We start from the raw sequence: 125,421 nt of genomic DNA on the forward strand, positions 1-125,421 counted from the left end.
ACACTGGCCAGGGCAAAACTGTTATTTAAAAAATAAGTAAACTTCGCCCTAACCAATTTGGCTCAGTGGATAGAGCATCGGCCTGCAGACTGAAAGGTCCCAGGTTTGATTCTGGTCAAGGGCATGTACCTTGGTTGTGGGCACATCCCCAGTAGGAGGTGTGCAGGAGGCAGCTGATCGATATTTCTCTCTCATCGATGTTTCTGACTCTATCCCTCTCCCTTCCTCTCTGTAAAAAATCAATAAAAATATATTTTAAAATAATTAAACTTAGAATCCTATTAGTACCTACCTCCTAGGGTTGTAAGAAATAGAAATAAAATATGTAAAGTATCTAGCTCATAGTAGGCACCAAGAAATGAGTTATTAGTGTTATTTTTTTAATATATTTTATTGATTTTTCACAGAGAGGGATAGAGAGTTAGAAACATCGATGAGAGAGAATCATTGATCAGCTGCCTCTGCACACCCCCCACTGGGGATGTGCCGACAACTAAGGCACATGCCCTTCACCGGAATCGAACCCGGGATCTTCCAGTCCTCAGGCCGATGCTCTATCCACTGAGCCAAACCAGTTTCAGCATCAGTGTTATTTTTTTTTTAAATAAATTTTATTGATTTTTTTACAGAGAGGAAGAGAGAGGGATAGAGAGTTAGAAACATTGATGAAAAGGAATCATCGATCAGCTGCCTCTTGCACACCCCTACTGGGGATTTGCCCGCAACCAAGGTACATGCCCTTGACTGGAATCGAACCCGGGACCCTTCAGTCCACAGGCTGACGCTCTATTCATTGAGCCAAATCGGTTTTGGCTATCAGTGTTATTATTGAGAGGAGGCTGGGAGAGACCTGCCCAGCCTACGGATGGAGGCCTTGACCTTTGGATTTTTACAGGTGACCGGTCCAACACCCCACACATGCACATATATATCCTCCTCTGAGGTAGCTCTTCAATGGCTTCCTTCAGTAGCTATTTTAAAGAACCTCGAGTGAAAGGAACTGAACCAGATCTAGAACTCTGACCTCCTCCCTCACCTCCCTGCCCCTCACCAGCCGCCTCTTGTCAAGTGACAGGCTGTCACTAGCATCTGCAGGGTAAGGTTTCAGGTCAGCTGGAGTGTATAAAGATAGGTGCCAAGCCGGAGTGCAGAGACAGCAGTGAATGGCCAGGGAGCAGTCAGAGTCCTGCTGCCGCCTCCTGGGATGGAGCCCTAAGGAGCTCCTGAGCTTCCCCTACCCCTGCTGGACTCAGGTAAGATCCCATTCTCTACCCACCCCCTCATGTTCTCCGCTCACCACAGCCAGGAACTGGCAGGGACCCGTACCGTGGCAGCACAGAGCTTATGGAGATTTAGTCCAGCCCCACCTTGTCAAGGGGAGGGAACTGCAGCGCTGGTGAGACACTGTGGCAGGGCTGGGACTCAACCCCTCCACCATGTCACTCACCCCGGACTGGCCCCTTGCTCCACTGACTGCCTCTGCTGTGACTTTGCACATCCCCGTACGTAAGTGGCTTTCTCCTTAATCTGGCCCAGAATCCTTCCAGGGTTCCTTCAGAGCATAAAATCCTCTCCCCATAAGGGCTCCGGAGACCCCTTTCCTGAAAACGGAAGGTGGAGGCATGTATGGCATGAGGCCTGGCCCATGTTGCATGCTGGGAGTTTTACAGCCCATGGGAATCTCCTCCCAGGGGGTTCCCTTAGCGGGAATGCCGAGGAGGCTTTGCCAGGATGGGGAATTGGCAGGGTGTCTCAGATCGGGGTTGCTTCAGAGACATCAGGGAACTTGTTCTAATGTAGATTCCCAGACCCCACTCCAGGCCTGAATCAGGATCTCTGGGGCTTAGGGCTGAGAATCCACTCCGTAATCCTGAGCTCTCCCTGAAGCCTGAGCCCGAGCAATGGAACAGGCACAGGTGTTTTCCAATGGTCTTAGGTGACCCCTGTGAAAGGGTCGTTCAACCCACAAAGGGGTCTCGACCCACAGGTTGAGAACCGCTGCCTTAGAGTTTTATAAAGGGTTTGAATTTTTCAATGCCCAGGAAGCCCTCCGCTTGGTGTCTTGTGCAGGAACCACTCGGCAAGCATTAATGGCACCATTACCCCAGGCCAGTGGTCGGCAAACTCATTAGTCAACAGAGGCAAATATCAGCAATACAAGGATTGAAATTTCTTTTGAGAGCCAAATTTTTTAAACTTAAACATCTTCTAACGCCACTCCCTCAAAATAGACTCGCCCAGGCCCTGGTATTTTGTGGAAGAGCCACACTCAAGTGGCCAAAGAGCCGCATATGGCTCTCAAGCTGCAGTTTGCCAACCACGGCCCCAGGCCATGTGGACTAGACCACCCCATTTCTCCAGTGCCCCAGCAGAGCCAGTGGGAGGAGGGTTCTGCTCTCAGCTGCTTCTTCCCGCCAGTGGCCAAGGCCTGCTGGCTGCTAGGGTTCCTCACTTATCAGGAGGCTGGAGTGAAGGGGGAGGGAGGTGGGGTGTCCACCGTTGTAGCCTCCCTGCCCCCACCCCAGTTTGATCATTGGAAGTGCTAAAGCCCTCCCCAAAAGGTGTGGCTTTTGGCCGGAGTCCATGCCTATCCACTCTGCCTCCCGTGGTGGCTCAGGACTGCCTCTGGAATACGCCCCAGCTTCATCCCGGGCCACTGCTCTTTTTGGGGGTTTTTTTTGGTTAATCCTCACTTGAAGATATTTTTTTCCACTGCTTTTTCAGAGAGAGTGGATGGAAGAAAAGGAAGGGGTGGGGAGAGGGAGAGAGAAACATCAATGTGAGAGACACATCAACTGGTTGCCTCCCTCTCTGCCGGAACAGAGGCAGGGAGCGAACTCGAAAATGAGGTACGTGCCCTTGACCGAGAATTGATCCTGCACTTCGGTGCAGGCTGATGCTCTATCCACTGAGCAAACTGGCTAGGGCTGAAGCCACTGTTCTTTTTTTTTTTTTTTAATACATTTTTATTTCAGAGAGGAAGGGAGAGGGAGAGAGAGACAGAAACATCAGTAATGAGAGAGAATCATTGATTGACTGCCTCCTGCATGCCCCCCACAGGCCCTTGACTGGAATTGAACCTGGGACCCTTCTATCCACTGAGCCAAACCAGCCAGGGCTGGAGCCACTGTTCTTGATCACGTTCAGGCTCCAGTACCTCTCCCTGTACCATTCCAACCACCTGCTCACTGGTCTCGAGCCTTCCATCTCTCCCTTCCAGTCCAGAGGTCTGTACCAGCCTGCTCTGCAGGTGGGTGTGCTAATGTCACTCCTCAACTGCAAATCCCCGACCACTACTCACTCTCACTAGATTCAGTATAGCCCTGACATTGGAGGCCCCCACTTACGGCTGCTGTGGGCACCTCCAATTTTCTTTCCCATTTCTCCCCTTTAGCAAGGGGGGTTCCTTGGTCAACTGGACCTCCTTGGGCCTTTCGAGCCCTGGGCCATCCCTGTGCCAGGCTGGACAGAGGAGGAGGATAGTCAGCCCTGTCCCTGCCTTTGGGGTCCTCCTTCAGGGGAGGAACCACTGCAGTTAATGAGCTAATCCTACAAGAAAGCGCGGTATGGGACCAGGAGTAGCTGGGGACAAAGGAAGTTCAGAGTGTTCCCTGCCAGGCCGGCACATCACACACGTGCCTTGGAGTCACATAGCCCTGTGCACCTGTGACCTCAGATGGTCATTCCAGCTGTCTGGGCCTCAGTTTGTAACTCTGAAAGTGGAGTAAAAACACCTAACTTGTAGGGATCTTCTGTTAGAGCTTGGGTAACCCCCAAGAGATGGTGAATAGGGGACCCTCCAACAACCAGTGAGAGACACCAGGGAGCTCAGCCCCCAAGGGCCTCCCAGCTCTGAGACTCATGCCCTCACATTCCAGGCTAAGGTTCCAAGAAGCCCAGCACAGGCCCAAGGAGGGGAGGGCAGGGGGTCGCTAGTGCTTAAAGGAAGAGAGGCTGACAGAATGCGTGCATTGGGGGCGGTCTCTGCAGTTGCCATCCAGCCCCAGGCCGAGGAGCCAGAGCCTCCCTGCTTGGGACTCAGCCAGCCCTGGCAGCTGCTGGTCTTCTGTAGGGCAAAGGGGAGTGTGAAGTGGAGGGGGGGTGTTCCCCACCATGACGTCCAGACTGTTCCTTCAGCTAGGCTCAGCTGTGCAGACACAGCACCTCTACACCATCCTCCCAAGAAATCAGATCCTCCTTGGACCCTGTGAGGCAGGCAATGCAGAAAGGCAGGGAGACGGGCTGTGGGAGGAGCACCTGTGGGAAGAGCACTGAGGAGGAAGCCAAACTGCAGAGGCCCCAGCCGCTTAGGGGCCGGTTTATTTCACCTCCAAACTGGGCAGATGCTTGCCAGCCCTTGAATGCCCTCACTATACAGGCAAGATGATGGATATCCATCCCACCACAGCCCCCAGGCCGCGGAGTGGAATGGGGAAGGGAGCCTAATGCCATCACAAGAACCTGGCTGGAGTTCTGTGAATCTGAGCCAGTCTCTTTTCTTCTTAAGCCTCTATTTTCTCATCTGTAAAATGGACTCACATGGTGCCCTCACTCTTTTCCAGGCTATGGCGAGCCTAGTAGAGCAGAGGGAACCAGGCTCTGACACCAGCGGCTGGTAACGCTGAGCCAGCGTGTGTCTCTGAGCCTCGGTTTGCTCATCCAAAGTCGGGAAAGGAAGGGGAAGCTCCCTTTCAGAAAAGCTGTGAGAATTCCATGAGACGGTGTGTAAAGCTCACTGCGAGGTCCTCACGGCCCAGCAGCCTCTCCCTTCTCCCACCCTAAGCCGGGCCGCAGGCTCTCACAGCTCGTGCCTTTCCTGCACTCGCACACTCTTCTCCAGCTGAACACTCTGCCCACTTTTCAAGGCCTAATTCATACAACCCTCCCTCTACCCCCCATGAAGTTGTTCTAATTCTACCTCACAAAGAAGAGAGAGGGTCTCCCTCCTTTGAGCCCCTTTTGGGTGGCTCCTTCCTCTGACATTGGTCCAGCCCATCTCACACTACAGTCACTCGTAGGCATGTCTCATGCCCCTGCGAGACTCCTTGAGAGTGCCTGTGGGCGGGTCACACTCACCGTTACTCTGTACTGGGGAGCGCCACCTACAGAGCCTGGCACCAGGTGGATCTTACGGAGGGGCCCCCAGGCCACAGCAAGGACTTTGGATTTTGTTCTCAATAATGGAGGGGGCATATTGGACAGGGAGTGACATGATCTGACTTTCGTATGCTTGGATGCCAGGTTAGATCCCCGCCTAGAAAATCTCTTCACCCATCTGCTTTCCTGGCCAAACATTCCATAATCAACACACATGTCCCACTACAGCTCATTAACATACATACAACCATTACATGGAAATTGTACATCAATTTTTTTACTTTTTTAATAAAAGCAAAGTTTTAGCCGAAACTGGTTTGGCTCAGTGGATAGAGCATCAGCCTGTGGACTGAAAGGTCCCAGGTTCAGTTCTGGTCAAGGGCATATACCTGGGTTGCAGGCTCATCCCCAGTGAGGGGTGTGCAGGAGGCAACTGATTTTTCTCTCTCATCAATGTTTCTCTCCCTCTCTGTAAAAAATCAATAAAATATATATATTTTTTAAACCAAAGTTTTATATGCAACTTCATCCTTTTAAGGTCAAAAGAAATAAGTCAGCCTGGCCAGCATGGCTCAGCATCAACCTATGAACCAGGAGGTCATGGTTCGATTCCCAATGTAGGGTGTGTAGAAGGCAGCCTATCAATGATTCTCTCTCATCAGTGATTTTTATATATCTCTCTCCCTCTCCCTTTCTCTCTAAAATCAATTTTTTAAAAAAAAATTTTAGGAGATAAGGCAAAGTCATGTGGCCAATTTTTCTAAGCCAGATCCACACGGCTGGACATGGAAATGCCCAGGCTTTTCACTCAGAAAGCCCCTCTTGTTGCTGAGCCAGGCAGCAGTGGTTCCATTTGCCTCCGCCGGCCTCTCTTCGCAGCCTCCTGCATAAAGCCCAGGGCTGCAGAGCAGCCGCTCTCCTCGGACCTGAACTGGGCCCTCACGGGACCGGAAGAAAGCTCTGGGACCATGGTTGGACTGAAGCCTTCAGAGATGCCTCCGACAACAGCCGTGAAGTTCCTGGGGGCGGGCATGGCGGCCTGCTTTGCTGACCTCCTCACCTTCCCACTGGACACAGCCAAGGTCCGCCTGCAGGTAGGTGCCCCTTGGCCGAGGGTCATTGTTCGCATCAAAGGAAGGGCTAAGGTCTCTACCACACGCCTGTACCGCCTCCCAACAAGCTCTTCCCCACACAGAACCCTGAGCAGCCACTCCTCCACGGCTGCCTGCCCTGCCTTGCTGCCTCCCCATCATCATTGCCCAAGACAAAAATATCTTATTCCTTGGCATGACGTGACAGGACCCTTCAAGGCCTAGCCCTATTTTGTAAACCATGAAGAATGAAGTAAAAGTAAGGAATTACTGGGTGACCTTGAGCAAGCCACTGACCACTTTAATGGAAAACCAATCTGCCCTCCCTTTGCTCTGAGCAGCAAATGCCATGCTGTGAGCTGTAAACTGTGGCACAAGCCTCAGTCACTCTCCCTGAGACGCGACAGCTTGGTCATGCTTGTCCTCCAAGTCCAGCCCCAGGCAGGTGCCTCTGAACACAGCCCATCTGCCCCACCCACCCACCCACCATGCTTCTCACAGCTCTGCGGGGTGTCCCTCAGATCCAAGGGGAGAACCAGGCATCCCAGGCGGCCCGGAGCGTCCAGTACCGCGGCGTGCTGGGCACCATCCTGACCATGGTGCGCACCGAGGGCCTCCGCAGCCCCTACAGCGGGCTGGTCGCCGGCCTGCAGCGCCAGATGAGCTTCGCCTCCATCCGCATCGGCCTCTACGACTCTGTCAAGCAGCTGTATACCCCCAAAGGATCAGAGCGTGAGCGCCCAGTACCCGGGGACACCCGTGCATGGGTCCAGAGACCAGAGGCAGGGCTGGGGTATGGGGGCTGGTAACAGACACTCTTGAGGAGACTCAGAGCCCCTTAAAGAAAGCTCCAGAACTCTGACCCAGGAGAAGAGGCAGGCCTCAGGCAGGGGAGAATGGCATGAGGCCCAGAGAGGTGTCAGGTGATGGGACACTGGCCCACTCTCTCTCCTCCTCCTCCCCAGACTCCAGCTTCATCACCCGGATTTTGGCGGGCTGCACCACAGGGGCCATGGCGGTAACCTGTGCCCAGCCCACGGACGTGGTGAAGGTCCGATTTCAGGCCAACAAGCACTTCGGGCCTGACGGCAGCAAGAAGTACAGCGGGACAATGGACGCCTACAGGACCATCGCGAGGGAGGAAGGGCTCAGGGGCCTGTGGAAAGGTAAGCCTGGACTCCAGTCTCAGGGCCTTCGGCAGAGATTTTCCCACCCTCGGGCCGGGACAGAGAACTGAGCAACGAGGGAACTCCCAGCAGAGTGTATTCCAGTGATTCTGAAAGAGCATCCTACCTAAAATACCCCCTGACTTACCACGGTGCTCCCAGTTCAGCTCACTCTGCCAACCCTCCACCAGCGCAGGAGTGACTGGAAGACAGAGGAGATGAGCCGTGCCAAGGAGCAGCCATACATGGGGCAGGGTGTGCTAGGCTCACAGAGATGCAGGCCCAGAGGCAGGAGAGGCCATGTGGGCTCTGGAGGGAAGGTGACGCTTAAGCTGGGCCTCAAAGGCTCAGGAGGCACTGAGTGTGTGGAGATTGCAGGGAGGACCTTCCAAGCAAACGCTGAAGAGAGGTGACTGCAGGGCGCGAAGAAGAAACAGACAGCTGCGAGGAGTGGGGCGCAGGAGATGCTGTGAAGAGGGAGCTTCCTTGGGAACATGGCTTTAGGGTCCCTACGTGTCTAAATGGTGGCAATGCCGACAGATGCTGGAATCTCTCCCTCATGGAGACTGGGGTCCCATGAGTCCTTCAGAAGAAACAGTGACCCAGTGGAGGTTAAGAGCAGGATGGACACCTGGGTCAGAGCCCGGGCCTTGCACTCACTTGTGTTGTGCCCTCCTGGAGCCTGGCCCTCCTCTGAGAAACCAGGGCTTGTCTGGATGCTCTCCTGGATGCTGCCAACACTGCGCTCTGTCACCATTGCAAGAGCCCCCCTTCTTCTCCCAAAGGAAGACTTCCTTTCCTGGCTTAGACAAGTCTCAGGGAGGGATATGTGAATTTTGATAGGTTTTGCAGATTATCCTCCAAAATGTTGCCCAAACAAACACAAGTGGGCCTCTCTGTTTTCTGCCCCTAAGGAGGACATGGATAATCCGAGTTGTTAACACTGCGTTATGTGTAATCTGCTCAGCAGAGGTGGATTGGCTCTCTGAAACCACTGGAAGGGGGCACCATGCCCCCCAAACTGGGGTCTATGGCCTTGCAGCCAGGGGTCCACTTCTCCTGCTCCCCATTTATCAGCCCACACTCCCTTTCCAACAGGAACTTTCCCCAACATCACAAGGAATGCCATTGTCAACTGTGCCGAGATGGTGACCTATGACATCATCAAGGAGAAGCTGCTGGACTATCACCTGCTCACCGGTGAGGCCCTGGGCTCCAGGCAGACAGCCCTCCCACAGCAGGGAGGGAACCGGGAACTCCACCTAGTGGGCACTACCCAGAGGCCACTGGGCTTTAGAAGGATCAGAGAGGAGCAGTGCCCAGTACATCATTGAGACGGTAGGAAGAAGCCCTGAACGGGGAAGCCAGGGACCTGGCTTCCAGCCCAGCACCACTTCTCACCGTGTGTCTTTAAGTGGGGAATCATCTGCTCCGACTCCAGTTTCCTCAAACAAGGTGGTTGGGCTGGATGACCTTCCAGCTGTGGGGTGGCTCAGTTCTGTCTTGCCAGTCCTTACCAGGGGCTCCACCCAGGCAGTGAGCGATGGGAAGTACCACCCTTCTGCGCAAGGAGTTCACCATTTAACTGGGGACATACGATGAGCACACACTTAACAGAAAGCAAGCGCTCATCCCATCTCACAGCCCGTCTTTGCTCTTCCTTCCCTGCCACAGACAACTTCCCCTGCCACTTTGTCTCTGCCTTTGGAGCCGGTTTCTGTGCCACAGTGGTGGCCTCCCCAGTGGACGTGGTGAAGACCCGGTATATGAACTCGCTCCCAGGCCAATACCGCAGCCCCCTGGACTGTATGCTGAAGATGGTGGCCCGGGAGGGTGCCGCAGCCTTCTACAAGGGGTGAGCCTACCCCCCCACCCCCCCCCTCCCGTCTCCATCTCCCTTCCAGAAAAGTTGGCTCTCTCCCTCCATCCCTTCTCCCTCCCCTCTCCTCCTCCCCTTTCCTTCTTTTCTTCCTTCCTTTCTTCCTTTCACGAATAATGTGCCTACCATGGGTCCCTCTGGCATGCAGTGGTGAACAGTACAGATGTAAATGCCACAAAGAAAAGTATCAAAAACTATGGAAGTGGGGGGTGGGGGGGGGGCGCGGGGAGGAGAGTGGGTACAGGGAATGAGCCAAATCCAATTTGGAGAGTCAGGGGAGGCTTATCTGAGAAACAGGAGTCTAGGCATAGGTCAAGTGCTGTCCCCAAATTCACTGGGCCAGGAAGGAGGGAAAGGTGGTTAGTAATCCTGAGAATTTTCCCAACCCACTGCCACAGCTCGAACCCAACCCATCAGACTTCACCCAACATGTTCATTGTGGTGCTAAGCTATTTTATTCTCCCTCTCACCTCCCACCTCTGATGAGAACTTTCTGGATCCCAGTGTTAGAGTGAACTCAGTAAGCAAACAGGTTCTAACTCCTGGGAATGACATCACCAGTCTGTGTTCCCACGGACAGTCTGTTCTTTCCCTGTAAGTGCCTCTATCATTGTAATCTTAAGCTGTAGCCACTTGTCTCCGTTTATTATTTTACTTGGGAAACATTTGCTTTGCATCTCATGGGTGCGGAGCTGGTGCTATGCTTCCCCAAAGAGCAGCAGACAAGTAGGTGCCATCTATTGAGCATTTTCTGATACTGCCCCTGAGCTGTGTGCTGTGCAAAACTCATTGAATCCTCACAACAACTCTATGAGGTAGATACCGTTACTGTGTTTTCCTCCTTCTACAGATAAGGAAACTGATGCTCAGAAAGATTAGCTGAGATCATGAATCTAAAAACTGGCAGAGCTCATTGCCTCAGGAGTATGCTCCCTACGAGGAGCCTAGGCTGAGGGTTCAGGAGAGGCCTTGGCATGAGGTTATGACCACCAAGCCAGTTCCTACAGAGCCATTAGCTACCAGCCAGACAAGGACATTCTAAACAGAAGGAGAAACATGGGCAAGGGCGTGGAAATAAGGGTCTGGCTGGCGCAGAGAGGACCAGGAGGGGATCAGCAGAGAGAGGCTGAGGAGGAGGGCAGGGCCAGGTCACAGGCTCCTCCCTGAGTCTGAAGCAAAGCTGAGGTGGGGACAGGACAGGCAGGCTCTCCGGAGATGAGCTAAACTTGGTGCTACACCATCTTTGCCCTGCGGTATCCCAGCTTCTCGGTGCCCTAGCACCTCATCAGGGGTGAGCATTCAGGATGTGAGCCCAGAATCACCCAGCAGCAGAGGGACTCACGTGGCTATGAAAGAGCTACTTAACCTCCCTGGGTGGCAGTTTCTGAAAAAGGCAACTGGCCACAATTGGCTATCTTATAGAACAGGGAGAATAACTGCCTGGTAGAGTAACCTGGCTAAAAAATGCTAGTTTCCTTTCCTCTCCTTCTGCCTGAATTCCCTCAGCAGAGAAGAAAAAGACTGAACAGGTCTTAGAAAATGTTCGTGATTAACACAAGTCTCGGTCGTTGGCACTGACACTGTGATGGGGAGAGCACAGACTTCTTTCCACTCTGCCTTATGTTTTGGTTGTTTTTCTCATCAGATTTACACCCTCCTTTTTGCGCCTGGGAATCTGGAACGTGGTGATGTTTGTTACCTATGAGCAGCTGAAACGGGCCTTGATGAATGTCCAGATGCTACGGGAATCTCCGTTTTGAACAGGTCAGGCCACTTGGATGCAACTGGAACAAAATCAGTCACAAACGGAATAAAACAGTGGGTCCACGCGCACAGGGCACAGATCCACACATGTTTACAGAACTGTTTACTTTGTTGATGACTCAAGAAACAGAAGGAGAAGAGGAGGAAGGAGTCTGGTCTTCAGTGTGTTGTCTTCTTCTTCTTCTTTTTCCTCCCTCTTCTTTCTTTTTTTCAGTGTGTTGTCTTAATGTTTTTGTTTTACACTGATAAGATAGCAAATAAATTATATTAATTTTTGAAACCCATTAGGTTGGATGCCTAACATTTAGGCAAGAAAAAATAAACCAAACAGATCCATTTGGATAAATTGGAAGATTGTAAACTGGAAAATCTGATTAGACAATGAAAGAAAAGACTGCAAGGATTGGTGGGGAGTGGCACATGATAACTTGGCAGTTGGCTAAGGAACCTGGAGGACATTGCCAAAGCAACATAAAGCTTGTGCTTGCAGCCTTTGGTTAACCATGGACCACCGGCCGTCTGTGTAATGTCTCTGCCATGTAGAATCCATTGAGATTCTAGGAAACATGAGGGGAAAAAGAGAAAACCTGGAATGTGTATCAAAGGAGCACTGCTGGCCAGTGTGAGGCTGAGACTCATAATTAGTCCCTAACAACACTGGAGATTCCAGAGAACAGCCTCAGTCTTCTTCCCTGTAAAATGGGAGTAAAAATCCCCTCCCTGTTACTTCACCAAGTTATCATGAGGACCAAGTGGGAAACTGGACAGAAAAGCACTTTATAAAAGCAAAAGTTCTGTGCAAATGTAAATATAAGGACAAGGCCTTGGTAAAGATTTTGCCAGGACAGTGAGGAAGTGTCAGGGAAGTCCTTAAAAGACGGTGGATTAGAGGTACGGCCAAATGAGCCAGGGCCAGGAGTTACAGAGGATGGATGACATATAGCCACGGGACTCCCCCACTCCCATGCAGCCCCCATTTCCTGGCTGTCCTGTGAAGCATCTTGAAGAGTGTGGGACTTGGGGGGAAAGAGATAGATGGTGGAGTTGAGAGCCTAAAGTAGCAGGACTCAGAGTTTTTAGAAAATTATTATGGGTGTCAGAAAGAAAACAGCCACTTTTCTGCCTTCTCTTTCTTGGACAGAATTTAACTTTCTCACTTCAGGCTTTCTGTTTGTAAGGGCTGGGCAAGATCCGGCCCCACTCGCCCACACTGCCTTCTATGCTCTCCTGCAGGCTGGTTGCTCTGCCTTTTAGAGCTTCGGCTCCTCCATCTGTCAAAGGCAGGATTGAACCAGATAACCTCCTTCTGGATTTCAGACTAGACATCTTCCAGGTTGACACTGGGGACCCTGAATGTCTTTCTGCTTCTTAGCAGACTGTGTGGCTCTAATGGCAGAACTGGGTTCAACCCTCGCCCCCACCTTACTAGCAGCCTAACCCCCAGGGACCCTGGCACCTCCATGTCCTACTAGAGAAATGGGAACAGTCCCACCTCACAGGAATGTTCAGCAAAGCCATCCCTCCTTCCCCACACTGACTCCGCTACACCTGGGAGAAAGTGAAGATCCACTTACACTCAGCACTTTCCTAAATTTAAATTGCAATTGAGATCATCTACACAATATAAACTTTGAAATTCAAAGAAAAGCAAAAATATATCAATTATCAACTTACTGTCTGGTTTGGCTTTCAGTTAAAATTCCTGGTTAAAATGTTCTTTTACTGCCCTGACTGGTTTGGCTCAGTGGATAGAGCGTCCTCCTGTGGACTTAAGGGTCCTACGTTCGATTCCGGTTCAGGGCATGTGCCTTGGTTGCGGGTGCATACCCAGTGAGTAGGGAGTATGCAGGAAGCAGCTGATCTATGTTTCTCATCAATGTTTCTAACTCTACCCTCTCCCTTCCTCTCTGTAAAGAAATCAATAAAATATATATTAAATAAATAAATAAATAAGTAAAATGTTCTCTTACTGCCCTGGGTGGGTTGCTCTGTTGGTAGAGCACCGCAATATGCCATGGTTTCAGGTTTGATCCCCAGTCAGGGCACATACAAGAATCAACCAATGAATGCATAAATAAGTGGAAGAACAAATCTGGTGGGTTTTTTCTCTCTTTTCTCTCTCCTATACTCTCACCATAAAATCAACCAGTCAATAAAATAAAATGTCATCTTACTTTTGACTTGACTGGCATGTGCAATTACGTGTGTATGCGTGTGTGTTTGTGTGTGTGTGTGTGTGTGTGTGTGTGTGTGTGTGTGTAAATGTTTTTGTAGAGATGATAAGAGGAGCTGGCTGGGCAAATTGAGGAAGAGGGTTCCAAGAAAAGAGAACAGGCAATACACGGCCCTAGAAGACTGACCTTGGCATGTTCAAAGAACAGAAAGAAGGCCCGTTTGGCTGGTGTAAAGTGAATGAGAAGGTGAATGTGAGAGCATTCGTTTATTCATCAAATAATGAAAGGCTGAGAAGTCAGAGGACAGCCAATTATTGGGAAATTTTGTCCCGGCCTGCGGGACAACAACGGGGGCCCGCAGGAACCACCTAAGAGAATGAACAAACAAGGAACGCGAAAGAATGGGAGCAAGACAAGGTTCTGATCAAGCTCCGATTTTTATTCTCTGAAATGGCTGTATTTATACAGCAGAAACAAAGGGGGACAGGGTTGCCTATGCAGGGGGGTCTTTGGTAACTGGCAACACAGGATTGGCTAACTGCCAGGGGCGGTGTGACATTCCAAGGTGCAACATTCCAAGGCTGGGCTATCTAGGGGGGAGGATCAGGAAGGGGAAGTGGCAGGAAGATGCTTAGCAGGAAGATGTTAAGCTGCAGGTTATCTTATCTTCTGGCCAAGCCCTCAGGGCACCACATAACTTCTGCTAGAAGGAACTTAATTCTATTTCCTTAAGACTGAGTTGCTTGCCTCAACTCTGCTGGCTCCCAACAAAATTTGACAGAGAAAGGGAAGAGGGGGGAAATTGTCTGTTTTAAAAGGAGTAGGCAAAAAAAGAAAAAAAAGGGGGGGGGGGGACGGGGAGTAGGCAAGTCCTGCAGGTTCAATTCACACACACACAAACACACACACATATTAGAAGTAAGGAAAGATTGAAGATGAGAGGGAAAGACTGCAGAATCAAGGTCCTAGAGAAAACGGAAGAGCACAGAATAATGGATTTAGGTGGGATGAAACACCCTAGAAAGGATATGAGAAACCTAAACATAAAGGAGTCATACGGGAAATTTTTTGAAATGGAGAGAAGCAAAATGAAAGCATCCTCTAATCCTTTCAACAAAATTGAGGAATGGTCAAATACAAGAGTAGGTTAGTCACCTAGAGAATTATTTATAAGAGAGATAATTTTAAAAGCTCTATTTTTCTTTAAAAAATATAATCTATTGAAGAAACTTAAATCCTCTGATGCACCCCTGACACTGTTCTCTGTTCTCTCCCATAAAGCAGCCCAGGCATTCTAAAGCCTACAGGGTGAGGCCTCCATCAGGCTCCCACAGCTGTCCCAGGGCCCTCCCACCACAGACAGGGAGTGCCACATCCGGCACAGCCACCCAGAGGGCAAGCTGCCAGCCACCCTGCCACAGGGTCTTAGAAATTCACAGAGAAGATATGCAAAGCAGGTTGTTCTCTACATTTCCAAAATCAGTTATGATACAGAAATATAACTTAAACGTATTAAGAAAGGTTGATGCAAATACTTTGAGGAACTATTATAGTCAATATTATTTCTTGCTGTACCTTTAAAGGGCCTAAGGACAACACCATTTTTTATATTACAGAGGACACTGTTAACAGTGAGAAGATTGATGCTTCACTGCCCAGTTTTTCCTAAGGCTGAGTTCTAAGTTTCTTTGGCATAAAAAGGTAGGAGTACATTGATATTACAAATCAGTCTAGATCACCAATTTTATTTTTGAAATTTGAAAAATGGTCACATTGTTTACTAATAATGCCAGTGGAAACTGCCACAGTTTCCACTGGCATTATTAGATGGGTGGTGCAGGCTGGTGGGTGGTGCAGGCTGGTCAGATAATGACATAAAAATATACAGAAACATACTGTAGATAAGATCACCAATTTAGACTCTTAACTCTCTAGATCACTAGAGATTATAATGTGATACATCGTTTATATAACCATTTTTTATTTTTTTATTTTTTAAAAAAATATATTTTTATTGATTTTGTACAGAGAGGAAGGGAGAGAGATAGAGAGTTAGAAACATCGATGAGAGAGAGTCATCAATCAGCTGCCTCTTGCACACCCCCTACTGGGGATGTGCCCGCAACCAAGGTACATGCCCTTGACCGGAATCGAACCCGGGACCCTTCAGTCCCCAAGCCGACATTCTATCCATTGAGCCAAACCGGTATCGGCCATTTTTTTATTTTAACTTATCACTAATGACAATTTTAATCTCTTTAAGATTTTGTAATTAGTTGAATGCAAGATGACTAGATGATGAAACTTTCAAACTCTATATTCTTTTCAATAGTTGAGCATACTAATATTGCAGAGCTTGCAAATGTCCTTGAAATAGACCTTCCCTTGTTAAGAAATGCATTCCTATGTATTGCTAATTGGGCTTTGCCAACAAGAACACAGGGCCCTGCCCTGGCTGAGTGGTTCAGTTAGTGGTCCCATACACCAAAAGGTTGTGAGTTCAATTGCCAATTGGGGCATACGTATGGGAGGCAACCAATCCATATCTCTCTCTCTCTCTCTCTCTCTCTCTCTCTCTCTCTCTCTCTCTCTCTCTCTCTCTCTCTCTCTCTCTCTCTCTCTCTCTCTTCTGTCTCTCTCTCCCTCTCATCAATAAAAATATATCCCCAAATGAGAAAGAAGAAGAAAAAGAAAGAGGAAGAGGAGGAGGAGGAGGAAAGACAGGGCTCTGCCTGGGTAGCTCCGTTGGTTAGAGGGTGGTCTTGATATATACCAAAGTTGTGGGTTTGCTCTCCTGGTGAGGGCACATACAGGAAACAACCAATGAGTGCATAAATAAGTGGAACAACAAATCAGTGTTTCTCTTTCTCTCTCTGTCCCTCTCCCCTTCCCCTGCCTCTAAAAATAATAAATAAAAATATTTTAAAAGGAGAGACAGTAATAATGTGGATCAACTTTATTCACAATGTACTTTGGATCCACAAAAGATACTCTTATCACAGGATGAAAAGGAAAGCAGGAGTCCTGAACAAGAAGCTTTGTCAGCTCTGATACTGATAAAAATAGTCAAGATCCAGCTGACACAGCAAGTATAAGCAGTTTAGGTCTGTCTACAGGATACACAAAGCTTATTGATTTCCTATTTGATTCAACTCTTAACTTTTTAATGATGGAAAATCTTTCACCAAAAGTTGGCAAATTCTCACATAAGTCTCTGGGACAGCTTCTTTACAAAACTGGAAAAGGTTCAAAACACTGGTGAAGAAGTGCAGAGATATCTTGACCACACACTTACTGTGAAAACAATACTGTCTCTCTGGATTAATAATGATAGAGTCACACAACTGCATAGCAAGAGCAATCCAATTATGATTTCACTCTGAATTTCTTACACTGTGGAAGCCTTCTTGATCTGGACCCTGCGACTTACAGCAGAGTTCTAAACAAAAATTATATATTGCTTGTTTCCATGGCTCCTCTCCCTAATGAATTCAGCCCATGAGCAATAGCACTCCCCAGAATATTAGACCAGTTATCCAGAAGTCACTGCCCAGAAATCAGCTCCTCATTTACTGTACTGTCCAAAACGACAAAACTTCAAAAACCATCAGATATATTTCAGGGTTATTATTAAGCATTAATGTTTTTGGAGTCATAATCCTGAAGTAATTCCTACTTTAGATAAGCTCGGGTGTTGAATGATGGGATGAGAAAAACCTTTTCCATTTGATAAACAGAGACACAAGGAGAGTTTGCTTGTGTCAATATGGGTGTTCATAAGCATGACAAATATCAAAGAACATCCATCTGGAGTGGCTCAGAGGTTGAGCATGGATCTATGAACCACACGGCCACGGTTCAATTACCAGTCAGGGCACCTGCCTGAGTTGCAGGCTCAACCCCCAGTAAGGGGCCTGCAGGAGGCAGCCAACTGATAATTCTTATCATTGATGTTTCTATCTTTCTCTCTCTCTCCCTGCCTTCCTCTCTGAAATCAATAACAACATATTTTTAAAAACAAAGATACAAATATCAAGGAACAAAGTGGGCTTTTAGGGGCTTCTATCAATATGTCCCCATGTCTACACTTCTGGTCAACATGCAAAATGAAAACTTGGTGGCACTTCTAGGTCAGAGCAAACGAAAGTACAGAATCGTCAGAAATAGTCATTGAGGAAGCAACCGAGGAGTCAAAAACAAGACAGAACTCTGTTGTTGCCACAACAGAAGCTAACTGGTTTCCTCTGAGCTGTTTTTCATTTAACTCAGAGTTGTTTAATTGTTCAGCTCTGAATTAAATGAGAAAATTTGTAAGAAAACTGCTACACACAACCTTTGAAGAAAAGCCTTCAAAAACTGACATTTCAGTAGAAAACTCTACATGTCCTTGACTTTGTTCCCTCATTTAGGTAGTTGCTCCTACACTGGATATTCACATGGAGGTCAGCTTTTTCAAGTTTGCTTTACTATCTTATGCTGGTCTAGCTTTTGCACTTGAGTGCAAGGTCATCAGGGGATAGGAGACCCCACAGAGCCAGAAAAAATTTTTTTAACTTGACTTCTCAGTTTCCACTTTGCCTCTGTTTCTACCAAGGCCATGTGCTCAGGTGTTTTTTCTTTCCCATGTGAATGAAAAGAGGGCTATGTAATAAGCCTGACAACGGAGTGGGGGAGGGGGTGTAATATGGCAGGTCTGGCAAGCTCAGTGACCAAAAGTAACCACACAGATGGTCTCTGATCACAAATTCCCAACAGGCAGGTCACAGCAGGTAATGTCCCAGGCCTGCAGCAAGGATTAATATTTACCTTAAAAGTGAGCCATGACCATGCTTTTTATTCAGTCAGGGTAATTTTCTTTTCCAGATCCCCTCAAAGGCACAACCATAGGCACCAGAATATAAAACCACCAGAGCAGGAGACCACAGAACCCCTTATGGTTATCTTGTTCCCGCATACTCTCTCTGTGGGCTGTAAATGTTAATTATTAACTATCCAATACCCACCAATGTAAAATAAGTATGTTTCTCAGTTTCGCTTTTTAGCCAATCCTAGAGATTTTTCTGCTTTACTTTCTCCCACCTCCTTAACCTATCACTAGATTTCATGTATCTTCCTTTTCTCCTGATCCTAACTGCATAAAAGAAACTACAAAACTGCCCTTCTCCAGAGCACTTTTTTAATCCGTTGAGATCTTGCTTCCAGGCACCACCTATAAAACTTAGTTCAAATAAACATCTATAAAACTTTATAGATTTCAACATTCTTTTCTGGACACTTGCTGTAATTATCCATCCCCATTCAGCTAGGCAGGGGAGGGCAGTTGGGGGAGACCAGCCCTGCAGGAGAGGATAGTTAGGGGCAATTGGGCCTGTAGGGGAGGACAGTTGGGGGTGACCAGGGCCTGCAGAGTAGGCAATTAGGGGCAATTGGGCCTGCAGGGGAGGGCAGTTAGGTGTGACCAGGCCAGCAGGGGAGGGCAGTTAGGAGCAGTCGGGCGGCAGGGGAGCAGTTGGGAGCCAGCAGTCCTGGATGTCCTAGATTGGAGAGGGTGCAGGCTGAGGGACACCCTTACAAACCCCATGAACAAATTTCATGTACGGGGCCTCTAGTTACCAGTCTTTTAGGCTTATATTGGCCTTTGGAGGGCTGTGATACTGAAAATAAAGCTCCTTCCTGATCTGAGGAGCTTTGGGTATAGTCAGGGAGACAGCTTCCCCTTACCGAAGCAGTCCTGGAAGCATATAAGACCACAACAGTGGAAGGAAGGGACGGAGCATACACAAAAGTAGGAACACAGACCCCAAGGGCCAACAAAAACCTAAGGTGCGGGCCACAGGTCTACGTGCGTCACCCCACCCCAGCCGGAAGCCTCCCGGGGCCGCCAGGGCGGGAGGAGGCCGGAAGTCCAGCTGTTCCCAACGGCCACGGCGCAGCCGGCCACCTGCTGCTGCGGCCCGGATTGGCTCCTCCCGCCGACGCGACGTCTTTAACCAATCACTAGCGAGGCCGGCCGGGAGGCCCCGCCCTGCGAGAGCCCGCGCTTGCGTTCGCGCGAAGGCAGGCGGCGGTTTGCCGAGCCCCGGGGCGCAGTTGGAAAGGGCCTTGGCACTGGGCAACCTCCGCTTTCCCCTGGCGTCAGTCTTGCCATTTACACGACGTTGGCGGACTCGGGGGAGGGAGTGGCCACGGGGTGGGGAGAAAGGACCAGAGGGGTGGACGCGGGAGCCCGCCCGCTCGCACGAAATGGGAGTAGTGGAGGGCGCGCGCAGCGAGCGGCCCCGGCAGGAAGGCGGCGGCGAGGGCAGGTGGGATCTTGGCCCCGCCCTCCAGCAGGCCCCGCCCCTCCAGCAGGCCCCGCCCCCAGAGCTTAAGCCGCCGGGGCAGCTTCCGCACGCCCCACTGCAAGCCTGGCCGACCGCACCGTCTTCAACCGTCTGCCTCCCTCTCCGCGCCCTCCGACCGCCCGCCGACCGTCAGAGCCACCCGCCCACTCGTCGTCTCGTGTTCTCCCCGCGGCCCGGTGAGCCCGGCCCGCCCCAGCCCTGCTCCTGCTACACGTGCTCCGCACCTGCTACCGCGATTCCCTCTCCAGTTTCCCTTCTCTGCTCCCAACCTATTCTGTATTTCTCCTTTCTGTCCTTTCTTTATCTCTCTTCTTTCACCCTTTTCCTATCTCGCTTTTGTTCTTTACAAACTCTGGCGTTCAGTGAGCTGTAATTTACACCTAAACCTCCCCCCTCTCCCCCTTTCTTCCCTTGGCTAGAATGCCAGCCCTGCCTTGGGTGGGGACCTTCTGGCCCCTCAGCGATGCCCAAGAATGGCCCCTCCCTTTCCCGGGGACTCCAGGCCTTTTTGGAGCTGTTTCTGCTTGGAGGGGCCCTGAGCTGCTGGCACCGGCCGCTGCAGGGCCTGATCCCAGCTCCTCTCACCTCCTCGCAGCCCTGCTCTGGGCCCTGGTGGACTTATCGAGTCTCTCTGGACGCATCATGATACCCCCTAACCCCCTCCCGGCAACACTCTACTCCCCAATCTGCTGACTGGGTTGGGGGGTGCTTTCCAGAGTGCTGCATGCCACCAAAACAGAAGTCTGGAAGAGAGCGGATGTGTGGTACTAAGCAGACAGGGAGGGAGAATTCCTGGGTTCATTTCCTCCCTCCATTTTGTGCACTGAATTGGTCCCTGGGGAGATGGACCCTGTCCCCTCCCCCCGGCACGGGTTGAGTGGGCTTTGTGCCTTTGCACAGGTGCCCTTTCCTTAACAGGGTGTGGTCCTCTAAGGTGAATTTCCTTCTAAAATTTCCCCCTTCTTTGCCATTATTCACAGGACACATAGTATGACCTTTGGGTGTTTCGTCTCCCGGCCATTTTCTATGGAAAACCAACAGGATCGGAGCATGAAAGCTTCCGGCAGCTTTGAAGAATGGGACGCCTTTAGAGAAGCTTGATCTTGGAGGCCTCAGCGTGAGACCTTCCAAAGCCGGGTGAGAGTCCAGTCTAAGGGAGGGTCTCCTGTGGCCTCCTCGCCCTAGGGTCTGGGATGGAGGTGGAGAGTCAGCAAGACATAAAAATAACTGCCCCCACCACCCCAGGGAAGTCACTCTTCAGAGTTCACAAAACACTGACATGTATGTATCCCTGGTCTCATTCTGGCTCTTGGGCTGACCCTGACAAGCCAAGGATAATGGTCCCAGTTTTACAAAAGAGGAAATTGAGCCCGGGATGGGAGTGATTGGCCCTGGGTGACCCTGGGAATCAACAGAACAGGAACCTATTGTTCTAACTACATATAGTTTTACTTCAGTTTTGACTGCCCCTGAGACTGAAAGTTGTAGTAAGATATATGGCTTTTGGACACTGAAACTGGTTATTTGCTGGGGACCGCAAAATATGATTAATTCTTCCTAGGCCTGAGTTTTACTAACTCTTTTTAATGGGGTCTTTAGCAGAGGTGACCTTTAACCCCATACCGATGCCACTGAAAGAACTGACTTGTGGCAAATCCAAGGCAGCATTTAAAATGGCAGCTGAGTCTTTTTTTTTTCTTTTTTTTTTTTTTTACAGAGAGAAATGGAGAGGGATAGAGAGTTAGAAACATCGATGAGAGAGAAACATGGATCAGCTGCCTACTGCAACACCCCCTACTGGGGATGTGCCCACAACCAAGGCTCATGCCTTTGACCAGAATCCAACTTGGCACCTTTCAGTCTGCAGGCCGACACTCCATCCACTGAGCCAAACCAGTTAGGGCAGCAGCTGAGTCTTTGTGTACTTGTCTTTGAGGTGAGCCAGGGTTGGGTCTCAACACCCTCAGCCCAGCTCAAAGTCAGTAAAGGCATGCCACGTGCCTTTACTTTCTCAGAACTGTTATATTGGTATGAGAGAAATTGGCTGTTGAGAGGCCCTGCTGGTGCCTGGGGCTGAGAAAACCACAGGAAAGAAATGAGCTAGGCACAGTACAAAGCAAATGGCTTAAGCTTTGGAATCTGTAACTGTTACTGAGTCCCCTCATCTGTAATATGTAGGTAAGGGTGGCCACCTCGCAGGGCTGCTCTGAGGCGCTAGGGTGGAGCACCTCCGTGGGGGTGAGGGTAGCAGAGCAGGGAAGCTAGGGAGTCTGGAGCACAATCCACCCATTGTGCCATTTGAGTGCCATCTTAACAGCCTCAAGTGGGCCAGGCTCCAGGGAAGGGAAACCAGCCCCGCCCTATAGGAGCTCCTGATGCAGTTGAGTGGTGAGGCTCCGGATTTCCCTGTTTGCCCCTGCCACCTGGGCGATGAAGCCCAGGAGGAAACAGCTTGTGAGCTGTTTGTTTCCATGGGTCACTGTTCACAGCTGACTCTCAACAGATCCTCCCTTTGCTTCTCAGCTCCTTCCTCCTGGCCCAGCAACAGGGGCAGCCAATCAGACTGGGATCAGAGCAGCTGCTCCAATGAAATAGGAAGTGAGCTGGGGAGAGAGAAGCAGGTTGTCCTCCCCCACTGGGTGCTGGGCTCACTTCCTCCTTCTGCAGCGGGGGAGGGAAGGGTGTTGTTCCAGCTCTAGGAACAAAATGTAGCTTTTGGTTTCCTGTGTCACTATCTCTGACTTGCATCTCCCCACCCCCATCTCTTGTGGTGACGGGGGACTCCTATGGTGGAGGAGAAGATACTGGCCAAAGAGGGAGTGGGTTTTCCCTGAATCATACAGTAGGGCTGGGGGAGAAAGTTGAGGGCCTAGGCACTACCCTCAGCCCCGAGAATTGCCTAGGATCCTTCAAGGACCAGCTGTGTTACCCACTCTTCCTTTCCTCTCTCCTGATAGAGTGAGTTGTTACCTCCTCTGCAGTTTGACAGTATGTCCTGCAAGTCCCAGTGCAGCTTGAATCACCTGCCTACTCTGTGCCAGACAGTAAGCCCTCTTAGGGATAGACACTGTCTCCTGCGTCTCAGTGAACCCGGGCCTACCTCTTGTTGAAAGGATGATTCAGGAGAGCCCAAGCTGTGCACGGGCTGGGGGAAAGAAAGAGACTGATGGGTGGGAAGGAACTGAATACCCGTTCCTGTTCTTACAGATTTAGACAATTCCAGAACCTTAGGAGTCTTGCTTGCTTAAGAAACCCAGGTGGAAGCCTTCAGGTTTATGCCTGTCAGGTCTTGGTCTGGCTGAAACCTTTTCCTCACTTCTGCCCTCCAGACAGATCCGCAGAAGCAGGAATGTGGGCTTCATGAGGGAAATCTCGGCCCAGCAGACGGAGGTCTGGGCCAGGGCCTATTTGAGGCAACACTGGGATATCTGTGATCCGGACTCTCCCTGTAGTGGAAGCTCTTCACAAAATTTGGACGCCTTGGGCAGAAATTGCTTCTTCAGCCCCTATTTGAGTACCTCCAGAGCTCACTATTTTCCCTCCTAGGGTTACTCTGGTCCTTGCTGAGGGAGGTGTTGCTGTCAGAGGAGGCAGGCGTGGGGGTGGTGAGCAGGAAAACTGATGGGGCTTCTCTCTCCTTGGCTTAGATTCCGGCAGAGTTCCTCTATCTCGTCTTGACGCTGGTTGAAGGTGTCCCCTTCTCCAACTTTTCTTCATTTCCTGGAAGACGGCAGAAAATCGGCATCATGGTTGGGTTCAAGGCCACAGATGTGCCCCCTACTGCCACTGTGAAGTTCCTGGGGGCTGGCACAGCTGCCTGCATTGCAGATCTCATCACCTTTCCCCTGGATACTGCCAAAGTCCGGCTGCAGGTGAGGGGATGAAGCCTAGGAATCCTGGTGGCGTCTAGTCTGTTCCCTCCCCAAGACGCAGGCTCCTCAAGGGCCAGTGGGTTGTTTGGGACTGTAAACGTTGGAGCATGGGTATGCCAACCTGTCTGTTCCTATACCTGTCTTGGCCTTGCAGATCCAAGGAGAAAAGCAGGGGGCAGTGCGAGCTGCCGCCAGTGTCCAGTACCGCGGCGTGCTGGGCACCATCCTGACCATGGCGCGCACCGAGGGTCCCCGCAGCCTCTACAATGGGCTGGTCGCCGGCCTGCAGCGCCAGATGAGCTTTGCCTCTGTCCGCATCGGCCTCTACGACTCTGTCAAGCAGTTCTACACCAAGGGCTCTGAGCGTGAGTGTGGAGCTGGGCTGTAGGCTCCTTAGCCTTTTCTTCTCAGTGGTGATTGATCCTAGTTCATTTCGCTGCCTAGCTCCTTTAGGACCCTTATTCTCATAATGATTTCTGAGCTTTCAGGCTGTGCCAGCTCTGAGCAGGGCGTCCTCTCATGATAATCTCACAACCGCTTTGAGAGTAGGTGGTATCCCGTGTTACAGAGGAAGAGACTGAGGTTTGCTGGGGGGTAGCAAGCGCCCACAGAGGGAAGCAAAAAAACACACCCAGGACCTTAGCTTCCAAAGGCCAGCACTCTGGTTTCTCAGCATGTCATGTCCACCCTATGCTTTACACATGTAGAAACTGAGGACCCAGATTAAAAATTGACTTTTCCTAAGATCACGGGGAGGGAGAAGTAGATCAAGTCTTAGGTGTCCCAGTCCTTGGGAAAGCCACTTCTCTCTGAGCCTAGGTTTTCTCATTTGTCAAATGGAAATGACTGGTTTCTGAGAGCTATTGAGCAGGTTAAGTGAAGTGAATAAAAATATTTTATGAAAGAAAGCACTAAAGTGTCGTTTTGTCCCACTCCCTGCTGTGTCCCAGTGCCTAGCAAGTGGTAGACAAAGTAATATTTGGTTTGATGTGGGGACTTCTTAGAGGAAGAGCTGGTCTGGTCCTATTCCCAAAGGCAAGAGGGGCTGTGTTTGGTGAGGAGAGGCAGAAAATGAGTGCAAGCCCAGCTGTTCACTGTCCTCCATGGTTCTTCCACAGATGCCGGTATCGGGAGCCGCCTCCTGGCAGGCAGCACCACCGGTGCCCTGGCTGTGGCTGTGGCCCAGCCCACGGATGTGGTAAAGGTCCGGTTCCAGGCTCAGGCCCGGGCTGGAGGTGGCCAGAGATATCAAAGTACTGTTGATGCCTACAAGACCATTGCCCGAGAGGAAGGTTTCCGGGGACTCTGGAAAGGTGTGTACTGGATGTTTCTTCTTTCCCTTTTTTTCTTCTTCCTTCCCTCCATTCCCTGGTCTCACAGACACTCCTTCCTTCTGTAGGAACCTCTCCCAATATTGCCCGTAATGCAATTGTGAACTGTACTGAATTGGTGACCTACGACCTAATCAAGGATGCCCTCCTGAAGGCCAACCTCATGACAGGTGAGTTAGGGTAAATGATGTTGGGTCCCCCTTCCCCCAGCTCAGGATCAGATGTGGCAATCTGGTTGCCCAAAAGCCACATCTTTTCATCCTGTTTCCTTTTGGGTTATAGAATGAGTTCCTCTCACTAGCATATTGAAGCCAAGTGGAATGAAGTTCCCACTTTGCACACTGAGGCTTTGAGGCAAAGTGACTTTAGGTTCTCAGGAGAGGTCCTAGTTGGAGTCTCTCTAAAATCACAAGACCCCAGCTACGTAAAATCCTCTCTCCTTCCTGAATGATGGGGTGCGGAGTCCTGACCCCCTTGCCTGTTCCTTCTCCTCGACAGATGACCTTCCTTGCCACTTCACTTCTGCCTTCGGGGCAGGTTTCTGCACCACCATCATTGCCTCCCCTGTCGACGTAGTCAAGACGAGATACATGAACTCTGCCCTTGGCCAGTACAGCAGCGCTGGCCGCTGTGCCCTCACCATGCTCCAGAAGGAGGGTCCCCGAGCCTTCTACAAAGGGTGAGCCTGTGATCCACCCCACCCGGTTCCAGGCCTGTTACACTTGGAACTGAGTGGCAACCAGGATCAAACTTTCTGATATGGTCCTGGGATTTCATGGGCATTCTCTCATGCTCATACTCCTTCCTCTCAGAGTTGCTGCCTGCTTTATGGGTGTTTAAATGGAGGCTCACGGGCATTCTTGCACAGCCACACAGCTGTGAGGCTTTGGTCTCTGGGCCCTCCCAACCTCCTTTGGGACAAAGCACTGGGTTGGATTGGATGCCAGGGCCCAGTGGGGTGAGCAGGAGATGGAGGTGCCCCCTATGACCTGTGTTTTCTCCCTTCTAGATTCATGCCCTCCTTCCTCCGTTTGGGTTCCTGGAACGTGGTGATGTTCGTCACCTATGAGCAGCTGAAACGGGCCCTCATGGCTGCCTGCACTTCCCGGGAGGCTCCCTTTTGAGCCTCTCCTGCTGCCAACCTGACCTCCTGGCTTGGCTTCAGCTCCAGCCAGGCCCTCCTTTTCCTCTTCCCCTCCTTCCCTCCCCTCACTCCCTACCCCTTCCTCCTCCCATTTCTACCATCTCCCTTCCCTCTCCCCACATTGTTACCTCTCCTCCCCACCTCCCCCCCACCCCCATTGCCTCTCAGTCCTGGTGGAGTTGACCCCAGTTGACACTCTGGAGGCCTGTCACCAACCAGGATCCCAAACCCCTCAGTCCCTTGAAAAGTTCAGCCCATCTCTATCTTGTTCCCAAGCGAAGCCAGCATGTCACCCATAAAGCAAGCTCAATCTTGGTGTCTCCTCCCTCTCTTACAGCTATTAGCAGACATCTTGGTTTGATGGGCCCTTTGGCACCTGGTGGCAGTGGGGAAGCCACCCTAACCTGGAAAGGGGCGGTGTAACCACTTTCCACCCCCGGTGTCCAGTCTGGGGCCCATGGACATCATTGAGTCTATTCCTCTTTCCAGAACCGGCCTGGTGCTGAGGGGGCAAGAGAAGGCGCGGTGGCTTTGCTGTCACCAGGCTCCTTGAGCGTTGACTCACCCAGTGCTTGGTGCTCAGCATCAGCCTTTCTAGCCCCTCAGCTGGCCCCAGGCTTGCTGATCTGCAAAATGAGTGTTCCTGTCTGCTCTCCATGTCCTGTGCTTCTTGGAAGATTTAGAGGAACTTGGGACTCAGATGCTATGGGCTTATTTTATTCCATTTTATAAATGAGAAACCGACCTCCCCAAAGTCCCAGACCTCACGAGGGCAAGTTGGGCTGCCTCCCGTCCTCCAGATTCCCATCCTTGGGAGACAGTATGGCTGCGCTGGGAGGGCAGACATCTGTCCTCAGCCTGATGGTCCTTTACACTTGGAATCTCACGCTCTCCCGGGCTACAGATCCCACGGAAGCAGGGGCAAGCCAAGGCTTAGGCTGCATTGGGATCGACACATTTCTGTCCCTCTTCCTACTTCCTGTCCTCAGGCAGGAAAGCTGTTGGGCAGGGACTCTGAGGTCCTAAAATCTCAAAAATCTCAGCCCTGCGTGAGCCCTTAGAATTGAGCCCACCAGGCTATCATAGATGTCTGAGGAATCTGAGGGCTGAGAAGTCATGCAGCGAAGGACACTGGACCTCGGCAGCCGATCCTGGACTCCTCCCTCCCCGGTGGACTCCCACAGAGGCCCTTGCTGGGGTCCCGAAGGACTCCTGTTGGGTAGCTGTGGAGCCAGGTTGAGAACATGACCCTCCTCGCAGCCTAAAAGCTGATGCTACTGCTTCTCCATTGGTCAGAGCTGGAGGCTAGGCTTTCAGCACCTGGGCAAGCAGTTCAGGATATTAAACAGGTTCCTGAAGAAGAAAAAAGCTGACAAATTAAGCCAAGGTCTCAGGCCCCAAGAGGGACACAGCGGGTGCTATGAGTTGATTCAGAGTGAAGCCCGGCAATTCAGCCATGCTATTCTCTACTGGGCTACAGGCAGGCAGTGTAATTGGAGGCACTGTGTCACTGTTTTGCACCAGAGGACTTGAGGGGCAATTGGTCATTTGGCATGTCAGCTGGTTTCTTTCGGCAGGCTTGTGTCCCAGACATGGACAGGAGTGCAACAGGTCTCACCGTGGTTCCGGGTCTGATCCGGGGGCAATGAGCTGGGAAAGGTGGTAGGAACCACTGGATGGGGTACCACCAGTAGGCCTCTAACTGGTCCTTAGTCCTTAATACTTTTAAAATGGGTGTGAGCCCTGCTTTGCCCAGCTCACAAGGTCTCACCCTAGGGAAGAGGTTAGCAGGCTTTCCATCAGACCTGGAGTGCTGGGACATCCCAGTGCAGGCCCACATGTCCTTCCTGGTCACTTCCCAGAAGAGGGCTGCTACCACCACTCAATCACCCAAATTATTCTTCAGAGGACATAGTTGGCTTCTCTCATCTGGTTTGCAAGGTAGGGGTTGCAGTCTGTATGAATCAGATTTCAGGGAAGGGGAAGGGGTTTACCTAAGAGCTCAACTGGTAAACAACATATCTGAGGTATATCTGACTCCAAAGCCATGATTATGCAGAAACCCTCCCTACACCCTGGGCCCACGTCCTACGCCTTGGATCTGACGGGTTAAAAATGGTTGACTAGTGTTACTGAGTCCCCATTGAAGGAAAAGCCTTAAGCTAATGTTTTGAATGGTGGGATCCAAACAATGTGGCACCTCTGAAGTCTTCACAAAAGTGGCCTCTTACTCTGTCATAAAATTGGACCTATCTTAACCCAAACCTGGACCCAGGAGAGTCTTGGCACAGAAGAGGTGCCCACCTCACTGTTACTGACTGATGAAGGCAGATGGGGAGGCAGGTGTGGTCTGCACAGGCTCAGCTGGATCTGGGGGCTGGCGCTCCTGCAGGCCACTTGGACAGCAGCGCTGGTCCTGAAATAAGTACACCAAGCACTTTCACACAATGACTTGGTCTTCACAAACAGCTTGAGGAAGGGTCAGTGGCCAGGCTGGGAACAGAACCCAGCTCTCCAAGGCGACCAGGCCTAGAGACAGCACAGGATCAACTCAGCTCAGGCCAGGGAGTTGAGGCAGGCAGGATAGGAAACGGCCATTTCCAGGGCTTGTGTTCTTTATGCTGCCTCTCTAAGGGTGAGTATGGGAAGTGGCCGTTGAGGTTGTGATGACAGCTGTCCACTAAGTCCCGAGTACTTCAGTTTTCCGAGTACAAAGTGAATCACACTAGACTTGAGCCCTTTTTAAAGATCGCGTGTCCTGAGAAATCAGCAGAGCTGGGGACCCTTCTGCTACACAACACTGCCCCAGGCTCTCAAGGTGGGAGCATAAAGGCTCTGAACCCTCAGGGACCCAGCTATACCCACAAAGTCAGGGCAGGGACCCAAGAGGGGCTATAGGAAGTTTCTCTCCAACACACTCTCCTGGGTGTAGTAGCTAGAAGATAGCAAATAAATCTTTATTTAAATAGCCATCCTCATGTCACACTGCGCAGTGGGCTGGCTTCCCTGAGCACCCTGAGGCTGTGGGAAATAGAAGTGGGGTAAGGCCCTGCCCCCACCCCCGCAAGCAAGCCTCCGCCGACACCTGCTGCAGCCCCAGCCCACCAGTTACATCAGCAATGCCTGGCGCAGCATCTGCTTCTTCTGGGGGGTGAGGCGGGTGGGGAACTGGATTTCAAAGAAGATGAAGAGGTCCCCCTTCTTGGTGGGGTCCTCGGGCAATGGCATCCCCTCACCTGGCACCTTCTTGCAGTACTTAGGACTGAGGGAAGAGGAAAGGAGAGTTGAGAGGGCGCTCCAGAGGAGCACCTGGACAGAGCCCGTGCCCTCCCCCCATGCCTCCCGCTCACATCAGCCGTGGGGCAGTCGCTACAGCTTCCACCATGGGCAGTAGCTTTCTTCAGCCAGAACTGGGTGGGAGGAGAGGAGGCTGGCTCGTTCCAGATAGTTACACCGAGTCTCTGGGAGCATTTCAGGAATCTCACTTTAGAGATGGGAACCAGGCAAGGAAGGAAGGGAGTGAGTAGACCTGGTTTGGTGGGGAGTGCTGGGCTGCTGAGCGAAGCTTCCCATGCAGAGGGCCCTCCTAAAGGGCTCATTGGGATTAACTCAGAACTCCTCTGAGAGCTTTGGGAGGATGGAAGATGAAGGCAACAAGGATTGCCCAGCACTGTGGGCCCCTAGCCTCTAAAGGGCCTTTGTGAAAGTGAAAAAAAGGCACCCTGTTGGTCTGGAGAGGCAGAGTGGACACTGGATTTTAGTCCTCTCTCGCCCTCTTGTGCTTAGTGCAACCTTAACAACTCTAGTAGGCCAACCTGTCTGATGCTACCCTCTAAGGCCCAAGCCAGCCCTGCTGCCTGCTGAGGCCCAAGCAGATGGACTCACTCGATGATGTCATTGATGGGGATGTTGAGTAGCCGGTCATCTAGGGTCTTCACCTCCACGGTGCAACAGGTCAGAGCCTAGGGGACATCAGGGCCAAAGGCAGAAGTAGGGAAGTTCCCCATGGCCATTCTATTTAGAAGGCACTTTATAATCCTCTTTAGTACCAGGCCCCAAGCTGGGCCTCAAGGCGATATAGGGAAATCAGTCTGGTAGGCAAGACTGATGATACGTTATAATAGAGGGAAGTAGAGGGGTTAGTGGGAGCCATGGAGAGCTCTCCTCCCCCTCCCACCCCCAAACCACTTGGGAGTGAACAAAGGGTCGCACTGAGCTGGTAGCAGTTGATGAGTGCTTTAAGGGGTGGGGAGGAGCTTACCAGTTAGAGAAGGTGGGTAGATAGCATTCCAGGCAGAGGGGCCAGAGAAAACAAGAGAATGAAGGTGTGACAATGTACCAAATGGTCAGGAGCTCTAAGTGGCACGGTGGCTGGAGGGCAGGGATGAGGTCAGCAGAGGCCAGATTGTAGAGGGCCTCGAATGCCATGCAAAGATGTTTAGACAGGAGTGTGGCGTGACCAGATGAGGAAAGACTGCTGTGGGCAAGAGCCTGGAGGAGATGATGAGCAGGGAGCCAGGAAGGCCCAGATGGTGGGGTTGAACAGAAGTGGACCAAGGGAGAGGGACTTGGAGGTGGAATTGGCAGGACTTAGTGACTGATGCAGGTGGGTGAGGGAAGAGAAGCAAAGTCTAGGCTGGTGCTGTTTCTGGCTGGGGTTGTAAGGGTGTGGAGGGGACACTCATGCTCAGGAGTGAACCTGGCCATAAAGATTCCGCGTGGCACTCGCCACATTCTGAAGGCCTGCTTGCCTCGGAGCCTCCCATAGGGTGGGAGGAACTCACTCTGATCCACCCACCCCCTACTTTTCCACTTTAGCCGCTCACCTTGCCCAAGGGGATGGAGTTCACAAAAATGAGGTTGTCATTCTCCCTGCGGAAGCGAGGATGTAGTTTCTCCTTCACGATGAAGATGATGTCTGCTGGGATGATGTTGGGGCCCTGGACAGAGGGGGCCAAAAATGGACAGGACTAATTGGCGTGTGATCTTGACCAAGTTATTGCCTCTACTGGTCTCCAGGTCTTCATCAAAACAATGAAATTAGACTATTGTTCTTTTAAATTTTTTTTTTTTGTTAATCCTCACCTGAGGATATTTTCCCATTGATTTTTAGAGAGTGGAAAAGAGGGGGAGAGACAGAGAGAAACATTGATGTGAGAGAGACACATTGATTTTGGTTGCCTCTCGCACATGCCCTGACAAGGGCCCAGGATCGAACCTTCAACTGAGGTACATGCCCTTGACCAGAATTGAACAAGGGACCCTTCAGTCCTGGATGATCTATCCACTGAACCAAACCAGCTAGGACTAGACCATTCTTTTTTTTTTTTTTAATATATTTTATTGATTTTTTACAGAGAGGAAGGGAGAGAGATAGAGAGCTAGAAACATCGATGAGAGAGAAACATCGACCAGTTGCCTCTTGCACACCCCCCCCTGGGGATATGCCCGCAACCAATGTACCTGCCCTTGACCAGAATCGAACCTGGGGCCTTTCAGAGCAGACCAATGCTCTACCACTGAGCCAAAACGGTTTCGGCACTAGACCATTCTTAATGGGCCCTCTCATCAAGATGTGCCTCTTCTCTGAGAAAATTTTCCTGATGAATCTTTCTTCTCTGAGAAAATTTCCCTAATGAATTCTTTTTCCTCTACTGAGCATGCCCAAATAGATGCACTCAGCTGAAGGGAGATAGGCTTCCGTAGATGGTGGATGAAACAGAGCTGGGTCTCCTACAAAGTCTCTGTCCTATCAAACTTCACCAAGTCATCAAAATTCTCCTGAGGACTCTTGCACCCTGAGACAGAGGAATCAGACCTGCCCCTCCTCCCAAGAGCTCCCTTCACTGGAGGCACATGGTGAATCCTCGGCATGTTCAACAGATGAAGGGAACCCAAGGGCAGGAGCTCAGGGAGGTGCTGACCCAAGGGGGAAGGTTGCCCGGAGGGAACATTAGAGTTGGGAGTAGAAGAGGTTTTTTGGAAGTAAATGTATTACCGGTGAGAAAGGGGGTGAGAAGTACCAGCAGAGAAGTTAATCTCTCTCAGCTCTGAAGACACCATCCACTGCCTTGGACAATAATTTTATATTTTTATTTAAATAAGTATTTAAAATCATTAATAAGTGATTTCCGAGTAGTTCCTATAGTTGGATTTTATTCAGAGAAACACTGAAGAAATTCAAGCACTAGAGTTAGGACAGGGTTCTCTTTTCAGCTCTTGTGCTCTTGCCTTGGGCAAGGGCCTCCCCTCTCTGGGCCCCAGTTTCCCACTCTGCAAAATGGAGAGAAGCCCTAAGCTGGCCATCCACAGGAGCGTTGTGAGGCTCTGTCCCATGGGAGGGGCACTAGGGATCATCTCACCCACTCTGCAGACTGCTCTCCCTGCCAGACCGGGTTCACAGGGGTAGGAAAAAGTATTGCCTCCTTGTCCCGCCTCCCTCCTTGTCTTCCCACCACCGGAGCCCAGGTAACTGGTCCTGGAACTGACCTTAATCAGCTCCCTTCCCTCTCACCTGGTCACCTTCCTTCTCAAAGGTGATCCGTGTGCCTTGCCTCCAACCAGGCTTCACCTCAATTGTGAGGATCTTGTCCTTGATGGTGGAGGAATACCTATCCTCGTTCAGCACCTGCAGAGGGATGGTGGGGGGAGAGTTGTTCAGGGTTCCCAAGGCGAAAGAAACACTGAAGGATCAATCCTCTAGCAATGGGGAGAAGCTGCCGTGAGCCATTGCCACTCCCACCCCATTCCACCAGAACAGGGACTTGGGATTTCAGGATGGCGGGCATGTTATGGGGCCAGGACCTGAGCTGCCAAGCAATCACCACGAGTGGATCAAACCATTCCAGCCCACAAATCATGTGGCCCTGGCTGCTAACAGATGCAGAATGAACATGTACTTAATTCCTCTCTTACATCCCAGAGGATGACACAGAGCTTAATATACCTGAACATCAGCTAAAGCATTCCCGTATTATGTCATCCGTCCAGTCCCCAATCAAATGCCCACATGGGTGCCAGCTGTGGAGAGCATGACCACAGTTGGCATCTACTCTGCTGGGCAAAGTTTTGAGGGGACCTTCGTCATGTGCTAGCACAGGGCTGGGCCATCGAATTGAGGTTCTTCCTCAACCAGTCCCCTCAGGGACTGTCTCCCAGCCCACCCTTAATCTCCACCTGCTCTTTCTTACTCATGGATCATACCCCAGATGAAACCCTGAGGGTATGATCTGGTAACATCCAGAGGGCAGAAGTCACAGTTTTAGCTCCTCCCTTTCAGAGCCCATGGGGATGTGGCTGAACTGAGAAGGGAAAGATCCTCTCCCAATGAGAAATGTTGCAGAGGGAATTCCTACACTAGGAAAGAACCAGACTAAAACCCCCAATTGTTCCTTTCAAACTCCAGATTCTAGTATTCTGCATCCTAGGTCTCCGAGTCTAAGATTGCATCATTCCATCAGAGACCATACTTGAGGTCTCTAGAGTCAGGGTGACTGTTAGGGTTGGAGGGGACAGTTGATGGCTCCCCGTAGGAACAAGCCAAGTACTTACCCTGCGGGAGATCTTGATTTTCTTGGTGCAGCCAAAAAATAAGTCCTCCAGGGAGAGGTAGAGGTCTCTCTGTATTGGAGGGTCTTGTTTCTTGACCCCTCGGCCCCGGAGCCCCCCAAAGTTCAAATCCACCTCTTTTCCTTCTGCATCAAAAAACTCTGCAGGAGGTGGGGAGAGGAATAAGAGGAACTGTGTCTAGAGACTTGGATTAATAGAACTTCCCCTACCCCTCCTCTTCAGTTCCCAAGGAAAAATCGGGTGCTTGTAATAGCATCTGATTTCCATCTTGAAGACTCAGACTTTGGCCAAGAAACTGTACTCAATTGCAGATCCATGATTATCATCTCTTGTCGATCCCCATTCCTTCATCCCCCACTTTTGACCCCCCCTCTTTCCAGACTTCCTTTCCCCAGACTTCTTTATAGCCTCTTAATAGTGAGGAAGCTGAGGTTTTAGAGAGATGAAGAGATTTGCCCAGGATTACACAGCTCATAAGTGGCAGCACATGGATTTGAAACAGGCATGAAAGTAATGCATAGTGAGAGGGGTGTCTGAGCTGAAGGGCCAATGGGCTGTAGTCCACTTATACAATAGTAACATGGAAATGATGTAGATTTGGGGGGAGGGGGTCAAGTAGGGAAGACATATGTAAAACTTTAGACAATAAATAAATGAAAAGAAAAGAGGTTGAACTTTTGAAATGCCAGGAAGAAGGGGCTGAGGGGGTGAAAAAACTACTCTCTTGAGTTGCAGAACTGGAGCCAGGAAGACAGGTTTGAAAGTTAACTCCTTGCAAAGTGATTCTGAGCCTCATAAATGAACTCTTTGTCAGTCTGTATGAGACCTGGGACCTGTGATCATCCACCCTTCCATCAATGAGGTCATCTGACTAACACACACACACACACACACACACCTGTGCAATAAAATCTTATGCAGCCATAGGAATGAATAAAGTAAATCTGTATATAATGTATAATAAGGCAAGTGAAGAAAACTGTGTGTACAATGTGGTCTCACTTGCTTAATAAAAGGTTTATGTAAAAATAAAACCATGCTCATAAATGCATAGAAAAATCTCTGGAATAATACATAAAATGTTAACTGTGAGTGGCTGCTTCTGGAAAGGAATGGAAGGCTGCAATTTATTCAATAAATTATTTCTTAACCATGATACATATATATGTAAAAGTTAAAAAAAAAAAAACCGCAAAGAAAAGCATCTTTACAGCTATGTCCAAGCAAGGGGATAGGTAGGATCTCTTACCACCAAAGGGGTTGTTTCCTCCGAAGAACTCATGGAAAACCTTATCAGCGTTGCCATGGAAGACATAACCAGTTGACCACGGGGTTTCAGACCCAAACTCCTGAGGAATCCCGCCCTTCAGACCCTCTTCTCCAAACTTGTCATAGATACTTCTCTTCACAGCTGTGGATATATGCCACTTTGAGAAGGAGGCAGAGTCTTGGGGGGCTAAGAAAGCTAGAAGGCTGAGGAGGAGGAGGATATGGGGAAGAGCATAGGACAAAAGCATCCGTATTTCTGGTGTCTACAGTCTGGCAGTCTTTGGAAGAAGACATAGAAGTTAGGGGTTTAATTTTGTTGTGGTGGATCTGGGCATGCCCCCCTCCAGAGAAGAGATGGGAAAGACTAAGTTTTGCTGGGGAGGGGTGGCAATTGGAGTGGAAACAGGGAGAGTAAAGGTCAGGCTAGCCTTCTGGGATTTAGTTTAATCCATCATAACTGCTATCTCATCTGTAAAGTAAAAATAATCCTAGAACCTTGACATTTTACAATCTAATAATTCTAGAGCTTCCAAATTCTAGACTTTTGAAACCCTAGGGTCTTAAGTCCTAAAAACTTTGGGCTGGAAAAAACTTAGTGATCTGCCCATTCTCCTGCACAGTGTCCCTGAGTATATTATAGTCTCCAGGACAAGTGCTTTGGTAAGTCCATGTGGGCAATGCCCCAGGCCGGGGTGGGAAATAACTTCCTCCACTCTTCTGGTTTTCATCGGAGAAAAATGTCCCAATTACTGGCCTCTCTCTTCCTTTAAATATATATATTTTTTACTGGTTTCAGAGAGGAAGGGAGAGGGAGAGAGAGATAGAAACATGATTGGCTGCCTTGTGCACACCCCCTACTGGGGATTGAGCCCGCAATTCAGACATATGTCCTGACTGGGAATTGAATCATGACCTCCTGGTTCATAGGCTGATGCTCAACCACTGAGCCATGCTAGCTCACTCGCTCTGCCGTTTTATGCTGTACTCAGGGAAATGGAGATTTAGCTACTTAGTAAATTCTGGGAGGACAATCTCGGCCTCAGCCTTGTCCTTTTTCCCTTGGCAGCAAGCATCGAGTTCTCTCCATCCCTAAGGGATAGTGGGGTGTGGGGGATGGGGGAGTCCTGCCCCACCTCTTGCTCTGATGAGACCAGGTGAACACACCAGCTTGATCTGGGGGTTCTCCATGCCACATCCCCCACCTTAGCTTGTGTCAACTGAGAAAGGCAATTCTTCATTCTCCTCTTTCTTAGCTTAACTAGATTCTGCTTACTGTATGCTGAGGCTCCTCAGAAAGCCCAACGTTCAGACACTTAAGGAATGATCTTAACGGAGAGGTGGGGCAGAGCAGAGGTCCTGGAGGCACTCCTCCAGACTCAGCCCAGTCACTCACGGTCGCTCAGCACGTCGTAGGCCTCTGCTATGTGCTTGAATATCTCCACTGAGGCTTGCTCATCGGACTTCAATGGATGGTGCTTAAGGGCAAGTTTCCGGTACCTACAGGAGGGAGGGTTAGAACAAGTCCTAGCAGACCTGGCTCAGAGCTGGCTCTGCTTTCTATTGCCCGGTGACCTCTTAGAGCTTTGGTGTGCCCAGCTGTAAATCAGGGCTGTGGTGGCCAGGGAAGCACATTGTTCAGACCCCCTTGAAGAGAACCCAGTGGAGGGAGCAGAGCTGACCGACAGCCCCAGCGGCTGCCCCCACCCTGGGTCTTTGTGCTGATCCTATACCTCCACCCAACCCAGCTGCTCCCAGCCAAGGAATCAAGATGCTGGGGATATTGGTGCTGGCTCAGCTCTGAAGGACACAGGGCTCCTCAGCACACAGCCTCTGCTGCCTGAGGTCTCCTCTTCAGCTGGGCTGAGATTTTCTGCAGACCAGCCTGCAGCCTTCCTTCCCCAAACCTTCCTTCCCTCTCCCCTTCCACAGGTGTCAAACCTACACAGTCCTGCTCCCCCGTCACCTCAAGTGTTTCCTCAACTCATATTTTTGCACATCTAATCCTGTCTTGGTGTCTGAACTGACACACAGGCCTCTTGGGAAGATTAGGTAAAATAAGATGTCAAAGGGCCTGGCACAGAGAGGCACTCCGCACATGTCAGGTGCTTTCACGGTCTCCAGTTACTGCAGCCTATAATCTGAGCCTGCTCACATTATAACTCTTACTGAGTGGGGATTGCTGTCCTGGGACCCTACCTCTTCATCCCTGAGGGTCCTGGCTCAGCCCTCGGAAGCCTTGCAGAGAATCTGCTCTGTCTACTTTGAGAGACCTAAAGATAATTGTCACGACCTCCCTGAGACTTCTAAACAGCCCTCTCAATTACAGAGATTGCAATCAGTTATGAGGAGATTTGTAAGTAAATTCTACCAGTGAGTAAAAGTAAAGAGATTTGAGTTCAGTTTTTCATATAAGCTTGAGTGGTTTTAAAATGATCTCTGCAGTAGTATCACCTACTCTCATTCACCTGCTTTCCTGAGTGGGAGACGGGGTGGAGTCACAGTACCATTGTGGCAACCTACAGTGAATGAGTGATACTGAAAAGGTTAACTGGTGATTAATTATGAATCATTGTTATATAAGTTTAAATTGGGGGGTGGTGGCAAAATCGAGGTGCTCCTATGGGAGAGTGTTATACATGTGACTTATCCCTTAAGAGCTGTTGCAGGGGAGAAGGTTTAAGCACTATTGTTTGAGACATATGCAGTTCTTTTATTTTTAAAAAAATATATATATTTCTTTGATTTCAGAGAGAAAGGGAGGAGAGAAAGAAACGTCAGTGATGACAGAGAATCATCTAACGGCCACCTCCTGCACACACCCCACTGGGGATCAAGCCCGAAACCCAGGCACACGTCCTTGGCTAGAATCAAACCCAGGACCCTTCAGTCAGCAGGCCTATGCTCTATCTACTGAGCCAAGCTGGCTAGGGCCATATACAGTTCTTTTAATCACTATATGACATGGTATCAGATGCAAATAAGTGCTAGCATATTCATGTTCATTATCTCGTATAATCCCATTTCAATACCATGACAACCCTCCTCTCCTTAGGAAGAGATGGGAGAACTGAGGCTCAGAGAGGTTAAATAATTTGCTCATGTCACACAGCTAGCAGGTAGGAGAACCTGGACTCAGACCTAAATCTTTCCAATGCTTAAGTTGGGCTCATCATTCTGGACTCCTTCCTCATGACATTTCCCTAGACAGGACCTACAGGCCAATGAGCTGCTCCGAACGGGGGGTGACATGCCACACTGTCCTGAATTGTTCTTTGTTTCATGAGTTTGTGTCTTGTTTCTCCAGCCATACTGTAGACTCTCTCCACTTACATCACTCAGATGCCTAGAGGACCTGGCCCACGTAGGCACCTCTAGTGGGCCTGGTGTTTGAGTATTGGCTCTGCTGTTTCCTAGGCATGTGACCTTGGGATAATAATGGCACCCCCCTCTCAGGGTTGTAGTGAGGATTAAGTGAAATAATGATGGAAGGTTCTCAGAACAACATCTGTACAATTCAATAAATGTAGCTAGTATCATTACCCAACCTTAATTGATTGAATCATCCTAGATTCCTCCCTTTTTTTTTAATTCCCCAATTATCCAATTGTCAAGTCCATTCTCTCCCCTCTCACAGCCCACGGCCCTACTTCAAGCTTCAGCTTTTGCCTTGATTATCATTACATCTTCTGAATGTACATCTCCTTCCAGTATAAGTTTCCTCAGCACCCTGCACTTCCCCTTTTGTAACACTCGTCACACTTGTGACTTATTCAACATCTGTATTCACCAACAAAATTAAGCTGCATCTCTGAGTCATGCTTCTATCTCCTAACCTATTAAGTAGTTGCTCAATAAATATTTGTCCAAAAGAGGTTTTTTGTTTTTTTCAGAAAAATGTGCTAACTCCTGTCCTAGACTTCCTTAGAAATAAACCATAATGCCCCTAAACTTGATGCAGTTTATTTAACACTAAGACCCCATGTGATGGCCAAAATAAAACTTGTAACACATCCTTCTGGCCAGGTCACTCTTCTGTTCTCAATCGTTTAGTTCTCCATAATATTCAGAATAACATTCAAATGTCTCCTTTGTCCCCATTCATTGTTAGGAAAACCAGGGCACCTAAGAGGGGAGACAGGACTTGGAGGGTAAAGGATGATGGACTGGGAACCCTGACACAGCAAAGCCAGGCTAGAAGTATGCAAGGAGCAAGAGAAGAAACAAGGTTTACTTTGCTTGCCCAAAGCTGTGCAGGAAATATCAATTTGAAAGAGAAGGTGGGGCCGGCCCCAGCACATAACCCAGCTCCTGTCCCAACTTACGCCTTCTTGATCTGGGCATCCTCTGCATTGCGAGTGACGTGGAGTACAGCGTAATAATCCTGGCCCATGGCTGGCTGGCTGGCAGTCCTCTATAGCCCTGACTCCAGCAGGGCTGTTAGTCTGCATTCCTTGGTTGCTCCTGGCAACTACACAGGGGCACTCTGGGAGTTATAGTCCTTCCTGCCTAAGCAAACCACCTTCTCAGCTCTGTCTTATGGAAGAGTGAATGAAAGGACTAAGAGAACTGGGGCTGATTCTGTGACCCTGATAGAGATCACTCAACTCAGAAACCTGAGAGTTAAGAGAGTAGCAATTATTGTAGTTTTAATTAAAAATTTTTCATAACAAATGCATTTTGTTGTTTTTTAAAATAAAATTTTTAAGAAAAGTTTTAGATTTTCAGGCAAGCTGTGAAGATAGTAGAGTTCTCAAATACCCCACAGTTTCCCCCATTATTAACACCTTACAAGTTCTTTGTACATTTGTCACAAATAATAAACCAATATTGACACGTCATTTATATCAGAAGTTCATTCTTTATTCAGATTTCCTAGTTTTTGTGTTTTTTTTATAAATTTTTTTTAATTTTTATTTATTTATTTTTAAAAAATATATTTTTATTGATTTTATACAGAGAGGAAAGGAGAGAGATAGTTAGAAACATCAATGAGAGAGAGTCATCGATCAGCTGCCTCTTGCACACCCCCTACTGGGGATATGCCCGCAACCAAGGTACATGCCCTTGACCGGAATCGAACCCGGGACCCTTCAGTCCCCAAGCCGACGCTCTATCCATTGAGCCAAACCGGTCCCGGCAGATTTCCTAGTTTGTTTGTTTTTTTTTTTAAATATATTTTTATTGATTTTGTACAGAGAGGAAAGGAGAGAGATAGAGAGTTAGAAACATCGATGAGAGAGAGTCATCGATCAGCTGCCTCTTGCACACCCCCTACTGGGGATGTGCCCACAACCAAGGTACATGCCCTTGACCGGAATCGAACCCGGGACCCTTCAGTTCCCAAGCCGACGCTCTATCCATTGAGCCAAACCGGTCCCGGCAGATTTCCTAGTTTTTAACTTAATATCTTTTTACTGTTCCAAGATCCCATCTTGGATCCCACATTACATTTAGTTGTCGTGTCTCCTTAGACTCCTTTTGACTACAACTGTTTCTCAAACTTTCTTTGTTTTTAATGCCTTTGACAATTTAAGAAGTACTGGTTATTTCGGAACGTCTCTTAATTGGGATTTGCTGATATTTTTTGTTTGTTTGTTTATGATTAGACTGGAGGTTGTGGGCTTTGGAAGGAAGACCACAGAGTGCCATTCTCATCGCATCAGTCCAGAAGTATATCCTGCCAATAGGACCTGTCACTGGTGATGTGACCTCGATCGCCCACAGAGGTATGTTTCCAGGGTTTTCTGCTGTAAAGGCACTTGGTCTCCCCCTGTCTGGACTGTACATTTTGGTGGGAAAGCATTTTGAGGCCCACCCCAGAGTGGGAAGTTCTGCTCCGTCTCCTTGAGGGCTGCAGTGCACCACCCACAACCAGAAAGAGAAAGGACGGGGGCAGGGGAGAGTGATAAAGCAAACAATAAAAAGTTCAATCCTGCGAGATCTGGGTGGGGATACGTTGGAGTCCTTTGTACTACTCTTGCAACTTATTTGTAAGTTTGAAATTATTTCAAAATGAAAACAATATAGAAACAATATAAAATACATCCACAGACTTGTTTAAAATAAACCTTCACTTTGCAAGGCTACTGTGAGGACTGTGCTTGGTACAGAGTCCCTGCTCCATAGCTGATGCTACTGTCAGCTCAGCTTGAGAAAGAGGCACTTCTCACAGGAAGTCACAAGGGGGCATCTGAAAACCAAGAAACAAGGTCTAGCACAGCTGCACTGGGCCTGCAGAGCTGCAGCTGGGGTTGGCCACCCTTCCTTACCCAGAATGCACTATTCAATCCAAAAGGAAAACCAAGCTTTGTCTGTTACAAACGGTATCAGTTCATTCACAGTGCCCAAGGCTTGGTGTGGATTTCACAGCAGCTCTCAAGGGTCACTGCACCCATCACAACCAGGATATCCACTCTGGTTACTTTTCATGACCTGCTATGGAAAGGGGGTTATGAATGTGATAGCAATGGAGAAGAGTGAGTCCAAGATTGGGAACTCAGACTCACTTGCCATGTGATGAACTCAAGCCATAATCCTGTTTTCTTTTCTTTCTTTTTTGAGAGAGGGGGAGGGGCTGTGGGGGTGGGGGAGGAAGAAACATCAATTTGTTGTTCCACTTATTTATGCATTTATTTGTTGATTCTAGTATGTATCTTGACCAGGGATTGAACCTGGTGTATCAGGGAAATGTCCTAACCAACTGAGCCAGACCAGCCAGGGCTCATCCTGGCTTCTTAATCTGACTTCGTAGAGTACTCCTTAGACTTCCTAGGAATTATTGTTTCTCAGCTCTAGAATATGTCTCTTTGGATCACCTGACCCTATCACAAATCACTTCTTAAGTGAAACAGCTCTAGTCCCAGAAGTCTCGTGACCACATGCTCAGGTGGAAGGAGCACAGGCCTTGGAGACAGACTGAGCAAGGTCCAAATCAAGGCTCTTGAGCCTCAATTTCCTTATCCGTAAAACAGGGATATTTTCCTTTTTAACAGTGTTGTAAAGATTAAATATATAAATACAGAACCTAGAACAGAGTAGATTGCTAGTAGATACTCAATGAATGACAATATTTTATTTTCACAATTTTGTTTAGGGATTAGCAACAGGTGGAAAAAAATGGCATTTAAAGTTAAAATAAAGTTCCTGCTCTCTATGACCCCTGGCAAATCACTTCATCTCTTTGAGTCTCACCACTGGTATGTCACAGGTAGCAATAGACTACATGAGGACACACCTTTAAGAACTCTGTAAGCCATACTGTTACCTGAGCCAGGAATTATTTTCTTCCCTTAAATAAATTCCCGATCTCAGCCTACATGGCTCAGCTCCAGGGTTTCATGCTCCAAGAAACTTTTTCTTTAATGATCTCTAAAATGTAAAGGATATGGCTTTCATGTTCTGGAAATTATTTAAAAAAATGAAGGAGGTCTAAATGTAAAAGAACTAAGATACTAAGTGAAAATAAGCCATGGAACACATAATTATTCCATTTTTATGTTTAAAGACAAAAAAAGAAGTAACCCTGTCACACCTTTGCTTAAAAATCCCTTCATGATTCCCACTGCAGCCAAGTGAAGTTCAAGCTCCCTATCTGGTGTTCAAGCTCCTTCACTATTCGGGGACTGCCAGCCTCTCCAGCCTCATCTCCCACAGACCAGCCTGGCCATCCTATGAGCCCTGGGTTCCATCTATGACGAAAGTGCCCCATACCATCTTTCTCTAGATCTCAAACTTCAGCACGCTTCAGAATCATGGAAGATTTGTTAAAACAGATTGTAGGCCCTACCCACAGAATTTCTGATTTAGGTCTGAGGTGGGCTCAAGAATTTCTATTTCTAATTCCCCGGTGATACTGAGAAGCTGTTCTAGGAACCACTTTCACAGCCACCTGTATATAGGCTGACAGACCATGTTGGTTTGCCTGGAACTGAAAGCCACAGGTGGCCGAAAACCCCACGATACAAGGAAAATTGGGATGGTAGTCATTCTACCTACACAAAAGTCTTTTCCAGGTTGTACCTATGGGATCTTGACTGCTAATGTCAACAGTCCTGTATAACCAGGACAATAGGAAATGCCTGAGAAAGGAGTTCCATCAGCCTGACTGACTTTCTGCTGGAATAAGAACATTTAACCAAGTTTTCAAATTCTGACTCCTCCAAACATTCTCTCTTTATTCCCTTCAGAGAACAGACTTTAGTCCCTGGTCCTGTAAACATTTAATACAACGATGTGTGATCAAACTAAGCATTCCATAACCCTGCCCTGGGGCTGCGGTGAGTTTATAGAAGGAGAAGTCGGGGCAAACGCAGTGAGCACACGTGAGCTTCTTACTCAATTCACACAAGTCTTGTGTGGAACCAAAGTTCCACGTGGCCAGTGGAGCTCTCGGTGACTTCCGAAGGGTGCCCACGACACCAAAGAGCAGGGACCTCGGGAAGGACCGATGATGCCTCTGCTCGCTGTTGGTCATGGCCAGTCGTTTTCATTAGCTGGGCCTCCTCCCTCACAGGGTCAGAGGTCAGAGAGCTGATAGCGCCGCACCAGGCCATCTCGGCAGCATGTGTAGATCTGCTTCTCCCACGTGGCTACCTGGAATACCAGAGTCACAGCTCACTGTAGGCCTGGAATTCTCCCATTCCAGACAGATAGAGCCTGGTCACTCACCCCCACTACAAGGAAGTCAGAAGCTTTGTTTACTTGAAAGACAAGAAAATAATTACATCTGTATGTATTTTTAAAATGGCTAGCCATTATCAAGAGCACTATGATTAGAAACACTAATTAGCTAAGTAGAGAGCAATCCATTAGTGTTGTGCCTGCTTAGAGAATCTATACCTGGGAGGAGATAGATGGTCCATAATGGCTCTTGGTATGCCTGAGCCTCATAAAATTATACACAAAAGAAGTTCTCAACATGTGCCTTTTTTCTGAGGATAATTTCATAGACTCACAAGAGTCTGAGACCCAAAGAAGGTTAAGAGCCACGAAATTAGTGAAAATAGCATTAATTCAGGAGTTAGCTGAGTCTCAGGTTTGCTTATGCATAACTGCACGACCATGGGCCACTTTCTCAACTCCTCTGGGCCCCAATTTCCTTATTTGTAAACTGAAAATGATTTATTATTTCACAATATAGAACACTATGCAGAAACTTTTAGAAATAAAGTGTATCTGTATGCATTTGTCTGGAAAGAGCTCCAAGATGATAAGTAAAAAAAAAAGCAAGTGCCTGGCTGGTTTGGCTCAGTAGATAGAGTGTTGGCCTGCGGACTGAAGGATTCTGGGTTCAATTCTGGTCAAGGACACATGCCCAGTGTTGGACATGCAGGAGGCAGCCAATCAATGATTCTCTATCATCATGTTTCTCTCCCTCTCCCTTCCTCTCTGAAATCAATAAAAATATATTTTAAAAAATAAACATAAAAAGTCATAAAGGCAATATATATAAGATGATCCAGTTATGTACAAACTAAGATAAAACTGTATTATTTACATAAATACATAAGCACAAAAAAAGTCTTGAAAGATATGTGCCAAACTGTCAATGCTAGTAACTTCTGGAAAGAAGAGCTGAACTAGCTCAACCAGTGTGGCTCAGTGGTTGAGTATTGATCTATGAACCAGATGGTCAGAGTTCAATTCCCAGTCCGTGCACATGCCCAGGTTGCCGGCTGGATCCCCAGTTTGGGGTGTGCAGTAGGCAGTTGATCAATGATTCTCTCTTATCATTGATGTTTCTGTTTCTCTCTCTCCTCTCCTCTCCTCTCTCTGAAATCAATAAAAACATATTTTTTAAAATCAAAAACTCTAGGCATGTATTAATTACACATTTTTTTTAATTATAAGAAAAATAGGAGTAATAATACCTATACTTCAAGAAATGAAAACACTTAATGAGATAATACATGTAAAACTTCCTGCACAATGACTGGTCAATATTATTTCCCTTTATTTTTCTCTTTCCATTCTAATCAAATTAAATAATTAGTCTTGAACTTTAAATAATAATAATATCTAATATTTATAGAGTATTTTTAAATATATTTTTTTATTGATTTCTGAGAAGAAGGGAGAGGGAGTGAGAGATAGAAATATCAGTGATGAGAAAGAATCATTGATTGGCTGACTCCTGCACACCAGCTACTGGGGGTCAAACCTGCAACCCAGGCATGTGCCCTGACTGGGAATCGAACTGCTATATACAGTACTCTAAATTTACAAGGAGCTTTCATATGCATTATCCCAGTATTATCCTCATTTTACAGATGAACTGACAGATGGGAGGTGAAGTGATTTTTCAAGTTTCTAGATCCAGTAAGTGATTAAGTAATTTCTGATTCAAAATTCTGATTTCTTTCTATCGCATCTCTAAGTATTTTATCACCATAAAAATCACAAAGTAACTGGATTCAGTCCCCTCCAAAGCTCTAGATCCCAGGTGAGAATCATCAAGGCTTAGTCTCCAGTCAGGCCTGCACCTTGTACACAGGGTCGCAGTCAGCCCCAGTGAGCTCAATGACATGGTCTAAGTCTTGCTGGACAATGAAACAGCTTCCATCACCTAAAAGGCAGAAAGAAAATTTAGAAAAGTGAAGAGAAATCTGCATACAAAGGAGTTTTTAAAAACCTCAATATTTTAATTTATTTCTGTATGTCACTAGCATAAAGAAGATTGCCCTAAGATATGGAAAGGCAAACAGGTTTCATTATGTAGACCAACTGTGAGGACCTATAGTGGCTGCCTAGAATGCTAGGCTACAGAGGAGCTGAAGGTCAGTGCCTTCTGCGGGAAGAAGGTTTGTCTTTGAAGAGCAATACCTGCCAAGGGCACAGAGCAAGCAACTACAGATTTATATATCTGTATGCAAACTTATCCTAAGCAATAACTTTTAACAGCACCAACTACATAGTAGGCACTAAGTTAAATGCTGGAGATGATACAATGAATAAGGCATAGTCACTACTGTCAAGGAGCTTGGACTGGAGGGGGACATATCGACAATTACAGTGTAGGGAGATAAACACTATGTGATAAGCATAATATGGCAAACAATTGTGGAGGGCCACGCCCCTAGCACAGCCACAGACCAGACGCTTAAACCTATGTTTAACTGAATTGCATGGAACCATTCTCTTGATTAGCCCTGGACCCACCTTGGCTAGCAATGAATCCGTCTCTGAATCTCAGCAGGGATAGAACCGGTGCTCCTGATCTGTGGATGACTTGTACTGGATCCCTAGGATGCACAGTAAAAGGGGCAATTTTAGTGTTTTTCTTCAAAAGCAATGCCTGATTATATAGTACTAACCACATAATAGCAAACAGGATATAAGTAGAGATTAAATATTCATATGGCTTCTTTCCTGCAAGATAATTAAATGGTAGATCAAGACAACCCATTCTAAAATACTGTGGAGTGAAAACAAAAAAAGTAAAAAAATAAAATAAAATACTGTGGAGTGAATCTAAATCTGTCTCTAAACATATCATTGAACTGAATAAGCCTGGTCACCACCAAAATCTCCCGTTTTGTGGGAGACTTTATAGTGTTAACAATATGTAAATCTTTTTACTTCTAGATAATTAAAACAGTTGTGGAATATTAAAATTGTCAGGACTCTAAAAAACAAAACAGAAAGGTGAGTGAACATCAGATATATATATATATATATATATATATATATATATATATACACACACACACACACACACACACACGTGTGGTTTTATTTTATTATTTTTAAAAATAGGTTTTTATTGATTTCAGAGGAGAAAAGGGAGTGGGAGAGATAGAAACATCAATGATGAGAATCATTAATTGGCTGCCTCCTGCATGCCCTCTACTGGGGATCAAGCTTGCAACCTGGGCATGTGCCCTGATGGGGAATAGAACCATGACCTCTTGGTTCATAGGTTGACACTCAACTACTGAGCCATACCAGCTGGACAAGAGTAATTTTATAATAGTGATCAGAGAGTCCCTATTTCCAAGGAGGTAAAAACAAGTATAAAAATAAAGTAAGTTAACTTATGGGAAGAAAAGGTATAAGCTAGTCACTCTTTAAAAAAAAAAAAAAAAAAAAAAAAAAAAAAAATATATATATATATATATATATATATATATATGTATTATTGATTTTTTACAGAGAGGAAGAGAGAGGGATAGAGAGTTAGAAACATCGATGAGAGAGAATCATCGATCAGCTGCCTCTTGAACACCCGCTACTGGGGATGTGCCCGCAACCAAGGTACATGCCCTTGACCGGAATCGAACCTGGGACCTTTCAGTCCGCAGGCCGATGCTCTATCCACTGAGCCAAACCGGTTTCGGCAGCTAGTTACTCTTTAGTTGGAATTTCTTCACTGCTTTTGGAATAAAGTTCAAAGTCCTTAGGCTGGTACATAAGTCTTTTCTAAGCAAACTCCCACTTTCCTGTCTGTTGCCCTGTCTGCAGGGGCCATATCTGTCATATCAAACTATTCAGAGGTCCCTGAAAGTGCCATACTTTCACACGCCTTCATGCTTCTCTATATGCTATTCTACCCTTTCGTCTTTACTTGATAACTCCCCACTGGACAAGATGCAATTAAAGCCTCATCTTCTTGGGAAGCGATCTCACCTTCTTCCCTCTCCTTGGTGCTTCCTCATATCCCTGTCAGACACTGATCACACTGCATCATGACAGTCTTTTACTTATTGGGTGTTACTACTAGACTCCAAATGCCTCAAAGTCAGAATCTATATCTTGTCTGGTTTTCAGTGCCCTGCACAACGCCTGCTGCCCACAGAAGCTATTCAATAAATATCAGTTGAACAAAGGAAGAAATAGAGAGAGGAAGAAGGTGTAGACATGTTAAATCCTGGGACAGAGGGTTTTCTCTGGATAGCGTTAAGATCAGAATAAGGCTTGTTTGAGATAGGTTATGATAAAAGCTAAATAAAGAACCAGAACTGGCTTATTTCAAACTGAAAAATGATCAATTTTAGGCCAACCCAGATCTAATACCATAAAGAAAATTAGTCGGTGTTGGTGGCAGAGTGGTAAGCATACTGCCTTCCATAAAGAAAATTACTGAGCTCCTTAAAAGTAAGTTTTACACAATTTTAAAGTGAAATATTAGTTCATGTTTAACCTTAATTTCCAAAGCAATCACCACAATAGGACATTCATGACAGTATGAATCAAACCACCTTTTAATGATTCCAAGAATGATAAGGATTCTAGTAATAAGAAGAACAATCAGACAATTCACACCAGAAAACCTTTATAAATGGAAAAATATACCCTTGATTCAATAATCAACTATATGCTATGCTAAACCAATGTTAAAGCCAAAAAATTTTCCACTCTGTAGAAGGTCTACATCATGCAAAGGGATGGTGACTCACCTTGGACTTCTCACATCCAGCTGATAAATGTTTCCATCCTGTGTCCCAGCCAAGAGCAAGAAGCCAGAGAGAAAAGTACAGCAGTTGAAGGCATCTGAGCCAATAAAGAGGAATACCTGGGAACAAGTAGGAGACAAAAATGCTGTTAAAGCTTAATTTTTTTCCAGGAATAAACAGGCACCAAAAAATAAAAATTTTACTATTTTTAGAGATATTTTCTTCCCCCTTTAAACATTCCTGTTATTTTTAAGAATCAAATTTCCGCTCTAGCCAGCTTGGCTCAGTGGATAGAGCATCAGTCTTCAGACTGAAAGTCCCAGGTTCGATTCTGACCAAGGGCACATGCCCGGGTCTCAGGCTCTATCCCCAGTAGGGGGCGTGCAGGAGGCAGTCGATCAATGATTCTCTCTCATCATTGGTTTCTCCCTCTCTCTCTCTCCCTTCCTTTCTGAAATCAATAAAAATATGTTAAAAAAAAAAAAAAGAATAAAATTTTCTGCTTTACTTATTTTTATTTTTGAATCCTCACCGAGGATATTTTCCCATTGATTTTTAGAGAGAGTGGAAGAGAGAGGGAAAGACAGAGAGAACTATGGATGTGAAAAAAGCATATCAATTGGTTGCCTTCTGCATGGGCTTTGGCCCAGGTCAGGGAAGAGTCTGCAACTGAGATACATGCCCTTGACTGGAATCGAACCCAGGACCCTTCGGTCCGCAGGCTGACATTCTATCCACTGAGCCAAACTGGCCAGAGCCTTTTAAGCATTCTTGATCTAAACCAGGCCCTCACCTCACCAACTGAGAAAGAAGCACTCCCAGGATTTCAGGAACCTGAGATTGGCAGAGGACTTCAGCAGTTTATATAATACCTTAGTCTGAGGCAGCAATTTTTAAACTACTACCCCTCAACACATTGACTCACAGAATCCTCAACACCAAAAATCATTCTTTTCCCTCTTTTCATTACAACTTTCCATTTGAGAAACACTTACAATGCACACATTTAATATTTGCTGCATGTTACTTATAACTACATTTTGAAGGGAGATAAATTTGTAGGGAAAAAAACTAACCTTAAATAAACTGGCAACTTAAAGAATCACAATTCTCCTTATGTACTTGAGAAAAGAAATTATCAGATTTTTATTATTCCTGTTAGCTGACATTGATCATTTCTCCCCTGAATGTTCTAAAAAGTAAATACACAAAGCAAAACAAAACAAAAATCCTTGATTTAAAAGCCAGCATGTAAATTCACAGTGCAAAGGCAGTATGATAAAAAATAGTGATGTTCCTGGAACAACTTTGAATATGGAAACATTACAAATACAATGAACTAAGGAGATAAAATGAAAATACACAGCTTATGGCCAAACCAAATCATTAAAATTATCTGGTGATGGAGTTGAAATTTGAAAAACCTAATCCCAGGAAACTCAGTTTAATTAAAAACACAATATGCTCAGCAAAACTTCAGAGGATGAAAGAGGAAAATTCAACTAATTCTTCTATAAAAGATATTATGATCATTATTTAGAGCCCTGAGTGTGTGAGTTCTTTACTCAGAATTTCTTCATGTTACCTGAGAGGTGGAAAGGAATCTATAAAACCTATAGCACACGGAGGCCCAGAGGGAAAGTGACTTGCGGTAGAGTGTGTAAGCCTCATCACATAAACCTATGAGGTAAGTCCTACCAGGCCCAGTTTAATGATGAGGAAACAGGGTCAGACAGGTTAAGAAACCTGTGTGATGTCATAGCCATTAAATGGAAGAGCTGGAATTTAAAGGTTGCTCTATTCTAAATTCCATGCTATTAATCACTAAATGAACTGCCTCTCACTCATGCAGCTATCTCAAAAGTGTACATGCAGAGATGTTTCTCAAACGGCCTTCCAAGAATCAGAGTGACCCAGCTTTCCCCAGAGTTCAAAGAACTTAGAGGAACCACTTGCCGGCTGCCTGCTCTGTAGTCCCAAGCACTGAAGCTTCTTATCTTCCCGGGCCAACAGCAGCATTTTCGATTCTGTTCCAACTTCCCGTTCACCTGCATGACACATGAGCTATGTCAATAACTGGTTGATCAGCTGGCAGTACCCAGAAAGCAAGACACTGATGGCTGTTTACTGAATTACTCTGTTAGTGATTCACTCATTAATTTTTTAAAAAGTACTTTTATTAAATTTTAAAGAGCAATGAAGGGGAGGCACAGAGAGACAGATTGGCTGCTGCCCATGTGCCCCCTATCCGATATTGAGCCCACAACCTAAGCATGTACCCTGATCGGGACTCAAACTGGCAACCTTTTGGTGCACTAGTCGATGCCCAACCAACTGAGTCACACCGGAGTCAGACAGTGTAAGGGTTTGTGATAAACCATGGTAAAGGGTTAAGATTTTAATATATGTGTAAAAGGAGGCCACTGGAGAAGAGTAGGGACAAAGAACAGTGACATGACTTGATTAATGTTTTTTATTAATTATTTATTTATTTAATATATTTTATTGATTTTAAAAATATATATATTTTATTGATTTTGTACAGAGAGGAAAGGAGATAGTTAGAAACATCGATAAGAGAGAATCATCGATCAGCTGCCTTCTGCACACCTCCTACCGGGGATGTGCCCGCAACCAAGGTACATGCCCTTGACCGGAATCGAACCCGGGACTTTTCAGTCCGCAGGCTGACGCTCTATCCGCTGAGCCAAACTGGTTTCGGCTGATTTATGTTTTTTAAATGACCACATTGGTTGCTCTGAGGAGAACGGATTATAAGAGAATAGTACAAGCAATAGATGATGATAGATTGGACCAGGATACTGGTAGGAGGGAGAATGGGAAGGAGAGGGCAAGGTAGAAAAATTCAAAGCGCTTTGAAGGTAGAGTAGACTTTGCTGATGTGGGACACGAGGAAAGGCAGGGGTGGACTGTGAATGAATCCCAGGCTTTGGGCTTGAGCAATGGCAAGATGGGGAAAACAGACTGGGGCTGGGGGAAGGAATAAAACACACTTTGTCAGACAAGGTAAGTTTGAGCTATTAGACATCTAAACAGAGTCTAAAACACAGGTGAGAGGCCTATACTTAAATGTACTTTTGGAAATCACCAGCTTAAATATAATACCTAAAGCCATGATAACCCCTGGAGAAACTGTAGTTAGAGCAGAGGGCCCTCCAATACTTAAAGGAGAACAAAGGAGATTCATAAAAGGAGACCAAGAATCAGCAGCCAGTGAGATAGGAAGAAAAGCAGTATAGTGTGGTATCACGGAAGCCAAGACAGAAAAGTTTCCTGAGAAGAAGGGCTGACATTGAATTCTAGAAAATTCAGAAAGAAAAGCACAGAGAAGTAACATTGGATTAGGCAACGTGGAGTCACTGGTGATCCTGCCCTAGCTCCCATCCTGCCATCTTTCTTATTCTTTTTAAGATAACTGTATATTTTATTGATTTTTACAGAGAGGAAGAGAGAGGGATAGAGAGCCAGAAACATCGATGAGAGAGAATCATCGACCAGCTGCCTCCTGCACACCCCCTACTGGGGATGTGCCGTAACCAAGGTACATGCCCTTGCCCGGAATCAAACCTGGGACCTTTAGTCCACAGGCCGACGCTCTACCACTGAGCTAAACCGGTTTCGGCCCTTCTTATTCTTATCTGTCCACCTGGAATCCATCCTTCAAGATTCAAGTCAATTTCTTTTGTGACAACTTTCACATCAACACTAACCCAAAACAGTGTCTTTTTCCAAGAATCACTAAGTTATTTCAGCCAAAAACTTATTGTTCTTTGTTTTATAGGCATTCATCTAATCTGATATTAAACTGTAATTATGCAAATGCACTAACTATGACACACAGTTCTTTTGTAGATTTTAAAGCAACAGAAACAGAGTAGGTTTGCAATAATATTAATCTTATGGTGAAAATAGAAATACCAGCTACAGAGCAAAAAAGGACGAGGAAGAAGAGGAGAAACTAAGGCTAATACTGAAGGGGCCTAAGGAAACAAAATAGCTCATAGATCATTATCAACTTACTGGGCACCTGCTCCGGGCAGCCGAGGTTGATGGAGTTGTCAGCAGCACCCACAGCCACTCCGTTGATGGAAGAGCCACAGTCTGCAATGACTCCCAGGCAGGCTGAGCGCCCACAATCCCAAAGTCGTGCTGTTCCATCTCGAGAACCAGATACCACATTCCTCCCCCGATCGACAATGGCTGTATCTAGGATACCTGGCAAGAGGGGAAAAAAGACCCTGAGGTAGAATAAGTGATAAAGGAACTTCAAGGGCAGAGAAGACAGATCTGCACAAATGACTCCATTCCTTCACAAACATACTGGATATATACTACATGATGGGCACGGTCAAGTGCTAGAAAAACAAATAAATAGAACAGAGTCCCTGCCTCCCATTGGTTCGAACTAGCTGTGAGAGATAGACATGGAAAAAGCGTTGGATTTAATTTTTAGTGGGGTGTCCTAGAGCAATGGTTTCCATGATTTTATTTTGGCTTTAAAACCTGTTTCTTAAACAAAAATTAAGTAGACATCTTAGAGTTCCATTTGAAAAATCCCTTTTAAAAAGATCCCGGTGAATATGACTTCTGGTGCAGCCAAGATGGAATAACCCCTCCTCCCAGGTTCCTCCTCTCACAACTAAAAAAAAAAAACCTGGACATAACAACACCCAAGCCTAGGAAGACTGAAGGTTGGAAAGAAGGCAGACCATCTAGGGACCTCAGGACTTGAGCAATGAGTTCCCTGGCCTTCCTTATTGCTTCCCACATACACTGGACAGGACTCTGCAGAAGTCTGTGACATGCAGCTGGTTAAAAAACCAGACACAAGACCATCTTTCCTTCCCTCCAGCAGCCGCAGCCATGAAGGCTGAGCTGTGCAGTTTCAGTGGGCACAAGATTTACCCCGGACACGGGAGGCGCTATGCCAGGACCAACAGGAAGGATTTCCAGTTTCTTAATGCAAAATGTGAGTTGGCCTTGCTTTCCAAGAGGAATCTTTGACAGATAAACTGGACTGTCCTCTACTAAAGAAAGCACAAAGGGGACAAGAGGAAGAAATTCAAAAGAAAAGAACCCGCCGTGCAGTCAAATTCCAGAGGGCCATCACGGTGCATCTCTTGCTGATATCATGCCAAGAGGAACCATGTCCTGAAGTTAGGAAAACTCAATGAGAACAAGCTATCAGGGCTGCCAAGGAAGCAAAAAAGGCTAGCCAAGCATCTGAAAAGACAGCACTGGCTGCTGACAAGGCTCCCACAAAGGCAGCACTAAGCAGAAGATGGTGAAGCCTGTGAAGGTTTCTGCTCCCCGTGTTGGTGGAAAATGCTACGTTGGCAGATGAGATTCTTAAATAAGGACCTGACTATAACTTAAAAAAATAAGGAAAAATACTCACATGCTGCGTTTTAAAAATAAATAAAAATTAAAAAACAGACACAGTTTTAAAAAAAAACAAATAAACTCCAAAAAAAGTCTGTTGCCCCTCGCAAAAGATGGGAAAAGGGTAGCCTTCAGAGCAGAAAATCTGTTGGCCATATCTACCCCACTCAAACAGCAGGAGGAAAACTGCGACTTCCCCCTCACCCGAGGTTTCCATGGGGCTGAATAGGGAATGACAGCACTCAAATTTCCCCAGTGACACTGACCAGGCCAAGCCTAGGTATTGTCAGCAGGGTTCAGAGGTGAACTGAGTCTCTACCCTCACCTGACACAGCACCAGGTGGAAAAGAGGTAGAATGAGATAGTGACAAATAGCACTCCACTTTCTCCAATCACCCTTCATACCTCCTTTGTGACCTTTGAAGGTTGCCACACAGCTAGCATCTTCAGCTGACCAGATCTTCAGCTGGGCATCCATTCCCCCACTCAGAACCACAAGGCCTGATGGGAAAAACCTGCAACAATTCACATCAAACACATGTCCTTCCAATACTCTCTGGAAAAACAAAAGAAAATTCCAGGCTAGTTCTTTTGTCCATCCCTTGATGTTCTCTTACTCCCATATCCTTGATCCCTTAAAAGAATTATCTACGTGCTATACTCGCATGCTGGGTTTTAAAACAAAGGAGGTCCAAATAGTTCCTCCTCTTTAGCTCATTTGTCTACCAGGTAGTGTTCTAAGAGCTAGGCTCCCTTTCCGGCTTTGGCTACAGATGTGGATTTGAACTCCATGGCTCTCACAGCCATGTGGAAAGCAATAAGGAAGTCTAGTTCTACATATAAGAAGGTGAGGAGGGCCCTAGCCAGTTTAACTCAGTGGAGAGAGCGTCAGCCTGGGGACTAAAGGGTCCCAGGTTTGATTCCGGCCAAGGGCACATGCCCAGGTTGCAGGCTCAATCCCCCCCATCAGGAGACGTGTAGGAGGCAGCCAATCAATGATTCTCTCTCATCATCTCTCTCTCTCTCCCTTCCTCTCTGAAATCAATAAAAATAAAAAAGCAGCAGCAGCAGCTGAGGAGATTGGGGGGCTATGCCATATAATTAATGTAATAGCTTAGCTACTCTCTCTTAGAAACCATCACTGAAGGCAGTTCATACCAAGGGACCACACACTTAGACATTCGCTGGCCTGGCTCCTCCACTGTCCCAGCCCCAATCTGTTCTGGCAAATCACCTAGCTTGAGGATGGTTTACAAATTTAAAAAGGGAACAGAGGTCCACTGAAGTGCAGTGGTACTATACTTATAGAAAGAGGCACTCTTCTTTCCATGACCCCGTCTGAAGGTTCTTAGACCACCCTTCATGTACAAGACCCTGAAAGTGTATCCAAAGCCTTTACCCTGAGCTCTCCGTTGGAAGCCTGCCAGATTTTCATGCTCCCATCAGCACTAGAAGACACCCCAAGGCCTCCTCCACTGGAAATGTCCAGGCATGTTATCTGTTCAAAAGACAAAACAACCGGTGTTACTAATAATAAAACGCTCCTCTTTCCCCGGAGTATGTTATAAATAACCCGCTTCACACTCCTCCAAGACTTATCCCAACACAAAGGACATGTGTTTCATGTAAAGGTTGACTATCTCCAATCTCCCAACAAGGGTAAAGCCAATGCCTTTTATTTATTGAAACAAAGGGGGCAGGCTGGGAGAGGTCAATGGGGGGAAAGAGGGACATACTTTCCACAATAAAGATTAAAAAAAAGATATTGAAGTAAAAATAAGATTGTTGATATGCTAACCCAATATGATTAATGTCCTTGTAAAAAGAGGAAATTAGGACACAAACACAGAGTGAAGACCATGTGAGGATACAAGCAGAAGATGGCTTCTACATGCCAAGGAGAGAGACCTCAGAAAAACCAACTTTGTTGAAACCTTGATCTTGAACATTAGCCTCCAGAATTGTGAGAAAATAAATTTCTGTTAAGCCAAAACAAAACAAAACAAAACAGGAAAAAACATACAAAAGGTCCTATATAATAAAGAGCTAATATGCTAATTAGACTGGATGACAGAATGACCTTCCAGAAAGACCAGTGGGCCGGAGGGGGAAGGCAGGGCTGCGGAGTTGCAAGGGCGGAGGCAGCCTGGACTGCGAAGGCAGCCTGGACTGCGAAGGCCTACTCCTGTATGAATTTCATGTATTGGGCCTCTAGAATACTTATAATCATCTGTAGTTTCCTGTTTCAGCAATGAAGTTTTCCCTGTCCCCATATCATTTTCCATAGTTTCCATCTTTTGCTATTTTATTTTAAAATTAATATACCACTCCTAATTCTCAGGAACCCACTTACACAAAAGACAGTCTTCCAAGATGCTCCAAAAGAATTCAAGGAAAAGCAAAGTAAGTTGCTTTCAATTTTCTACTTCACATTTCTTCTGAAAATCCTAATTAAAATCCTGATTCTGAATAAGAGAATCCCCAGATTTACTTAAGTGGTTTCAATATGAGCAATCACTTCATGAATAAGCCATGATCAGAATGCCAAGTCTCCTTCATATATATTCATAAATACATACCCTTTTTATTTAATAACACCCAGTTGCAAATATTTCAGAAATGTAAGATAGACATATTCCCAGCAACAATGATTCACATATGACCTAAATTATTAAGGAAAAAGTAGGGACTTTTGCAGTAATTATCCAACCTTCCATTTTACTTTGCTCTTTGACAGTTAAGCCATTATAAATAGGATTAGCAAGAACTAAAGGAATATGTCAATTCTAACATTTTCTAAGATTTTTTCTTCTTCATATTGGTTTCTCAGAATATAATAAAAGAACTGTTAACTTAATTGTGAAACATTTAATTTTAGGAATTATGACAACTTAATTTACATCACATTTTATCATTTATAAAACTCTTTCAAACACATTACATAGAGCCATGATAGAAACCTAGGTCAGAGTCTAAATCTAAAGATCTATTCCTTAGTCAAAACAAAAGAACTGACAGGTCAATGGAATAATGCTAAATACTGGATAAAGATGATAATTCAAGCCAGTGAGATAAAGGACGAATTACTTTATAATGCTGTGACATGCTAATCATTTCAAAAAGAATTAAGTTAGATCTCTACTTCAAACCAAATAACAAAAACAAAGTTTAAAATGTAAAATGTAAAAAATAAAAATTAAAAGAAAATACTATATTTACACTTTTAATTAACACTTATTTTATGTTTACTATGCTCCAGACACAATTCTAACTGCTTCAATCCTCATAAAAATCCTAAAGATATACATTATTTTTACCGCCATATTATAGTAGTCTGTAGCACATGGTATGTGGCCTAAGATTACACAGTTAGTAAGTGGCAGAATCCTGGGAGTCAAATCAATGAGTCTGTCTCTAGAGTCAATGTTCTCATCCATCATATTATGCAATTAAAGTAACTTTATATATATAATCATGTACTACTCTAGCCGGGACCGGTTTGGCTCAGTGGATAGAGTGTCAGCTTGCGGACTGAAAGGTCCCGGGTTCGATTCCGGTCAAGGGCATATACCTTGGTTGCGGGCACGTCCCCATTGGGGGGTGTGCAAGAGGCAGCTGGTCGATGTTTCTCTCTCATCGACGTTTCTAACTCTCTGTCCCTCTCAGTTCTTCTCTGTGTAAAATCAATAAAATATATTAAAAAAAAAAAAATCCAGGTGACTGACCCCAAAACAATAATTCTTAACTATTATTAAAAAAAATATATATATAATCATGTACTACTCTAAGCAAGACTCCAAAGGCAGTTACCATAAAGGAATAAATTGATAGGTTTTTATTATTCAAAACCCAGTAAGTAGCTAAAACATTTATAAGAACATTTCATTTCAAAATTCCTTTCTCTAAGATTACAAGTGAGTGGTTTGTACATATATTCTACTAGAGACCCAGTGCACAAAATTTGTGCAGAGGGAAGTGGTGGTGGTGGGGGGGCGGTTCCTCAGCCCAGCCTGCACCCTCTCTCAATCAGGGACCCCAGGGATCAGGCCTAAGCTGGCAGTCATCCTCTTCGCAATCCAGGACCACTGGCTCCTAGCCATTCGCCTGCCTGCCTGCCTGCCTGATCTCCCCTAAATGCTCACCTGCCTGCCTGATTGCCCCTAACCTCCTCTTCTCAGCCCCTGCCGCTGTGGCTTCATCCAGAAGGACATTTGGAATGAGGTCCGGAAGGTCATTCGGCTGTCCAGTCTAATTAGCATATTACACTTTTATTATTACAGATGTGGTCTCAAGTACCAGTTTTGTCTAACATTATCATACTTCATCACCTGTTATCTTATAATCAGAAAAGTGAACCACATTAATTATGAGTGTTTACAGCACTAAACAAGAAGATAAAATGGAAAATTAATTAATGATATTACATTTCGCCTCATTTTATCAAAATACTTACACTCTTCGCATGAATTCTGGAAAAAGTAGTGTATGGTGTCAAAAACTTCGAAGATGCATTTTCTTTTGGACATGAAATATGAATGCTTTTCTAAACAGAAAGGAAAGGATGAAATACATCAGTAAAGCTATTCCAATTAAATTAAAGCCTCGTAAAGAAAACGTTAGGACAACAGGAAATTCTCATCTTTTAAGTGTGACCTCTCTAATCCTCCTTCCCCAGCCCACAAAACTACTATTCCCTTATAGAGTACTAGTAGTCTTTTCACTGCAGGGGCTGCAATGTAACTGGCATCACTGAGATGCCATTATCTTTTTATGTTAAGACAAATCAATACTAAAATACAGCTGACAAACATGAGAACATCATTTTTTAGAAGAAAATTTAATATCAGCACTCTTAATTAGCAGTGGGGCAAGGAACAGGATCAAAAAATATGAGAAAATAGCACCACCCCTGAAACCTAGACTAAAGGACCAGTCTAAAAATAAACTTGCTGCCTATAAGAACTTTTAGATAAAAATGTTAGACTACTGTACAGTTACATTGAAAACTGGTAAAGTAAATATGGTACACTCTTACAACGTGCAGGGCCTGGTCACGCTTGCAGTACCCATTCCCACGTAGGACTTACACTGGCTGTAGATATTTTTAGACTGATATTCTTCACATCCATAGCTGTATTATGTGTTTTGCCTGGTCATTATCACATATCTTCCAGCTACTCTAGCAAGATAACACTAGTGACAGAGTAAGAAATTATACCTAGAACCAGATGTTAGATTCAGTTGACATGATTTGCCGAAGGCAGTCTTTGTAACCATTACCAGTATGTATGTTGGTATTTCTAGGTAGCATGTGTAGAGGTATAAAAGGCTTAGCAAACCCTTTCTCAAGGATTTGATAAGACAATTCCTTACTCTAAGTCAGTGTTTCCCAAACTTTTGACATGTGTACCCCTTCTATAATTTTCGTAACGCTGAGTACCCCTCGTACTCATGAGAGCGTAGAATTAGGCGCAGCTCAGCACGGTGCAGTGCATATCTCCACCAAACTCCGGTGCAACGCGTACCCCCACCAAGCTCTTCCCGTACCCTTGGGGGTACGCGTACCACACTTTGGGAAACACTGCTCTAAGCCATAGGATACCAACACCAACATCTACACACAGCTGAGGAGTTGCACTCATCAAATGGCCCCAAACCTATTAACCATCTTTTCCATTGAAGTATTTCAAAGTTTCTGAAAATTCTGCTGTGCAATTAAAATATCTTCAATAATCAAGATTTTCAGAACTTCTTTATAAGGCTAATCTATGTACAACAAGCACAGTCCTCACAGTTCATTAGAAAGAACAGTTTCAAAGTCATAATATTGTTATCACTGAAAATCAATATGCTCTTATTACAAGTCTTCTACGCCTTTAAAAACACAATTAGAATATCTATACAAACAGTACTTTCTTAGCCAGCATATCTATGCCTGGCTGCCTGCAGGCCTTTCATTAAATGAGTTTTTGCTTCTAACCGCGTGACAAAGCCCACACGCTGCCAGAGAGCTGACCTGGATTTGGAATTGTCTCTGTACCTAAAACTAAAGCGTCAGCTAAACTCTCCTTGCTAAATATTCATTTCAAGCAAGGATGCGGGGGCTCTGAGAGCTTTAGTGCCCAGGCCTCTGTAAGTATTGCTTTGTTCTCAGAAGAGTTCCTTTCCTTGGGCTAATTATGGAAAGAATTCAAGAATCAGTGGTTTTTCTCCTGCTTATCAATCCTGCAAATCAACCTTTGACCCATACACATACTATGAAGGAAGATAAGTGTTGAACTACCTTCCAATGTCAGGAGTAGAGAGTCATGCTGTTAATGAAAATATTTTAAAGAAAAGCTGCAGAAGGTATTAAAACATACAGAATTTAGGGATGAGGGGATAAGAAGGGGGAGTGTGAATATTCCATACTAAGGTAAAATTCAAAGTTAAACTTTTTATCTTCAGGGGTTAGATTTTTAAGCATACTAACAGATCTGTTTTAAAGAAAAATGTAGCAACATCAAATAGCAAAGTGACTCATGGCAGTTAGGAAACAAATGAATGTTTAACCATAAGCACTTACTGTCTGACCCAACAGGTACACAGCAGAAATTAACAATGATGTTGGAAGGTAAGAATTGTATCAGGGCCTGAGTATGAAGGGAAGAAAGGAAGTCAGCACCCAGGCTATGGATGGATACCAGTGAAACACCTAGGAAAAATGTAGGCTTGCAAGGCGGTATTAACTTGCAAGGCGGTAACACATATTTTGGGTTTCAATTCCGACATGCAGGCTAACTAGCTTTGATTATTAGGGATTAATGAGTCTGTTTGTTTATCTACAAAATGGACATTAAAAATGCTAATCCCAAAAGACTATTTTGATAAACAACAATAACTCATTTTTATAATATTCTACAGTTTCATTCATATACAGTCTCACTACCCTCTAATCAGCCTACAAGGAAGAATATTAACTAGGTTTTTTTTGGTTTTTTTTTAATATATTTTATTGATTTTTAACAGAGAGGAAGGGAGAGAGATAGAGAGCTAGAAACGTCGATGAGAGAGAAACATCGATGAGAGAGAAACATCGGCCAGCTGCCTCTTGCACACCCCCCACCGGGGATGTGCCCGCAGCCAAGGTACATGCCCTTGACTGGAATCGAACCCGGGACCCTACCACTGAGCCAAACCGGTTTTGGCTTAACTAGGTTTTTAAAAAATATATTTTTATTGATTTCAGAGAGGAAGAGAGAGGGAGAGAGAGAGAGAGAAACATCAATGATGAGAGAGAATCATTGATCGGCTGCTTCCTGCATGCTGCACACTGGGGATGGAGCCTGCAACCTGGGCATGTGTCCTTAACCAGAATCGAGCCCAGGACTCTCCAGTCTACAGGCTGACACTCTATCTACTGAGCCAAACCAGTCAGGGCTTATCTGTTTTATAGATGAGATGAGAAAACTGAGGCTCGGGGAACTAATTTATTTGTCCAAAATATCTTTCCTTTTTTAAAAATTTGAATTTATTGGAGTGACATTGATTAATAAAATTATATAGGTTTCAGGTGTATAATTCTATATAACACACCATTTGTATATTGCACTGTGTGTTCACCACCTTGTCAAGTCTCCTTCTGTCATCATTTATTCCCCTTTACCCTCTTCTACATCCCTCTGGTAATCACCTTACTGTTGTCTATGAGCTTGTCCAAAATCATTTTGCTAGTAAGTATCAGAGTTAACTATGAGCTGGACTCAGATTTTCTGACACTTTCTACAATTCCAAAGCTGTCTATAGAAAACAAATATAAGATATATAATAACATGTAGCCTATCACCCTGCACAGAGGGTAATAAACATTAGCTAAACATCTTATGTAAAAAAACAATGTATTTGCTATTCTTGTCAGTATACCAGAAATGTTTACAATTTAAAAAGTTTAATTACATTAAAAAAAGAAAAAAGAGTTTATCCATCTCACCAGAGCATATTGACTGCAGCCATCAGGATGAATAAAGAAAATCAGGCCGAAGCCGGTTTGGCTCAGTGGTAGAGCGTCGGTCTGCGGACTGAAAGGTCCCAGGTTCGATTCCAGTCAAGGGCATGTACATGGGTTGCGGGCACATCCCCGGTAGGGGGTGTGCAAGAGGCAGCTGGTCCATGTTCCTCTCTCATCGACATTTCTAGCTCTCTATCTCTCTCCCTTTCTCTCTGTTAAAAAATCAATAAAATATATTTTTAAAAATATCAGATAATGGGTTCTTAAAGACCAATGAGAAAAACTATTAAGTACTTGGTGAAGGCCTAGGTCTTCATCAAGGCCTAGCCAGACATATTATAGTGCTCTGCCATACAATAAGGTAGATACTAGCCATATAAGATTACTGAACACTTAAAATATGGCCAATACATATGAGTAACTGAATTTTTTTTTAAAAAAAATATTTTATTGATTTTCCACAGAGAGGAAGGGAGAGGGATAGAGAGCTAGAAACGTCGATGAGAGAGAAACATCGGCCAGCTGCCTCCTGCACACCCCCCACTGGGGATGTGCCTGCAACCAATGTACATGCCCTTGACCAGAATCGAACCTGGGACCTTTCAGTCCGCAGACCGACGCTCTATCCACTGAGCCAAACCGGTTTCGGCAGGAACTGAATTTTTAATTTTTTAAGTATGTGAACCTATATTCTCAACTGTAAATTTTTAAAACCTAAACACATCATCAAGTATTTCCAATAAAAAAAATTAGAGTCTATGCCTAGCTGGTGTGGCTCAATAGTTGACCATTGACCTATGACCTAAGAATCAGCTGTAGGAGGCAGCTGATCATTGTTTCTCTCTCATCATTGAGGTCTCTCTCTCTCTCTCTCCCTCTACCTTCATCTCTGAAATCAATAAAAATATATTTCAAAAAAGTAATTTCATTAATTACAGATAGAAATGTTTTAGATATATTGGGCTAAACAAAGCCCCCCCAAAAAAGAGAACATATTTATGTTCTCTCTCTTTTTTTTTTTCTCAACCACAACCCAAAGGGACTCTTTATGGAATATAAATTAAGAATGTTAGCCCTGGCCGGATAACTCAGTTGGTTAGAGCATCATCCCAATATGCCAAGTTTGCAGGTTTGATCTCCAGTTAGAGCACATATAAGAAGCACCCAATACATGCATAAATAAGTGGAACAACAAATCAATGTTTCTCTCTTTCCCTTCCTCTCTCTCTCTAAAATAAAAAATAAAAATTTAAAAAATTTGAGGATACGGAACTTCTGGAAAATATTTGCAATATGCATGATAGATGAAAGTTAAATAAAATATATTATTAGAATAATTTCACTTGTTTCTTTTAGGCTTAGAAAATTTTTAATTATATATGTGGCTCACATTATTTATCTGTTGGGAAGCACTGACATAAGGGAAGAGGAAATTTTATTACATCTAAATGTATATGTAATTACAAAAAAAAATCTTTGACATTCAAAAGCAGTAAAAACTGTGATTGTTGTACAAATGACATGGAGATGACACTGACATACAGATAACAGTATAAATATATAGATATATTTTTAAATATATTTTATTGATTTTTTACAGAGAGGCAGAGAGAGGAATAGAGAGTTAGAAACATCGATGAGAGAGAATCATCGATCAGCTGCCTCTTGCACACCCCCTATTGGAGGGTGTGCAACCGAGGTACATGCCCTTGACCGGAATAGAACCTAGGACCTTTCAGTCCACAGGCCGACGCTCTATCCACTGAGCCAAACCTGTTTCGGCAACAGTATAAATATTTAAAGTAGATGTATAGGAACAACCATATATATATGAACATGGTGCCATCTAGAAGACATAAAAACTTACCTTGCTTATTTCATTCACAATGAATCCTTCTGAAGCTGTAATCTCTGGGATACCATCGGGGCCAATTCCTTGACAAGTTAGGCTGCCATACAAAGTTGGTTTCCCTATATAGCACAAAAGAAGAATGTCTCAAAAAATAATAAGAATTTAACATTTTTCTTCTTGAAGACCCAATTCAGGCAACTGTACTAGTATAGATGGTAGGATATTGATTAATGAAAGAAAAACATGAGGCGAAGTGGAAAGAATACTAGCCTAAGCGAAGCTAATTTGGGAGAACTATACTCAAAGGCTAAAAACGAGAGACAAAGATTTCGAGATATAATGTACTATTTGTAGAGAAAGCTACCAATGTGATCTAAACCTAAGTTTTACTGGCCATGAAATGGCATTCTTCCAGATACTTATCCACAGTATCTCTATATATATGTGCTTATCCACAGTATCTCTCTATATAAAAGGCTAATATGCAAAGTGTCACCTCAGGAATTCGACCAGGAGTTTGATTGCTCCCTATAATGTGTGCTGAACACCAGGGCACAGCATGGAACATGGCAGGTGATCAGTGGCTGCGGTGGGGCTGAGGGAGGGAGGGAAGGAGGCAGGGAGGCAGGGAATTGAGTAGTGGTGGCATGTGGGTGGCAAGGGAAGGAGGCAGGGAGGCGGGGAACCTGATTGGCCCTGATCACCAGCCAGGCCTAGGGACCCTACCCATGCCAAAATTTCATGCACCAGGCCTCTAGTGTACATATAATACAGAGCAAAGAGCTAAGCTTCATTAATCTGAAAAAATGTACTTAAGTAAAACACTGCTTTTGCAGTAATATGGGCTAAATAAGATATTATTCTACACAAACATATGTAGATGGTAGAATGGAGTTAAAAACATTCTCTTCTAGTTCCTTTCTGCACAATATATATATATATATATATATATATATTTTTTTTTTTTTTTCTATAAGAGCCCATAATACTCTGTTTTACATTTCTGACCTCCCACTGGACTGTTAAGTGCTAGAGTTCAGAAACTAGTAGGTTGCTATAAATTTTTAAAAATATATATTTTATTGATTTTTTACAAAGAGGAAGAGAGAGGGATAGAGAGTTAGAAACATCGATGAGAGAGAAATATCAACCAGTTGCCTCTTGCACACCCCCTACTGGGGATGTGCCCACAACCAAGGTACATGACCTTGACCGGAATCAAACCTGGGACCTTTCAGTCTCCAGACCGACGCTCTATCCATTGAGCCAAACCGGTTTTGGCGGTTGCTATAAATTATTCAGCAAATAACTATTGGTACAAAACTAAAATTCTGAGAGTAAGAGGAAAGTAAAAACCATCATGGATTCACAGATGGGGGGCTTCCTAGAGAGGGCGAGTCTTTGAAAGAAAGACAGGACTAGGCAGAAGATAAGGGAAAGGAAACTCCAAGTCAGGGAGGGGACATGTCAAGAACAGAAAAGAAAAAACAAGGAAAAAGGAGTCATCAATTAACATACTAGTTTGGTTACAACCATCACGGAAAAGGTAGCTGAAGGACATTAATATAGAAACTCACAATCTAGGGTAGAGGTTTGGACTAGAGAAGATCTAGTGAAGAAGCTTTTGGTAAGGAAGTGGCATGAAATGCTAGTTCAGAAATATGCTGCAAAAATAGGATTGAGGAATTCTGTTTTCTTGTCCCATTCCATGAGTACTGTGCAAGGACTTTTAGCCAGGAGAAAGTAGGATAGCTTTCTCCTCCTCTAAAGGGAATGCGTACAGACTTAAGGATATTACCTGGGGGGTGACAGCTCAGCCAGGCCTCCCCTTCATCCTTCCTATGAAGAAAGACAAAGCCTCATTAGGCTCACTCAACATTGAAAAGGATGCCACTGATGCAAGGGGAGAAAAATAGCATAATTTTCAACTTGGCCATAGTACACAGACATGATCTAGTCTAATATCTCATCCTGGCATAAATTATTCTAAGACAAACTTTGTTTACTTGTTAAAGAAATATTTGTAGATTAAGTGTTTAATGCATATAATGGAATTTACTATTCATTAATAGCTGCACAGCTTTGAAAGATAAAGAATATATTAATTTCGATCATTGGGGGATTACTATAAGCCAGTCCCTGTGCAAGACACTTTGCATATAGCATTATTAATCTACACAATTTAATAAGATATCTTTTTTTAAATATATATTTTATTGATTTTTTACCTAGAGGAAGAGAGAGGGATAGAGAGTTAGAAACATCGATGAGAGAGAATCATCAATCAGCTACCTCTTGCACACCCCCTACTGGGGATGTGCCCGCAACCAAGGTACATGCCCTTGACCGGAATCGAACCCGGGACCCATGAGCCCACAGGCCGACGCTCTATCCACTGAGCCAGACCGGTTTCGGCTAATAAGATATCTTTTATTATTTCCACGTTAAAGATAGAAAAAAAAAACACAAAAAAACAACGGAAGCTCAGAGAAGTGACTTGCCCAAGGTCACCCCCCTATGAAGCAGGAACTGAAACCTGACTAGTATAGGCCTGTGTTCCACCACCTTACAGACTTTTTTCCATGTTCTAGAATGCACCTCCCCAACCATTTAAATCAATATGTCACCTAGGGTACAGGGAAGGGGCATAGGCTTTAACTTGCCAGCATCTCTCTATCACTTATTTGCTGCACAATCTTGGGCAAGTTCCTTCCTCTGATCCTGATCCTGCATTCTCTCACAGGCACCGAGTGACCCTCAAATAAATGTTAGTGTTCTTCCTTTAGTATTTATCACCTATTCTGTGTTGCAGGAAATAATGTGTTCTTTTAATTTAGCCCACTTAGTAAGGTGTACCAGTGTTTCTTAAACGCAGGAATGTTATTCATCTTCACTGTTTCAATTTGAAAAACCTTGTTAGTAATAATAGTTGCCCTTCATGGTACTGCAGTACTCATCCCGGCGCTAGAGAAATAAATATTTGTTAAATAAGTGAACGGTTTGCTGTGCATTCCCCATTAAACTGTCAGCTCGAGGGCAGGAACCACCCCTTCCGTGTAGAGGACCCATCTGAACTGCATCTGAACAGCACCGTGCATCTATCTGGGTCGGCGTCTGGACCTGGTGGGTACTACATGGTTTACTGAATACAACTGTCCAAAATGACAAACACACTCAACGACCCTGTGGTGGTGGCAAGGGCTGGGACTTTCGCAAATAGCTGACGATCAATAAATATCTGGGCCTCCTGCTTCCCAGTTGTCCAGTCTTTCTCTCCAACTCATTGATCCTCGTTTTGATGCTGGAATCTCACCACGCTCATGTGTCCCCTTAGCCTCAGGGTAGCTCTTCTGAGAATGAAAAAACAATGGCCATGTGGGTTTGAGACCTCTTTCTAGACCCAGTGCTCCCTCAACCGCTGATGCGGTAACTCCTATGGACATCCTGGGTCGGGCATAGGTCTCAACGAAAAGAGCACCATCACTCCCCGCCTCCTCGGTCCCGGCTCTACGATTGGATTCACCTGAGGGCTTGGGCCCAGTCGCTCTGAATCCTCAAAGGCGCCGCCATCTTGACCACGCCTCCACCAACCCGCTCTTCCGCTCTTTCCCGGAAGTGGCTCCTCCGGAAGGGCCGCGGCCAATGCGGAGGGCTGGCTCCACACAGAGAAGCCACCAATGAGAATGCGCGGTGGGACCTTCCCCGCCATCCTCTCCACGCATGCGCGCGCGCTCCTGACGGAGGCTGGTTCCCGGCGGGAGGCTCGCAAGCGTTCCAGCTGCTGACGGAACGGACGCGCCGGGGCGCGCGTTCAGTCCTCCTGTCTTATCCGCCTGTTCGGTGAGCACTGCTGCAGCGTCTTTGCTCGGTAAAGCGTGTCAGGCACTGCGAGGCCGCAGAGCCGCCGGCATTCCTCTGCTTCACCATTCTTCCCATGTCTCCTCAGTCCAGACCGGCTTCCCATTCCAGCAGCTACCGACCTTCCAGCCTGCCCTGCTCTCTGAGCCAGGCCTGCCTCGTGTTCCTCCGAGGTAGACGGAAGCAGGGAGGTGGTGGGGGAAAGAGTAGGGTAGCATTTCCTGAGAGTCCCGTGGTAGCCCAACCACTGGGCATCGTTACGTTAATGCTTACACTAATTCTGTGACTTACATGTTACCTTAAAGACGAAACTGAAAAAAGATGGCGTGGTAAAGCGTTGCCTGTATTCGAACCCGGGCTTTTTGGCTTAGGACTGAAGGCACTTTTCTTTCCCCTGTGTTTGCTCTAAGGTTTGCTCCTTGCCTTTAAAGAGCTCACAGTGGGTTAAGAAGAGGAAACACGCGCCAAAATAGGGACGACCATTATTGAACTCTTTGGGCGGGCCAGGCTCCTTTACCTGCGTTATCTCATTTAGTCTTTAACAGTCCTGTGGGAGTATATATATCATCTCCATTTTTCAAGAGAAATGATGAAGTGATTTGCTTAAAGTCACCCAATACATCAGTTTCCAACCCAAGTCTGTTTCAAAGCCCATTTTCACCTTCCTCAGGTTATACTGCCCCACAGCAAATGGGTTCTATGTAGGGCTGTGGAGTCGCTTAAATCCTCTGGTCACGTCCCCATTGCCCTCTCAGCGCCCTGCCATGGCTCACAAGGCCTGGCTCTGATCAGATACTTTCTCATCTTGCCGGTTTCATTTGCTTTGTTTTCTCCTCATAATCTATTCTCCAGTCACACAGAACCTTACCTTCTTCCCGTGAGTCAAATTCTCTTTCCAATAGCCTTCCCCATTTCCTCCCTTCATTGACAGGAGTCTTCTTCCTTTCCATCTCTGGTTAATTCCTGTTCATTCTTCAAGTGTCAGTTTACAAATCAGTTCCTTTATCCCTGTCTGGATTAGTTATCACTCCACGGTGCCCCGAATCTGAGCTATCTGTACACAGAGTACAGTAAACTGCCTGTTTACTTGTCTAGACTGAAATTCCGTGAAGGCAGGAACTGTATCTCTGGTCACTCCTCTGTCCTCAGCTATAGAATATGCCAGGTACATGATAGGTGCTCAATGATCATTTGTCAAATGAATCAGAGACACAGGGAAGGCATTAAGCAGCTCTAGTTTCTTTATAGCCTGACATGGTGAAATGTGTACAAAGGCTGAGATAATTTCTTCTCAAGTCTTTCTTTTTTTTTCTTTTCTTTTTTTAATATATTTTATTGATTTTTAACAGAGAGGAAGGGAGAGGGATAGAAAGCTAGAAACGTCAATGAGAGAGAGACATCGACCAGCTGCCTCCTGCACACCCCCTTCCGGGGATGTGCCCGCAGCCAATGCACATGCCCTTGACCGGAATCGAACATGGGACCTTTCAGTCCGCAGACCAATGCTCTTTCCACTAAACCAAACCGGTTTCGGCCTCAAGTCTTTCTTAAGTTCTTTCTGTATGCTACCTTCTTTTTAAAAAAATGTATTTTATTTTTTACAGATTGGAAGGGAGAGAGATAAAGAGTTAGAAACATCGATGAGAAAAACATCCATCAGCTGCCTCCTGCACACTTCCCACTGGGAATGTGCCCACAATCAAGGTACATGCCCTTGACCAGAATTAAACTGGGTACCCTTGAGTCCGCAGGCTGATGCTCTATCCACTGAGCCAAACTGGTCAGGGCTGTATGCTACCTTCTACTCCGTGTTCTGAAGCAGATGATCTTGGGAAGAAGTTTGGGCAAATTCACCTCACATTAAGTACTCATACTCAGCTCACAGACTCCTCTCTTGCCCTGGCCACTACATACCGTATGTTACAGCCACACAACTCTCTATTCCTCCCATTTGTCAAACCCTACCCATTCTTGGGTATTTCCCCCAAGTATTAAACTTTGTTCTTCAGCCATAGAATAACGCTGATATTAGAAAAGAAGAGATTCCTTTGGGGTGAATCAGAGATAGCTTCTCCAGAAAGGTGACATTTTACCTAATTCAAATTCCATTAGCAGAATCTATTTCAGCTTATTGTTCTAGCATTCTCACATACTTTGTCATTTAGTTCAAACCATTTGTAGGCCTGCTCTCTGCCACACCTACTGCTGAGGACACCAAGTTGAATCAGGCCCATTCTCTGTCCTCAAGTAGCTTAGTCTCCAAAGAGAAACATATGCATAAATACCGTGTTTCCCTGAAAATAAGACATCCTCCAAAAATGAGACCTACTTACAGGTTTTCTTCTGAGTGAAATATAAGGCATCCCCCTGAAAATAAGGCCCCCCTAGGCTAAATATGAGAGATTTGGTTCACTGATTCTGAAAGAAATGGAGTCACAAGAAATTCACCAGGAAATTCAGGAATTGGATTGTTATGATGATGTTCCAGAAGGTGATGACATAATTGTCATTGAATAAATGAGTAAATTCTTGATACTGTAGGATTCACAGTTTGTCTGGTTTGTGTTGACAACTACCGTACTACCATACCGCATACAGGTAATAAATTTCCTTTATTTTCATTTAACAATAAATGTGTACCGTATTCTTCTTCATGGAAAAATAAGACATCCCCTGAAAATAAGACCTAGCGCATCTTTGGGAGCAAAAATTAATATAAGACACTGTCTTATTTTCGGGGAAACAGGGTAGGCTATAACAGTGCAGTGGTCAGTGTTATCTATACTAATAAAAGGATAATATGCTAATTAGAACAGACGTCTTCCGGACAACCACCCAGACATCCTTCCCAACAAAACCCACGGGGGCGGGGGGGAGGGGTTGGGGGGGGCCGAGGCCGAGGCCGAGGCAGGGGTGACCAGGCCAACGGGAGGACAGCTAGGGGGATCAGGCAGCCAGAGTGGTTAGGGCAGGCAGGCAGGTGAAGGGTTAGGAGCCAGAGGTCCCAACTGCCAGTTTAGGCCCTGTCCCTGTGGACATCCCCTGAAGGGTCCCGGATTCGAGAGGGTGCAGATTGGGCTGAAGGACCCTACCCCCCACCCTCGTGCATGAATTTCATGCACCAGGCCTCTAGTTTAATATAGAGGAATCCCATAAATAATCATGTTCCTACTCTGACCTTGTCTCCATTGATGTCTAGAGATTCCTAAAGATGTCAACTCAAGGACATACTTGGGCCCGTCAGGTGAAGAAGGAGGGTGAAGAAGAGGACCCGCTGGACCAGATGATCTCCCGCTCTGGCTGTGCTGCCTCCCACTATGCAGTGCAGGAGTGCATGGCCCAGCACCAGGACTGGCGGCAGTGCCAGCCACAGGTGCAGGCCTTCAAGGACTGCATGAGTGAACAGCAGGCAAGGCGGCGAGAAGAGCTGCAGAGGAGGAAAGAGCAAGCCAGTGCCCACAGCTGAGCCCCCAAACCATCTATCCCCAGAGGATGGCCTGCAGAAACTAGCACCCAGACAAATCCTAAACAGTGGAAGTGTGGGCCAAAAGGTATAAAACTCCGGACAATCTTTGGGGTTGGGGCTGACAGCCAGGCAGCCATGGGCTTGGACATGACTGTCATAAAGAAAGACCTGTCATATTTTATTTGTTTAAAAATCTTTATTGTTGAAAGTATTACAGATGTTGTTCTTTTATCCCCCATTGATCCCTTCCACACTACTTTTACCCGCCCCACATCCCCCGTCTTCATCACACCATTTTCCATGTCCAAGGATTATGCATATAAGTTCTTTGGTTAATATTTTTCCTCCTCCCTCCCCCCATGGCTGTCATATTTTTATGGTGAGAACCACCCATCCTCACTATTTTTGTTCCACGAATATTAAATATTGACCAATATCTGTCATGTAAAACAAAGAGTGGGGTTAAGGCATGTTCTTCTATCCTACATCTTGGGTCAGTGTGCCAAGTACTGAGCTAATTACATGGACATTGAATTTTAGAAGTAAATTCACAATCTAAAGGTAAATTGGTTACCTAATATGTATTTATTCAGTCATTGGTTCAACAATAGCCAGTTTTCCTCAGACCTCACATGCCAGGCACTGTTGGAAACCAATGTGATAAATAATATGATCTTTGCCTTTGTGTCTAGTTTGAGAGACAAATAAAACAACACTGGAACAACTAAGTAATTCCTAACAATGATATAAATGACTTTATCTTTCACAAGTTGTTCTGGATGTTTCATCTGATCTAATAGAAGGGAAAAAGCAATGTGGAGGGAAAAAACCACTGAATGACTCTTACATGCTAAAGTCTATTGAATTAACAGATGTAGAGTCTGACCTCAACACACTCCCAACCAAACACACGCAATGTTGGCTTGACGTTCAAAAAGTGCATTTAACATAAACACAGATTTTTCTGCTTTTGAAAATTAGAGAAGTTGTCAACACGGAGCTTATATTCCTCCTTGACAACAATTTGCTGGAGCTAAATATGGTTTCTTTTAGGTGGTTGCATTCTCTGGCTCATAAATTGCCACCACTTCTCACTTTGTTTCCATGGAATTATATTGTTCATTCTGTTACTTCCCGCCTAGCCTTGTAAGGCACTGACCTGTGCAAAGGGACATATGCTGCCATCATCATCATCAGTAATATTTCTTGTGTATGTGTATCACATATATTTTATATCTATATAAATTAGAAGCACAAATCTAAAGTACAGTAGCACCTAAAACTACCTTTGAATGTTAGTATTTGGGGAGGAGAGAAAGAGAAAAGAGGGGAGAAGATAGGAATACCGGTTTAAAGAACAATAAAATCCAATTTCAGCCTTCAAGCAGAAGGGGCTGGAGAGAGAGAGAGAGAGAGAGAGAAGATGTGCTAAGTGCTGTCATCAGAAGGAGTACTGGGGACTGGGGTTTTCAGCAAGAATCTCAGAAAAGGGATTTAGTTGAGTTGAACCTTTAAAGATAAAGTAGATATTACCAATTTGTAACATAACAGGAAGGATTACCATCTGTAGCAAATAAAAAGTATCTAGAATTCAGTAAGAAAAAGCAAACAGCCTTAGCCAGCTTGGCTAAGTAGATAGACTGAAGGGTCTCAGGTTCTATTCTGGCCAATGGCACATGCCTGGATTGTGGACTCAATCCCCAATAGGGGGCATGCAGGAGACAGCAGATCAATAATTCTCTCTCATCATTGATGTTTCTCTCTCCTCCCTCTCTGAAATCAATAAATATATTTTATAAAAAAGGCTAACAGGCCAGTTGAAAAATGAACAAAGTTAAATATACCTCCACAGTCCAGCCATTGTGGCTCAGTGGTTGAGCAATGACCCGTGAACTAGGAGCTCGCCAGTTCAATTCTGGTCAAGGCACATGCTTGGAATGTGAGGGCATGTAGAAGGCAGTCAATTGATGTTTCTCTTTCAACAATTTCTATCTCTATCCCTCTTCCTCTCTAAAATCAATAAAAAGCATTTTAAAAATTAAAAATATACCCCCACAATAGGAAAATGTATTCTGCATCACTGATAGTAAGACAAATGCAGATTTTAAAAAGTTGTATTATCTGGTCCTCTTGGCAAAAATTGAAGTTTTTATAATGCTTTTAGCAGAGAGGATGGATGAAAGAACCTCCAAACCAGCTATGGGCAGGTAGCAAGTTTGGAGGATTACAGCTATAACTGAACTAATGCTGGATGAGTAACAATGTATTTAGGCAAAGGGTGCTTAACCCTTTACCTCAAGTAAATGAAGATAAGTCCTATTTAATAGACACACTAAAAGAATTAAATGAGATAATATATAAGTAATAATAAAAATTGTTAGCATTTATTGAACTATTAACTAATACTTATGGAGCATTTAACCCAGACCTTCTGGTTCCAGAATCTGTGCTCTCATTCCCAGTGATACGCTTTCAAATCCCACTATACCACTTACTAGTTGGGTGATTTGGCACAAATTACTTACCATCTCAGGCTTTGCTTTTTAAAAAAAATATATATATATCATTGATTTTTTACAGAGAGGAAGAGAGAGGGATAGAGAGTTAGAAACATTGATCAGCTGCCTCCTGCACACCTCCTACTGGGGATGTGCCCGCAACCAAGGTATATGCCCTTAACCAGAATCGAACCTGGGACCTTTCATTCCGCAGGCTGATGCTCTATCCATTGAGCCAAACCAGTCAGGGGTCAGGCTCTCTTTTTTTCTTCTATAAAAACATACTTATAATGCCTTTCACATAGGCCTCACAACTAATAATGTAGGCCTTCCTCAGGATTGTTGAAAGAATGAGTTAATATTGGTATAGCAGGTCTTTAAATAAAGTAATTTCTTTCAATGTCATTTTGTTAAAATGATAAGAAATGATAGGAATTTAACTGTCTACGTCAATTAGCCTATTACATAGTAAAATTCGTGTCATTATACATCATTTTGCTTAAAGTCAAAAAACCTGACAGTAAGAACTTACTGTAAAGAGCTTAGAAACAGTGTCTGGTACTTAGTAAGTAATGACTAAATGTTAGCTATTATTGTCATTTTTCTTGAGTGCTAGTCACTATCCTGAGTTACATTATCTCATTTTAATCCCTCATAACACTCCATTAACTCACCTTTACAGAGGAGGAAATACAGGTCAGATTGAGGATCAGACTCCAAGTGTGTCTTGTTCTAGAGCCCATGCTGTTTTCTGCTCTGCTCTTTCACAAGCTTCTGGTGCCTGGTATGATGCTGAACACAGTAAGTAACCATATTTACTATGTAAATATTGCTGTAGTTTTTTTTTTTTAGTGCTTTACAAAAGGAAATTAACCGGTGCAGGTTGCCCCCAGGGTTACAGATTAGTGTGGTGGTGGTGTTTTTTGTCTCAGCTCTACAGCCCACATCTATGGCCCTAGAGTTAAGGTGGTCTGTGCCTGTCCCTATACAATCTACACCTTTCCCTGCAGAGAGGCTTGGTGTCAGGGATGAATAGAGAGACCTCTTAGCTGGCTGTCCCCCATTGGGTAGGCCTAGGACAGACTCATGATTTGGCTCTTGCCTGCAAGGTCCTTGGCTGTGAACTTGGCCTGTGTTCAGTGGAAAGATGCATTGTACTGTGTTTTACTAGATGAGTAATAAGATACTCTTCCCACTTTCACTCCCTCAGGTACAATTGCCAGACTTTTCTTTCTTCAGAGCCTGGGTATTTTGTCTAAATAGCGAGCTGATTCCCTAAACCTGAAATGTCTCAGAATGAAAGTTATTCCAGGGGAGTTATAAGAACTGAATGAATCATTTTAGATTTCCGGGGATATCAGACATTTGGAGATAAAAATGGCACAAGATCAAAATACTACATGTGAAACAAGCATGAGACACATTGGCCACCCCCGTCTGCAGTGTTTTGCAGCAGGTCTAGTTTTAGACACCCCCAATGCATGCTTGGAGAGCTTTTCTTCACTTTACATTCTAGAAACCGTGGGAACCAGGGATCTCAGCATTGCTGTGGTGTCTGAATGGCCAAAATATCCAGATTTCATTTCTTTCTCTGCAACTAAAACACCCTTTCAAGATCCACAGTGGGCAATTCACAGCTCTGGTGAGGGAAATGAGGCATCCTCAGCCAGAGGAAAAGGACTAACAAAGCTGAGGAATCTACTGACTGTAACTACCCGTAGTACAACTCCCCATATGACCCAGGTCCTATTTGAAAATTACTGATTTACAAAGAAATCCATTTCTAACAATCGCAGTGTGTACTGAACCAGGAATTGAATGTCCTGGGGCCATCCCTGGCTGACCGTGGTTAACTGGGTAACCTTGGACAAGTCTCTTTCCTTCCTACACCAGTTAACTCATCTGTAAAATGAAGACCAAAACATGTTATCCCAAAGGTTATGTGTTGATAGAGCCAAAACTAAAACCCAGCTATTCTGATTCCCTAATCTATTGACCTCTCTCTTCCCTCCTGCCTTCCCCGCTAGTCTTTACAGCAGTACTAGGTAGGCTATAGTTTAACTCTGACTAAAGGTTTTCAAAGCAGAAGTATGCGGAAGGAATGAAGTATTGATACATGCAACAACACAGATAAAACATTAGGGTAAATTAATATAAGAGACAAAAGGCTACATACTGGGTGATATTTAAATAGTACTAGCTAGACAGACCAAACCAATCTATGGCAATAGAAATGAGATTAATGGTTGCTTCTGGGGAAAATGAAAGAATGTAAAGGAACACACCGGCCACAATATTTTTTCTTTTTCTTTTTATTTATTTTTTATTAAGGTATTATATGTGTACATATCTTTCCATTACCCCTCTCCCCCAATATTCTTTATCTTAATAGAAGTATAGTTTTCCTAGGTGGCTGCATTTTAAAAAAAATATATTTTATTAATTTTTTACAAAGAGGAAGACAGAGGGATAGAGAGTTAGAAACATCGATCAGCTGCCTCTTGCACACCCCCTACTGGAGATGTGCCCACAACCAAGGTTTCGGCTAGGTGGCTGCATTTTTAAGACTGATCAAATATACATTCAAAATCTGTGTTTCACTATATATGTTCTATCTTAATGGGAAAAAAATATTTTAAAAGTATGCTGAAGAAGTTTAGAAGGGAAGGTAATCTAACATTTACTGATCACTTGCTAGCTTATTATGTACATTATCTCAATCTCAAAAAATAAGAGAATTATCTCCATCTACAGATTAGAAAACTGGTTTAATGAGATGAAAATAACTCACCTGAGGCCTCAAAACTAATAAATGTAGAAACTTTGGAATAGCCCAGGTTTGTCTACCTTTTTTTTTTTTTTTTTTTTTTAAATATTTTATTGATTTTGTACAGAGAGGAAGAGAGAGGGATAGAGAGCCAGAAACATCGATGAGAGAGAAACCTCGATCAGCCGCCTCCTGCACACCCCCCACTTGGGACGTGCCCACCATCAAGGCACATGCCCCTGACTGGAATCCAATCCAGGACCCTTCAGTCCGCAGGCCGACGCTCTATCCACTGAGCCAAACCGGTTTTGGCTGTCTACCTCTTTATAATAGGTTCTCGGGAAAGGAGACTTCATCCTAGAGGCAGGAAACATACACCCGCTTTGATCTCATTGCCATTTGACCTTGGAAAAGTCCATTTCCCTCTGGCCTCAGTCTGGAGCAGTGATGGGGAACTTTTTTCTGCCAAGGCCATTTAGATATTTAAGACATCACTCTCGGGCCATACAAAATTATCAACTTAACCCAGCATGGCTCAATTGTTGACCACCGACCTAAGAATCAGGAGATCATGGTTCAGTTCCCGATCAGGGCACATGCCCGGGTTATGGGCTCGATCCCCAGTGTGGGGCGTGCAGGAGGAGCCAATCAATGGTTTTCTCTCATCGTTGATGTTTCTCTCTTCCTCTCTGAAATCAATAAAAAATATACATAGGTATTTTGTTTTAAAAGTGGTGGTTGAGCCCAGCTGGTGTTGCTCAGTGCTTGATTGTTGACCTATGAACCAGGAGGTCAGAGTTGGATTCCTGGTCAGGGCACATGCCTGGGTGGCAGGCTTGATCCCCAGTGTGGGGCGTGCTGGAGGCAGTCGACCAATGATTCTCTCTCATCACTGATGTTTCTATCTCTCCCTCTAAAATCAATAAAAATATATATTTTTTAAAAAGCAGTGGTGCCGAAACAGGTTTGGCTCAATGGATAGAGCGTCAGCTTGAGGACTGAAGGGACCCCGGTTCAATTCCGCTTTAGGGCATGTACCTTGGTTGCGGGCACATCCCCAGTGGGGGGTGTGCAAGAGGCAGCTGATCGATGACTCTCTCTCATCGATGTTTCTAACTTGCTATCTCTCTCCCTTCCTCTCTGTACAAAATCAATAAAATATATTAAATAAATAAATAAATAAATAAAAAATAAAAAGCAGTGGTACATTTACACAATGAAATACTACTTGGCCATAAAAAAAAAAAAAAAGGAAATATAACCTTTTGCAACAGCATAAATGGGCCTGGAAAGTATTATGCTAAGTGAAATAAGCCAGTCAGAGAAAGACAGATATCATATAGTTTCACTTATATATGGAATATAATGAATAAACAAAATAGAAACAGACTCATAGATACAGAGAACAAACTGACAGCTGTCAGAGGGGAGGGGAGTTGGGTGTCTAGGTGAAATAGTTGAAGGGATTAAGAAGAAAAAAACAAAAAAACCTCATAGACACAACAGGATGGTGATTATGAGAGGGAAAGGAGGTGGCAACAGGTAGAAGAGGGTAAAGGGGATAAATGACAATGAAGGGAGACGTTTTGGATGGTGAACGTACAGTACAATATACAGATAATGTATTATAGAATTGTACACTGAAAACAAAAAAATGTCAACACAATATATTCAATAAATTTTTTTAAGTGCTAAGAATGCTCTGAGTTCCCACAGACTTGTAGGAGTATCTCAGAGAAGCAGTAGTATATAGGAAAGAGGGGTCTGTCACTATTAACTGTGTGACCAGAGGAAGTCACTTCATCTCTCTAAAACTCAAGTTTTTCCATCTATAAAATTGAGATACCATCAACCTCAAGGATAATCTGTATATAGTACATAACATTTATAAAAGTTCAACAAATATGAGATATGTTCACACACACACACAGATACCCATCCACATTCACACTCATATGCACCCTAAAAACTGGTATAAGTTTTAGAGCTAATATAGTACCTACCCTAGGGCCTAGCTGAATAAATGATATGTTATCTACAGAAAAAAGAATGCAATGATGCTCAGAATAGGAAAACACTGGAGTCCCTTAGCATGAGCATCACCTGGAAACTTATAAGCAATGCAAATTCTAGGTCCTTGCTCAATTTACTAAATCAAAAATTCTGGAGGTAGGATCTAGCAATTTGTGTTTTAAAAAGCCCTCCAGGTCATCCTCATGCACACTTAAGTTGGAGTACCAATGACTTAGATCAGGGTTTGACTGTTTTTATGAAGGGCCACATACATGTTTTAGCTTTACAGTTTGTTACTACTACTCAACTCTGCCATTGTAGTGTGAAAACAGCCTAAATAATATATAAATGAATGAGCATGGCTCTGTTTCAATAAACTTTTATTACAAAAACAGGCAATGAGGTTTGGAAACTAGATAGAGGTGGTGCTTGCACAACATTTTGAATGTAATTATTCACTTTCAATTGGTTAGTTTTGTGATATGTGAATTTCACTTCAATAAATTACTTTAAAAAAAACCACACACACACCCATCAGCAGCAAATTTTTATTAGATGGAAGATACCTAGGGTTGGCTCAAAGGAAAGTGGCAACAATTGGCAAGCATTCCTCCACAGAGGAGAGGACGCATTCCTGGCTGTGGGATGGATACTTCTATCTAAGGGTCAGGGTCACCTGCTTAACTTTGACCACTCAGAGAGCTCTTCCCCTGGGTACTCAATATCACCAGTGCTGGCATGAAAGAGCCTGCAATGAGCTAGTTCAACTTGGCTATCAGTTCTTCCAGTTCTGGCCGAGCTTTGAATCTTCCCTTGAAGTCTTCTTCAGAGTGCTGGGGAGAAGAAAAAATAAGTGGGAATCACTGCAGAGCTTTCAATTACTCAAATATGCACAGCATCGAAAAAGGATCCCCCTGCCACCTCAGGAGAGAATGCATCAGAATTCAACTAGCTTTATTGAGTATCTATTATGTACCAGACTTGTATTAGGTACCATGGATTCAAAGTTGAATTGGACTTCCTCCCTGCCTTAAATGAACATCCAGTTTGGTGACAGAAGACAGATTTATAGAGAACTAATATCAAAACTCTGTAAGTATCACACTAGAAGGACTTATAAAAGGAGAATGCCAAAATTCCCCATTAACAATAGGAAATAACAGGTGCAGGACTGGATTATTTCAAATCAGCATGACCATCACATTTTCTCTCTAGATACAGATCTACAGTAATAAGCAAAGGATTAACAGGCATGGACTCAGAACAAGGGAGCTGCATGAAGGAAATGGCATCAGTCTAAGATGACCTGATATTTCTGTGTCATAATAAGAATCATCTTGGCAACAAGGCCCAAATACTCAGTATTTAGGCTAAAGTTCCTAATGTTTTCCAAGTTCTCCATGGCAAACTTCCTTCTGACTGGTATTCTTTACTGAATATATGCAGTGAGGGTACAATTAAGTTTCAAAGATCCAAGAGCTTTTTCTATAAAATACATTTCCCTATTTGTGTTCTGATTAGTTATACTGTATGTGATCTTAAATGGTGCTCTTTCTGCTGTACAACTGCCTGAGGGGGAGAATTTTGAGGTGTGATGGACTTATGCCTAACATCAGGATGCTGTGATGGATTTCAGCTTGTGGTCCATAAAGCATCATTCTGAAGAGCCAGAATCACAGTAATACCAGTCTGGACTAAATTACCCACATCTCTTTATTGTTTCTAAAGCCACGTAGTCTAGATAGTTGGGCCACCAGGGGGACTCTTCTCAAACTAGCACCTACCTCCTTCACTGACAGTTTGACTCCTTCAGGAAGATTGCTTTGGATTATTTCCAAGAAAATCTCTGCAAATGTAGCACTCAAACCGCTTATCTGCAAAAGGAAAGATACTCTAAGAGAGAAGCTGAGCCCTAAACGGTTGCTCAGAGGTTAGATTGTCGGCCTGCAGACTGAAGAGTCTCTGGTTTGATTCCAGTCAAGGGCACATACTGTGATGGCAGGCTTGATCCCCGGCCCTAGTCAGTGCGTGTGGGAGGCAACCAGTTGATGTACCTATCTCTGGGTTTTCCCCCTCCCTTCCATTCTCTCTAAAAGAAATCAATGGAGAAAATATCCTCGGGTAAGGATTAACAACAACAAAAAAAGAGGTGCTGAAAGCTAGGTGAGCGGGAGACATGGCATGGGCTCAACTGTCAGCTCTAGCAAAGCTAGACCACCGCCTTGGGTGAAGGATTATCACCCAGAGATGGTTTCAGAGCCCAGTCTCTACAGGATTTCTCTTGTTCTCTGCCAGGGTGTCTCCTTGCTGAGGAGGTCATGTCCAATACCTGCTCCTCTAGGCAATGGATGTCATAACTGGACCAAAGAAGTTATCAAATCCAGGATGACTTTCTGAGTCAACTCAACCCATTCAGACCAGGACCTGACTGGTGTCAAACGCTGTGCTGAGAATTCAGAGGTGGGTCAGAAATGTGGTAGAAGGGTATGAAAGGGGCTACAGAAACCCACTAGAGAAGTACCTACCTAAATTAATCAGGGAGGTCAAAAAAGCTTCTGAGTGGAGTCCTGAGAAAAACAGGAGTAAACTGGGAGAATTCAACAGTAGGGGGAATTTTCAAAGCAGAGGAAGCAATATTCAGTAAAATGTGGAGGCACAGCACAGTACTAGGGAATTAAAATTAGTTCCATGTGTAGCTGGAATGAATGGGGTATGAAGAAAAGCAAGAGAATAATGAAGGCAGTTAGATGCTAATCTAAAGAGTTCAAATTTGATTCTACGGCCCTCAGTGGCAAGTTAGATCTGTCACAAGATTTATCTCAGATAATTTATTTCTAATAATATTTAAAGAACCAAAGATTTTAAGTACTTTATTTTAAAAATTAACATAGATTTAAGGTATTACTGCCTTAACATTCATTACCTTGCTGACATGTTTCTTGAGTACATATAAAAGAAGTGATATTCATTGGCCAATTGATATTTCTCTCTCTCTCTTCTCTCCCCCCCTCTTTTGGCAATAAAAAGGATGGAAGTAATGATACATGCTACAACCTTGAAAACAGTATGCTGAAGTGAAAGAAATTGGACATAAAGACCATATATTGTACAATTCTATTTAAATGAAATATCCAGAAGAGGTAAAACTATAAAGGCAGAAATTAGATTAGTGGTTGCTAGGAGTCAGAGAAATGGGGAAGAGGAATGACTGCTAATGGGTTCAGAGTTTCTTTTGGGGTTGATGAAAATGTTCTAATATTGACTATGGTGATTGATGGTTACATAAATCTGAATATATTAAAACCCATTTAACTGTATATTTTAAGTGGGTAAATTGTATTGTATGGGAATAAAACTTTCAATAAAGTTGTAAAAAAAAATGGGGGTAATGTTAACTGTGAATTTTTAATAATAGCTCTGGGCACTTTCATGATAGTGTGGTTGTCACCCATCTGTCTCTGCAATAAAATGACAGAGAAGCACTGCTAGAGCTAGCAACTGAGGGGTTTTAAGCAGGAAAATGACATGTATCAAAGTAAAGCAAAGTTGATGAATCTAAAAGATTTTTTGGGGTAGAAGCTTTAGCATTTGGTGAATGAATGGATATCAGAGACCAAAGAAGGATCAAGCATTAGGCTCAAAGGTGAAGAAGATTCTAGAGACCGAGGAACCGTTCCTCTACAATTAGTTTATAAGTACCAAGTGCAGGGCACCTGTGGAACATCCCCGTGGAGAAGTCCAGTAGACAAATGGATATCAGATTTGAAGCTCAACCTAGAGATCAAGACTGGAGATCTAGGCATTGTCGATATATAATGACAGTTACTAAGGTCAGGGGAATGAAGGAGATTGCAGGGGGAAAAGTATTACATAAGGAGAGATGGAGGAATCAAAAACGGAAACCTGCAGAACATCATCATTCAAGGGGCAGGATAAAGGAAGAGACAGGCATGGTAGGAGGAAAAATGTACGGAGAGAAGAACCAAGAGAGGCAAATACATTTCAGGTTTCTCCCAGAATACTTACCTGAACCACTCGCTCATGGATGGTAAGAACTGCGTCCACAAACATTTTGCTGCCCTGCTCCGGTAGCTGCAACACCTCCATGGTTTTGGTGGGCATCGCATAACTGTGGGAAGAAAGAGGGTCCCCTTAAGCCAGCAGCACCACTTTAGTCAGGGTAGTCCCTGAGTACAGCCACTGGTGCATGCAGAGCTCCTGGAACCTAGAGCTGTTATTTGCAGCCAGGGCAAAGCAATAAGATCCTCATGAGCCTCCTCCAGAAGTCTCTAAACTTCCTGAAATGACAGAGGTGTCCACTACTTTTCTGCATCCCCAATCTTGCCTAATATAACACTCTGAATAATACCTGATGATTAGTAAGTATTTGCTGCTACTAAAGAATAGCCAATTCTATGCCGAGACCGGTTTAGCTCAATGGATAGAGCGTCGGCTTGGGGACTGAAAGGACCCCGGTTCGATTCCGGTCAAGGGCATGTACCTTCGTTGCGGGCATATCCCCAGTAGGGAGTGTGCAGGAGGCAACTGATCGATGACTCTCTCTCATCGATGTTTCTAACTCTCTATCTCTCTCCCTTCCTTTCTGTACAAAATCAATAAAATATATTAAAAAAAAAAAAAAATAGCCAATTCTAAAAGAATTGCTAGGTATGCTTTGGAGGATAACTTCGGGTATTTCCCCTCTTCTAGAGAAATGAGGCCTAAAACCCAAATGTTTTAGAGCAGGATTTATCAACCTTAGCACTATCTTAGACCAGAAAATTCATTTTGTTGTGGGGGACTGGCCTACATATCCCTAAAATCTCCCTATTAGATGCCAGTAGTACCCCCTGCAAGTGGTGACAATCAAAATTGTCTCCAGACATTGTTAAATTCCCCCTAGTTGGGAACCACTGTAGAGTCTGCTCGCTATAATCAGCTTCAGCAGATCTGCATGCTACAGTGGGAAGAGCATTGGACTTGGGGTCAAATGTTGGCCCTGCCACTTATTAGCAATATTTATTAAGGCGAGTCACTCCCTGCTCTGAGAAGAGGTCTATATCAATAGATTATTGTGAGGATTAGGTATGATAGGACTGATGGCTGAACAGAAATATGGTTCATCAAACTAAAGAAAAATGGAATAACAACAGAATTTCTGAATTTTCATGCCATAAAAAGCTTCATTAATTAATAGCAGGAAGGCATGGTCCTCTACAGATAGACTGCTACAAAAGGAAGATTGGTATAATGGAAAATTGATCAAAGACATGACAGTCAGTCCTAGATTTAAATGTTGGCTCTGCTACTTATTTGACCTTGGACAAATTTACTCAGCTTTCTGAGACTCAGATTCTTCATTTCTAAAATGAGGATAATAATAACTAGTTATAGGGTTGTTGCAATGATTAAACTAGTTATTATTTGCCTGATATGCTGTGCCTACAAATGCTAGTCCCCTTGCTCTGTGAACAGTGAGTAAATGGTAGATATTGCAAATTCTTCCAGGCAGCCTCCCTAAATAACATCCCCTTCTACTTTTCAGCACAATCTCTGCTCTCCTCTTCCAATTCCAATTTGATAGTACCCAGGTATAAAACAAAATGACACATTCATAGAGTTGTTACAGAAGATCAAGTAAAATAACTATGTAAAAGCTTTCAGGAATGTAAAACATGCCATTTTTTCTTTTTAACATTCTGCAGATAAGACTAAAAGGAGTTGCCCATTCCTGCTACTGAGCATACATTTTATTCCTCAACACTTACTTTGCCAAGATTTCATTGATTTGTTTATTTATTCATTCATGCACTTAATAAACACTTGCTGAGAGCCTCCTCTGTCCTCGGCACTCTGGTGGGCATCATGTAGCCTGTGCTTTAAAGGAGCTCACTAAGAGTGTTTTGGACAGACAGGTAAGTAGAAGAACATCTTCACCACAGTAAGACAAAGACAATAACAGGGACGTACCAAATACTATAGGGACAAGAGGAAGAGAAGTGGGGGTCAGGGAAGGCTTCACAGATGGAGTATCAGGATGTAAAGAATGAACAGAGGTGTTTGCCCCAAAAAGTGCAGCAGTTATCTCAAGGCAAGGAGGCATGAGAAGCTCTCAAAGAGAACCAACAGGAAAACCAAACATAGTTTGGTAAGAAAATACTGGGAACTCTGGTCATTAAAGTAGAATGCCTTTGAGTAGTAAGAGTATAATTTTCCATTAGTTTCTGCACTTTTCAGATTTAATCAATAGTAAAAACAGAAGGGAAAAAATGAAATACAGTAACTGAATTTCAAGAGTCAACTTTTCATGATAAAATAATGCTACCTTTTGGGAATATTGCCTAAGACAGGGCAGAAGGGAGCTGGCTGGGGTGCTAGGGGACTTAGAATCTGTGGACTCTGCTATATATAAGATATACTTCCATTTTATTTTATTTTATTTTATTTTTTATATACCTCCATTTTAAACAATGTAAGTGGGCTTAAACAAAAAAAGTAAGAGTAGCCTTTCCAGAGAGGTGCTGAGTGATGCTGTTACTCTCCAAAGAGCACAGGGGCTAGGATCAGCTTTAGGCTTGGAAGCTGCTCCCAGATGAGTCATATTTCCATCACTCCAGGCATCTGCTCAGCAAGGGAGGCCCCTTCCTCTCCTCTCCTGGGTTAGCTGCAGCTATAGCAAAGCAGACCATTTATAGAACAAAAGCCAGCACTCTGCTCCTTTGCCCAATTCCACCTCAAGGTCAAAGCACTCCCCACACTCCCAGAGGAAAATGGATCATGATGGAATGAAAATCAAAAGAAAAAATTATTTCATCTCTGAAAAGCTGGGCAGTGAGAATGCCTAACCATACAGTGGTCTGAAAACCTCAATCAATGCAGAGAGTGAGTTGCTGAAAATAAATGTCTCTTTATGCTCTGTGCTATATGGAGCAAAGAGTCAAGAAAAGGCACATATAAAAAAATCATTCAGTTTGCTGTTCTAGGAATCCTGCCCATGCCTATTGGAATTCAGTCCAAATCCACGAATATTTATTCATTGCCTACTATGTGTCAGGTACTAGGCAAGTATGTATTTAAAAGGGGGAATTTTACCACATGTAAATTATATCTCCAAACCTCATTTATCAACAACAAAGCAGAGCATGCTACTCACACCAAGAATATTTCATGCAAAGACAGCCTTCGTACCTTTCCTCCACTTTAATGGAGAGATGGTTGCAGAAGTTGTGAACATATTGGGCATAACTCTCTGCCAGGGCCATGTCATATGCAGTCATGTGAATGTTCAAAACCCCATATTCATAATCTGTCCCCAAATTAATGGCTCTCAATTCCACGGTTTTCTTACTCTTCTTGGGCTAAACGGAAAAACAAAAAGAGAAAGAAGATAAATGAAACTATTATATAAGAAACTCTAGCCGAGATCGGTTTGGCTCAATGGATAGAGCATCGGCTTGGGGACTGAAGGGTCCCGGGTTCGATTCCGGTCAAGGGCATGTACCTTGGTTGTGGGCATATCCCCAGTAGGGGGTGTGCAAGAGGCAGCTGATCGATGACTCTCTCTCATCGATGTTTCTAACTCTCTATCTCTCTCCCTTTCTCTCTGTACAAAATCAATAAAATATATTTTTTTTTTAAATTTTTTTTAAAAAAAAGAAACTTTAATTTTACAAAATAAATTTTTAAATTAGTTTTATTTAAAAATATTTTTTTAAATATATTTTATTGATTTTTACAGAGATGAAGGGAGAGGGATAGAGAGTTAGAAACACTGCTGAGAGGGAAAAATCAATCAGCTGCCTCCTGCACATCCCCCACTGGGGATGTGCCCTTAACAAGGTACATGCCCTTGACTGGAATCGAACCTGGGACCCTTCAGTATGCAGGCTGACGCTCTATCCGTGAGCCAAACCGGTTAGGGCTAATTAGTCTTTCATATAAATTTGTTTATCACTTTCCTCTCAGGTTACCATACCTACAAAATGAAGTTCTCCTGGAAAGGAATGGGCAGCTTCCCTTGCCAGTCTGAGCTGTGACATCAGCCAATTAAAGGCAAGGGAATATTGCTGGCATTACTTTAAGATGAATACAGTGACTGTCTTTGACAATTAACTTGTCTTGAGACTCAACTTCTATCAAGAAAGTTTCTCAACTAGAAATAATCAAACCTAAATGCCCATCAAGAGAGGAACTTGTTAAATAAATCATGGAACAACCATATACAAATACCTAAGTACTTGTTAAATAAATCATGGAATAACCATATACAAGTACAGCTGTAAAAAGAAAAAAAAAATTTCTCTATGTACTGATATGGAAAAGCCTTTAAAATAAATTAGTTGATAAAAGCAAACTATACAATAACATGTTCAGAATATTATCATACATATAAAAAAGGGTAGGTATGCCATATATACAAAAAGAATAGGTATGTGTTTGTGTGTGTGTGTGTGTGTGTGTGTGTGTGTGTGTAATTATATAGAAATTTATTTGCTTGTATATCCAAAAAACATCTTTAAAAGGATGCACAAATATACTATATCATTGGCTGGTTACCAGTGAGGGAACTGGATGGCTGGGGCATAGAGGTAGAAAGGAGACTTTTTATACTACTTCCCTTATATCTGTACTAATAAAAAAGTAATATGCAAATTGGTCAGGATCCCTCACAGTAACAACCAAACAGCAGGCTGCGTGTGGTGACAGGACCGGCAGGGGGGTTAGTGAGGGATGGCCAAACAACTAAACAGTAGGCTGTGTGGGGCGACCAAGCCGGCAGGGGTGGGCAGTGAGTGGCGACCAAATGGCCGAACAGCAGGTTGCATGGGGCAATCAGGCTGGCAGGGGGAGGGGAGGGCAGTGAAGGGTGACCAGACTGGCGGGGGGCGGGGGGCAGTTGGGGGCGACCAGGCCAGCAGGAGGGGAAGTTAGGAGCGATTAGGCCAGCAGGCAGGTGAGTAGTTAGGAGCCAGTGGTCCCGGATTATGAGAAGGATGTCCGACTGCCAGTTTAGGCCCTATCCCAGGGATCAGGCCTAAACCGGTAGTCGGACATCCCCCAAGGACTCCCAGATTGGAGGCTGGGCTGCAGGCCCCCATTCCCCCCATGCATGAATTTCGTGCACTGGGCCTCTAGTATTTTTTATAATGTGAATCTTTCATCAATTCAAAATTAGAATCTACTGGGATTTTTTAATTAGTAAAAATTTTATTGTCCTATAATATATTGAAAAATGCATAATTATACATCTTAACCAATTTCCATAAAGTTAAAGTATAATCAGTATCCTAAATAAGAAATAGACCAACACCCAAAAAATATCCTGCCCCTCAAATTGATAACCATTATTCTAACTTCTAAAACCAGGAGGTTATTTTGCTTGTTTTTGAAATTTGCAAAATTGAAATGATACACTATGTTCTCTTTTGTGTATGGCTTCTTTCATTTATTACGTTTGTAAGATTCATCATGTATTAGGTAAAACAACAACAGTTCTTACTCTATTGTATGAATGTGCTACAATTTATCCTTCTTACTGTTGGGAATTTGGGTTGCTTCCAGTGTGGGGCCATTATGAATAAGAGCATTGCTACCAATATTTTTGTTTTGTTTTGTTTTTTTCTTTTAATTTTACACTTTAAACAAGTAGGTTTAATTTTTTTTTTTTCAATTTTGAATGTTTTTATTTCCCTTTAATTATTGGAGGGCAGTTTTACTGGATATGGAATTTGCTATATTCTTTTTTTTTTTTTTTTAATATATTTTATTGATTTTTTACAGAGAGGGAGAGGGACAGAGAGCCAGAAACATTGATGAGAGAGAAACATCGACCAGCTGCCTCCCTCACACCCCCTACTGGGGATGTGCCCGCAACCAATGCACATGCCCCTGATCAAAATCGAACCTGGGACCCTTCAGTCCGCAGACTGATGCTCTATCCACTGAGCCAAACTGGTTTCGGCAAATTGTGCAATTTGATGAGCAGAAGTTCTTATTTTTAATGTAATTCAATTAATTCATTCATTCTTTTGTGGTTATAGTGATTTTTGTGTCTGGTTTAAGAAATATGTCTACCTTAAGATCATGAATATATTGTTGTATGTTATCTTCTAGCAGTTTGATGATTTTGACATATATTGCATTTAGATCTGCAGCTCATTTTTTAAGTGATTTTTGATATGATGTGAAATAGGAATCAGAGCCATTTTCCCCACACATAATCACCAGTCCAGTTAATCCAGCACCATTGCAGTGTCAATTTCATCATATAAGTGTCCACAGATGCGGGTTTGTTCCTACAGTTTTTATTCTATTCCACTGGACTATGTGTCTTTCCTTGAGCCAAAACCACAATTCCTAATTACTGGAGATTTATAAGAAGTCATGAAGTTTGGTAGAAATAATTTTTTTAAGAAGAAGGAAAACAAATTTATCTCCATTTACATGTCTCAGTCATCCCTGTCTAACAGCCAACAGCCTAGTGGCTGCCACAGCAGAGTGGTCCCTGGCAGAGCACCTGGAATGGTTCCCGTACTTCACTGCTCTCCAGGTCAGTCTGAGAGAGCAGGGACCCAACATGGGGGAGCAAGAAGAGGACTCAAACCGTCCTTTCATAAGGCCAATAACACTGATAACAGGCCTGATCTCACAAGGGTGTTCTGAGAACTGAAAACACTGTATGTAAATACAAGCTATGGCACATATTTAAGCACTCAATAAATATAAACTTTTAATACTATTTTCATTCTATCTTTTTTTTTAAATATGTTTTTATTGATTTCAGATGGGAAGGGAGAGAGACAGAGAGAGATAGAAACATTAATGATGAGTGAGAATCATTGCTCGGCTGCCTCGTGCACACCCCCTGCTGGGGATCAAGCCTGCAAACCAGGCATGTGCCCTTGACAGGAATCAAACCCGGGACCCTTCAGTCTGCAGGCCAACACTCCACCCACTGAGCCAAACTGGCTAGGGCTATTTTCATTCTTATATTCCTCATATCTAACACAGGGCCTGGCAGAGAAAACATGCAATGACTCACTATTTTAGAATTTTAGAACAGGACAGCATTTACAGATAATTTTGTCCTAGTTCATCATCTTTGCAGGGGAAGAATATGAAACCCAGAGAGATTAAATAAGTCCCCCAGAGTCCCACAGCCAGACAGGATAGATCCTAGAACTAAAGCCTAGATCTGACCCCCGCAATGCAGGGATTTTTCCACTGTAGCCTCTGCATTCCTGAAGTTCTTAACAGTGGTGTCCACCCCAAGGTCCTACAGTTTGCAGTGAGACACTCTCCTCTAGAGACCAACCCTCAAGGAGTAGGAGCTTGGCTCTCTTCTTCAGAAGACGCCACACCCGTGGCCAAATGCAGCAATCCGGGCTTTTTATCCTGACAGCCTGCACTGCAGTCGGATCTGTGAAGAATGCTGAGGAGGAATGCATGGGGAGCGGCTGAAATTTTCCAGCACAGAGAGGAGGAGCTTTTTCTTAACCAGGGAAAATGCCAGGGCTTTTCAAAGGTGTCGCTTTAGGGGAACAAAAAAAGAAAGCTGACTCCAGTATCCCTCTTGGCATCTCTCTTGCTTTTCCGTGTTGGCCTAGATATGCCTGGAGCAATCCACACCATCAGGAGTCTATTGTGATGTTAGATTTCAGTTCTGAGCCAGGGCAAAGAATAACCAGCAAGAGCTTGACTGCACCAGACATCAGTCACTAGTTTTTATAATTTTATCTGAATAATCTTTTTCACATCCTTCCCTTCTTTTCTAAATGCCTGAGTTCAGGCCTTCATGACTGCCATGATGTATATGACTGCAGCTGTGTTTTGGGGCGGCCACCCTGACTGCACATGAAGGAGAGCCAGGAAGGAAAAGAAGGGAGGCTAGGCGAAAGGTGGCAGGGAAGATGGACTATTGCCCACCATCAGACTTTGGTGTTCCTGTGAATGACCTGGATTCACTGTGGGGTGGCTCAGGGTGGCCATTCTTAAATCCCTGTAGGATTGCACTATGATCTCCCAAACAAATCATGGGATAAATTACTAAAACAATTTTATAAAGAATTATTCACATTATTACCCTGTTTTACAGACAGAAAACAGATCCTCTGAAGGCACATTATTTGCCCAGGTTACTGGGAAACTTTGCTGGGAAAGAGCAAAGAAAGAAAGGAGTCTTATTAGAATCACAGGCAACTATAGGTAGGTAGGATCTTAGAACTGATTTAGTGTCTCCTTCTTCTCCTCCCTAATTTTGTACAGGGGGATGCTGAGGCACAGAAAGGGGAAATGACAGACTTAAGATACAATAGTAAGGAAATGGCAAAGGAAATGTAAGGAAATGCACAAATTTCGTGCACCAGGCCTCTAGTTTAATCATAAAGAGCACCATGCTTCCCATGGAACAAACTACCTTGCTGCACCATGCTGATTATGCCCCTAAGGGGAAAAACCACCTCCGATGGGTACAGTTGAAAGGGCTATTAAGGACTATAGGCCTGTCAACTATAAAGTCGATAGTTGTTACTTAATAAATGGTATCTTTTGGGGTATGGGATGATGCTCCAACTAGCCGAGACACCCAGCCAGGGCTAATGAGTGGTATCTTTAAAAAGGTTCATCTAGACCTGCCTACTCCTCAGGGTTTCATGTTACCTCATCCCCTAGTGTCCATTTGAAACACCAGAATTAAAAATTATTAATTTTTTAATCCTGGTGTTTAAAAACTATTCCCAATTGCATCTCCAGGATCAATGTCTTCTCACCTTTGCCCAGAATGTTTCCCCTCCCTGCAAAGTGTCTGACTCTTTACCCCATACCCTTAATGTGAGCAAATCCTATTCATTTTTTAAGACTCGGCTCATGAAAGCCTACCCTGATTCCTCAGGCAAAGTTAGGCACTACTCCTCTGTGTTCCCACAGCCACCCCTTTATACACTACTATCATTTATCACATGTATTCAATTATTCGACAAATATTTACTGACCACTAGTGATGGGTCAGATAAGGGTTATCATTAGGGATGTGATAGTAATATAGCCATAGTATCTGCTCACTGAAGCCTGAACTCAGGCATTCTAACTTGCAATCTATCAGGAAAGGCATATACAGAACAGATAATGTAAACAGATGAATGTTTCAAGGGAGAATAATAGAGTGCTATGGAATTATAAAAGGAGAAATTAATGCTATCATTATTATCACTACTTACAGGCTATTTGTACCAGACACTGTGCTAAGTATTTAAAATTTTATTATTTAATTTACTCCTCACAACAACATTGGGAAGTACTAGGTGTACCAGTAAACAATGGCAGATTTTGTAATCAAAGAAAACATAATATTTCAAGAAAAACGTTAAAAGTGCTTTATTCAAAGTAATGTTCCCACAGCCACCCCTTTATACACTACTATCATTTATCACATGTATTCAATTATTCGACAAATATTTACTGACCACTAGTGATGGGTCAGATAAGGGTTATCATTAGGGATGTGATAGTAATATAGCCATAGTATCTGCTCACTGAAGCCTGAACTTAGGCATTCTAACTTGCAATCTATCAGGAAAGGCATATACAGAACAGATAATGTAAACAGATGAATGTTTCAAGGGAGAATAATAGAGTGCTATGGAATTATAAAAGGAGAAATTAATGCTATCATTATTATCACTACTTACAGGCTATTTGTACCAGACACTGTGCTAAGTATTTAAAATTTTATTATTTAATTTACTCCTCACAACAACATTGGGAAGTACTAGGTGTACCAGTAAACAATGGCAGATTTTGTAATCAAAGAAAACATAATATTTCAAGAAAAACGTTAAAAGTGCTTTATTCAAAGTAATGTTCTTCACTAGCTACACATTTCCCCAATTTTGTGTACCAGGCCTCTAGTCCACACTAATAAAAGAGAAATATGTAAATTGATCTACCTTTATGACACCCTGGAGTGAGTATACAAATCAACTCAACAAAAATGGTAGGTTAATTTGCATACACAGGTGCCAAGTGGCTGGGGGCGGTAAGCTTGTGTTGTCATCAGGGCGACCAACATAGGTGTTTCGCACCGCCGCAGTTGCTCCGGGCTTCCGGGCAGCATAGGAAGGCAGGAAGGCAGAAAGGCGGCTCTAGGCCAGAGCAAGGGCAGTGCCGGCAGCCAGGGGAAGGAAGGCCCATTCTTGCACGAATCTTCGTGCATCAGGCCTCTAGTATATAAATGGAGTTCTCTGCATCTCAAAAACTATGAAAACATTTATGAGTTTCTCTGTTAATATTTGTTTTTATCAAGTAAAACTGATGGGAGAAAAATTTGAAGTTTAGAAAATTATATCCATTAACTTAATGCCTTTCTAAAGTGTAGATTACATTAACAGTAAACTTGAGAAGGGATTCAAGGATCTGAGGGCATATGGTGTGAAAGACATTGAGATAATGTATGTGAAAGTACTTTGGAAATGGAATGGGATCATTACTATTATCACATCAAATATGAATCCATCTAAAACTCTGACACTGTTGTTATGCAGCAGAACAGGCAAGGCAGAAGGAGATTTCAGTGGGCTGGAGATCAGGGTGCTCAATGGCAGAGGCTAAGTCAGGCTTTCACAGGAGTCTCTCTCTGTGCCTGGAAAATCCCTGGGAAACTCTTTTATGTTCTTTACAGTCCTGGTGTTTCCAGCTACCCCAGCAGCTGGATGTTCCTAGAGGAGTGTCTGTGCATTTCACATACGCACTGTAAGGATATAGGTGGCACTTAATAAATGTTTGTTGAACTGAACTCCATAACACCTCCACTGACCCTTTCAGGGAGACTTGCTTCTTTATCTTTGTTCTCTTGATACTTTTTTTTTTTTTAATATATATTTTATTGATTTTGTACAGAGAAGAAGGGAGAGAGATAGAGAGTTAGAAACATAGATTAGAGAGAGTCATCGATCAGCTGCCTCTTGCACACCCCCTACTGGGGATATGCCCGCAACCAAGGTACATGCGATTGACCGGAATCAAACCCGGGACCCTTCAGTCCCCAAGCCGACGCTCTGTCCATTGAGCCAAACCGGTCCCGGCTGTTCTCTTGATACTTAATTCATTCTGCCTATGTAAGTACACTTAGAATGTGTACTTAGTTACACTTTTGAGCACTATCTTTCCCAGCCCACTATCTATTTTTTTGTAGACAGAGACTGTGTCTCATTCACCGGAGAATCATCTGTGTTCAGCACAGTCCCTGGCACATAGTTGATGCTCCATAATGGTTTTTCTTTTCAATGAGTTACAAGAGGTATACTTCAGGGAAAACATGGATGCCAGTTTAAAATAACTATTCCTGCCGGGACCGGTTTGGCTCAATGGATAGAGCGTCAGCTTGGGGACTAAAAGGTCCCGGGTTCGATTCCGGTCAAGGGCACGTACCTTGGTTGCGGGAATATCCCCAGTGGGGGGTGTGCAAGAGGCAGCTGATCGATGAATCTCTCTCATCGATGTTTCTAACTCTCTATCTCTCTCCCTTCCTCTCTGTACAAAATCAATAAAATATATTTAAAAAAATAAATAAATAAAATAACTATTCCTAAGCCAACTAGAAGGCTAGGTATGGGTTATAGGACTTTTAGCCAGTCCTATAGTATAACCCATCCCTAGCCATAGTCACTGGACTGGCAAAACCCATCTTTCTGTTCCCAGGAAGCTAGGCCTGTCACCATAAAGTGATTCTGAGCTGCTGGTGTTTCCAGGACTGATGCACACTTTCCTCTCAGAGCTAATCTATCTGAGGAGCTAAACAAAATAAACAGGCGTCAGAAATGGCAGATAGCTCCTCTATGTCAACAGTAAAAATAACATTCATTAAGGTTCCCAGAGAAAAGGTATCAGGGGTCCTACGGGCTATCCTACGTTACAAAAGATACACCAGGGCCAGAAGATAGAATTTATAACAACTACAAATTAATAGCAATTTATATTGCCTGTTTGACCTTCCCACACCTTCCTCTTGACAATTCTCTGATTCTTGGGCTGCTGTTGCCCCAAGATTGAAAGCAGGATAACAGCTGAGGGCAAGTATGTAAGTGGTCTTGGGAGAAATGACCTAGCACTATGTAAATATGAATGACTATATTATTTTTTATTTCTGTCAAATAAAAATCACTCCAAACACTCTAAAGCATTTACATGCAACAGAATAATGAAGGCCTTTAAGAGAATAATGAGGTTTGCAGATATGCTCTAAAATGTGATCTCTCACTGCCTTGAGTCAAGCTGGGACTTAGAAAAGAAAGAAAAAAAAGTATCATTCCGTAAAGGGGAAGGAGCATGTGCAAAGGCACAGAGGCCTGAGGCAGCATGGGGGCGTGAGAAATGTGCCTGAAGCACAGGATGCAAGAAGGAAAATCACTGAGGAGGAGGTTGGGTCCATGCTATGAGAGACTTGGAACGCCATCGTTTGCTGTCATCTCCCATGTTATCCCCCAAGAAGAAGCCTCATTTTCATCTCCCCTATCACTTACTCCTCAGAGAAGCAACAAGGACAAGGGCACAGGGTGGAAGGATGGGAACCAACCAGGCCACAAAAGAAAAAAGGAGGTAAAACTAGTATTGCCCAGGAAAGCTGAGATGAGGTAGGTGTGCATTTTTCTTCCCAAGGTTCAGGGGTCTTCAGACTGAGTGTGGGACCTTTGGAAGGAGTGAAGAGATTATACCAGCAGAAATGGGACAAGGGCTAGGCACTTTGTGCATGAGAATTAATTCCCATCCCAGGGATGTGGGGCTCAAAAGATTAGAGGGCCCAGCCTGAGACCTAGCGAGGAAAAAACGTATTTGTTTTTCCTAGGTTCCAGACTTAAGAAGAAAAAGGGGGCCACAAAGATGCCTTCGAGCTCTTCCAGTCCAGTGCCCTAGTCAGGTAAAGGAGCTGGAACTTGGGACAGAGCCTCTGCAAGATGAGAGCTTTCTCTGTGCTGTCTATGCAGGAAGCAAGCCTGCAGCAGCTTCCACCACTATCCAGCACTACTGTGCCAGCCACCCCAGACAATGAATGACATCAGAGAAAAGCCTAAACTGCAAATAAAGGGAGCAGAACTCCCTTCAAGCAACCAAGGTCATCTGGGACCAGCCGTTTGCAGATAGTGGGTTGTGTGTGCCAGCTCTGATTTCTAAAGCCTCAGGGCAGCTTCAATAACCACATTTCAATTTAGCTCAATCAATATTTACTGCCCTCTATTTGATGCCAGATACTGTGTTGGACACTGAGGATACAGAAGAAATAAGGCATGGCCTCTACCCATCTAGAAGATGGTTAAACAGATGGTTAAAACAGAGCATTAGGTCCTAGGACAGAGGAAGGACAGGACTCTGGAAGCTCATGGCAGGACAAGTAACCCAGTGCAGGGAATCCAGGAAGGTTTCTTGGAAGGGAAGATCCATATTTTCCATCCTCACCCTGCTTCTCACTGAGATTTAAAGGTTGAGGATGTATTAACCAAGTGAAAAAGGGGAGATAACAGCATGTGAGGCCTTAAAACGGTATGGTGATTTGGATGAAAAGCGAGAGGCCCAATACAGTTAAAGCATGGTCTCCATGAGATAGCATAAGGAGCTAGAGAGAAAGATGGGGACAGATAGCATTAAATATGACATTAAACTTCCTTTTTTACCAAGCTAAGGAGTGTGTTGGAGCATGACATATGCAGAAAATTAAGATGAAAGATCCCAAAACATTAAAAACACCCTTCTCCCCCCCCCAAAAAAAACAAAACAAAACCAGTTTCATTTCCTGACAACTATGCTAAGGTGTCACAACTCAGAAGGGGTGTAAATCACTCTTCTGATTTTTAATAGCACTTTATTTTATTTATTTTTAGAGAGAGGGGGAGAAACATCGATTTGTTGTTCCAATTATTTATGCATTCATTGGCTAGGTAATTCTTGTATGTGCCCTGAAGGGGGATCAAACTCACAACCTTGGTATATCAGTACAGTGCTCTAACCAACTGAGCTCCTGGCCAGGGTATTTAATAGTACTTTATATCTTCCTTTTAGCACTTGTCATTTTCTGCTTGGGAACATAATCACCTACGTCTTATCTCTAATGGTTTACCAGCTCCCTCTGAGCATGAACCAGATCTTGTTCATTCCACCTGTGAAGTTTTATTACAGCCCAGTTTACATAGGCAAGTTGTCCCCAAGAATGCCTAGTACATAGTAAACATTTTATTAATATTTCATAGCATCATGGAGTTATAGGATATCAAAACTAAAAACTCTTAAAAGATATTTTACTCCAGAGTTTCTCAACCTTTTTGAAGAGCCTGAAAAAAGCTACAGACTCTCTTCTCAGAAAAATTCACACATGGAAAACATTTTACATAAAATTTCAGGGTCCACCATGCCCAGGGGATTAAGGTTAATTTATCCAAAGTCACAAAGCTAATGAGTTGCAGAACCAAGCCTAGAACATAAGTGTCCTGGCTCACAACAAACAAACAGTTGGGCTGTTTCCTGCTGGGAGGCTGCCTGATACAAGCCTTGGACATGGCAATGTTCTCCTAGTGAAATTCCTTGATATAGGATGATGCTTAAGAGAACATGACAAGCTTGGTGGCTTCAGAAGCCCAAGTACAGTGGTTTTCAACTTTTGCCAAGGAGAGAGAGGCAATGGATGATATGCATGTTACACGGGAACATTAAAATAAGCCCAAGAACCAAAAGTAATGTTGAAGACTCCTCAGAAGAACTGCAAAGTCTTCTTTACTGTTTACAGGAAGTGACAGAATCATGACTCAAAGCCACACCTTCTGACTTTCAGACCAGTGTTGTGTTTACCCCACCAGAAAATCCTCTGCACATGCACAGGAATCTCACTACCCAGAAACAATCCTGCAGCTGGAGCCAGGGAAGTAGGCTAAATAATCCTATCGTATACAATAAAAGGGTAATATGCAAATCGACCAAACAGAGGAACGACCTGTCACTATGACATGCACTGAACACCAGGGGGCAGACGCTCAATGCAGGAGCTGCCGCCTGGTGGTGAGTGCGCTCCCTCAGGGGGAGAGCTGCTGATGGCTCAAGCCGGGCTGATGGCTGGCGAGTGCAGCAGCCCACCTCAGCACTAAGGATGTCTGACTGCCATGGGGAGCAGGCCTATGCCGCAGTTGGACATCCCCTGAGGGCACCCAGACTGCAAAAGGGCGCAGGCTGGACTAAGGGATCCCCTCACCCCTTGAATGCACAAATTTTGTGCACCAGGCCTCTAGTCTTATAATAATTAGAACTAATTCCCAATTATCTGTGATAGTGAATTCAAAGAACACATACTAACACATATTTTAAATCTGCAAATACTATAAAACTCAGCTAGTTGGCTGAAAATGGCAGTCCAACTCTACTAACCACCATTCACTCAGCTAACCTGGATGTATCATTCCCATTGTGAGTTCCAGACTGAGTTAAGTACCAGGAAGATACTTTTTTAAAGCATCACAAGTAATAAAACTAAATCATTTGCTTCTCACTATGATAACCTGGCCAAGGGAAGAGATTGGGACCCAGCGGAAACATCTCCACTCTGGATAATACTGAAACTCAGTAACTGGAGAGGACTGAGGGACGACCCTATTCTTTCTAGCTCCAATACTAGTCTACCTATGCAGATCTGATCTTTGCGTGTTTGCAAAAGCTGCACACTCTTCTGAAGGACCCTAGCCCCTTTACCTCTTGTGCTTGAATTAAGTGCTTGTATCTTCCAATGCCATGGGTGGGCCTTGACCTGTAATGCCGGCTGGTACTCAGCAGAATGCCACCTAAAAGAGAGAAAATAAGACTGGGGCTATTTGCTTTAAAGAACCAGAGCTATTTTATTATCCTGGTCTAACCCTCAGTTTTCCCCACTGGACTATATCCAGTCCCCACTACCTATCTTTCTTTGAAAAATTCTCTCCTGCTAGAGCCACTGATGGTATAGGGACAAAATAAAATTCTCACAGGTTGTCATTTCCTCTTGTCCCTCAACAGGCAATAATTCTTTTGAAGTTTTCTACAGATTGTAGAGAAAGTGACAGGTAGCAAATATAACCAGGTACGAAGGCAATCAGAGATTTCCACAAAGTTTTTAAAATCATTTAGTTTTAGACACTCAATGTGTACTGGGCCAGGATGATGGGAAAGCAGATACTTATCTTATGGTGTACAAAATACTTTAATGGAGATGAGTGCAAGGTAGGGAGTGCCCAGCGAGACAAATAACTAACTCTGCCTTGGGGACAGCGGTGGGGAAGGGTGTAGGAGAATAGGTTCAGAAGATTTAAAAGCTGAGTCCTTGGAAGAAGAGTAAGAGTTTAATCATGCGAGGAAGAAGGAGGTATTCTTGGGAGAGGTTCCCTAAGAGCACTGAAAATAACTGAGGTGTATTCTTAGCCGCTGTCCCAATTCTGTCTCTCCGAATCTAAGACATTTGACCCTTTGAGTCTTCTGGTTCCAACTCTGCAAATTGGGACCCCACCCAAGAAGCTGATAGCCAAATCCTCAGACCAGAGCCTTGCAATTTAATCTTATCCAACAAGATTTCATCATGACCTCGAAAAAAAGCACTGAATTCTTCAAAGCATGTTCATTCACTTAATAAATATTTATTATTTCCCATTAGGGTAACCAGTGACAATTATATCACGTGAATGGCACACAGTAGAGTTATGCAGTGTGTAATCAACCCAATATCTATGGCAGGACTATTGGTTTCACGCAGTGCCTTAGAAACTGGGGCTATAACAATAGACAAAGACACAGTCCCTGCAATAGAGAACCTGCAATATCATCTAGTGAGGAAATGCAGTAAGACCAACGCAGGGCCATACGTAGGAGGGTCACTGAGGCTAGACTTGACGTGTTGGGAAAGAATTGTTAGAGCAGGTGGCTTTTAAGTAAAACTTGAAGGATGACTATGAGTTAGTGAGGAGAGAACATGGTATGGAGACGGGAAGAGCCAGAGAGAATTTCAAGGCAGAACAGGAGGACCAGGTTGGCAAGAGAGTTTACGGAAAAAGACATACTTATGATGTACCAGGCATTGTGCTGAGAGTTGGGGACATAAAAGTAGACAAGGCTGCCCTAGCCGGTTTGACTCAGTGAATAGAGCATCGACCTGCAGACTAAAGGGTCCCAGGTTCAATTCTGGTCAAGAGCATGAACCTTGGTTGCAGGCTCAATCCCTGGCCTCGGTGGGGCATGTGTGGGAGGCAACTGTCTCTTTCACACTGATGTTTCTCTCTCTGTCTCTCCCCGTCCCTTCCACTCTCTCTAAAAATCAATGTCTTCAGGCCCCCCCGCCCCAGGTTGGCTCGGCGGACAGAGCGTCAGCCTGCTGATTGAAGGGTCCCTGCTTCGATGCTGGTCCAGGGCACATTCCCGGGTTGTGGCACATTCCCAGTTGGGAGCGTGAAGGAGGCAGCCAATCAATGATTCTCTCTCATCATTGATGTTTCTATCTCTCTATCCCTCTCCCTTCCTCTCTGAAATCAATAAAAATGTTTTTTTTTAAAAATACCTTCAGGGGAGGACTAACAACAGCAAATAAGTAGACAAGGCCAACAAAACTCCACTTATGGAGCTGATAGTCTCGAGGGAGAAAGATATCTTTAATGGAACAGTCACAAAATAAACATTAAATTTCAAATTGAGATAAATAATAAAAAGAAAAAGCACAGAAAGCTATAGCAATACAATCGGAGGATCTATTTTAGATTGGAGCATCAGAGAAGGCCTTTCTGAAAAAAATGACATGTGAACTGAAACCAGAATTCAGAGGGAAATGGTAATAGTTGTAATCCCCAGGGAGAGGAAGTGGCTAGAAAGCAGAAGGAGAGGGACATTTGCTGTATATTTTATAGTCTTTTGTAGCTTTTAAAACTTGTACCATGCACATGTATTACCTATTCAAAACATAAATAAAATAAACTGAGACCTGAAAGGTAAGTAAGAGTTTATTAAGTGAAAAGATAGAGGATGAATGTTCAGGCAGAGGAAACAGCATGTGTAAAGGCTCCAACGTGGGGCGCAGCTTTGGTTTTCAGTGTGGCTGACGCAGAGTGAGAGGGGCACGAGAGCACCCGAGACCAGAGCAATGGGTCAGAATACCACACTGGGCCTTGTTAAGGGTTTGGATTTCAGACTGAACAGCCATAAGCAGGGAAATTATATGTCTGATGTGTTTTTAAAATACCACTTTGGTCGTTGTGTGGAAAAGGGAGTAGGGAGAGGGAGTGTGGATGGAAGGGAAAGGAGATTCAAATGGTAGCCTTGGCTAAGTTATTGTTGGTGATCTCAAAATATCCCCCTCTCTATTCTATCCTTAGAGCTTACTAATTAATCTTTCTAAAACACAGACCTAATTACGTTATTCTCTTTCATTAATTCAACCATTTACTCATTTCACACACACAGTTTTTAAAAAAATATTTACTATGTGCAAAGCACTACAGGGGTGGGCAAAAGTAAGTTTACAGTCCTGAGAACCAACTGTAAACCTACACTTTCTGAGCACATACTATTTGCCAGGTCTATCAGGGACATGCAGTCTATTGAATGGAGAGAATGTCCTGTAATTAATTCTTGGCTGGGGCTACCCCAGTTATTCCTCCTGCATAGCCCTGCTAAATATGGAGAAATAATTAAGTGAGTTTAGTAAACAAGGACATTGGAGGACAGTTGGCTCTGGCATATATACAGGAAGGGGTGTGAGGTAGGAGGAGTCAATACGTGATTACATCCAGTAATTGTGCTAACTGAAAGGTTTTCACAGCCTCCTTCTGAAACCCCGGGGTTTTGTTTTCTTTGGTGAAAAGAGCTGCCTTTTCTCTCAGGAGGCTGCAATGTTAATGTGACAGCAGGAAACCCAGATTAATGACATGAAGCAGGGGGCTGGTAGGGACGGGTTCAGTTGAACTTATCAAAATCAGAGGCTTTCAAACTTGTTAATTTTATAATTAAAACAACCGGCTAATTAAGCAGTTTAACCACTGGTAATTTGACCCAAACCTTTCATTTAAGGAGGAAAATGGTTAATTTACCAGTAGTTTGATTCAGCTTCATAATTAACCAGCTGCTCTAAATATAGGAATTGCCCCAAACTACATTTGAAAATGCCTCCTGGCAAGGAATTCCAGTAGATGAGAGACCATGCAAGCATCTGTGGCACTTTTACCTGAGAAATGTAATCATCTCAAAATTCACTTTCAGTCCTGCTTTTCGAAACCACGGAAGGGTTTTGAGTTTCTGTGTACTTAAAAATGGTGACGGGCATCTGAGTTTTCTTTTTTACTTACACAAAAGGTTTAATACTACTTTTGGTTGCCATGAAACAACACTATCCTGGTTTTCTCCCGTTTTCAATCCTATTTGCCATCTATTGCACTCTCTACCCAATTTTTTAATGTTGGAGTTCCCCAGGTGCCAAAGGTCACACAATAAATATGAGTTAGTGTTGGAATCTAAACAAACAGTAGAGCTCTTGCTCCTAACCATTTATTTTTGTTCTTGTCCACTATCCTGTTCCAGGTGAGGGCTTGGATTTGGGCCCAGCCACTCTACTCAAAGATATGTTAGGCATCCTTCTAGAAAAAATTATTAGAGTGTTAGAGAGTCACTTACAGTAAGCAGACTACACCAGGAAAAAAATGCTTACCTGCAGAACAAATGGGATTCTCTCCTGAAATTTTGAACCTAAAAAGAGAGAGTATGTTGAATACAATTAGATACCCACTATTTATTTGCAGTTATCAAACTTGTATGCTACTCATTAAGGATAAGTCAATGCCGAATATTTCCTCCTTTCCTCTTTTCCACAAATATTATTAAGTACCTACTATGTGCCAGCCAATGTGCATAGGTCTTGAGGATACAAAAATACAAAGTAAATGTCTCTACCTATGGTCTAATTGGGAGAGAGATACTGTATGTAAACAAACATGAACCGCAGTGTAGAACTTATCCAGAACAAAAACATGTACCAGACTGAGGGAACACAAAGGAAAGTGTGATCATTCCCACCAGGGAGGTGAAACTATTTGAGCTGAGCTTTAAAAATTAACTGTTCTGGATTATTTACCCTAACAGGTAAAGCATTCTAAGCAGGGGGATAACAGTGGTGTGTTTAGGGAACAGCAAGCAGCTGGATGTAAGTGGAATTTAAGCTGCAGGAAAGGGAACAGAGTGAGAGAGGTAACAGGGAGCCGGGTTATAAAGAACCTTGTATGTTGTGCTAAGGAGTTTGGTCTTTATTCTGTGTAGGCAGTGGGAAGCTCCTGGCAGAGTTTAAGCACAGGAGTGATATGATCAAGATTAAGTTTTTTGGGGGGTATCAATGGGGATTAAAGAAGACATATGTAAAACTTTAGACAATAAAAAAATGCATTAGAGGTAAAATAATAATAATAATAATAATAAAGTTTTGGAAAGTTAACCTTGGCAGTAGGTGAGAAATGAATGGGAAGCGGTGAGACTGAGGCAAGAGAACCAGTGAGGTGGCTCTTATGATAGCCTTGCATTATGAGAACATGCTCAGGGATGATGGAGAGGAAGGGACAGCAATGAGAACTAGACTGGATACAGAAGCCAGTGAATATGGAGGAGAATAAAATGGTTCTGTTTGGCCCTGGCCAGTGGCCCCGTTGGTTGGAGTGTCATCCTGTTCACCGAAAGTTGCAGGTTTGATCTCTGGTCAGGGCACAACAGGAGGCAACCCATCAATGTTTCTCTCTCTCACATCAATGTTGTTCCTGTCTCTCTCTCTCCCACTTCCTCTCTCTAAAATCAGTAACAACAATAATAATAATAATAAAGTAAATAATTTAAAATAATTCTGTTTGGTTGACTAGGTAATCAAGAGTATTTTAATTCAGTATCCTGCAAAGCTTTGATACTAAATTGTGGGACAAGTTAGAGACAAGATCTGTGATTAAATGCTGATTCCACCATTTCCAGACTGTGACCTTAGGCAAGTTGTTTTGTGTCTCTGTAACACCGTTATCTCATCGGACTGAAAATGTATCTTAAACTCTCTGAGCCAGTTTCCTCTTCTTTATTTTAAATTTATTTGATTTTGGAGAGAGAGAGAGAGAGAGAGAGAGAGAGAGAGAGAGAGAGAGAGAGAAAGAGAGAGAGAGAGAGAGAGAGAGAGAAGAGGGAGTGGGGAGACAGAGAGAGAGAGAGAGAGAAACATCAATGTCAGAGAGATAGAGTGATTGGCCACCTCCTGCACACACCCCCACCTAGGGCTGGATTGGGCCTGCAGCCCAGGTACATGCCTTGATCGGGAATCAAACCCAGATCCTTCAGTCCTCAGACTGATGCTCTCAACACTGAACAACACTGGCCAGAACCATTCATAGATTCTTGTATGTGCCCTGACTGGAGATTGAACCCAAAATGTTGGCATACTGGGATGACACTAACCAACTGAGCTACCTGGCCAGGGCCAGATACCTCTTTTGTAAAATAACAATATTTATATATTTGTCATGTAGTGTTTTTTGTTAATGAGAGAACATGTAAAATGCCTAGCATGGTGCCATACTAAATGCATATTAAATAACTGACTGATTAATAGAAAAATAGATTAAGATGGAAAGGGAATAAGAGGAAAAGGCTTCAATAAATGTAAGGGATTAAAGAAATCATCCAGGCTCATGTGGTCCAGGAAGATATTCAATTCATTGTTTTGCATCATGTGACTGCCACACATAAGACATTCAGTGGATATCTGAAGAATAGATAAATAAACTGCTAAATGCTCTTCATTATCATCTGGAGAAAAAACAACGGGGAGGTAGCATACTGTGTATACAGAAGAGTGAAAAAACAACTTGGGTTTGAATCTTAACTCCAACTCATATTAGCTGTGTCATCTTTGAGCAACTGATCTACCATTTTGAACCTCAGTTATTTATGCATAAAATTGTAATATCACCTGTCTCACCAGATAATTATGAAGAACTATTAATTCATTAAACAAATATTTATTAAATGCCTACTATGTGTCAGACACCATTCTAGATCCTTGGGATATAGCAGTAAACAAAACTAGCAAGTCTTTATCTATATGATGATTATATTCTAGTGGGCAGGGTGAGGAAGACAGATAATTTAAATAAATATACACATATATATAAAATGTGTCAGGAGGTAATACCTGCTATGAAAAAGAAAGCAAGGTAAGGGGATAGAGATTGATGGGAGGTTTAGTTAGGGAAGTCCTCCCTGATGAGATAACATTTGGGCACAGATCTGAATAATGTCAGAGGACAAACCACATGGCTATCTGAGGGGAGAATGTGCAAAGATCCTTAGATGGGAGAGTGCTTACGTCAAGGAATAGAAAGGGAGCCAGTGAGTAAGTAGTAGTATACACTGAGGGAACAGATTAGATAAAGTCCTACCATTGTAAGCCATGGTAGGACTATAGAACTTATTTTGACTAAGATGGGGAAGTCTGAGAGAGAAGTATCATGAGCTAACTTGATTTTAAAAGAATCACTCTGATTTTAACGTGAAGGATAGAAGACAAAAGTGAAGGCAGAGAGACCACTTAGAAGGCAGCATAATTGTAGTTAAAAAGTTAAGGAGCTGGTCCCTAGTAGTTTAGCAAAACAGAAAGCTTGAGACCTGAAATTGGTTTAATTCTATAATATTTCAAAAGTTGAGTCAAAGGATTTGTTAAAGAATTGGCACATGTGTCAAACACAAGGCCCGCGGGCCAAATCCAGCCCGCCAGGCCTTGCAATGTGGCCCGCACCGCGCTGTCATCACTGCACTCCGATGTCAGTTTATGACATTGTCGGTTTATGACTGTTCAGTAAACCATTTGGCCCGCGATTTAGGCTGGATTTTAGATTTTGGCCCCTTCTCTGATTGAGTTCGACACCCCTAATGTAGAGTGAGAGAAATAACAATGTCAAGGATCACTCCAAGGATTCTGGCCTAATGGAGTTGTCATTCACTGAGAATGGACAAAGAGCAAGATGGCATGCCCTAGCTGGTTTGGCTCACTGGATAGAGCGTCAGCCTGCAGACTGAAGAGTCCCAGGTTCGATTCCAGTCAAGGGCATATGCCTAGGTCATGGGCTCAGCCTCTAGAAGGGGGCATGCAGGAGGCAGCTGATGAATGATTCTCTCTCATCATTGATGTTTCTATCTCTCTCTCCCTCTCCTTCTCTGAAATACAAAAAAAGCAAGATGGCAGAGGTGTTCATGCTCAAGATGCTTAGTAGACATGCAAGTGGAGATAATGAAAGAAAAATGCGGTGTTAACTACCTGACAGAATGCAAATGTTATTAACTATATTTAACTATTATTATTAATATCCTTACCTTAAGAGAGGAAAGGCTTTCTTAAAAATGATATCGTTCTTCAAACACAGCACCTACAGCAAAATAGCCATGTTAGGACAGTCTTAAGCACTGAAAACTTCCAAGCATCTCTTCACAAAGAGGCTAGAACTCAGAACACAAACCAAAAGAACCCAAAGTCTCCTATCAGGCAAAGAAGCTGTCCTATAGTTAATATTAAATATACAGGCAAACCAAGGTCATCTTTTTTTCTTTTCTTATTTCACTCCCTACAGAAAAATGTTCAAAAAACAAAAGCCCCCCCCCCCCCCCCCCCCGCTTCCATGCTGCCCCCTGAGGGGCACTTTTTGTTTTTTTAAAGAAAAAAGCCTTATTTCCCCTAATTTGATCTATTTTTCTAATATCAATCAACAACTATGATGCTTCTGCCAAGCACAAGCACCAGGCAACAGACTTTCTTAACTTCTTCCCTAATTCTCAAAACACTTGAAAGCAATTTTACAGGTAAGGTAACTAAGACCCACTGAGGTTATAGCCCAAGATATTAGATCTAATAAGTAGCTAAGAGGACTGTTTTACTCCAAAGGCTATGCCTCTATTACAGCACACAATTTCCCTCAATAGTAACAATAGTGATACCAGCATGAACAAAACAACAATGAAAGGAGGCAGTAGAAATGGAAGCTTTTCTCCCTGAGACTCCCCCACCCCCAGTTATTTCGATCTCAGTCTGTCGTACCGGGCACCCACTCAAAAGATCACTAGCACAGCTTTACTAAGGGAGTATTTAACATAGAGGAAGTCTTTTTATAAAGTAACTAGAAAATAAATATTAAATGTCCTTAAGATACATAAAGATGAAATCTGCCCCTTCACCCATCCTAAACTGGGGACTCCTGTGGGGGGTTGGTGGCAGCAACCTTTTGTCAACAGTACCTTGGTTTAGTGTTTCCCTCTGAAGTTATAACAAATGACTCTAAGGTTCCTCCAGTCCCAAGATCTATCAACCATCACCACAAGCAGAACAGAAATCCAGTGAACAGAATACATTCTTAAATGGGTCACTTCATACAGAGGAAGTATTGGATAGGAAGGAAGATCTAGATAAGACTGATTTTTCCTCACTTTAATTGTTCAGAGTCACTACAATAGCGAAGGATGTAATTATCTAAAAGCCAGGCTTAAAGGCTGACAACTTTCTGGAGGACATTCAAAGTGTGGTGTGAATGCTGCTTCCTTTCAGCTCCGGGAAATGTCTCCTCTCCCTGCAATGCTCAGCATTATTTATCAGGACCAAAGTAATCTATTTTGGGACTGCATCCACAAATACCCCTCCTCCCAGTGGGCAAATGAAGAGCAGCTCCAGCTCTGGAGCAAATGGAAGAGGAGGGCAGTCAAGCTAGTGAATGAATGAATGAGGACACAGCTGCCACAGTGGAATATAAAAATACTTGTCCCAGGAGCTTGGGAGCCAAGAACTGGAAAGATTTCACAGCTACCAAAAGAGCAAAGTCAGGGAGAAAACCTTATAGTTCAACAGAGGCCCAGTCCACGAATTTTTGTGCACTCAGTGGGGGTGGAGAGGGCGGTCCCTCAGCCTGGCCTGCACCCTCTTGTAGTCCGAGAGCCCTCAGGGGTCTAAGCCACAGTCTGGCCTCCCTCTGCAGGAGGCGACCGGTGGGCCAATCAGGGGACAGCACCGGCTGGCGAGCAGCCAGCCCTGCCCCCCTATCATCCCTTCTCAGTCACTGACCCTCCCCCTCCCCCTCATCGCCATCCCCTCCCTTTGCCTGCTGGCACCGCCTTGGCTGGCCTGGCATCATTTCACTCGCCGGCCCCACCCCCACCCCCTCGCCAACAAGTCATTCTGTATTTCAGTTGTTTTGCATATTAGGCTTTTATTCTATAGCACTAGAGGCCCAGTGCACGACATTTGTGAAGGGGGGGGGGGGCTTCAGCCCGGCCTGCACCCTCTCCAATCTGGGACCCCTCAGGAACATCCAACTACTGGTTTAGGTCCTACTGCACATCCCTCTCGCAATCCGGGACCTATGGCTCCTAACTGCTCACCTGCCTGCCTGCCTGATCGCTCCCTAACCGCTCTGCCTGCCTGCTGCCCCTAACTGCTCCCCTGCCTGCCTGATTCCCCTAACTGCTCTGCCCTACCAGCCTGATCGCCCTAACTGCTCTCCCCTGCCAGCCTGATCGCACCTAACTGCCTCTGCCTCAGCCTGCCTACATGGCTTTGTCTGGAAGGACGTTCAGAAGGTTGTCTGGAAGATGTCCAATGTAATTAGCATATTACCCTTTTATTAGTGTAGACGAGCAGCCTTAGACACCAGAGCCTCAGGGTGGGTGGTGCCAGCAGTGGGTCAGAGGCCCATGAAGAAACAACTGAGAGGTGTTTTATGAAGATTAACAGAATATATTTGTATATTAACAAATATTATTTAAAAGAGCATTTTTACTACTACTTATTTACTACATCCTTTGTGCTCAGCACTTAACACATATTATTTCAATTAATGTTTATACCAAAGATAAAGTAATTATTAAGATAATGGTCTGTTTTATAGAGGAAAATACAGAGGCTTAGGTTCAATCGCTCAAAATTATAAACTTGGTCAGAGGTACCAAGAATTCAACCCCAAGTCTGATTGAATCCAAAGCCCATGATTGACATCCTATTTTATTCCAGTAAAGCTGGGCTTCTCACTCATCTAACATTTGAGATTATTATAAGCTAAAAATGTCTTAGGGTCCCAAAGAAAGGGAGTTTGAAGTACTATTCTTAGCTCTATCAAGTAGATACCAGGTAATGTCAACATTTATTCAATCACTTATTCATTCAATATTTATCAGGTACCAACTGTAGATGAATACATATAGACATGAAGAAAATACAGTTGCCTATCTTTAAATATTTCTAGTGAGGATGGCAGATGTACAAATTATTTATTATATTGCAATGTGAGCTCAGTATGATGGACTGTATAGGTCACAAAAAAAGGAAGGATTGACAACTGGGAAGGTCAAGGAAAGCTTTCACTCTTCATTTCAAAGATTATTACCAAAGTAAGGAGATGTGAAATACTCAGAAAAGGAAAGGCAGTGGGGTATTAGGTGAAAATCTAGGCTATTGTCTCAGTACTGTCACTTAAAAGGCTATTGTCCTATAAGCAAGTTCATTCATTCAAGCATTCAGGAAAACATTTGAGAACCTATTATGTACAGTGGTGCCTCACACAACGAACTTAATTCGTTCCAGGAGCAAGCTTGTTATGCGAAAAGTTCGTTATGTGAAACGCGTTTTCCCATAACAATACATGTTAAAAAAAATAATTCGTTCTGTAGCATAAAATATGCTAAGATGACATAAAAAAAAATATGCTAAGATGACATATTTTTATTTAGATACATCTAAAAACATAAATTTTTTTTAAAAAAACACATTTTTTTTAATTTTAAGACAGACTAAGTAGAGTCTACCGAATCTTGCACATCTTCATCCATTTTCTGCTTTTTGGCCGATGGTTTCATGAAAAACCAGTCCAAAGTTCGCTGTGCGAGGCGTTCGTTATGCGAGGCACCACTGTACCAGACTGTGCCAGTTGCATCCATATCCTCATCTCATACCTGTTGGGATCATCTTATAATATTATGAAGATAAAATTAAATTATGCAGATGAAGCCATTTATTAATTATAGAATAATGTCAACATTCCTACTTGTATAGACCTTCATACCTTACAAAGTAGTCTTACATTATCTTCTATAATCTCTTAGATTATAAACAACAATTTCATATAGTGGGCATCACGATACACATTTTACAGATGTGAACCTGAAGCAGAGAGAGGTCAAATAACCTGCCTAAGGTCATTCAACTAGCAAGAGAGAGAATCCCACTGGTTTTCTTTGTAACTGTCAAGTATTAACTAACTCTCCCAGCCAGGCTGAGACAAGGATGGTCATAATACTGCGCATGATTAAGTGTCAAAACATAATAATTAGGTGTCAGAAAATAAACAGGCACCTTAGCTGGAGTAATCAGAAACATTTTGTGGAAAAGATGAGGTGAATTGGGCCTGAAGGATGGAGCATTTGGGTAGGTGGTGAGGGCACTTGAAGACTCCACAAGATCAAGGATTAGGAATCAAGCATTTGGCAAATAAAGGACAAAGCAGCGGGCAGATGAAATAGTCTACGAAGGAGTCTGGAAGGGGCAGAGGCATCAGACTATATGCCCTTTAAGTGATGGCCTAAGGACAGATTTCCATGGGCTCGCCTGGAATGGTCAGAAACACATTCCTTGAAAAATGATCCCTTCCTTTCAGCATTCCTCAGAATCAAGGCAAATAGAGCAGAAGCATGGAGTCACCAATCTGACTGTCTTTAAATACAGAAGTTTGAAACGTTCTGATTTTTTTTCTGTTCTCCTTTTACTAGATCTGGCCCAATTCACACAATTTGGCTAAAGTGAACAACAGCGAGTTATTTCACACAGAATGAAGTGAGGCTTGGGCCCTTAAGGAAACAAAGCCAGAGAAATTCAGGGGCTGCCCCAATATAATTAATTACTAGTAGACACACAAGCAGCAATGAGCATGCTAATCTGTGCATCATGGAAATATAGTCTCCACGATTAATACCTAAAATGAAAATGTTGACATAAATTACTGAAAAATAAGTTATTATTCTGGGAAGCATGCTACAACTGCAAGAGCACAACTGAAATCTTCGATCTGTTAAGAGGACGAGGGAAGAAGGCCAAAGAATGCCTTTATAGTGGTTCATATGGTTTTACTGCAGTCACTTAGGGTCTCATAAGTAAACATGCGTTTTATTACCACCCTCCCCTTACCGCCAAGTGGCCTCCCATCCCAATCAGTTCAACAAGTCAAAAACGGTATTCTTAGAAAAAATTCTGGAACTTGATGGATTCATACAAAACTAAAATGACCTGCTCTACGTCATACTGGGACCTATCCTGATGTGGTAACCCCCACGGCGGGGAACCTTCTCTTTTCGGGCCGCGGGGCGGCGAGGGTGGAATAGCGCGGCGCGCAGAATCGCGCGGCCGAGCGCACCCGGAGCGGAGAGGCGGGAGCGCCACGCTCTCATTACAAGGCGCCCCGCGTGCTGCCGGGAAGCGCCTCGCTTTCGCCATTTTCCGTGCCCGGATGTCCGCAGAGGCGGCGATAGTCCGGGCCACCTCCCAGCCCTGCTCTCCCCCCCGCCTCCCCCGCGCTCGGCGTGCGTGGGACCCACGTTACCTTCCCCAGAGTTCCGTTCATCCTTTGCAGCTGCGGCCTGTTCCTGTGCAAAAGGACGGTCAGCCCAAGCTGCTGCAGGCCCCGCGCAGCTCACAACGCAGACGGGCGGGCCCGGATCGGGTCCCGTAACGATATCCGACCGAGACTCACTCAGCCCCCGCCGCACCTTGGTTCCGGCGGCTTCTGAGACTCGATATCCAGAAATCCTCCGCAGACTCCGCCCTCCCTACAGCTCAACTGTCACCTTCACCGCTTTCTCCGCGCAGATTTAATTGCTCTCTCTTGTCGCCCAGATATGTGGCACACAATTCTGCTGTTTTTTCTACCATACTTTCATTGCTTCTGTCTCTTTCCCATATTTGATTCTGAGTTCCTCAAGGACTGGGATCCTGTCTGATTAATTCATTCAGGCACCTAGCACAGGACATGGAGAGCAGACTTCTAACCTCTGTTTAAAAGCTTATTAATTCTCCTCTCCACCACCAAAATAAATAAATAAATAAAATAAAAGCTGATTAATCCTAAGTAAGCTTTTCTGACATTCACTTGCCTTGTATCCCTGAAAGGGTACCTCAGTTGATTACATCAATGTGCCAATATGCCAAGATTGCTGGTTTGATCCCCGTCAGGTCATGTACAACAGTCAACCAGTGAACGCATAAATAAGTGGAAAAACAAATCAATGTTTCTTTCTCCCTCTCTAAAAAATAATAATAGTTGATAATAACTATTCTTTAGAACAATGTTTCCCAAACTTTTGACATATGTGTACCCCTTCTATAATTTTCGTAATGCTGAGTACCCCTCGTAAAAAAAAAAAAAAAAAAAGAGAGAGAGAGAGAGAAAATGGATGTATTAGGCACAGCGAAGCACGGTGCAGTGCATATCCCCACCAAACTCCGGTGCAACGCGTACCCCCACCAAACTCTTCCTGTACCCCTGGGGGTACGCATACCACACTTTGGAAACACTGCTTTAGAATAACCACTATGGGCAATGCATTATGCTAGGTACTTAACTGTGAGTTTACCTCAGTTAAACTAGGTACTTAACTGTGAGTTTACCTCAGTTAACTGTGAGTTTACCTCTACAGATGGTCTCTTAGAAACTCTGCCTCAGTTTACCTACATAGCCCTTTGTAGCTCAGAATTTAAGCATAGGAAGGATTTATAAAGCAATAGGATAAAAAATCTTGACAAGGTTTCTGACAAACCAAGCTCCTTATCACTGAAGCCCCAATCATACCGGTTTTTACACCTTGCTAAGAACAACAATAATAACAAAAACAGTAGTAGCAGCAGCAATAATAAAAATAAAAGCAACAATAAAAATAACTGCATATTTGTTATTTCACTTGATGTTCACCTTTTTTTCCCACTTGATACGGCCTTTATGTGACCCCACAGTTTTTGCATCTATGATTGGAAATCTCCATTGCTTATAACTGTTTATGACTTGGTCTCCCTACTGATCTCTATGAGCCACTTATATATATATACACACTTATATATGTGTGTGTGTGTGTGTGTGTGTGTGTGTGTGTGTGTGTTTGCCTGAGCCACTTTGGCTCAGTGGATAGAACATGGGACAGCAGACTGAAGGGTCTCAGGTTTGATTCTGGTCAAGTTCAAGAGCATGTACCTTGTTTGCAAGCTCAATCCCTGGTTCTGGTCAGCAACTAATTGATGTGTCTCTCTCACATTGATGTTTCTCTCTCTGTCTCTCTTCCTCCCTTCCACTATCTCTAAAAAAATCGGAAAAATATCCTCAGATGAGGAATAAAAAAACAGTATATATTTAAGGTGCCTAATATGATGATTTGATATACATAGTGGAATGATTATTACAGTTAAGCTGGTTAAAATATCAACTTCTTACATAGTTACCTATTTTGTGTGTGATGAGAACACCTAAAATCTAGTCTTAGCATTTCTGGTATTTAATACAGCATTTTTAACTAGAGTCATCATGCTGTACATTAGATCTCTAGACTTATTCATCCTTTATAACTGGAACTTAGTAACCTTTGAACAACATTTCCTATTCTCCTCCTCACCCCTGACCCCACACCAAGCCCTGATAACCACCATTCTATACTTTGCTTCTGTGAATTTGACTATTTTAGATTCTACATATAAATGAGATCATGGAGTATTTGTCTTTCTGTGCATGGCTTATTTCACTTATCATGAGGTCCTCCAGGTTCATCCATGTTGTTGCAAATGACAGGTTTTTCTTTTTTAAAATTTAAAGAATAGATTATTGATTTTTAGAGAGAGAGGAGGGAGAAGAGAGGAATATCAGCTGCCTCCTGCATGCCACAATCCAGGCATGTATCCCGACCAGGAATCAAAACAGCAATCCCTTGATGATGTCCAACCAACTGAGCCACAATGGCTGGGCTGGTTTTCCTTTTTAAAGGCTGGTATAATCTCCCATTTTTATATCCTATACCTATATAAGGAGGTAATATGCAAATTGTCCATCACTCCAACACCCAAGATGGCCACCCCATGTGGTCAAAGATTGCCACCCCCATGAGGACACAAGATGGCCACCACAAGATTTCCAGCAGGGGAGGGCAGTTATGGGTGACCAAGTTGGTAGGGCCTAAAGGGGAGGGCAGTTGGGTGAGACCAGGCCTGCAGGGGAGGGCAGATGGGGGAGACCAGGCCAGCAGGGGAGGGCAGTTAGAGGCAATTGGGCCAGCAGGGGAGCAGTTAGGTGTCATCAGGCTGTCAGGCAGAAGTGGTTAGGGGCAATCAGGCAGGCAGGCAGGTGAGTGGTTGGGAGCCAGCAGTCCTGGATGTGAAAGGGTTCTCATATTGCAGAGGGTGCAGGCTAGGCTGAGGACACACCTCTCCCCCCACCCCATGTACAAATTTTATGCACCAGGCCTCTAGTATACTTTATATATATTTTATACTGCTTTCCATAACAGCTATACTAATTTACATTCCCACCAACAGGGTTCCCTTTTCTCCACATTCTTGCCAATACGTATTAAATGTTACCTTTCCTCTCACATCCACTTCATAGGAATGATGCAATCCCTCCACTCTGTAACTTGCACAGCACATTATTCATGCCTTCAACACAGTGTCTTGTAACTATTTGTTTACATAAACCTTATGAAACTTCATCATAAGTGTTAGGGGATAGGTATGTTTCCTCAATTTGTAGATGAAGGGAAGAAGATAGATGGCTTGCCTAAACTTAAACAACTGGTACATAACAAATACAGGGCCACACAAAAGATTTTTAGCTCTGGAAGTCCCTTCTTATGGTCAAAAACACCAAAAAAACAAATTAGAAGCTCTGAGATTCTTCCATTGCCAACTCTAAGCCTCAAACCAACATTCTGTGAACTAGCACTTACAGCAGCACACACAAATTTGGATCATAAGCAGCTTTCCTGAGGAATTGACAATGAAATCAGCCTTTCCTATATAAGAATGGTTAAGAATGGTAGCGAAATGCACAGAAGCACCAGCTTCTTCTTCAGTCCTGTAAATTTCTCCTCCCCCTCTAGGCAGATGTCTCACAATCTTTGTTCATTCATCTTTGTACAGAAACTGATATTCTTTTTTAAATAATTGATTTTTCTTTCTATTTTACTTTTTTATATATTTTAAATTCTTTATTGTAAGTATTACATATGAAAGTATTACATATGTCTCCTCTCCCCCCTTGACCTCTTCCAGACCACCCCCGCCCCCCAGCTCAGACCTTCATCCCTCCCCCCATTGTCTGTGTCCATTGGTTATGCTTATATGCATGCATACAAGTCCTTTGGTTGATCCAATACCCACCACCCCACTCTCCCCTGTCTTCCCTCTGTTTGACCAGAAGCCGGTATTTTTAAAGGAGTATTCTTCCCTTTTCTTCGTATTCCCAGCATTTGGCACAGGCCATAGAACATAATGAAGCGCCAATAAATGTTGAATGAAATAATGAATGAGTGAACATATAAAAGTTCCTAGATGTTATTATGGATTTTAGATTTTTCCAAGATCCTGCACCACAAATAAAAGCATGGAGGAACTCTGCCTTTCCGGTTTTATTTTTACAAGCCGGCCTTCTTTAAAAATTCTCTTAAAAAAACACCTGCTTCTTTCCTCTGCACAACCACATCAGAGAAAGCCTTAGGGAACAAGAGAGAATAAAGGGAGGACCTTTAAAGGAATATGTTTGATCTCAAGTTAAACTTCCTTTAAAGTAATGCTTCTATGGTACCTATTATAAAAAGTTTCCCAAGGGTGACACAATAGCTCTCATTTATGGCTTAAGTGAAGACATATATATTAAGCTAACTCCGATTCAAAACTATTTTAGCTTCAGTAGGATTTTTCTGCCTTTTTTTTTTTTTGTATGGTTTTAGTACAAAGAAAACCATACTTAAAAGAAGAAGAAAAATGATACAAGGCCATAGGTGGAAGAGAGCTGGCATCCTAGGAAAAGTCAGAAAGGGATGGTGCTGACTCCCAGACTTTCCCAGGAGTTTTCTGCTTGTGCAGGGACGGCTGAGGGAGTGGGGATTACCTAGCCCTGGAGAGAAGGAGAAAGGGTGATGAAAGAAGCTGCAACAGGAAAGCTCAAGTGGTTAGTGAGATCATAGAAGCCTGTAAGGAGGGAGGGAGAAATTGCACTCACCAAGCAGCAAGGTGTACAGCTCAGTTGAGAATCTTTCTAGAAGTCCAGAACCCATGTTCAGGTTGCTGGGAGAAGACCTGCCGCACAAAGATCCTCCAGCATAAAGGCACTGAATCCTTGGGCACCTGAGAGGTTATCTTCTCCCCCTTGTTCTCACCCTTTAATAGCGTACACCACCTTTTATAGCTTACGGCATGACGCAATCTAAAGACTTTTCTAATGAACTAGGAAGAATCCTTTGTGGTTGTTGCTGCCCAAGCTCCAGATATCACAAGTGTATTGAAAATCAGAAACTGAGATATCACAGGTGTATTGAAAAATAGAAACAGAGCCCAGCCAGTGTAGCTCAATGGTTGAGAGTCAACCCATGAACCAAAAGGTCATTGTCAATTCCCAGTCAGGGCAGGCTTGATCCCCAATAAGGGGTGTGCAGGAGGGCAGGAAGCAGTTGATGGATGTTTCTCTCTCTTTGATATTTCTATCTCTCTATCCCTCATCCTTCCTCTCTCTCTAAAAATCAATAAAAACACTTTTTTAAAAATAATAGCAGAAAATCCTTAATTTCATTTTAACAAACTAGTGTAGTCCTCCTGCCTGGCAGTCTGAGATTAGGAGACCCAGGTGCAGATTTTACAAAATCATTGGCCTCCGCCAATTTTGAAATAAATTCCTCAGAAAATAGTAATACCTCCTTGACCTAGGGAAATAGGAGCTTCTAACCTTCATCTTCAACTATCTTCTCTGTCTTTATTTGAATGCCTCCTCCTCTTTTAAAAAAAAAATATTTTTTTTTGTTGATTTCAGAGAGGAAGAGATATAGGAACATCAATGATGAGAGAGAATCATTGATCCACTGCCTCCTGCATGCCCCATACTGGGGACCAATCTTGCAACCTAGACATATACCCTGACTGGGAATCATCTCAACCACTGAGCCACACCAGCTGGGTGAATCCCTCCTCCTCTTTACCTTCGCATCTACTTCCCAAAGTCCACTTTCACTGTCTCTCATCTGAGCTATTGTGCTGGCTTCCAATTCATCGACCAGCCTTTAGTCTCATTCATACTCTAGTTTATTTCCAAAGGTAGCCTTCCTGAAGCTCGTATCATGAAGATCATGATTTAAAACCAAAATAGATCAACAACAAACAAACAAATAAATAAATAAAGCCCTAGCCAGTTTTGCTCAGTGGGCCGTGGACTGAAGGGTCCTGGCTTAGATTCCGGTCCAGAGCACATACCTTAGTTGCAGGCTCCCTGCCCCGGTGGGGAGCAGGTGGGAGGCAACCAGTCATTGTGTCTTTCTCACATTGGTGTTTCTCTCTGTCTCGCCCTCTCCCTTCCACTCTCTTTAAAAATCAATGGAAAAAATATCCTTGAGTAAGGATTAAAAAATAAAAATACAAACAAATAAATGAAACAAAAAAATAGATAAAAACAAAGCAAAGACTTCAATAGCTAGTCGGCCCTCCAGCTTAACAACACTTCTTATCTTGGCATTTATAGCTCTTATGATTTATCTCCAATTTAACATTCCAGCCACTCCTACTTATATACCATTTGCTTCTACACTGATAGCTCTGTTCACCATCTTTTCCTACACCTCCCTTCTGGACTTTTAATTTGTATTATAGTTATTTGGATATGTGTTCCTCTGATCACCAGGACATGCTCCTGATTTTAGAATCCCTGTCTGATTCAGCATTGTGTTTCTCTCAGCATCTTTATAGCATGGACATAGAGGAAGCACCAGAAATATCTGTGGATGAACACTGGGCTTGCTGAAGAACACTAACACTTTGCATCCAAGGTTTACTAATCAAGTGGTTCTCATGATGAGCTTCTATTTGAATCTCTGAGAGCCTCCCTTTAAAAAAAGAAAAATGTGCCGAAATCGGTTTGGCTCAGTGGATAGAGCATCAGCCTGCGGACTGAAAGGTCCCGGGTTCGATTCCGGTCAAGGGCATGTAACTTGGTTGCAGGCACATCCCCAGTAGGGGGTTTGCAAGAGGCAGCTGATCTCATCGATGTTTCTAACTCTCTATCCCTCTCTTTTCCTCTCTGTAAAAAAAATAAATAAAATATATTAAAAAAGAAAAACATACTGTAAAAATGTGGATAAGACCAAAAAGTAAAATAAAACAAAACAAAAAATCCATACCAGCCAAAGACAATCAGGATATTAACATTTCCTTGTATTTCTCCTTTTAAAAATAGTATTTTAAAAATGGTTTCAATATAGACTGCTTCCAATTTTAGAGGCATTTTTGTTTCTAGTATATTCTGATATAAACTATTCCCTAGTTTATTAAAATGCATTACAAATATCATTTTATAGCCGCACAATATTCTATTATAAAGATGTACCATTGGATCCTAAGTTTTTTACTTTTAATGTTACAGATTATACTAAATTTTCATGTTAATATTACTTTCTTATGATAGCTATCAGGAGAAGTAGAATTAGTTCTATTAGACTAATTTCGAGGCTATTGGCATATTTTACCAAATAGCTATATTTACTTGTTTCTTGTTTTACCACACCTTCATAATAATTGAATTTTAATATATTTGAAAACTTTCCACATTTGGCAAGTAAAAAATTGCATATCAAAAATATTTGCAAATTTGGTAGTTTATAAGTTTCAGTTTTCATTTTCATTTTCTGTTGATTGAACCTTTCCCCATATTTATCCAATTGTATTTCCTTTGTGAATTGCCTGATCATATCCATTACCTACTTATCCTTTTGAGTCTCAGGGACAGAACACCACACTGGAGTTTAAGAAATCTGGCTCAAGTCCCACCACTACCATTATTTGGATGAGTTGGAGCATTCATTTCTTCTCTTTAGGGCTCAGCATCCAAATCTGTAGAATGAGGGTGATGGACTGAGAGCTCTCAGATCAAAGCAAAGGCCCAGTGGACTAGGCTATCATCCAGAACTCCGCCTTCTGTTCTAATTAGATTAGCTCCCCATTTTATCCTATAGAATAAAAGCCTACTGATGAACAAGAACAGCATTGATCAGACTGTCAGACCTCAGAGGGAAGGTAGAGGAGTGTGAGGATAAGGGAGAGAGATCAACCAAAGGGCTTGTATGCATGCATATGAGCCTAACCAGTGGTCATGGACAACGGGGGGGTGGGGGGGTATGCGTGGGGAGGGGTTTGGGATGGGAATGGGGAGATGATGACAAATATGTGATACCTTAATCAATAAAGTAATTTAAAAAAATAAAAGCCTAATATGAAAATGGACTGAATGGCAGAACAGCCAGTGGAACTACCGGTCGCTATGACATGCATTGACCACCAGGGGGCAAATGCTCAACACAGGAGCTGCCCCCAGCCCACAGGCCCCAGGCCAGCCAAGGCAGGTGCCAGTGGGGTGAACCCCCATCACCCCACCAGTTGCCCCCAAAAAGGGAGGCAACCAGCAGGGGCGGGGCTGACTGGAGAGCAGGCCAGTGACACCCCCCCCCCCCCCCATTGCTCCACTGGTCGCCTTGGCAGGGGAGTGGGACCAGTGAGCAGTCAGTGCCAGACCGGCCAAGGTGAGTGCCAGCGGGGGGTGGGGGTGGGGCAGATCACCCCACTGGTCACCCCACACATTGGCCCTGATCACCAGGCAGGCCTAGGGACCCTACCCATGCACAAATTTTGTGCATCAGGCCTCTAATGTATCTATAATTTCTAAGGCCCTTTCATTTCTCATGGTCTTAGATGCTATTATTCTGCCATAAATAGACAGTAACTCAGTTAGATAGCATTTTTATTATTATTTCCATTTTACAGATGAGGAAACTAAGACTCAATCCAAGTGAACATATTATTTTTCAAGTCTGGATAAGAGGAAGCCAGACCTTCTAACTCTATTGTGGTCCATAGCCCCTTCTTGAGTCCAGAACCATCCTCTCTTCTCTTCTTCTTCTTCTTCTTCTTCTTCAAATATATTTTATTGATTTTTACAGAGAGGAAGAGAGAGGGATAGAGAGTTATAATAGAAACATCGATGAGAATCATTGATCAGCTGCCTCTTGCACACCCCCTATTGGGGATGTACCCACCACCAAGGTACATGCCCTTGACCGGAATCAAACATGGGACCTTTCAGTCCACAGGCCGAGGCTCTATCCACTGAGTCAAACTGGTTTCGGCCACCCTCTCTTTTGTATCCTATCTCTTTCTGAATCTGGACTGCTCAGCATTTAATGCTCCTCCAGCATGTATATCCTAACAATGAAATACTCAAACAAATCTCCAACCTAAATCACTTGAGATAATTCTGTTATTTCCAAGCCAAAGAGACAAATTATTCAGAGTAAAACAGAAGTTACCCTGAGTTAATAATGCTATCATGGCATAAGAAGTGGTCATATGGACCTAGGAAAGTTACTATATCACTTGGCTTTTGCCATATCTCCTCTCCCAATTATCTGAATTATGATGATTCTTTAAAAGTTTAAAAACAGCCCTGGTTCTGATACACCAGTGTTGTAGGTCTGATTCCTGGTCAGGACATATATAAGAATCAAATAACCCTGCCTGCGTGGCTCAGGGATTGAGCATCGACCTTTGAACCAGGAGGTCACAGTTAGATTCCTGGTCAGGGCATATGCTAGGGTTGTAGTCTCAATCCCCCAATAGGGGACATGCAGGAGGTAGCTGATCAGTGATTCTCATCATTAATGTTTCTATCTCTCCCTTGCTCTCCCTTCCTCTCTGAAATAAAAAAAAATACATATTTTAAAAAAAGAATCAATCAATGAATGCATAATGAGTAGGACAACAAATTGATGTTTCTCTCTCTCTAAAATAAAAAATAAGAGATTTTTTGTTTCAAAACTTTAAAAAAAATTTTATGCCATCCAGTAATAATAACAAAATACACTGTCAAATCTTTATTGTTGAAAGTGTTACATATGTCCCCCCCACCCCTCCATTTACTCCTTCCAGCCCATTGCTGCCCCAGGCCTTCACCACGCTATTGTCTGTGTCCATGGGTTATGCATGTATGCATACAAGTTCTTTGGTTGATCTCTTCTCATACACCAGTGCCTTCTTTTTTCTAAAAACAGTTGCATAGCCGAAACCGGTTTGGCTCAGTGGTAGAGTGTTGGTCTAAGGACTGAAAGGTCCCAGGTTCGATTCCGGTCAAGGGCATGTACATTGGTTGCAGGCACATCCCCGGTAGGGGGTATGCAAGAGGCGGCTGGTCATTGTTTCTCTCTCATCGACGTTTCTCTAGCTCTCTATCTCTCTCCCTTCCTCTCTGTAAAAAAATCAATAAAATATAAAAAAAAACACACACACACACTTGCATAAACATTTTCACAGTTGTTCTTCAACACAATCTTATGAAGCAATCAAAGAAAGACTTAAAATACTCATCACAAGATGAGGAAATTAAGATTCAGAGAGTTGAAGTGACTTTCTCAACATCACACCTTTTAAAAGTAGAGCCAGGTTTTTAGCCTCCTAGACCAGTGCTCTTTTACCCAATTACTACCACTCAACATTACTTCATTTGATCAGTTAGTTGGATAGCCCTATACAGGCCAATTTATCATTATATAAAACCCCTGAGTAGTCAGTCCATTTACCGTCCATGGTTTCGTGGGAGAGACCCAAAGAGACCAATAAATAAGTGAATAGATCTATACAAAATCCCTATCAAATAAATAAGTGAACAGATCTATATAAAATCCCCCCTTCCCTGTCCCACTTTTACTTAGAAATGGTAATGCAAGACAAACAGCATCTAGATACCCAGTAAAGCTCCTACCTAGGAAGAAGTTAGGGCTGGAGGCCGGACACAAAAAAAACTTATATATAAAAAAGCAAACTTATTTCTTGACCCGTGGGTAAAGACTTGTTAGAGCCATTTTGATACAGGACAGAGATTGACTAGAGCAAGTAAATGGTGACATTCTAAATGTAAAGGACCCCACGCTTGAGACTGCTCTGATTGTTTATATTCGTGCATTTGGTGAGAGTTTGGACTTGTTTCTTCAGAGGTCCTACGACCCTCAAGATATTATGATTCTGACCGAAACCGGTTTGGCTCAATGGATAGAGTGTTGGCTTGGGGACTGAAGAGTCCTGGGTTCAGTTCCGGTCAGGGACATGTACCTTGGTTGCGGGCATATCCCCAGTGGGGGGTGTGCAGAAGGCAGCTGATTGATGACTCTCTCTCATCGATGTTTCTAACTCTCTATCTCTCTCCCTTCCTCTCTGTACAAAATCAATAAAATATATTTTGAAAAAAAGATATTATGATTCGGGGGGGGGGGGCAATGTTAAAATATGTACACAGATAAAAATTTAATTAAAAAAAGAAAAAAAAAGATATTATGATTCTGAGTTTCTCAAAATTGTAATACTCTAGAATCTAGAACCCTAAGACTGTTAAGTCTGCAATGACTCTAAAATCTTGTAATTCTTGTGGAACAGCTTTACAAAGGGAGGATGAAGTTGTGGATAAGCCAGTTTTTACTCACCTCTCCTACTCTATCTGCCCCACCTTCAACGAGTTATTCACTTAAAATTCCAAGTGCTTAAATGCCAATGCCATTGGAAACAAAATAATGGCACATTCACCCATGGAATACTTTATAATATGCATAAAATTAAAATGACAGGAAAAATACTTAGCATGTAATAAAACAATGCAACCTTTTTTTTTTTTTTTTACAGCATTGTCCCAATGGTATTAAAATAAGAGAAAAATAAATAAAAGAATGGTCAAAGGTAATCATGATTGCTTCTGGTTGACAGGATAATAAATCGCTTTCTATTTCATTTTCATTTTAATGCTTTCTAACTTTACCCTGACATTAATGCTCTTCCCAATTTTCTAAATTATGCATATGTTGTATAATCAGAAAGAAACTTTTCACGTTCAAACGTGAGGACACCAGTTTATCCCTGAGGAGAGGGAGGAGCCAGCTGAGCTGTGACCTGGGCTTTGCAGGGGGAGGAGGGATTCGCTCTGCTGGAGTTCAACCCGGAAGCGCTGACGGTGGCACCTTACGGGCAAAATCCAGCAAAACTGGGAATTACGTGGCAGCTGCAACAAGCCAGCAAGGCAGGCGTGGTCGAGGCCACCCGCAACGCCCTCGGGTCCATGCACCCTCCTCCCATAAACCCCGCCCCCTGTCTATTCCCATTGGTCCGCTGGACCAAGTTTGGTCGAGAGGGGCCGCCCATCTCTCGCTGGCCATGCTGAGTGTGGCTGCGTGTAAGAGGGTGGGGCCGGGCGTTTGCTTCCACCGCCCCAGGGCATCCTCCCAAGCCTTGGACTCAATGCAAGTTTGCCCCTAGGAGCCGGGCCTGTGTGACGTGTAGACGTCCTCTGCGTGGCCTCCAATTCTCCGAAGGCCAGTGGGCTTTAGTTTTGGAGAGGTGATGTCATCACAAAACCTTTACAAGGTCCTAACGCCCAGGGTTAAGGTTTCAGAACCACTGAAAATCAGAGATCCTTAGAGACCAATAGAGTGACCATGTCATTCATTTTTCAAATGGGAACAACTTGGAGAGTCTAAGGGGATACTATCGATAAATATGATTGATCGGCACAACAGTCGGAAATGTGGCCTGTTCTGGAACTTTATAGCCACCCTACCTAGAAATCACCTGGTCTCAGGCCTAGCTCGGTTTCGCCTTTTTAAAAATTATGGTAAAATGTACATAACATGAAATTTTCTATTTTAACCAGTTTAAGGGCACACTTCAACGGCATTACCTACTTTCACAATATTGCACAACCATCACCATTATAATTCCCAGACGTTTTCATCCCAGGAATAATGCTCCTGTGAACATTTCTGTACACGTTTCTGTGTGGACATAATGTTTTCAATTCTCTTGGGTGTATACCTAGAAGTGGAATTGCTGAGTCATGTTTAACCTTGTGAGGAAAAAATTGATTTTCAAAGTGGTTGCACTATTTTGTATTCCCAACAGCATTGTCTGATGGTTCAAAGTGCTCTACCTATACGTTAATACTTGTTTTTCCCCCTGTTTTTATTTACTTACTAGTGGCCTGGTCATGAAATTCATGCACGGGGGTGTCCCTCAGCCTTGCCTGCACCCTCTCCAATCTGGGACCCCTCAGGGGATAACCCGCAGTAGGACATTCCTCTCACAATCCAGAACTGCTGGCTCCTAACCACTCTCCTGCCTGCCTGATTGCCCCTAACTTCTTCTGCCTGCCAGCCTGATTGTCCCTAACTGCTCCCCTGCTGGCTTGATTGCCCCTGACCACCTCTGCCTTAGCCCCTCATCCGGGACCCAGGATTCCCTCCTCCAGACGACCACAGGCACCCAGGATCCAGGCTTCCCTCCCTCTGGTCAGCCATAGGCGCCCAGGCTGGCTGCGGCCACAAGGGATAGTGGGCAGGTGACTTCACCTGGGCTGCAGCAGCAAGTGCTGGCAACTGGGTGACTTCTTTGTCTACCAGGCTGCAGCCAGTCGCAGGTGCTGGCACCGGACTACAGGCAGGCAGCTTCTCCGTCTCCCCCAGGATGCAGTGTGGACAACTCCTCCGGTTGGCTGCAGCCTGGAATCATGGGGCAGGTGGCTTTGGATTCCAGGCTGCAGACAGCCTCAGGTGCTGGTGCCTGACTTCTGTGATTCCCACAGGTCCAGAGCAGGGAGCAGGGCTGCCATCATGTTTTCAGGTTAATTTGCATACTCACTCTGATTGGCTGGTAGCATAGCAGAGTGATGGTAATTTGTATGTTTCTCTTTTATTAATGTAGATTTATTTTTAATTCTTACCTGAGGATATTTTTCCATTGATTTTTAGAGAGAGTGGGAGAGAGAGGGAGAGACAGAGAGAAATATAGATGCATGCTCTCTGGCCAGGGCCCCTGCAAACGAGTATATACCCTTGACTGGACTGGAACCTGAGACCTTTCAGTTTGCAGGCCAATGCTCTATCCACTGAGCCAAACCGGCTAGAGCTCTGTGGGTTTTTTTTGTTTTGTTTTGTTTTTTTAATATATTTTATTGATTTTTTTACAGAAAGGAAGGGAGAGGGATAGAGAATTAGAAACATCCATTGGAAAGAAACATCAATCAGCTGCCTCCTGCACACCCCCTACTGTGGATGTGCCTGCAACCAAGGTACATACCCTTGACCGGAATCGAACCTGGGACCTTTCAATCTGCAGACCGACGCTCTATCCAATGACCCAAAATGATTTTGCCAGGGCTGTATGTTTTTAATTATTAGCTATCTTAGTGAGTTTGAAGTAGTATCTTGTGGTTTTTATTTGTATTTTCCCTTTGATTAATTATGTTGAGTATTTTCTCATTTGGTTATTGGTCATTTATATGTCTTCTGTAGAGAAATGTCTATTTAATCCTATGTTTGCTTTTCATTCGGTTGTTTTTCTTTTTATTGTTGAGCTGTAAAAGTTCTTTATATATTCTGGATACTAGACTCCTATCAGATTTATGATTTGCAAATATTTTCTCTCATTCTGAGTGTTATCTTTTAACTTTCTTGATAGGATGTTTTGGTGTATGAAAGTTTTCATTTTTAATGCAATCCTTTTTTATTACTTTTGCTTTTGTGTCATATCTAAGGGACCATATCTAAGGTCACAAAGATTTTCACTTATGTTTTTTTTTTAATGTATTTTATTGATTTTTCACAGAGAGGAAGGGAGAGGGATAGAAAGTTAGAAACATCAATGAGAGAGAAACATCGATCAGCTGCCTCTTGCACAGCCCCTGCTGGGGATATGCCCGCAACCAAGATATATGCCCCTGACAGGAATCGAACCTGGGACCCCCTAGTTCACAGGCTGACGTTCTATCCACTGAGCCAAACCGGTTTCGGCACTTATGTTTTCTTTTAAAAATATATATTTTAATTGATTTCAGAGAGAAAGGGAGAAAGAGAGAGATAAAAACATCAATGATGAGAGGATCATTGATTGGCTGCCTCCTGCACACCCCTTTACTGGGGGTGATCATGCCCGCAACCCAGGCATGTGCCCTTGGCTGGAATTGAACCTGGGACAGTTTTCATCTGCAGGCCAACTCTCTATCCATTGAGCCAAATCAGTGAGGGTATTCACTTATGTTTTCTTATAAACATTTTCTAATTTTAGCTCTTTTATTTTTCCCCAGGGGAGAGCACAAACATAGTCCCTCACTACCACAAATTATGCAGTCGAGTTTCCCACGTTTAAGGAA

General features: G+C 44.0%; 6 protein-coding genes and 1 pseudogene across 10 annotated transcripts; 4 read left to right on the forward strand and 3 right to left on the reverse strand.

The window, feature by feature from the left end:
* The first annotated feature begins 1,143 nt into the window (after positions 1-1,143).
* On the forward strand, positions 1,144-18,418 carry UCP3 (uncoupling protein 3). 3 transcript variants are annotated; one of them, XR_014795912.1, is made up of 9 exons: positions 1,150-1,253; positions 5,977-6,191; positions 6,710-6,920; positions 7,154-7,354; positions 8,453-8,554; positions 9,029-9,209; positions 10,879-10,997; positions 14,788-14,872; positions 18,035-18,418. XR_014795912.1 is itself a non-coding variant. In XM_084893956.1 (8 exons), the coding sequence occupies exons 2-7, from the start codon at positions 6,066-6,068 to the stop codon at positions 10,991-10,993; spliced, it is 936 nt and encodes a 311-aa protein (XP_084750082.1). In that variant the 5' UTR covers positions 1,150-1,253; positions 5,977-6,065; the 3' UTR covers positions 10,994-10,997; positions 11,286-12,932. The 3 variants fall into 3 exon arrangements, 2 of the variants coding, with proteins under 2 accessions (XP_084750081.1, XP_084750082.1); XM_084893956.1 differs by lacking the exons at positions 14,788-14,872; positions 18,035-18,418 and adding an exon at positions 11,286-12,932; XM_084893955.1 differs by lacking the exons at positions 14,788-14,872; positions 18,035-18,418 and having other exon boundaries at positions 1,144-1,253; positions 10,879-11,277.
* Positions 18,419-19,533: 1,115 nt separating this feature from the next.
* UCP2 (uncoupling protein 2) lies at positions 19,534-26,178 on the forward strand. The gene is made up of 8 exons (XM_084893430.1): positions 19,534-19,691; positions 20,496-20,652; positions 23,163-23,387; positions 23,542-23,752; positions 24,506-24,700; positions 24,787-24,888; positions 25,217-25,397; positions 25,728-26,178. The coding sequence occupies exons 3-8, from the start codon at positions 23,262-23,264 to the stop codon at positions 25,840-25,842; spliced, it is 930 nt and encodes a 309-aa protein (XP_084749556.1). The 5' UTR covers positions 19,534-19,691; positions 20,496-20,652; positions 23,163-23,261; the 3' UTR covers positions 25,843-26,178.
* A 128-nt stretch (positions 26,179-26,306) lies between these two features.
* DNAJB13 (DnaJ heat shock protein family (Hsp40) member B13) lies at positions 26,307-39,234 on the reverse strand. The gene is made up of 8 exons (XM_084893428.1): positions 39,023-39,234; positions 36,094-36,197; positions 34,681-34,842; positions 33,414-33,571; positions 32,377-32,490; positions 30,689-30,802; positions 29,748-29,824; positions 26,307-29,124 (listed from the first exon to the last, which is right to left on the reverse strand). Exons 1-8 carry the CDS (start codon positions 39,088-39,090, stop codon positions 28,971-28,973), a joined length of 951 nt encoding a protein of 316 aa, XP_084749554.1. The 5' UTR covers positions 39,091-39,234; the 3' UTR covers positions 26,307-28,970.
* Positions 39,235-42,114: 2,880 nt separating this feature from the next.
* PAAF1 (proteasomal ATPase associated factor 1) lies at positions 42,115-66,955 on the reverse strand. The gene is made up of 12 exons (XM_084893432.1): positions 66,857-66,955; positions 65,132-65,172; positions 63,349-63,452; positions 57,948-58,037; positions 54,894-54,992; positions 53,900-54,050; positions 52,133-52,327; positions 50,048-50,139; positions 48,095-48,210; positions 45,858-45,940; positions 45,182-45,264; positions 42,115-43,292 (listed from the first exon to the last, which is right to left on the reverse strand). The coding sequence occupies exons 1-12, from the start codon at positions 66,901-66,903 to the stop codon at positions 43,215-43,217; spliced, it is 1,179 nt and encodes a 392-aa protein (XP_084749558.1). The 5' UTR covers positions 66,904-66,955; the 3' UTR covers positions 42,115-43,214.
* On the forward strand, positions 52,952-53,878 carry LOC311627156 (large ribosomal subunit protein eL24-like; annotated as a pseudogene). The gene has a single exon. The product of its transcript is annotated as a large ribosomal subunit protein eL24-like (transcript).
* Positions 66,956-67,049: 94 nt separating the features above from the next.
* COA4 (cytochrome c oxidase assembly factor 4 homolog) lies at positions 67,050-70,868 on the forward strand. Of its 2 annotated transcripts, XM_084893448.1 has the most exons (3): positions 67,050-67,173; positions 67,280-67,364; positions 70,391-70,868. In XM_084893448.1, exon 3 carries the CDS (start codon positions 70,403-70,405, stop codon positions 70,655-70,657), a length of 255 nt encoding a protein of 84 aa, XP_084749574.1. In that variant the 5' UTR covers positions 67,050-67,173; positions 67,280-67,364; positions 70,391-70,402; the 3' UTR covers positions 70,658-70,868. The 2 variants fall into 2 exon arrangements, with proteins under 2 accessions (XP_084749574.1, XP_084749573.1); XM_084893447.1 differs by lacking the exon at positions 67,280-67,364.
* A 7,601-nt stretch (positions 70,869-78,469) lies between these two features.
* Positions 78,470-110,927, reverse strand: MRPL48 (mitochondrial ribosomal protein L48). Its single transcript, XM_084893442.1, has 8 exons — positions 110,557-110,927; positions 105,302-105,354; positions 101,619-101,656; positions 97,655-97,743; positions 85,124-85,293; positions 81,962-82,064; positions 79,720-79,809; positions 78,470-78,768 (listed from the first exon to the last, which is right to left on the reverse strand). The coding sequence occupies exons 1-8, from the start codon at positions 110,575-110,577 to the stop codon at positions 78,694-78,696; spliced, it is 639 nt and encodes a 212-aa protein (XP_084749568.1). The 5' UTR covers positions 110,578-110,927; the 3' UTR covers positions 78,470-78,693.
* Positions 110,928-125,421: the final 14,494 nt, after the last annotated feature.

This window comes from Pipistrellus hanaki (assembly GCF_964339955.1).
Source record: "Pipistrellus hanaki genome assembly, chromosome: 9".
Taxonomy (NCBI): Eukaryota; Metazoa; Chordata; class Mammalia; order Chiroptera; family Vespertilionidae; genus Pipistrellus; species Pipistrellus hanaki.

What these genes read in the sequence shown, in the direction of transcription:
- UCP3 (XM_084893955.1), top strand. Translation starts at nt 6,066, where the DNA reads ATGGTTGGACTGAAGCCTTCAGAGATGCCTCCGACAACAGCCGTGAAG. An exon ending in GCTCAGGGGCCTGTGGAAAG is followed by an intron (nt 7,355 to 8,452) that starts GTAAGCCTGGAC and finishes CCTTTCCAACAG; the next exon opens with GAACTTTCCCCAACATCACA. An exon ending in GGACTATCACCTGCTCACCG is followed by an intron (nt 8,555 to 9,028) that starts GTGAGGCCCTGG and finishes TCCCTGCCACAG; the next exon opens with ACAACTTCCCCTGCCACTTT.
- UCP2 (XM_084893430.1), top strand. Translation starts at nt 23,262, where the DNA reads ATGGTTGGGTTCAAGGCCACAGATGTGCCCCCTACTGCCACTGTGAAG. An exon ending in TTTCCGGGGACTCTGGAAAG is followed by an intron (nt 24,701 to 24,786) that starts GTGTGTACTGGA and finishes TTCCTTCTGTAG; the next exon opens with GAACCTCTCCCAATATTGCC. An exon ending in GAAGGCCAACCTCATGACAG is followed by an intron (nt 24,889 to 25,216) that starts GTGAGTTAGGGT and finishes TCTCCTCGACAG; the next exon opens with ATGACCTTCCTTGCCACTTC.
- DNAJB13 (XM_084893428.1), bottom strand. Translation starts at nt 39,090, where the DNA reads ATGGGCCAGGATTATTACGCTGTACTCCACGTCACTCGCAATGCAGAG. An exon ending in ACTCCATCCCCTTGGGCAAG is followed by an intron (nt 29,825 to 30,688) that starts GTGAGCGGCTAA and finishes GATGTCCCCTAG; the next exon opens with GCTCTGACCTGTTGCACCGT. An exon ending in CCCATCAATGACATCATCGA is followed by an intron (nt 29,125 to 29,747) that starts GTGAGTCCATCT and finishes CTCTTCCCTCAG; the next exon opens with TCCTAAGTACTGCAAGAAGG.
- PAAF1 (XM_084893432.1), bottom strand. Translation starts at nt 66,903, where the DNA reads ATGGCGGCGCCTTTGAGGATTCAGAGCGACTGGGCCCAAGCCCTCAG. An exon ending in GCTGAGCTGTCACCCCCCAG is followed by an intron (nt 63,453 to 65,131) that starts GTAATATCCTTA and finishes TGTGCTATATAG; the next exon opens with GGAAACCAACTTTGTATGGC. An exon ending in GACTACAGAGCAGGCAGCCG is followed by an intron (nt 48,211 to 50,047) that starts GCAAGTGGTTCC and finishes ACTTGTTCCCAG; the next exon opens with GTATTCCTCTTTATTGGCTC.
- COA4 (XM_084893448.1), top strand. Translation starts at nt 70,403, where the DNA reads ATGTCAACTCAAGGACATACTTGGGCCCGTCAGGTGAAGAAGGAGGGT.
- MRPL48 (XM_084893442.1), bottom strand. Translation starts at nt 110,577, where the DNA reads ATGAACGGAACTCTGGGGAAG. An exon ending in AAAGCCTTTCCTCTCTTAAG is followed by an intron (nt 101,657 to 105,301) that starts GTAAGGATATTA and finishes CTCTCTTTTTAG; the next exon opens with GTTCAAAATTTCAGGAGAGA. An exon ending in TCCATGAGCGAGTGGTTCAG is followed by an intron (nt 79,810 to 81,961) that starts GTAAGTATTCTG and finishes TTCCTTTTGCAG; the next exon opens with ATAAGCGGTTTGAGTGCTAC.